The sequence below is a fragment of the Desmodus rotundus genome, chromosome 9 (genome assembly GCF_022682495.2).
Source record: "Desmodus rotundus isolate HL8 chromosome 9, HLdesRot8A.1, whole genome shotgun sequence".
Classification (NCBI taxonomy): Eukaryota; Metazoa; Chordata; class Mammalia; order Chiroptera; family Phyllostomidae; genus Desmodus; species Desmodus rotundus.
The window spans coordinates 106934633-107072680 of NC_071395.1; the positions used below are offsets into that span (position 1 = coordinate 106934633).

At 53.1% G+C, this 138048-nt stretch overlaps 7 protein-coding genes across 16 annotated transcripts in view; 3 read left to right on the forward strand and 4 right to left on the reverse strand.

Annotated features, from left to right (window-relative positions):
- Positions 1-10569: 10569 nt before the first annotated feature.
- Positions 10570-30128, reverse strand: PPY (pancreatic polypeptide). Of its 4 annotated transcripts, none has more exons than XM_053910689.2 (5): positions 29870-30124; positions 11797-11919; positions 11133-11314; positions 10885-10956; positions 10570-10719 (listed from the first exon to the last, which is right to left on the reverse strand). In XM_053910689.2, the coding sequence occupies exons 1-5, from the start codon at positions 29906-29908 to the stop codon at positions 10695-10697; spliced, it is 441 nt and encodes a 146-aa protein (XP_053766664.1). In that variant the 5' UTR covers positions 29909-30124; the 3' UTR covers positions 10570-10694. The 4 variants fall into 4 exon arrangements, with proteins under 4 accessions (XP_053766664.1, XP_045045928.1, XP_045045927.1 ...); XM_045189993.2 differs by lacking the exon at positions 29870-30124 and adding an exon at positions 12059-12170; XM_045189992.3 differs by lacking the exon at positions 11797-11919 and having other exon boundaries at positions 29870-30128.
- NAGS (N-acetylglutamate synthase) lies at positions 29080-33539 on the forward strand. The gene is made up of 7 exons (XM_045189991.3): positions 29080-29651; positions 30169-30443; positions 30546-30759; positions 31013-31193; positions 31760-31931; positions 32027-32209; positions 32921-33539. Exons 1-7 carry the CDS (start codon positions 29229-29231, stop codon positions 33072-33074), a joined length of 1602 nt encoding a protein of 533 aa, XP_045045926.2. The 5' UTR covers positions 29080-29228; the 3' UTR covers positions 33075-33539.
- A 958-nt stretch (positions 33540-34497) lies between these two features.
- On the reverse strand, positions 34498-47685 carry TMEM101 (transmembrane protein 101). Of its 2 annotated transcripts, none has more exons than XM_024553873.3 (5): positions 47203-47685; positions 37834-37999; positions 37239-37419; positions 36292-36438; positions 34498-35528 (listed from the first exon to the last, which is right to left on the reverse strand). In XM_024553873.3, the coding sequence occupies exons 3-5, from the start codon at positions 37380-37382 to the stop codon at positions 35220-35222; spliced, it is 600 nt and encodes a 199-aa protein (XP_024409641.1). In that variant the 5' UTR covers positions 37383-37419; positions 37834-37999; positions 47203-47685; the 3' UTR covers positions 34498-35219. The 2 variants fall into 2 exon arrangements, with proteins under 2 accessions (XP_024409641.1, XP_024409640.1); XM_024553872.3 differs by having other exon boundaries at positions 37709-37999.
- Positions 47686-47831: 146 nt separating this feature from the next.
- Positions 47832-69887, reverse strand: LSM12 (LSM12 homolog). Its single transcript, XM_024553569.4, has 5 exons — positions 69682-69887; positions 67716-67849; positions 51840-51949; positions 50237-50363; positions 47832-49499 (listed from the first exon to the last, which is right to left on the reverse strand). Exons 1-5 carry the CDS (start codon positions 69803-69805, stop codon positions 49407-49409), a joined length of 588 nt encoding a protein of 195 aa, XP_024409337.1. The 5' UTR covers positions 69806-69887; the 3' UTR covers positions 47832-49406.
- A 2650-nt stretch (positions 69888-72537) lies between these two features.
- On the forward strand, positions 72538-76793 carry G6PC3 (glucose-6-phosphatase catalytic subunit 3). The gene is made up of 6 exons (XM_024553874.3): positions 72538-72897; positions 74681-74787; positions 75203-75293; positions 75477-75595; positions 75785-75926; positions 76171-76793. Exons 1-6 carry the CDS (start codon positions 72680-72682, stop codon positions 76532-76534), a joined length of 1041 nt encoding a protein of 346 aa, XP_024409642.2. The 5' UTR covers positions 72538-72679; the 3' UTR covers positions 76535-76793.
- Positions 76794-78758: 1965 nt separating this feature from the next.
- HDAC5 (histone deacetylase 5) lies at positions 78759-113137 on the reverse strand. 6 transcript variants are annotated; one of them, XM_053910882.1, is made up of 28 exons: positions 112983-113137; positions 107125-107335; positions 100110-100181; positions 97319-97403; positions 89587-89846; positions 89347-89488; positions 89132-89246; positions 88722-88852; positions 88446-88592; positions 88245-88357; positions 87798-87929; positions 87352-87574; positions 86181-86392; positions 85628-85915; positions 84790-84955; positions 83859-83992; positions 83383-83503; positions 82841-82890; positions 82609-82716; positions 82134-82189; positions 81906-81993; positions 80820-80939; positions 80469-80566; positions 80183-80301; positions 79542-79675; positions 79254-79338; positions 78960-79125; positions 78759-78880 (listed from the first exon to the last, which is right to left on the reverse strand). In XM_053910882.1, the coding sequence occupies exons 3-28, from the start codon at positions 100179-100181 to the stop codon at positions 78841-78843; spliced, it is 3405 nt and encodes a 1134-aa protein (XP_053766857.1). In that variant the 5' UTR covers positions 107125-107335; positions 112983-113137; the 3' UTR covers positions 78759-78840. The 6 variants fall into 6 exon arrangements, with proteins under 6 accessions (XP_053766857.1, XP_053766856.1, XP_053766859.1 ...); XM_053910881.1 differs by having other exon boundaries at positions 100110-100184; XM_053910884.1 differs by lacking the exon at positions 97319-97403.
- Positions 113138-125969: 12832 nt separating this feature from the next.
- HROB (homologous recombination factor with OB-fold) overlaps positions 125970-138048 on the forward strand; it is a 13797-nt gene continuing 1718 nt past the window's right edge. The window contains exons 1-9 of the mRNA XM_045189996.2: positions 125970-126149; positions 127095-127145; positions 129577-130755; positions 131875-131958; positions 132921-133061; positions 133677-133785; positions 133969-134054; positions 134415-134540; positions 136281-136395. Coding sequence (XP_045045931.2) covers positions 126147-126149; positions 127095-127145; positions 129577-130755; positions 131875-131958; positions 132921-133061; positions 133677-133785; positions 133969-134054; positions 134415-134540; positions 136281-136395 — 1894 coding nt within the window. The 5' untranslated portion in view covers positions 125970-126146. The remainder of the gene's footprint in view (positions 126150-127094; positions 127146-129576; positions 130756-131874; positions 131959-132920; positions 133062-133676; positions 133786-133968; positions 134055-134414; positions 134541-136280; positions 136396-138048) is intronic.

The window sequence follows — 138048 nt, forward strand, 5'->3', positions numbered from 1 at the left end:
TCACACAGCCAGCAAGTGGCAGAGCCAGGCGTGGTAGGTTAGGGGAGTAAAGAGATTTGCTTAGTTTTCCACAAGTTATTCTTTAATTTACAAAAATATACCTCACAAGAATGGCTGAACTGAAATAACATTTAAACGTGACTTCATTAAGAGCATGCATGTAATCATCAGCATTAAAAACTAGACTCCTAGAAACAATGTGTAATCTCACTAATCCTTAGCTGCTAACCCATCACAGCTTAATTAATCTTGAATTTATCTAGACTTGATTAAAATGGTTTTACTAATGCGCCCTAAATCTTTTACTAACTTGGCATCAGACGCTAGACTGGAGGACAGCTTAGCAGCTCCCACAAGCCGCTGGCAGGGATGCCTTCACGCAAGAGCCTCCTGGCTTTCAGAGGCCGCCTGCCGGCTCCAGTGCCGCAAACGTGGCCATTCGGCCTTGGTTTTCTCGTCTGTAAAATGGGAGGTTGGGGCATAGGGACTCGTTTACTGAATTTCTTTCCATCAATCCATGTATCTAAGGAGACAGCCTCCCACTCGGTCCATAAAGGAGATAAAGAGCTCTTCTTTCCCACAGTCCCATCTGCAGTGCCCTGGTTGCTGTGGTTTGTGTGCCGGGGAGAAGCAGCAGCATCAGGAAATGAGCTTCCACTGCTCCTTTCCAGTATCTGGTCACCCTTCTTAGCTTCCCTCAGCTCCCTGTTAACAACCTCTGTTCCGGGATGCCTCGTGTCTGTACTCTTTTCCCCTCGTGAACCGGTTAAGGAGCGGGCAGCTGGGGAATTAGCATTCTCATTGGTGGGCGTGGTTATGAGACAAGGGGAGGACGCTGCACGGCAGGCCCAGGCTGTCAGAGGAGATGGTGCAGGGTGCACAGGCTACGGTTAGGAGTCTCTGAAAACGTCCACCATGGATCAGCCCAAAGATGGTGTCGAGGCCACGCTCAATTCCAACGCCGATTGCCAGCTCAGGGATTCCTAAGGCTATGACTGACATCGACAATTTGCTAGAAGGACTCACACTACACGGTGCAAGCTGTTATGCTAATGGTTATTGTTGATTACAGGTAAAGGGTACAGCTTAAAGTGAGGGGAAGGAAGGAAGGAAGGAAGGAAGGGAGGGAGGAAGGAAGGGAGGAAGGAAGGGGAGAGAGAGAGAGAAAGAAAGAAGAAAGAAAGAAAGAAAGAAAGAAAGAAAGAAAGAAAGAAAGAAAGAAAGAAAGAAAGAAAAGAAGAAGGAGGAAAGAAGGAAGAAGGAGGAAGGAGGGAAGGAAAAAGAAAGGTAAAGGAAGAAGGGAGGGGAGGGAGGGAGGAAGATAAAAAGGCATAAATGGCAGAATGCAGGAAAGCTGTCGTCAAGAGCGTCCAGTTGTCCCGTCCCGAGAGTTATGGACGGCACTACTTTCCCAGCAATGATGGGGACAATATGCATTAATAGGGCCAAGCAGGGAGGCCCACCGGAGCCTGGTGCCCAGAGTTTTTAGGAGGCTCCATCGCTAGGCAGGCTGACGGGGTGGTCACATGTGGCTCTCTGTCTCCATCCAGCCCCTCCAGAGGTAGAGGTGATACCATGTGACCCCCCATCCCAAGTCTCATTGGTAGACTCCTGGGGTGACCCAAGGCCCCCAGGGAAACAAAATCACTATCAGGTGTGACATTCCACAAACTTAGAGATCCTCAGAAGACAAGGGACAAAGGCCAGACCTCTCTCTGGGCAAGGTTAAGTTCTTTACTGTGCACATTGCTTTACAGCTGAATAATATTCCAGAGTGTGGATAGACCACATTCTATGTATTCCTTTGACCATAGGAAGACATTTGGGTCCTTTCTGCTTTTTGGCTGTTGTGGCTGATGCTGCCGTGGGCACCTGTGTGCAAGGCGTTGTGTGGACATGCGTGTTCATTCCCTAGGAGCAGGATTGCTGGGTCTATGATAGCTCTCTGTTGGGGACCTGCCAGAAGGGATGGACAATGTCAAACACCACAGCTGGCCCCTGGGACCAGCTCCAGTAAGTTGTGAATCTCCGATTAGTCCCCTCCCTCATTGGCATTTTTCTCTAAGGCGGACTTTAAAACACAACAGGAAGCCGTGTGGGCTGTGAGCTGCTCTTCCAGCAGTGGAAGAGTGGAACAAAATGTAGACCTCGGTCCTCGTGGCACAATAGAACATTCGACGAACCTCGTAACTGCCAAAGATACCAAAATCATTCCGGTGATTCTGGATGCCATTTCAAATATCTTTCAGGCTGCTGAGCAACTCAGCATACTGATGGAAAACTGTGGGGGCTTGACAAAACTGAAGCTCTACAAAACCATGAAGACGAGTCTGTGCAGCTCCACTAAACTTGACTGAGAAGTATTTCTCCGTAGAGGAAGATCAAAATGTTGTGCCAGAGACTCCCTCAGAAGGCCATGCGCCCCAGGGGCAGGACGGCGCTCCTGGGACCTTTAGCTTCCAGATTGCGCGGCTGAGGCATAAAGCTGTTGTTGCGTACTCTGTTTTGTATAAGTTGGTCTTGCTGTTTCCCTACTAAGAACTCTTTTTAAATGTGGTTTCTGAGACAGCATGGGTGGACCTGGAGAGTATTATGCTAAGTGGAGTCAGGCAGTCACAGAAAGACAAATACCGTATGGTTTCACTTCTATGTGGAATCTAATGAACAAAATTAACTAACAAACAAAACAGAAACAGACTCACAGACACGGAGAACAGACTGACAGCTGTCAGAGGGGAGGAGGTTGGGGCGCTGGGTAAAAAAGGTGAAGGGATTAAGCAAAGGAAAAAATCTCGCAGACACAGACAACGGTGCGGTGGTTACAAGATGGAAAGGGAGGAGGAGCAGGTAGAAGGGGGCAAAGGGGGGATCCATGGCGATGGAAGGAGACTGACTCGGGGTGACGAACACACAATGCAGTGTACACATGATGTACTATCGAACTGTATGCCTAAAACTTGTATGATTTTATTAACCGATGCCACCCCAATACATTCGATTTTTTAAAAGAAGATTTTAAAAATTAAATAAATAAATGTGGTTTGTTATTGTAGCAATTTTTACAACAAAACTATGCTTGATCAGTTCCAAACTGTACATATTGTATGAAGTTTCTCCTCTCAATGGGTCTTTTATCTCTATGTGGAATTTCGTATCTGGCCCTGTCCTGTAAATAAAGATTAAACTCCACTCTTTTCATTACTTAAAAAAAAAAAGAAAGAAAAAGAAGAAGTGAGGGTGAACTTATGAACTGTCCCCCTAATTTCACAGAATAACACACGCTACAACATGTATGAACCCATGGTAAGCGAAAGAGGCCAGTCACAAAAGACCATGTGCCCTATGGTTGCATTTACACGGAATGTCTAGAACAGACAAGTCTATTCAGAAATGATGTTGCTAGTTGGCTGGGGCTGGGGGAAATGGGAGCTGACCACCAAAGACTATGTGACCTTTATATTTAAATGTTCTTTAAACAACATTCAAAATGCCCTAAAACTGATGGCGGTGATGGTCGCACAGTCCTGCGAACGTCCCAAAAACCACTGAATGGCGCACTAAGTGGGTGAATTGTACGGATGGGAGTCAGTCTCAAAAAACGCTTTTGAAGCGACCAGAGGAGAGACTTTGTTGCATCCACTGGTGTGTCCCCAGCGCCTGCAATGGCCCTGGAAGGACGGGCGCTCTGTAACTACTATGTGATAAAGATGTCAAGTGACCCCGGGAACTGAAGCAGGCCCCCCAGGACTGCCAGACTGGAATTTTCCAGGCTACTCCCCTTTGCAAAGACAAGAGCTCTTCCTAGAGTTCCTGCACCCTCACTCTGCTTCTAGAGGTGAGAAGACAAAGGGCAATGGGTGAGGCCACCAAGAAGGTTAACACACTGGGTCCCAGGCCTCAGAACAGCCCCTCTGGCTTCCCAAGGGTTAGCCCAAATCATCAAAGGGACCCCCTTGAACTTGCAGACTCCAGGGCAGTGGGGAGGGACCCAGGGCTGCCTCCTTCAGGAGAGTCTCAGTCCTGGAGCAAGGGTTACCGGACCCTCTAGCCAAGCTCGGGCAGGAAAAACCAAGCTCAAGCACTGACTTCCTCCTTTCTCTCTGAGGCCTCCTCATTCCACCCAGCTGGGGGGTGATTTGCCCTCCCTTATGCCCCTTCAGAATGAGCAATGAAGTGAATTCCACACTCTGATTTTACATATTCTGTTTCTCAGGCAAGATAGGTAACATGTGTTCACTCAACTAACCCCAGGCACCTCTCCCACTCCAGGCACTCCAGGCAGTGTCTGTGGGACACAGAGTGAGTAAGAAGACACAGTTCCCACTCCTCGCCTGGAGTTCAGTCTGGCACAGGAGCCAGACGTGGGCATCGCCCGGCAGAAGACACCATAAATGCCATCACAGCCACCCGAGCAGAACAAGAGCCCTACCAGCCCAGGGCAAGGCAGGGAGGAGACCAGGGAGGCCTCACAGAAGGGGGATTGCCAGAGATGGGTCCCCAGTGGGATTTCGCCAGGCAGAGGAGCAAAAGCAGCTCATCTGACACAGAAGAAACAGCATGAGCCAAGGCTGGCGGTATGCAAGTGTGGAGCCGCGCAGACGCCTGGGTCTCACGGCAGCGGGTCAGACAGGCACAGTGAGGATGGAGCAGCAGCAGGAGATGTAGCTAAAGGGAGTGGGTGGAAACACAAACATCCCAAACCGGGATGATAAACAGGCTGTGGTCTGTCCTTGCTAGGGAGCGAGAACAAACGGCCGACACGCCTAAGAGCACAGAGAAATGTCAGAAACATTGTGCCGAGTGAAAGAAGTCAGGCGGAGAAAGAACATACTGTTTGATGCCATTTATATGAAGTTCTAAAACTGGCAAAACTAATCCAGAGAGATCAGATCAGAGTAGCCTGGGGCCAATGAACTTGGAAAGGGGCAGGAGGAGGGAATGTGCCAGGGCGATGGAAATGTTCTGTGCCGACTGTGGGGTGGGTTCTTATTTGTCAGAACCTATCCAACTGTATATTTAAAATGGGCAAATTTTATTGTGTGTAAATTATGAAGTTGATTTAAAAGGTTTTCTTTTAAGGCTGAGGTCAAATTGTTAAGGACTTTAAAAGTCAAGCTAAGAACTTTGGGTTCTCACACCCAAAGCTGCAAGAGGGTTACATTATTGGAACCCTTTCAGGAATGGGGGTATCAGCATAGAACTCGTGCCTAAGTGGAACAAATGATAGCCTGTTTGTTGGGATTTGGGGTACACTGGTCCCTAAATCTCTCCTCCCACCTTGCACTATGGATTCTTTTTTTACTTTTTTATGAAAACATCAATATGTGGTTGCCTCTCACGCACCCCTACTGGGGACCTGGCCGGCAACCCAGGCATGTGCCCTGTCTGGGAATCGAACCAGCACCCCTTTGGTTCGCAGGCCAGTGCTCAATCCACTGAGCCACACCAGCCAGGGCTGTACTATGGGATTTTATCATAGAAATCTCATTTCTTTTTGTGGAGGTTCCTGGCTCCATGGAAATGCAGTCCTGGTCTCCCTTGGCTACTGAGCCACCCCCTGCACTTCAGTGGCACCAACACGGAGTTCCTCACTCCTTTCCCTGAGATAGAAGTGGGAACGAGGGGAAAGTGCGTGCCCAGGAGTGGAAGGGCTCACACGCGTTAATCACCTGCCATGTGCCGGGAGCTGGCCAAGGACTTCCGCTACATCATCACGCTCAGTCCTCCCGGCAGTCCATGCCGTAGGTGCAATCAGCTCCATTTCACAGACGAGGACACAGAGGCACAGGGGACATAATGTCTTTTCATCAAAGTCACACAGCCAGGAAGTGGTCAAGTCAGAATTCCTACCCAGAAGCCCCTGCTCTTCCTAATGTGCCCCTTCTGGGGGTGGGATGGGCATGAAAAAGCATCGGCCCACATTTCATAGACTTGCCCCAGGAAAGCAGCGATGTTGAGCAGGTAGAGGGGCCCAACAGGCCACATAGCCAAAGCTCTGGGACCTGAAGCAGCCCAAAGCCTGAGTTCGTCGTTCAGGCAGCCAAGACCCACCACCCTTCAGAAGGCTCTACAGGTCACCCACCCACGAGGGGCTCTACAGTGGCTAGGCAGGCCAAGAAAATCTCCAGGCTGCACAGTATCGCCTGCACCTGAAGGCGGAAACCTCAACCTCAATCCCTCCCCATGCTAGCAAGCCTTAGGCCAGGACTAAGGGTGCTGAGGCCTCACAGCTGCTCAGCAGGGAAGGGAGTCACCGTGGACCCAGCCGGAAGGGAAAGCCTGGGCTCTCAGCGTAGCCCCCTCCCACCTCTGAGAGCAGCCCCTGGGAAAGCACAGCCCCCTCCCAACACAAGTGTGGTTCCTTGTTAGGATCTGTAGACTTGAAGGAAAACTTACCCTTCTCCCCAGTGCCTCCCCACTCTTCCACCCACACCTCTGGGCCCTTGGCAGGACAGCTGGAAGTCCATGTGCCTCCACCCCCACCCTCTCTCTGTTCCCAACTCCCAGGTTATCACACAGGGGCAGGGTGAGGAGGCCCAGCTGGGGACAGGCCTGCGAGGGGAAAGGGGCACAGATCCGAAGGAATATAAAGGGCCGTGGAGATCCCAGAGGACCTGTCGCTGTGCTGCTCTGCACCTGCTCAGCGCCATGGTAATGTCTGGTGGCCCCTGTCAGCTGTCCTCTCCAGGATCTCGGGGGTGGAGGCTGGCACCAAATGCCCCTCCCCAGGGTGTTAAGAGCATGAAGGATTGAGGTCAGGGCACCCCCCTCTGCCAGTCTAGTGCCCAGGACAGCTGCTGAGTTTTCCTCTCCCTGCCTTGGGTGGTGGAGATGAGGGGATTTTCTGGTCAAGAGAGAGTTGAGTGTCTCAGGGGCTCAGGGCAGGGGTGGGGGGGTTATAGGCATCCTGATATTTGAATTGCTCTGTGTGCCTGGGTGTGCTGGCACACAGTTCTCCGTGCATGGCTGGCGTTGTGAATGTCGGTGCATGTCACTGTGTTAGCGGTCATTCATCTCACATGTGTTATTTAGCACCTACTAAGTGCCAGCCACTGTTCTAGGTTCTTGGGATACATCAGTGAACAAAATAGGCAGAGAGCCCAGCTATAACGGTGCTTACATGGGAGGGGTGAAGGCAATTTAAAGAAGCATAGGATGTAGGAAGTTAGAAGGTGCAACGGGGCAAGGGGGAGGAGCAGAGCAAGATGAAAGGATGGGATGCAATTTTATTTTATTTATTTTTAAGATTTTATTTACTTATTTTTAGAGAGAGGGGAAAGGAGGAAGAAAGAGAGGAGGAGAAACATGATGCGTGAGAGGCGGATGGGTTGCAATTTTAAATAGGGGTGTCAGAGTAGGACCCTCTGGAAGGTGAGCTGAGGCCTGGAGGAGGCAAGTAAGTTAGTTGGCAGTGAAGATAGCTGGAGGAAGCGTCTTCAATCAGGAAACAGCATTTTTTGAAGAGCAGACAGTGGGCAGGAGAGGCTGGAGAGGGGTGAGCAGGGTTATGGAAGAGGTCAATGAGGTTAGGGGGCTGATCAATGGCTCTATGCCGTCCCCACGTGCCTCGAGGTCCCTCCCAGGTCCCGGTTTGCCTGGTGCTGTGTGCGCGTCCCTGTGCAAGCCCAGGGGTGCACCACTGGGCCCGGGCACCTGGATGTCCCTAGCGGCGCTCGTGCACCTATGTACACCCCAGAGGCAGACACCTCCCTGGGTCTGAGCGCCCCAGGCCCCCAGCTCGCCCACCCTCCAAGCATCGGAGTGGCGGGCCTCACTTGACTGCCCGCGGCTCGCTCTGCTTGGTCCCCTCCAGACGCCGGCTCTGCGCTGCGCGTGCGCACTGGCCCTGATGTGCCTGGTGGTGCTACTGCGGGGGCCCGAGGGAGCCCTGGGGGAGGAGACGCACTTGCAGCAGCCCGGTGGGCTAAGGGCGGCCTATTGGCCGAGCACCTTCGGCCAGTTCAACAAGTACTTTGAGAAGCTCTTCCACGGCAGGTAAGCGGGCGGAGAGCCGGAGGGGGGGAGAAGTGGGGGGAGGGCAGGGAGGGACGAACGCCACCTGCCTCCTACACCCCGCCACTGCGCACTTCGGCGCCCCACGACCTTTGCTAAGACGTGTTCCCCAGCTCGAAGTCTAAGGACACCAAGAAATCTAAAGACGTTAAAAACCCCAAGAAAACCGCGAACAGCACAAAAATCCCACCAGCGAACGCCACGAACCCCCCTCCATCGAGCCCCGCGAGATTCCCCCCGCGGAATCCCACGGCCCCCCCACCGCGGAACACCGCGAAACCCGGACCGCCGATTTCCTCCTAGGGCCCCAGGTGGCACCAGTCAGGGGCCTTGGAACTGGGGATAGAGCGGGCGGGAGCGAGAGGAAGTCCGGTGTGGGGAGGGGGGCGAGGAGATACCAGGGCCACAGGGTCTTCCTTCTCCAGGCTGGGCTTTCACCTCCAGATGTCCCGCTCAAGTCTCCCCGCCCACCGACCCCCTTTATATCATGAGAGGGGCCCTAACTCCTCCTCCCTCCCCCCCCCCCCCCCCCCCCGCCCTGTGAGAATAAAGAGAAATAGAATCTCTATTGCTTCCGTGACTAATGTGGGCCCTGGACTGGAAGGGCCCTACTCACCTGTCCTTCAAGGGAGAGAGGACCCTGGAGCTCCTGCTGAGAAAAAGACCTCAGCTGCAGAGCCTTGTGCCTCCTCCCTGCAACCCCTGCACCTCCCACACACACATTCGCGGCTCCCATGGGGTCCTAACGGAGAGCAGAGTGAGAGAATCAGGTTCCAGCAGCCTCAAAGGAGGGGCTTCAGCCAGACGGCCACCCCAAGCTTCCACACAGAGCAGGCCGGCTTCCGTGACAGCCCTGGGAAGTCAGTGCTGGTATAGGAACCAGCGGCAGCAGGGCCTTTGCCCGCCCCTGCTGTGCAGACCCTAAGGGGCTGCCTTTGCCTCCTGGACCCTCTCAGCCCTGCTGGAAGTGAGCAGGGGGTGGGAGCCCAGCCAGGCCTGTCTCTGTGAAGCTGGATGAGAGGGTGGCATTCTTAACTGGCAGCTAGCACGTGGCCCGCAGAGAGACCTGGGCGGAAGCAGATCCAATTTACACGGAGGTGTGTCCTGAGCAGGGCCCTAATTCCTGACCTGGGACATGCCTACACCTCTCCCTACCCAACACGCATCCCCTTAGTTGCCAGAGAAGAATCTGGGCCAGGACTTCAGCCTCCATCATCCAGATCCTGATCTTCTGCTGAAGCCAGCCCTGCTCCCAGACAGCCCTTGGACTTAAGAATCAGCCTGAGCTTGCATTTGCCCGGTATCTGCATCCTCTCCAGTGCTTTGCCTGGTAGGGCCCGGTTCCACTTTCAGGTCATTGGCACGCACCAGACACAGCCAGGACTGCAGGGGAAACATGACGTGGTATCATTGCCAGGGGGTCAGTGTGAGATGCTGATCCCAGGAAAGTGGACCCCCTCGTCCACCAAACCCACGAACCCCATCTCTGTAAGCGGAGCACGTGGGGCAGGCAGGAGGGGCCATTCCAGGAACCAGAGAAATTCTAATTCTCTCACTTCTTCCTCCCACCCCTTCCCCATGACTATTCCTTATCCACAGGTGCTCCTAGGCCAGGAAAAGGGGAGAGAGACAAGCTCCTCCTTCCCAGTCACACACATACACACACACACACATACACACACCACCCCCACCTATGCAGGTGCCTGAGAAGGGCACGGCTGGCGAAGGCCCCTGGGATCCACGGGGACTCCTCATCGCAGGCTCCCAGTGCGGGACCTCTTCAGAGCCTGCCCAGCGCTGGAGTGTGGAATCTGCAGATCAGCCTCCCCCCTGGAACCTGAATCCCTCCAAAGCACCCCCCTAGCCCCACCGATGTTTGAATAGTTTCAAGTTACTTACAAATTTCTGGCTCTTCAAAGGTATTTCCTGTAGTCACCTAAAGCTGCCTTCCAGAACCCCTCCCCTGGGCCTGTCCCCCCTCCCTCCATGCTTGAAGACAGTATCTGCTCGTCTTTCCAGCATATTCGTGGAAACCACTTGCTGGCTGGTGTCTGCATTGCGAGTCTGCCCCTCGCAAGCTCCCATTCACGGCGCATTTACCTGGGTCAAGGGCCATGCTAAAATTTCACACACATTATATCAAGCCATGCTTGCTACAGCCCATTTCACAGACGCGGAATCCGAGGCTCAGAGAGGTTGGATGGCTGCCCGCGAGCGCACAGGCAGAGAGTGGCAGATCCCTGTTTGGACCTGGGCTCAGCTGACGCTGACCCCGATGCTGGGTCCCTCGGTTGGACTGCCCTCTGCGCCAGGACCTTGGACAGACTGCTGGACCTCTGTGAGCCTTGGCTTCCTCCTCTCAAGCGAGGATAACAGTTATCACCCCCACGGGGTTGCGGACAGGGTTAAAACCCCGTGGCACACAGTAGGCTCCTTTTCCCAACAGTCTGCCCATGATACCATCTCGAGACCCCTCCCCTTCACTGCCTCCCATCCCGCATTCCCTCCTGAACCTTTGGCTACTCCTGCCCCCACCAGAGGTCCACAGACTGAGGCTACATCTTTGATTTGTTTTATTTAGCCTGTGTGGGCGCGAGGCGCAAGCTCTGGCCAGAGCCAAGGGTGTGGGGGCAGAGTTGGGCCAGCATGGCCCTGGGAGTGAGAGGAGGCAGGAGGCCGCGTCACACGTCCATCTGGCTGAGCTCCCTGTGGGGAGAGGGCAGAACGTGGCAGCCTGAGCTAGCTGTCCTCACACCCCCCAGAGACCTCAGGCCAGCCCTGGGTCCTTGTTCTCCTCCCCCAACCGTCACTCACCCCCATGCCCATTGCAGCCCCAGGGAGCTGGCACACAGGGCAGAGGATCAGACCTACCTGGGGGCAGCTCTGTGGGGGGACCCCCACTCCAAGAAGTTCGGTGTGTCTTCTTTGTCTCTTTTCCCATATCTAGGAGGGGAGAGGCAACCAAGCACTGTGCCGGGTGCCAGACCACCTGCCCCATCCCTGCCCTTGGGCTCCATGCTGCCAGGGGCCCAGGGCCCGGGCCTGGTCAGTAGAGAGGTTCTGCTCTCCCAAGAATGTGGAACAGGAGGGGCTGGGACCTCCCACCCTCTCATACACACCTGGACCCGGTCAGCATGTTGATGTATCTGCGGAGCTCAGCCACATACTGGGCCATCTGCTCCGGTGTGGCGTTGTCCCCTGGGTACACTGGCTCCAGCAGGGCCCCACAGGCATCCAGTGGCAACAAAGCCACACACGTGGACAGGAACAGCAGGGAGAGGCAGTGGTGGGCAGAGGCCATCTGAGGAGCAAGGAGTGCAAGGGGAGGTGGAGGCGGACGGAGCCCACCCGCCCAACCCCTTAGCCATCAGGCATTTTTCCAAGCCTGGGGACAAGAGGGCGGAGCAAAGAGCCACTGGACCCAACCACCCACCCCCAAGACACGGCCCCAGAAAGCACAGACTGCCGCTCCCACAAGCAGCGCAGCAACAGCTGGCACTCAGTCAGGGCCCCAGCAAAGCAGAAACGTGCAGCAGAGAAAGTGAGGACGTGGGGCAGGAGACACAGGACGCACAACGTCCAAGGCCTGATGGCTCTGAGGGGGCACAGGTGGGGGGTGGGCTGGGGGGAAGGGATTGGTGAGAGCAAGGGCACTCCTCACCCTCAGGGCAGGGCCCACAGACTGAACCTGTGACCCAAAGGACAGAAATCAGTGGCCTGTAGGTCTGCCCCTCACCCCTAATCAGGGATGGCATGCAGATACAGACAGTCACGGTCACACACCTGGATCCCAATCACTCTCGAGGTCAAAGTCACCCACACATTTGTGCTCACAGCCACCACCAACTGCTCGCCGCACACATTCGCAGTCTTGTAGTTGACTGCTCTTCCAGGTAACAGATTCGTCTAGGTATAGAGCCAGACCCATGCGGGAGCTCAGGCCTCCGGGAGCCCCGGCCCAGCAAAGTACCGACCCTTTCCCCCCATCCCAGGCCTCAGTCCCCCCAAAGTCCTCCAGACCTTGGGGCAGGCTGAGCCCACTTACCCTGAATCCCGAGCAAGTGGGACCTGGACCAAGCAGGTGCCTGCCTCAGGCTGGGTGGGTCCCCCGCTCTCAGCCTTGCCCCTTTATAGTCCTCAGCCCCCCAGAGTCCCCGCCTTCTGTCAGCCTCTCTCACTCCCAGCCCTCACACCCTCCTCCCATGGTCTCCTTGGTGCCTGCAACACCAGCCAGCTCCCTGGGGCCAGGGACGGGAGAGGGACAGGGCAGCGTTGTGAGTGCCAGACGCAGCAGTGTGACGGGTAAAAGCGAACTGCAGTAAGTCTCCTGTGGGCCCCCCTCTGCCTTTGGACACCATCGCAGGCTTGGTGCAAGGAGGGTGGGGCTCTGGGGTCTCAGAACGAATAAGAGGTTCTGGTTGCAAGCCCTAGAGCAGCCCCCCACCCCCCAGGACTAACCCAAAGCATCATAGGAATTTCCTCAGGGCAGAAAATTGATGTGGGCTGGGGCTCCGAGACCAGGGATGAGGGATGGGGACTCAGGCTTCCTTTCCAGTCTGTGATTCGAACAAGGTGGAAATGTGGGAGCTGCTTCAGGTACCTGGGCGATGTAGAAAGGGGTAGGGGCCCAGGCAAGGAGAGACCCACTTTCTGGCTGGTGGGTAGGAGGCAAAATTAGAATTGAGGTGACTGGGTTCAGGGAAAATAGGGGTTCCAATTTCTGGTAGCAACTTCAGAGCCCCCATTCCAGGGGAGTGATAAAAGCCAGCATCATTTGTAAAGCCTTGAATTTTCCAGAGTGCTCCCAGCTGTCACCTCACTGAGTCCCTAAACAACCCATTTTACAGATTCAGAAACCAAGGCGCAGAGCCATTAAGTCTGACATAACTAGTCAGTGGCAGATTCAGGGTTTGAAATAAAGTCTAACTTCAAAATCTGGACTCTATTTTTTCTAAGTGGGGCTGTCAAAGTTTTGTTGTAATTCCACACTTTTTGTCTGAGAAGCGTGAGGCTCGCAGAGGGGAAGACACTCTCCCGAGATCACACAGCTGTCTCGGACTCAAATTCTGGCCTAGAATCCAAACCCCACTGAGCCCAGCAGCTCCCCACCCCCACCCAGGAGCCTCCACATGTCCCCTGCTCTGTGTCCCTTCCTTCCCCCCCCACCCCCAGCCGAGGGCCAGTAAGCGGCTGTGCCTGGTTAACACACAGAAGCCTGAGAAGGGAGCAAAGGACCACTGACCCCCGAGGTCCTGCTGTCCCAGGTCAAGATACCACAGGCGTGTTGTTAGGAGAGGAGTTTGGGGAGGGGGGTGAGGACTGGAGGCAATGCCGAGTGAGGAAACATCGGTGTTCTGCCATTGCTCTCAGTTCTGATTTCCGGCAACAAGAACAATAAGTTGCTTCAACAGGCGACTTATTTTCCACCAAGCAAATATGCAGGTGGTCTGTCGCCATAAGCCCCTGCATTTGGTCCTGGGTTCTGACTTGGCAAGTCAAAGGAGGTGAATTAGTGATGGATCCCCGGTGGGGCCTCTAGTGAAGCAGGCAGAGGCTGCAGCATGCCACCAGGGGGCGCCAGGCTCCAACCCTAGTGGGAGGGGTCTGCGTCCGGCAGGACTATGGCCTGGTGGGGACCTGTTCTGCCCATTATCCTCATCAGTCCCCGGCCCCCACAGACAGATGGTGGATCTGGGGACTGACTCGAGTGCTGAGGCCGTTTATAGTTTTGTAAACAGCTTTGTCACCGCCTAAGAAATGACAGGTACTTCACAGTGTCAACTGCACCTGTAGCTTTCATTTTTCCTCTTTGCAAACAACAGATTCCTCTTCTGGGTCCTCACCAGATATGACAATCAAGGGGGAGATGTGGATGTGCTTTCTGAACAGTATGACCACGTCCAGAACAGCTATGGTTGCGTCTCACGCACTCATCTTTGTAAGTCCCCAGGACTGGCCGTGGAGCCCCGCGTGGAGAAGGCACCAAGTACTTACCTGTAGGTGGACTAATGAAAATGACAGTGGTCCCCTCCCCTGCCCACCTCCAGGCCCTCCGGGACAGGGCGATGGCCATTTGGCAGTGTTGGGGTGGGGTGAGGGCTGAGAGGACACTAGGAAAGGAACACCCGATTAGCCCCTGGGGTCGCAGGGTAAAGGTGAGTGTACAGCCGAGGGGAATGGGGCTCCCCCAGAGAAGACTGCAAGGAGTTTGGCCAGCAGCACGTCCTCCACATCCCTTGTCACAAGAGTGTCTTCAAAGCTACCATGTGGGTCCCAGGAACATCACACTGCAGAGGCCACAAGCAGGTGGCTGCCTCGACGACCCTGGCTGTGCTCCCAGCCAGGAGCTAGCAGCACCCACCAGGACTGTGAGTGAGCCTTCTGCCCCGGGATGTCAGCCCAGGGGAGCCTTCAGACGGCTGCCGCCCCAGCCAACCTCTGCCTGTCACTACGTGAGAGGTGCCAAGTGGCACCTGCCTATCAATCCCTTCCGATCCTGACCTACACAATCATGAGTAAGATTTAATGGTTGTTTTAGGGTGACTTGTTATGCAGCATAGTACCTGGCACACCTACCCTCTCCCCGTTCCTCCCTCGGCACTGGCTGGGACACCGGAAGTGGTGCTGGTGGGCCACCTGCAGTCATGCAGTTTTCCAAGAGCTGCGGCACCCACCCGCAGAAGAAATGGGAGGGACACCCACTGGCGGCTGCTTACAGACCGGGAGACAGTTTCTATTGTGCTTGTTCATTTGTTTTGTTCTTTAGAGTCCTCACACGAGTGAAATATTATAGAATCTGTGTTACTCTGACTTACTTCCCTTAACACAATGCTCCCTAGGTCCATCCACGCTGTCACGAATGGCAAGATTTCACTCCTTTACAGTGAGTCAGTCCGTTGTACAGAGGCTCCACATCCTCTCCACCCACTGGTCTACCAGTAGGCCCCTCCTGGGGTTATTTCCATATCTTGGCCATTGTATGCAATGCTGCAGGGAACAAGGGGTACACGCGTCTTTTCAAGTTAGTGTTTTGGGTTTCTTCAGCTGTCTACCCAGAAGTGGAACTGCTGGGTCATAAGGTCATCTGTGTTTAATTTTTTGAGGAGCCGCCATGCTGTTTTCCACAGAGGCGCCACCAATTTCCAGCCCCACCCACAGTGCACCAGGGCTCCCTTTTCTCCACGTCCTCGCCAACACTTGTCTGATAGGTGTGAGGCGATACCTCACTGTGGTTTTAACTTGCACTTCTTTGAAGATTAGTGACGTTGAGCATCTTCTCGTATGTCTATTGGCCATCTGTACCAGATGGGAGGGGTTTGGGGGATGGGTGAAAAGGGGGAAGGGATTAAGAAGTACAAACTGGTAGTTACAGAACATCATGGGGATGTAAAGTCCAGCATAGGGAGCATCGCACACACGAATGTGCCAACACCCACGGGCTCATTCACCCTCACGCCCCCCACGCGCCCACTCCACACTCTCCCACTCCTCACCCCACACTGTCACCTGCCCACCATCGTGGGGGTCCTCTGCCACCGGGGAGGTGGGTGGGTAGGCCAGAACTGAGTCCCGAAGCGAGCGGCGGGTGTTTGCGCAGCTAAGTATTGTGTACCGAGCGGCCCAGGGGCCAGGCGGTGCCTTATCTCCGTAAACAGGGCGCCCACAAGCCCGCCCGCAGTGTCCGTTAGCGGCAGCCGCCAGAACCGTGTCCCACCGCACTTATCTGGCCATCGCTGATAAGGACCGGAGGGAGCTGAGGGGCCCGCCACTCCCCGGCCTCCTACCCTGCCTGATCGCCCCGCAGATCCGGAGAAATGATGGGGTCGCTGTTAGGGGGCCCCCATGCAGGGGAGGCCGGGAGCCTTTCCAGTGCCTTCCCTCTGCTGCCCTTGCTGCTCAGTGGGCCCTCTCCCTGCCTCCCTCTGCCGCCCCCTGCCGCCCACAGGGCGGTACTGCGGCCGCCAGCCCAGGCGGCTGCACACCTGTCTGTCCAGGCCTCCCCCTGTGGACCCACGCCTAGACCAGGATTCCCAGCGGGTGGGAGCAGGAGGCTCCTCAGGAGTCTCCGAATACTGCTACCACCACCCCTTCTACTAATTATAATAACATCTACCTTGACCAAGGCTTACCTGGAGCGCAGGGCTGCCCGAGAAGCATTACTATCATCTGATTTCATGTGCCCACCAAGTCTCCAACAAGTCGGTTGAGGCGGGCCCTTGTCGTTCCCGTGGTACAGAGCTGAAAACCTTAGCGCATGGATTTGAACCTGGTGGTGTCTGAACCCGGAGCCGCGCTGGCTTCCTCCTAGGACACCAGCTGGTTGGCCCAGCCTGCTTGGTCTCCTGAGGAGGAAACTGAGACAGAGCTGGTAAGCAGCAGGGAGCCAGGCCTCTGTGTCCTGCCCACCGCATCCGGGTGTCAGGCACGAGCGCACTCCGAAGTTACTGCAAGTGGTGGTCTGTAGTGTAGACCAGCGCCCTGTGGGATCCTGAAATCTCGATTTTGCCCCTAATTAAACCCAGCCTGGCTGTGCGAGGCGGTGATCCCGAGCATGACATTGCGCAGATAATGGGGAACGAACCCAGAGTAGCTGTCCATTAAACGGTACCCAGGCTGCTGTGCCTGTCCCAGGACTGAGCACCACAGGCCATTCTCAGGGGAGCCCACCTGTTCCTGCCTCTCCGCCCAGTCGCCCGCTCTCACGGGAAAACCACTTTCTGAATCCCAGCACTGTCTGTGCATGCCACAGGCCAGGCACACTGCTAAGCATTTCACATTTAACCTCCACAGCAACCCTTCGAGGTCCACGTTATTAGCCCTGTTCTACTGATAAGCAAATTGAGGCTCAGAGAACAGCCTGCCTCCTGGTCCCCTGGTTCCACAGCAGGTAAATGGCAATACCAGGGCTCAGGCTCAGGCACGTCTGGCTCTGGCCTGCGCCCCTCTACCCCAGGTGGCCTCGTGGCGCCAGATGCCAGCACACTCCTCCACCCCTATGTCCACTCCTCCTCGGAGGTCAGCACAGGTGTGGGTGGCTGTGGCCCTGAAGCCGAGTCTCTATTCCCGACATTCCCAGCCTGGGGAGAGCTCTCCCCTCCCTTGCCCTTATTAATTGCACCAGAAGCCTCCTGAGAAAATCAGCCTTCCCTCCCCTCCCACCCCTCCTGCTCTCTGGCTTAATTACTTCTCCTCCTGGCTGTAATGAATGCCTCTGAGCCCCTGAGGCAGGAAACTTCAGCAGGAGCAGCACCTCCGTGACTCAGCCCCTTTTCCCCAGGCCCCGTCCTTTGAACCTAGACAGGAGCAGCCTCAGCTTCAGCTGCAGAGGGCATGTGTGGGTGAGAGACCCCCAGCCCCTCAACCTCCTTGCCCCAATGGAAGGCAGACCCTAAGACCAGACTATGAAGGGTCTGCTCTAGGCTGGGGGTCCAGATCCTCAGCCCCTCATCCAGCAATCTGCTCACAGGCATCAGAACGCCTCCTAGCTTTCTAGGTACCCACACCCCTGCAGGGCCCACATGAGGCTGCTACTCTTTTTTTTTTAAAGATTTTATTTATTTATTTTTAGACAGAAGGGAAGGGAGGAAGAAAGAGAGGGAGAGAAACATCCTTGTGTTGTTGCCTCTCACATGCCCCCTACTGGGGATCTGGCCTGCAACTCAAGCATGTGCCCTGACTGAGAATCGAACTGTCAACCCTTCCGTTCACAGGCCGGCGCCCAATCTACTGAGCCAGGGCAGAGGCCACTCTTTCTCTTCATTCATTCGATCCAATTCTCCCTGAGCACATACCCTGTGCCAGTCCCTGCTCCAGGCACTGGGAATATGACAGGGAACAAGACAGACAAGGCGTGCGCTCTGGGAGCTTATGATCTAGTGAGAACACGGCCAGGAACGAGTGACGGAAAAGATAGATAAAATTATGTGCAAGGAGGGGAAAGTGAGAGCACAGGCAGAGAGTGATAGCTTGGGCAGGGGGTGATGGGTGAGCAGGGACAGGTGGCACGTGTCGCCCCATCTCATCCTGTTTACTCCCTATGGTGGAAGTCCTCCCAGCACTCTGCTCTGCGTTCCTCACACGTCAAGCCCAACATGGTCGCACTGGACCATCACCTCCAGTCCCCCAGGCTTCGGCCACACACCCACCTCACCCCATCACCTCAAACAACCACAGCGGGGAGAGACGGTGACCATGGGAGCCCCAGAGCCACTGTGTCAAGAAGGAGGGCAGCAGGATGAAAACCGGGTTCCCTGCAGCCGCCCAGCCCTCCCTTTCTGCTTCTCCACCCTTCCACACCCCCTCCCCGGGGGCCCCTTAGCCCCTTCCCCATCACCAAAACAACTTCCAGGTAAAGAGTCAAATGCAAAAATCGACTGACCCCGAGGAAATCAGGAAGAAATAAAATGATCAGACCCCCTGAGCTAAGAGAACTTAAATAGCGTGAAAACACTGGAGGAAATCACAAAGGTCCAGAGTTTCCTGCGTAAGGCTCGATGTGCGTGCATGTCATAAGCACATGACCGAGACCGCTAACTGACCCACCTCCCTTTGCCCTGTTAACTCCTAGTCTGTGCTAGATTCAGACCCACCAGGAAGTCTCCTTGACCACCCCACCCCTTGCCTCCCGACTGCGGGGTGTCTGTGGCCGCCCAGGTCTCCCAGCACTGCAGCTCATGTCCCCGTCAGAGCGCAGGAAGTGTGCCACAAATGCTGGTTTCTATTCCCACCTGAGGGTCCGTGGGCACCTTGACATCGTGCTGGCTTTGTATGCTCCACGCCCAGCGCAGAGACTCTTTACACAGAGTGGAACACAATAACTTTTTTTTTTGATGGTTATCTGTTATATTTTCCAGTTATCTAGCTTTTGGTTAAATTGCAGTTAAAATGCACATACTATAAAAATTCACCCTCTTAGTTTTCTGAGGAACTGCCATGTTCTTTTCACAGCTTTACCATGTTACCTCCCCACTAACAATACTCAAGGGTCCCCGCGCCTCCTCATCCTTACCAAAACCTACATCCCGGGGTTTCCCATAGCTGCCACCCTAACGGGTGGGAGGCGGCATCTCACTGGCGTTTTGACTTGTATTTCCCAATAACTACTTTTTTTAACAAAAGACTAAACAGGCTAAAAACATCCACACGGCAGCGATGACGAAGTGTTCTTATCTTTTATAGATGAAATGAAGATACAAATGTCTAAGTGAACCATTAGGGTCCCGAAAAGATAAGTGGACTTGAACAGACAACTCCAAAAGAGGAAAAACAGCATGCGAACATGCGGTCAGCACCACCGGCAACCAAAAAAGACAAAACAGGAGGACCCCGCGTTTTACGGGGTAAGACTGCAAAATTAAAAAAAAAAAAGATAAAAACTCACTGCTGGCAGGAGTGTGGCATGAAGCCACACTCACCCATTCGTGGCTGATGAGAGTGTGTGTTAGTACGATCCTTTGGAAAAGCAACTTTCAAAGACTCAAGAGTGTTAAAATTCTTCATGCGCTTTAACCCGGAAACTCAGTCTCCGGGCACTTACTGAAATAAACTCAATTCACAGATACAAGCACAGAAATGTGTACCACAGTTAAGTTATAGGAGTAAAATCTTGGAAGCGTCATAAATATCTAAACCATGTATTCAATAGTACATTTTGCAATATTCCTACACTATGACCTTGTGCAGCCGCTCAAAAGATGATCCTAAAGCTTATGAGACGAGAAACTGTTTAGGGCCCCGTGGGAAGTGGGAAGCAAGACGCAAACTGCCACCTGCAACAAGATCTCAGCCAGGAAAACGACGTGGGCAGTAAGTACATCTGAAAACACACGGCCGCCGAGCAGGAGCAGCTCGGGCCTGTGGGTAATTCTTCTTTCCTTCATTTTGCTTGTCTGCGCTTCCTTTCTCCTCACCAGGCCTCTTCCCACACCAACGATATAATTAAAACGTTTCATAACTTTGATTAGGTATTCTTTCTTCTAAATATCTATCCTTTTAAAAAACAATTCAACAATATGAGGGAAATTTTTATGCATAAAGTGCTCATCACAACATTATTTGTAATCGTATATAAATTGGATGCAAATTAAGTGTTTAATAATAAAAATGGGATTAAATAAGTAGAATTTTACTCTTGTTGAAATCTTAGGCCGTCACTAAGACGCGGTTAGAAAGTGGTATGGATTAAATTGTATCCACCCCAGAAGATAGGAAGTCCTAACCCCCCAGCACCTCAGAATATGACCTTATTTGGAAACGGGGTCATTGCAGATGTAATTAGTTAGGGTCACAGTGGAGTAGGGTGGCACTTAATCCGATATGGCTGGTGACCTTGTAAGAAAGGAGACGTACACAGGGAGAGGAGAGCTATGTGACGCTGGGGCCAGAGATTGGAGTAGTACATCTACAGGCCAAGCAATGCCGAGGACCGCCAGCAAACACCAAAAGCTTAGAAGAGACGAGGAAGGATTCTCTCCTACAGATTTCAGAGGCAGGTGGCCCTGATGATGCCTTCATCTTGGACTTCTAGCCTCCAGAACTGTCAGACAATACATTTCTGTTGTTTTAAGCCACCCAGTTTGTGGTAGGGCAGGAGTAATATAAAATGTTTATCTTGCCCTGGCCTGGTGGCTCAGTTGGTTGGAGCACCGTCCTGTGCACCAAAAGGCTGTGGGTTCGATTCCCAGTCAGAGCACATAGCTAGGTTGCAGGTTTGATCCCCCCAGTCAGGGCACGTACAGGAGGCAAATGATCTACATTTCTCTCTCACACTGATGCTTCTCTTTCACCATCTCTCTCTCTCTCTCTCTCTCTCTCTCTCTCCTCCCCTCTTCTTCCTCTCTCTCTAAAATCAGTAAACATAGCCTTGGGTGAGGATTCTTTCCCTCCGTGTTTATCTTCCTCTTTCCATCCTGGAGCCCGTGGAGGCTGTGGGAACAGGACTTCTAAAATGACAAATACATCTGGAAGGCTGTGGTCCGAGGCCATTTTTGCAAGGTCCCTAGAACCAGAGGGAGCACACAGCCTCTGAAAATGGAAGGTGTTTATGCTTGACTTGAAACTGAATTCTGTCTAGGCAAAAGATGTGCTTATGTGCACAAGGCAAAGAACAGCACAGTGACTCTGGGTGGCAAACACACCAAAACCAGAGGCATCTCAGGAAGGCGGCTCGTGCTCACAGAAACAGCGGCACGGCTGGGGCTACATTCTGAAGTCGCCATCCTGGTGAGGCCGTTGGACCCAGAGCCCGTGTGATGCTGTAACCCTCAGAAATTTAAGCTTATTGAAAAGTAAATAAATAAAAATGGGTTTATTCTCTTGAAAAAATGTTTGACATTCTGATAAGTGAAAAATCAGGAAAATTAATTGTATGTACATAATAACACAGCTGTGGTCTTTTTAATGTATAAAAAAGAGCTTGGAAATAGACCAAGTGCAAATAGCAGCTGTATTATTAGTTTAGGTAGGTTTCGTTTATCTAGTTTCAGTAATTTTCCCAAATTACTTTTATAGTGAAAAAGATTTTATTTATTTTTGTTGGACTTTTAAATTATTATTAAATTCAATAAATTGGTTAATAAGATTGTATAAGTTTCGCCTTGGCTGGTGTGGCTCAGTGGATTGAGCACCAACCTGTGAACCAAAGAGTAGCCAGTTCAATTCCCAGTCAGAGCACATGCCTGGATTGCAGGCCAAGTTTGCCAGTGGGGGCGCGCAAGAGGCAACCACACATTGATGTTTCTCTCCCTCACTTCTCCCTCCCTTCCCCTCTCTAAAAATAAATAAATAAAATATTTAAATATATATTATGTAAGTTTCAAGTGTACAATATTATAATGCATCATCTGTATATTGCTTTGTGTGCTCATCACCCAACATTTAGTCTCCATCACCATGTATTTGACCCCCTTTGCCCTCTTCCACCCCCTCCCCCAGTTTTATGTATTTATTTATTTAAACGCTATCCTAACTGTAACCACCTGCTCTACTTTCCATTCCCACTGTCAGGCCCCTGGTCTCTCAGCAGAAAGAATATTTTGCAAAAAATGTTTCTGACTCCCCACCTAATGTATTAATATCATCAATTGAGGCTAAATCTGGTCTTTCAGAAGTTCAATGTGAACCACACCAAAGATTTGCCTGGATGAATAACAGAATTACATATGTAAATCAAATCCACCTCCCCACCCCACCCACAATCCATTCCTTATCTTCCAAGAGTCCAGCTGGGATCCTGCCACTCTCCTCAAAATCCTGCAGTGACTCCCCAGGTCTCCTTAACTGGCCCCCAGACCACTGCCCTCCACCACCCCTCCGCTTTGCCATTCCCCTGCCCTTCCCCCGCCCCACCACACTAAGGTAGCTAGGGATGCAACCTTTCTCCCCACTAAGAAGCCGGACAAGGAGGACCCTACAGTGGGAGTGCAAGTCCTCCTCAAAGGCAGCCCAAAGCCAGATGAGGCTTGGACTTGAACCTGCATATTCTCACCCCAGATTAAGGTAAGGGCCACGCCCTGTCCACGGGTTCACTCACCCAACACCCTGCCTGTACAGTGTACGCTCCACTAAGTGTCCCGACTGAGAATGCCTGAGTCCCCTCTTCCCGCCTTTGCCCCAAATAAAACCTCCCACTCCTAACACCTTTGCCCCTGATTCCCCCCTTAGGCGGCATCCTCACTGTGCCCCCCACCCCCGGGCTGGATTTTCAAGGCCGAGGGCTGGGGTATCCGTATCCAAGAGAGGTGCGTGACAGCTGGGTGGCTCTGGGAGGACGTTGGTTGGGGTGGCCAGAACCCAGGAGAAGGGGCGGTGAGCCGGAGCATGAGGGGACCAGGAGTTGACCCCCACACCAGTCACCCAGGGCGCGATCCCACCAGTCCCTCGGATGAATCTTAGCATTGCCCACCGACCCCATTGGGCCAGTAGGAATTCACCCGACCTAGTATCGCGTGGGTGGGCCGACGTCTCCCTCTTGTGGCAACAGTGTGCAACTACAACTTGCAGGCACCCAGTGGAATCTGTTCTCTACCCACTCAGGACGAATGGTGGGTAGTTTGGGATCTGGACCTGCTCCCTGAGTTCCCTAATTCCAAGAAGCTGACTATTCATCAGACTATGACAGTTTCCTGAACCCTGATACCCCACCATCCCCTACCTACACATTACCTCACCTTGGAACATGCACATAATAGGATTAACCATATTAATTTCCATTAGTTGACTGTTAACATGTAAACACACACAAACATACAAAACACACACATGAACTCTGCCCCACACCTCATACACACAGAGAAGCAACATCTCCACACGCTCCTCTCCCCTTTGCGGAGCACAGAGATGGGTAGCCCTCAGGGAGCTTCCCGCCATGGGGAAGGATTCTACCACCAGCACTCACTACACCACCTTTCCCGCAAGCCCCACAGAGCACCCCAACCCTGCACACCCTGACATTCACACACACCACCTCTCAGCCCAGCTCCATGGCAGTGTCTTCACGCCGCCTTTCCACCTCCTTCTTGGCCTCACATTCACCGGGACATCCTCATATTGAACGCCACCTCTGGGGACCAGCCCACATCTCTGCTCCCCCTTTTTTGGACTTTATTAAATATAGAATCCCCAAGGATCTAATGAAAATGCAGGTTCTCATTTGGTAGGCCCAGATGGGGCCCCAGACTCCATGTTTCTAATCAGGTCCCAGGTGGCGCCATGGCCCACACTTGAGTAACCAGCCTCTGCCTCTTTCTCTGGCCACAGTCTCTCAGGAGTTCCATGCTACGGTCTCATCCAAGGCCCGGCCTCAGCCCTCTGCCACCTGGCTTCCCCAGCCTAGCTCCCCACCACCCCACTGAGGCAGAAGAGTCAGTAATGAGTGAAGTCAATCGTCTTTACTCAGGCTTTGAAGTGACTACGTTGTGGGCTGCCCCCTCCTTCCTGAAACACTTCCACCTGTGGATTCCGGGTGATTCCTGGTGGGCCTCCTTCTCTGGATGCCTCCGACATTCACTGTGGGCTCCGTGGAAGCTCATGTGCACACTCAGTGCTGCTGGGAAGCGCCACCTGTGCCCTGAAAGCACCTTATCTCCACTCGTGGGAACCAGCCTCCTAGGATTTCTGTGATCGCGGCAACACCTACTTCCTGGCACTCCCATGAGAATTAATAAGTTAATACATGTTGCATGCCTGGAACAGTACCTGAGGAAGAGTTTGCTATTACTCTCTTCAAGATAGTAGCCTTTGCTAAATACCCCCAGAGATTGCACCCTGGAAGGAAGACCCTTCCTATCATAGGGTTGTGGACAAATTCTTTTACCTACTTACCTACCTGTCTTTTTTCTCTTAATCATCTCCGAGACAAGGTCTCTATTCAGATGTTAACCTGTCAGCAATCTCTCTCTTACACTTCTAATGATCTCTTCCTTTCAACAACCCCCCCGTCCTCCCCACCACCAGGGCAGTAGCCAGAGAGAAGCAGAGTAGGGAGCCCTCTGCTGGACAAGAAGCTCATAGCACACTTGGAACTGATAGTCTGAAATCGCAGGGTTCCCTCCTCGACGTTGTGCAGTGCTAGGTATTTGTGCGGTATCCAGGGACATTTCACAGAGTCATGCCTGGTAGGAAAACTATGCCTGGAAGAAGCAAACTAACTTTTATTGAGCATTTACATTATGTCAGACTGGGAACTTGCACATACAGCCATTCTTTGGATTGTTTTTATTTTTATGTTTTTAATTTAATTTAACTTTTTAAAATTGTATTTATTTATTTTTAGAGAGAAGGGAAGAGAGGGAGAAAGAGAGGGAGAGAAACACCAATGTGTGTCTCTTAAACACCCCCACTAGGGACTTGGCCCGCAACCCAGGCATGTGCCCTGACTGGGAATCGAACCAGTGACCTTTCCGTTTACAGGCCAGTGCTCAATCCACGGAGCCACACCAGCCAGGGCTGGACCGTTTTCATTTTGAAGATGTCCAAACATATGTAAAAGTGAAGAGGCAGTATAATGAATCCCCAGAACCCATCACAAGTCGTGGCCGGTCTGGCTGCCTCTGTTGCCCAGGCCGCCTTCTACCCTCCAGGGTTATTCTGAAGTAAATTCAGGTCATCGTACCATTTCGTCTGCAAACGTTCAGTCTGTAGACTGCAAGATATGGGACATTTAAAAACATAACATGCAATCATTGTCACACCTAAAATAATATGTCAAATATCCCTTGTGCTCAGGTGTCCCTGTCTCATTTTTTATGGTTTGGTTGAACGGGAATCAAAATGGGATCAAAAGAGACTTTAAAAATACATCGTTCAATCTACACATTCATCCTTTCTACTCCTTCTCTTTTTCTTGCAGTTGATTTGTTGAAGCAACCAGGCCATTTGTCCTATACGGGTCCCCACAGCCCAGATTTGACGGCTGCATGCCCACGGAGAACTTTTCATTTTTTGCCACAATGCAATGAGATTAAATTCTATTCTCTTTCTCCTATTTTACAGGAAAGAAAACTGAAAAGTTACATGCTCAGAGAAGTTAAACACCTTGCCCAAACCTTTGCAGCCTGGGAAGTGGCAGAGCCCGGGCTTCCTGATTCCCAGCCAGGAAAAATGGGACTGCATCCTCGGAACACCCAGTTCAGCACCGGGTACACAGCATGTGTTCAAAAAAATAAAAAATGTGGTTGGCCCGGCCAGTGTGGCTCAGTGGTTGGAGCGCCATCCCAATAACTGAAGGGTTGGGGGTTCAAATCCCGGTCAGGGCACATACCTAGGTTGCAGGTTCATCCCCAGTCCAGGCACGGGTGGGTGTGTACGACCCCTGGTCCGGAGGCTTGTGATCCCTGGTCTGGGTGTGTACAAAGGCAACCAATCAATGCTTCTCTCCCATCGATGTTTCTCTCCCTTCCTCTCTCTCTCTCTCAAAAAAAAAAAAGGCAAATGAAAATGTCCTCAGGTGAGGATTAAAAAAAAAGTGGTTGACTGAAAAGGCCTTTGTACACCCCCCTGTGACAGCCTGCAGGTGCAACTCTGAGACAGTGCCCACTGGCCTCTACCTCCTCACAGACAGAAAGGGTGGCCTGGCTGAGCTAGGGCCAACCCCGCAAACACGCCTTCCACAGAGCCAAGCCTCGCTTTTCACAGGCTCCACTTCTTTCTCTCTGTCCTCCCCTCATTCGTTCATTCATTCATTCATCCATTCGATAAATAGTTTCTGAGCATGCTCACATACCAGGTGGGCTCTGGCACATGGATGAGCGTGGCCGAGTGCCTCTGTACGTGGATAGACGGGTAAGGTCTCAGGGGGGTTGTCTGCTCCTAACCCTGTGTGGTGTGTGAGTGTGTGTATTTACACAAGTGGACGTTCAAGTCTCCAGAGCTAAGTGTCCCCATAGTTGTCACTGACTACCGCTGGGCGTACAGGTGCATAAGTGTGCGTTCTCTGCATCTTTCCACGTGTGTGTGTGTGTCCCTCTGGATGACACCGCAGCTGGGAGAGCCTCCGTGAAGGTGCACATCTCTGTGTGCAAACGTGTCCGGGAGAAACTGGGTTTCTGTACAACTCTGTGTCTCACGCATATCTCCCTATGTGCCCATGCTGTCTCCATGAATACAGAGGGTCACGTCTAGTCTAGGCGTATTCTGTGTACCTCCGCACACCTGTGTGTACCCACACGCGTCTCCGTAGATCGTGTGTGTCTCTGCATGTGTGTGCCCTGTGTGCCTGTGGGTGTGTCTCCCCTCAGGTACTGTGATTGGGACTCTCCGTTTCCAGCCCTGGCCCCTCACCTGCCCAGGTTCCTGTCACCTCTGCGCCTACCCATCCTGAGTGGCAGCCAAGGAGGGCTCTAGTAAAAGAGGAAGCCTGTGCCCTTCCACCAGCCCCTGCAGCAGGGCTGAGGACCCTGCCGCGGGCAGGTGTCTGGGGGCTCAGGAGGCTGTGTCTGCTCCGGGATCTCCACACCCAAGGCCTGGGGGCCTGGTGAGAAGCCAGGAACTTGATTTGGGGCACACTGACAACAGGCTTTGTCCTGAAAAACAAGACTAAACAGCCAGCTTCAGAGAGGACAAAAGAAAGTTGGAGTAGAACCGCAGACCAGCAGTGACCCTGCAGGCCTTTGGTTCAGAGTCTCCTCCAGGAAGGCTGGCCAGCCCCCAACCAGGGGAGAGGCAGTGGTGACACAGTGACCCAGGTCGCTTGCTGGGCCTGGAGTTAATCATCTACTCGGTATATCCTGGTGCCCCATTGGCTGCCTAGGACCACAGCCCTCTGGGCTAAAGCCAAAAAGTGGGAAGCAGCTCCCCAGCCAGGGTCTGCCCCCCACCCCCCCATCTGGGGAAATGGGGCTGATACAGAAACGAGTGGGCCCTCGGGAAGCCCCCAGTCTGAGGAGAAAGACATCAACCCTGCCCTCAAGCATGAAGCGAGAGACCACGCTTGCCTCACAGGGGTCCCCGAGTTGGGGGGAGGCCGGAGGCAGCTGCAGCTGGATGGGAGGACTTGGAAGGGGCGCGCATTTGGGTGGGAAGGAGTAGAGAAAGGCCAGCGCAGGGGCGGAGACCCAGAGAACAGGGGAACCCTGAGAGCAGAGGCACAGGGGGTACAGGCCCCTGGGCCATTGCCTCACTCTCTGTTGGGACCCAGGCTCTCTAAGTAGGAAAATACAAAAGTTAATGGAGGAGGTCACAAAGGTCAGCTCCCCCCAACCCTGTCAAGTCTCCTGTGTACGCACTCGTGCATGTGTGTGTGCTACTGAGGGGTCCCCAGAAGGGGTCCGTGCCGTCACCCAGCATCCTCTGCGACACTCGGGAGAGAAGCAGCCCAGGCCATTGATCCTCACGCAGGCAGAGCCCCAGGAAGCCTGTCTCCAAGCACGGGGGTGGAGGGCACAGACCTGCACATAAGGAAGATGTGAACAGGGGTGGGCGGAACGTAGGATGCTGAGGGTCTGGCCGTGACACTAAAGCTGTGTGACCTTGGCCACGACACTGCCCTCTACAGTTGTTGCACCTCCTCTACAACAATGGAGGGTGGGACTCCATCGATCAGAGTGTGCCCAGTGTGGGCTGTGGAAAACCGACAGCACACTGGGCAGTTTGAGGCAACACAGGGACGCAATAGTCAGTAACGATGAATCACATCCTGTGAAAGTTTGCAAACCCTTCCAAATTCTTGCTTCAGAGCACAGATCTGGAGCAGAACTGCTTTGCCTCCAAGCCAACTCCACAGCTTCTGAGCAGACTGACCTGGGCCCTCACATACTTCTGTGCCTCAGGTTCCTCATCCGTAAAATGGGGATAATAATGATACCCATCCTGTGTTACCAAGAGAGCAGGTAACCCTGTCTGACTGGAATTTAATACCATTGTTTTGTGCTTTCTTCTGTTTGTGGTCCATGACCCTGCCCTTCTACCCCTCTAGTTGCAGTCATGATATGGATAAAGTCTAAAGAAAATGTGTAATGTACCCCTGGCTGGTGTGGCTCAGTGGATTGAGCGCTGGCCTGTGAACCAAAGGGTCATGGGTTCGATTCCCAGTCAGGGCACATGCCTAGGCTGTGGGCCAGGTCCCCAGTGGGGGCATACAAGAGGCAACCACACGTTGATGTTTCTTTCTCTTTCTCCTTCCCTTCACCTCTCTCCAAAAAAACAAAACGTTTAATCCTAATAAGGGTAATCATTTAAGGATATGACAACCTTCTTCAAGGTGGTACTCAGGGCTGGTGCGTGGCAACCCTTGCAATTTCGCGACCCCAACTTTGAGCTCGGACCACAGGGCAGAGGCGCCCCGCCCTCCTGCAGGGCTGCCACTCCACCCCCCCCTTCCAGTCCCCTCCCTGGGTCCGCGGTGGGGATGGGGGGTAAATGCCACCTGCTCTCTCCTCTTACTTAAGTCAGACTCCCCTTTAATTATCCAGTCACCCTGGGTCCGTGCAGCCCTTCCTGCAACCCGCCCTGGCAGCAGATCAAAGAAGCTGTCATCCTTTATCTCCGCCCTGTGACTATCGCTAAAGGAAGGGTTCGTACTCCCCCATGGGGGCGGGGGACCTGTGGGCCCCGCCTACTGAACCATGGTCTGAACCTCTTCAAACACACCCAGAGCCAACGGCGGAGCCCCCCGCCGCAAGCCAGCCCGGTCCTGAGGCAGGTTAAAGAGTCCCCCAGAGCCCAGAGCTCTGGGCAGACGGTCACTCGTGGTGGGGAGAGCTGGTTTGGTTGTCACGGCGATGATGCAGTTGGCCAGGGCCCTCTGGGCCACTACGGCGGTCGGGAGGCTGCGTAGTCCTGGAGGCATTGGGGGCACTCGGAGAAGGCTGAGTGGCAGCGTGCGGCAGTGGGCGGCGAGGGGTGCCAGCCCGGGGCGCCGGCTCAGTACCGCCTGGGCGCCCGCCCAGCCAGCACTGGAAGAGGCCGTGGGTGTTGAGGAGGATGCCCACTCACCTGCAGATAACAGGCCATTGTGGACGACACCCCCCGCGCCCTCGGTGCTCCCCGAACCGCCCGGACCCCCAGGCGGCCGCTCGCTGGTGCAGAGGGACATCCAAGCCTTCCTGAACCAGTGCGGGGCCAGCCCTGGGGAGGCGCGCCACTGGCTCCTGCAGTTCCAGACCCCCCACCACTCTGCGGACAAGCCCTTTGCCGTCATCGAGGTGAGAGGATCCCAGCGTCTGCTGGGTCACAGCGAGGGTACGGGGGTTGTGTGGCGACTTATCGCCAGGCAGGCAGGACCGACAGCAGACGCTGCACAGCACAACCAGCAAGGGGCTCAAAGGACCCAGGAGAACGACGGGCGCCCGGGACCGGGCGAGGCTTTGAGCTCTTCCAAAAGTCGAGCACCTAGCCTGAGCGCGGAGCCTGGAACACTAACCCGCCAAGTGTGGAGCACTGGAGAACCGGACATGGGCATAGTTAGGATGACGAGTGAGGAACCTGGACCGGAGCCACTTGTGTCACCCCTGCCCCCAAAGTGTCCTACAGTCCAAGGTCGCAGGGAGGAGCGGAGGGTGGAACACTAGTGTGAGATAAGGGGATGGCAAGACCCAACGGGGCAAAGGGCAGAGCAGGTGGGCGCCAATAGCCAGAAATGGGGCCTGACAGCTCCTAGGCGGCGTGGGGGCACCTAGAGGGCCCAGGACTCACCTTCTGAACACGCCCACTCCCCCGCAGGTGGAAGAGGAGGTGCTCAAGTGCCGACAGGGTGTGTCCAGCCTGGCCTTCGCACTCGCCTTCCTGCAGCGCATGGACATGAAGCCCTTGGTGGTCCTGGGGCTGCCCTCTCCCACGGCGCCCTCAGGCTGCCTTTCCTTCTGGGAGGCCAAGGCACAGCTTGCCCAGAACTGCAAGGTGCTGGTGGACGAGCTGCGGCACAATGCCGCCACAGCTGTGCCTTTTTTTGGTGGTGGGTCTGTGCTAGGCGCCGCTGAGCCAGCCCCCCACGCCAGGTTAGTGCCCACCCTGCCTGCTGCAGAGTACTCAGGTGAGAGGACCCCATCTGTCCGGCGGGCCTGGAGGCGGCCCTCTTGAACACTGCGTCTGGCCCACAGCTATGGGGGCATCGTCTCCGTGGAGACTGACCTGCTGCAGTGGTGCCTGGAGTCGGGCAGCATCCCCATCCTTTGCCCCATTGGGGAAACAACTGCGCGCCGCTCGGTGCTCCTCGACTCGCTGGAGGTGACTGCGGCGCTGGCCAAGGAGCTACAGCCTACCAAGATCATCTTCCTCAACAACACAGGCGGCCTGCGTGACAGCAGCCACAAGGTGTGCCCCGCCCCCCCCCTTGCAGGCCCCACTCCCCACAACTCCTGGCCTAGCCGAGCCCCTCTCCAGCCCTGCGGGTCCAGAATGGGGTGTCAAAGAGGGGCTTGGCCGCCAGCGCCCAGATCGGAGACCTCTCTGGCCGAGGACTCTGGGAGGAGGTAAGAGTAAAGGGTTCAGCAAGGAAAGGTCCCTAGGGTAGGGTGGTCCATGGCCAGCTGTGGGCCGGAGTCTCATTCCCAAGCCCCGGGCGCAGGTCCTAAGTAACGTGAACCTGCCCGCTGATCTGGACCTGGTGACCAGCGCCAAGTGGGTGAGCACCAAGGAACGGCAGCAGATTCAGCTCATCGTGGACGTGCTCAGCCGACTGCCCCACCACTCCTCGGCCGCCATCACCGCTGCCAGCACGCTGCTCACCGAACTCTTCAGCAACAAAGGTTAAGGACGGCGGGTGGGCGGGGCCTGGTTCCCGGGAGTGAGCACCAGCCAACTGGGGTGGGGTAAACTGGAGAAGCAGCCTCCCCGACAATAAGACCATAGAGGGACTCCACATCAAAGGCCTCCAGCTCTTGCTGAACCTGGCGGAAGTGAGCAAGGTGCACAAGACTGGTCCGCCACTTGGATGGAAGTAGACAGATAGGCGTGACTTGGGGGGCATAGAGGGCGGAGCTTGGGGGGCTGGAATTGAGCGGAATGGACCAGACTAGGAGACGTAGTCTGGCTCGTGGAGGCGGGGCGGGACTAGGGGAAGTAGGTGGGACTACAGGCAGTGGGCTGAACTTCAGGGACAAACCGCCTGGGAAATGCATCTCCCTGAGTGAAAATCACATTCAAAATCTATGCAGACCACAGAACGCATTTCACTAGGGAGATCTCCCAACGAGGGTAATCGTTCCACCAGCCCCCATCCTGTCTTGAACCCCACCAGACCACCCAAACGAAGGAGAGGATGGGACTGAGCTCTTGATCTAAACTCACCCCTTCCCTTCTGTCGCACCCCCAGGGGCCGGGACCCTGTTCAAGAACGTAGAGCGGATGCTGCGAGTGAGCAGCCTGGACAGCCTGGACCAGGACCGCCTGGTGGACCTGGTCAACACCAGCTTTGGCAAGAAGCTCCGAGACGACTACCTGGCCTCGCTGCGCCCGCGGCTGCACTCTGTCTACCTCTCCGAAAGGTGAGCCTGGGGGCCCCAGAGGGCAGGGAGCAAAGGACTGAGCGGGGCACTAAGACCAAGGAGAAGTCCCAGCCTGACCCCTCCTGCTGCACCAGGTACAACGCCGCCGCCATTCTGACCACAGAGCCTGTACTGGGGGGCACCCCATACCTGGACAAGTTTGTGGTGAGCTCCAGCCGCCAGGGTCAAGGTTCCGGCCAGATGCTGTGGGAGTGTCTTCGGCGGGACCTGCAGACGCTTTTCTGGCGCTCCCGAGTAACTAACCCCATCAACCCCTGGTAGGTCCTACCCCTCCCTGCTCTGGGCTGGGGACTGCCCCCACCCCAGCCTTTGCCAGCCACACCCGGGGTGACCACCAGCCAGGAAGGCTAGGCGTCCCCTTCTTTCACTAGCTGTCCTTCCCCACGGAAAGGCCCTGCCCGCTGCGGCCCCACGTTTCCCAGGACCACACACACAGCCTGAGATTTCCTCAGAGGCAGACCACTCCGCCACCCTCACCCTGCAGCGGTGGGTTCCTTGAAGCGACACCTCCCCACCGCCACCTCTTTCGGGGTCCCGAGAAACCCTGATCGTTCAGGCTCTGTGCCAGGCCCAACAGCCCACTCTGACCTCAGGCTCACTGCATCTCCGGCAGAACCCCTGTCCCCTCTTTCCGTCAGCAACTATCCCCTCACTCCCCATTACCCTGCTGCGAGGGCGCCAAGAGTTGAACAAGAACCCCTTCCCTGGCGGCAAAGCCACGGCAGTGCATAGAGCCCAAGGGGTGTCCTCATTCTAACCACAGCCGTGTGACTCTGGCAGCTACCTAACTTCTCTGAGCCGTCCTAGCTGCCTCTTTGTGAGAGCACCCACCAGGCTCTCAGCTGCTGCTGCGAGGGTAAAATCCAACAGCAGCTCCCGCAGAGTGTGTAGCATGTAGGAGGCCCTCAGTGAACGGCCCGGTGGGAAGTGAGCACCGGCCTTGCACTGAAGGCTGCCACCACCACCAGGTACTTCAAGCACAGTGACGGCAGCTTCTCCAACAAGCAGTGGATCTTCTTCTGGTTCGGCCTGGCTGATATTCGGGACTCCTATGAGCTGGTCAACCACGCCAAAGGGCTGCCAGACTCCTTTTGCAAGCCGGCTTCTGACCCGGGCAGCTGACCCTCACCACCAGCCCTGCAGGCCCTGGGACAGCCGGGGTGGGCCAAAAGCCATGTCTGCTGGAAGGGACCCCAGGCAGCCACAGGCTGGACCTGGTTTGTTGGCTGAGTATTCCCCAGAGGAGGAAGCAGCCCCTACTTTACTCTGCCCAGAGGCGGAGGGCAAAGTGGGACAAGCATGGGAACAAGGGTCCACCCCCACTTGCTCCAAAGCCACAACCAGATGGCCTTTAACTTTCAGGCTAGGGATCGGGGGGAGGGGGCAGGGGAGGGCTTGCCGTCAAGGGTTCTGCTCAGGGCTAACCTTAAGAACAAGTCAGTTTCTGTGGCCTCTGTGCTGTGCTTTGAGGCTCCCTCGACCCAAATATCACCCTTGTCTGCCTGATATTCCACCACTCATTTTAATTCCTTTGGGTCTCCCAACTTTTCAGGAAGCTTTGATTAAAGTGCAAATTGTTGTCTGAGAGTTAGCTCACACTTGAAAGGAAATGAGCAGTGGCCCTCTGGGAGCAAGATCTCTGGGGCTGGAGAAGCAGGGGACTCCTAAAGAGAACAGAGGAGCCAAGTGATGGACGCTGCAACCACACTCCTCAGTGCGGCCCCCAGAGGGCTCCCCTGCTCCTAAGTTGGGAAGTATCCTTCATTCCACAGACCACACCAACAGCAGCCACGCCAGCTCCCTTCCAGGCAGGGCTCAGAACCAAGCCCAGACTTGGCTCTTTTCCCCTCGGGCCCCTGGAGGTTGTGTCTCCATCTCTGTGGGAGCAGAGAGGCAGTGGCCCAAAGCTGGAGGTTTCATTGAACATTTTTGACCCCCATGACATGCCAGGCACCATACCGGTTGTTGGGGCTACTGTCTGCCAGGAGGTGCATGGACCAGCAGGAAGAGGTTCAATTAAGAGGCCACCACAGGGGCTGGGAGAGAACCAAACCTCAGAAGCAGCCTCTGTCTTCCCTCAGGAGAGGGGTGGTGTTCAGTATACATCGGGCAGGGGCATCAGACAGACCTGACCTGGAATCCGGCTCTCTGGCTGGGTCTGCCCTGTGGCTTGAGGCAAGCTGCTACCTTCTCTGAGTCTCTGTTTTCTCATTTGTAAAATGTAAAATCCTTGGACGCTCAACGTTAGTTCTCTCGCTCTAGTTGCCCTCACTCACCAAGGATTTCATCAAAAACAACTGACACCAAATGGGGAGGAAAAATAAGCTATAAGAGGGACTGAGGTGAGAGATCAAAAGAATGTACTACAGGGAGGATTAGGAGATCCTTGAAGAGAGAGCCAAAGCACTGTGGGAACTCTCAGAATAGGGGAAAGGTCGAGGGAGGCCCTGGGTGGGGGAACCGGATGTGGTCTTCCTAGAAACACAAGATCAACCCCAGCCAATGGCAAAGTGCCCTGTGAGGAGAACAGAGAAGCAAAGCCAAATGTCTATATAAAATGTTTATTTTTGGAAGACTGTGTGGTCTGGTATTTGGGAGGGCACTCACTCCCACCAGGCCAACCATGGAACTGGGAACAGAACTGGGAAGTCGGCCGCTGCCTGCCGCACCCCTCACACCTGAGTAGTCTGGGGCCTGCTCTGCTCTCAAGATGGGTGGCAGCTAGTGCCATTTCTGCCCCTGGCATATCCTGAGAACACATGTGACTTCTGTGGAGCCCAGTCTCTGCTCCTCCTGGGCCTGATCCGTGTCCACACGCATGCTCACTCTCGGTCTCCAAAAAGCGCTGCAAAGCCTAGCTGCATCTGCCAGGTTCAAAAGGAATTTTTCACTTTTGCTCACTTCTGATTCTTAAGTCTTCCTTCCTCTGTCTCCCACTCTCAGTACCCCCACCCTAGCCCTGCCTTACTCTGTTCTCTGAGGCATGAGACCCAGGGGAGCAGCTGGCCTCAGCTCTCCTCCTAACAAACAGGAAAAAAAACAAACCCAACCCTGTAAGGCATCATCGTCAGGGCTCCCCTCATCAAGGGCTGAGCCCAGGAGCTGGGGAACAGACCTGCCTATTACCAACACATATACATATACACAGAGCAAAGGATCAAACAAACCAACCAAAGAACATAAATAAACGTAACTGGGCCAGCACGAAGGAAGGTAGGGTGGCCCTCAGTGGCTCCCCGCACCCATTTCAGCCTCTCCCCATACAACTCAGCCATCAGTGGCCAGGATGAGAGCAGCCCCAAAGATGCCCACACTCTCCCCAAGGAGCTTCATCTGGTTCCAGAACTCAACGCGCCGCGTGTTGTGCCAGTAGGCAACGTTGCCGTCGATGAGCAGCGTGACCGGGGGCAGCAGTACAGCCAGGATCTGGGCAGCCAAGGTCACGTAGTAGCCAGACAGGAAGGCCAGGGCCAGGACGCCATACAGCACGAAGAACAGCTGGATCATGAGCTCCCCTCCTGGGAGATGGTTCAGATAGGCCAGCCGGTCCTCCTTGCTGTACTGCAGCGAGTAGGCCTAGAGACACACCATCTTGTAAGACTGTGCAACAGGCTGAGGAGCCTGTCGGAAGCCCACCCGAAATGGCACCCGAAAGTCAGCCTCTGCAAGGTGGGCTTCTGACTCCCCTCTCAGACTTGGGGCTCTCTGAAAGTAAGGCCTGCATCTCCCCCTCAGACTAGGGAGCTCCATGAAATTAGGGCCTATGCCTCTCTTCTCCCCAGGAGCTCAGAACATAGGAGGTGTGTCTCCACAGTCAGACTGAGGCTCCCGCCTCTGAATCCAGAGCTCTGCATGCCATATGGTGCCCAGTAACTAAGAGCAGGCCAAGTAGACTGGAGCCCGATCACGTGTCCATCCACGCTGGCCTTCCCTAGGGGCACCAGGGAGGACCATAATTGGCTACTCTAGGCATCGGCTCTAATTGGTGGAGTCACAGCTGGAGCCAGAACCCCACCAAACCTCTCCTTTGTCTCCTCAGTCCTCTGGGAGCCGGAGCCATGAGCGGAACAATCCATCCTGTTCTGGCTCTCACGCTTGGGACTGGGTGGCCAGTCCAAACTTTTCTCCAACTAGTGGCAATAATATTGGAAGAATACTGGCCAGGTCTCAAGCACTTCCAGGGCCTCTGAGGCCCAGGGCTGGCAGGGGCAATTCCCAGAGTCAGGCATCAGAACCCACATGCAAGGCCTTCTTCTGCTCACCTCCCTGGGTTCTGCCAAGCATGGACTCACATTTTACTCCCAGTCAAGCACCTTTAGTCAACAGCCCTCCGACCTACCACGCAGATGAGGTAGATGCCCAGGAAGACCTGGCCAGTGGACTGGAGGGAACGGCTGCGGGGTTTCCGACGATAGAGCTCCCCAGCACCGCTGGCCAGCACGAGAAAGCCACCGATGATGGCAACTGTGCGCGAATACATACGGACCTAGGCCAAGAGAAGGGGGACCCCCGTTAGGAAATGCTACTGCCATTTATGTCCTGCCTGCCCAGAAAACAGAAGTGTCCTCTCTATACATCCCCTTCCATCTGATGAACCCTCTTACCTTTTCCAGGTGTGGTGGGCAGGTACAGCAGAAACAGAGAATTCTTTTTATCAGAAGTGGCCCAGAGGGGTTAATAAAATTGTCCAAGATCCTACAGAAAGTGGCAGAACCCAGATGCCAAGCACTGCCTCCTTCCCACCCCCAGACCTGCAGACTAGAATTCCACTGTTCTTTCTGCTCCACAACCTAAGTCTGTTCCACAAAAAACCCTCTGATCTCACTGTCCTTTAGCTTCTCACACATCTGCCGCCCCTACTGGACAGATGGCCCATTCCTTGAGGGAAGTGCCTTTGTCCAGGCCTACCTCCAAGCCCACAATGCCTGACCCAGGTTCTATCATATACAGGCTTAAATACTGCACTGGGATTACTTAAATCTCGTAAAATCAGATTGTTGGACCAGGCACTTTCCAAGGTTCATTTTGCCCTGAGCCTGAGATTACTAAACTAATGGTTGAAAGGGTTCTGGAAACCAGGTGACCTGGGTGCTGGTCCCACCTGTAATGCTGTGGCGTGACTTTGGGTAAGTCTGTTTCCCATCTCTGGACCTCAGTTTCCACAGTCTGAAAGGAAGACTTGTGTGGTCTCTAAGGTCCTTTCATTCGTGCAGTCTGTAAGAATCTCCACACGCCTTTGGCTCCCCAACACCTTAGACAAGTCCTGCCCAGGGCCGAGGCGCTCACCTTCAGCCAGTCCCCGTAGTGTACGTAGCCCCCGATGTAGGCGGCGTAGGTGCTAATGGCTAGCTGGAGTGCGGCCCCCAGCGCAAACCAGCGCCGCTTCACTCCGAAGGACATGAAGCTAGCGCACAGCACGGCCGCCCCCATGTCGAAGTACAGGTAAGGCACTGGGATGTCGGGCTTCCTGCAAACCAGGAGAGGATAAGCAACGAGGACAGAATGAAGTGGAAAGAAGAGCCCTGAGACCCCCCTGAGTTCCCGTCACTGCTCCCCCAAGCCAGAGCCCCCTCTTATAGCCAGTTCCCCCTGCTCTAAGCCCACCTTGCTCTCGACCAGACACCCTATCAAATCCGAGATCCCAATTCCTCCCAGACCAAGGGATCCAACTTCTGAGCCCCCTCACCTTCCCTACCTCACCGCATCCCCGTTCCTGGGTCACGCTATACCGCTTCCCACCACAAGGGCCCGCTTACCGGCGCGCCTCGGCCCTCTCAGCGTACAGCATGAGCTGGCTGAAGCAGCCCCAAAAGGGGCAGCGAGTGAGCAACACCGAGCCTAATTGCGTAAGCAGCTGCAGTATCCACCGTCGCGAACCCACCTTCGACGCCATTTTGGGGAAGGGCAGTCCGCTGTGGCCTCAACCCGGGAAGGGAAGCGGGCAAGGGGTTGCGATACGCAACTTCCGGTCTCGGGGAGTTCGTCTCGTTTGCCCCCTCCGTCGGGAAACAACGCTCTCGTCCTCCAGTTCCGGACCTTGAGGTGAACTTGATGTAATGAAACAAACTAGTCTTTGAATGCAGCTAGACCGGGGCCCCAACCCTTACTCCAACCGTTACTTTGAGTATATTGCCTGCACTTTCCAAGATTCATCTGTGAAACGCAAATGACATTTACCCGAGGGTTGTTGTAAGGTTTAAATGTGACAACATTCTATTACATAGTGGCTACATACACACTCAAGCCAGAGGAAATCCTCTGCTTCTGTTTAAGTTCAAAGTAAGGGGGTTCTCCTAAGAGTCATCTGTAGAGAAGCCTGGTCTTGGCCTGCCTTTCCTAAGTCCCCTAAGAGAGAGATCTGGCGTGGACATGTGGGGCATCTCAACTCAGCCCATTATCTTCAGCTCCCATACTCCCACTCTAGCACCAACTACCATCTTTTGTAGGTTTAACTGCAGCAGGTTTCCAACTGGTCTCCCTCGCTTCTCCTTTGGCCTCATTTTTTATAGTTACATTTCAGTTATCTGAATTTCCCCCGTTGCTCTTCCCTACCCGCCCCCCCTCCCCCATCAATCCCCACCCTGTTGTCCATATCCATGGGTTATTCATACTTGTTCTTTAACTAGGCCATTTCCTTAGTTTGCTCTCATTCCCCTCCCCCTTCCCACTGGTTCCTGTCAGTCTGTTGTATGTTTCCATGCTTCTAGTTCTATTGCTCATTTGTTTTGTTCACTAGGTTCCACTTATAGGTGAGATCATATGATATTTGTCTTTCGCCACCTGGCTTATTCACTCAGCATAGTGCTCTCCAGTTCCATCCATGATGCAGCAAAGGGTAGGAGTCCCTTCTTTCTTTTTGCTGCATAGTATCCCATTGTGTAAACGAACCTCAGCTCCCCTATTTTGTTTTCACTAGTACCTTTCCTTTGAATCCCTAAACACATTGATAAATTTATATATTTGATTCTTCTGTTAATGACTAGATTAACACTAGGTTGTGAGCTCCAGGCCAAGGAGTGTCTGGTTTCTGTTTACTACTGTGTCCCCAGGGCCTGGTATATATGACGTGGTCAGGAAACGTGCTGGATAACATGAACAAAAGGTGTTGCCACTATGTCTTATTCATTGTAGTACTGCGTAACTGTTGAATTAAAAAATGGGTAAAAGTTCTGGGCATTCTGGGATTGCCACTGCAAAGCTGCTCCCACCCATCTTCCTGCACCCTACCCACCATCCTACAACACAAATTAATCTTCCAATACTGAAATTAAGACTCTACGAGTACCTGAGCGGTGAACACAACCATTTGTCCCTCTCACCACCATTCCTCCCACACCTGCACGGGCAGACAACTGAGACCTTAAGACTTGTGAGGTGGGGTGGGGTGGAGGGATGGGGAGAAAATGCAGACAATTGCAATTGAATAAAAAAATTTAAAAAATATATAAATAAATAAAATAGGATTAAAATAATTAATTCCATTAAAAAAAAAAAACTTGTGAGGAACATCCATTTTCCTCTCCCACCGTTCCATCTGCTCTCCCTAATCCAGCTGCATCAACTTCCCTCTGCAACAACCTCTACATCTCCAGAGGGTTCCCCTGGTCCCCAGCTCCTCTGGGGACACAGCTTGCACTTTTATGGCCATGACCACAGCTAGTCACGGTGACCAGCATGATGCCCATGATACCTAGCACAGTAGCTGTCTTGGCCACAGCCTGGCCTCCATACTGCTCAGCACCACCCCCACCAGCCTTCCAGGTTCAACGCAAGTCAAGTTGCCCAGGTTGGCTACATGCAAATGCCAACCAGCTTCCAAAAGATGCTCCAGCTTCCCAAGCCTGCTGCAGGTCACAGTCACATACCCAGAGGTTACTGGCCAGCAGCAGCAGCATGTCCACTGCCCAGATGCCTACCATCATTTGAACTCAAGGGTGCTGCACCCTGTTGCCTATAAGAGAGTAGGCCCAGCACCTGCAGCACTGCAAAGGTTTTGGCTTCCAGCTTGCCAGACTTGGCACAGTGGCCAGGCCCACATACCCAACTTGCTACAGCTGGTTCCCAGCCAGCAAGAGCCAGTGTAGGCAGAAGAGGCCCCTGAGCCCAGCTGTGCCCAGTTGAGCCAGCTGGTTGTGGCTCAGGCCAAGCTGTTCTAGGCTTCCCAGGCCCCACAGACTACAGGGGTTCAGGGGGGCAAGCAGGTCGAGAGGTCTAGGCGGAGCAAGAGCCCAGGGTGGCTGAGAAGTCCAGCCACTATAGGAAATCCAGAGGCACCAGAGCTCCACCAGTCAGATCCCTCAGGACATGGTGAGAAAGAGGCAGCACCGCAGTCCCCACAGGCCCTGGAAGGAGCTACCCAAGAGCTGGCTCAGCTCCAAGAGCCAGACACTCTTGTCTGGAAGCCTGGGGGGTGGGCTGAGCAGGTGGAAGCCCCCATAGTCCACCACACTGCCCACAGCTAGGCAGGTACATGGCACTGGGCATGCTGCCCCCGAGGTTCCCGAGCAACACTGATGCCACCACTGTGACCGTGGCCATTGTGAGGAAGGAGTGGCCACACCTGCCCCACCCTTGCCCCATGGGAGGCTGGGGTGAGGGTGGCATCAGGCACTCATGGATGCTGAAACCTCGTGCCTCCCTCCTCCACCCAGAACCCTGGGCAGGCATGGGAGCTAGGAGAGAACAGAGACATCATTCAGGGACCTTATCACTTTCCAGGCCCCCCAGTGTGGTCTCAAGGAATCTCCCCTCCATCCTCTGTGATTTTATCTGCTACCTAGGTTTCTGGCAAGAGCCAGCTCAGCTGGAGACCCCCACGTCCCTCAGCCCCAGCCACCTTACATACCCTTCTTCCTACTAGAATGAAAAGCAATCAGGGAAGATGGCCTTTTTAATCCTCCAATCCCTTTTTTACTCCAACTTTCCACCCCACCTCACGTATTTTCCACATGACCCTGGCATAAATGCTGCCTCTTTGCCTGCAGAATAGAGACCCAACTACATCCTGGCATAATCTAGCCACAGAGGTCAGGGTCTCAGGCCTCAGAAGCCCAGTACGCTCACCTGTATTTCTGGCACCACCTGCTGAATGCAGCCCCAGCCCAGGAATGGCAGTGGAAAGAATGTCAGCTCTAGTTACCTGCCCTCCTGTCCTCTGTCCAGAGCCCCGCCCCCAAAAGCAGTGGCGAGATCAGCTCTCGGGGAAGCCACAGTCCTGACGGCGGGCATAAGACACAGGATGAGGAAATCTCCAAGGCCTTGTGGTCTTATACCTGGAAAGCAGGACCCTGCCCTGTTTTTCTAAGACCAGGCCCCCTTCAGGGTTCTCCCTTCTGGAACCCCACACTCTGCTCTATTTCTTATCAGGATAGCACGAGGCCCCTTGGATCCCACCCTCAAGTCAGGAAGGAGCCAAGCATCTGCCCTTCCATTCTACACTGCCTAATAAATCTGCCATCATCTGTAATTCATCTAGGTCTTGTCTAGGCACAAAGGAAGGGAATGCTCTCTCTGGCTCCCACTAGTCCAAAGGTCAAAATACTCCACTCTAGCTTTCAGAGAATGCCCAGCATCTCCTTCTGAAACAGAGAAGGGTCTGGGGCCAGGTGTCTGTACCCAGTGCTGCTTCCTGGCCCTAGGAGGCCAAACAAGTTACTTTCTCTCTATGTTCCCTAGTGTGCTCAGTAGCTCCACCCAGCAAATTCCTAAAAAAATAATAGCATTTGGAAGAGATTACTAAGGACAAAGCATCTCATCAAAGGCTTCATTTAATCCTCAACTGACACACTCATTTTACAGATGAGGAAACTGATGCTTGGCAAAGGTAGGGAAGTCACCGAGTCATACTGCTAATCAGTGGCAGAGGCGAAATAGACACAACCCAGGCCTGTCTGAATCCAACCATGCTCCTAACCACTAGGCAAGCTACAGTGCCCCCAGAGCCTGGGCCACCGTTCCCAATGCCAGCCAGACACCTGTCTAAAAAGTCAGTCTACAGACTGTCCCCAGAATGGAAAGAGAAGCTGAACCACCACCAACCTAGGACACGAATCTGAGCCCCTCTAAATTAATTCCAGCGATCTGGTTCCAGCAAATTACACTGGCAAAACACAAGGAATCACTGCCAACGACCTTGAGAAAACATTGCAAGCAGAAGGCTGCCAGAGACTTGAGCTCAGCAGAAGTTCCAATTTTCAAGTCAGACAAATAAGTGTAACAATTTAAAAAACTCAAAAAGGGCTCATCAAGCATGTGGTCTGACTAGTTATCTAAAACGATGACCACTAACTAGGTGCCCACATGACTTCACTAGAAATAAGTGATAACCAAACTACTTGATTTCCTTAAAAAAAATTTTTTTTTAAATCCTCACCTGAGCATATGGCCATTGATTTGAGAGAGGAAGGAGGAGAAAAACATCGATGTGAGACAGAAACATCAATCAGTTGCCTCCCATAAGCACCCCAACCGGGGATCAAAACCACGACCTTCTGGTGTACGGCACGATGTTCCAACCAACTGAGCCACCCAGCCAAGGCTTGATTTTCTTTTTTAACAGGGTTACTAGATGGCTGCCGTAGACAACATCTGGATCTTATTAAAGTCTCCCACGACATCCCTTTGGAAGAGTTTATAAAAACTGGAACTAACACAACATTGGGAAGGATAACTAGCATATTACAGAACCAAGATTTTTAAAAAGCCCTGAATAGGCTTGTATTGTTGGCTAAAAAGTTATTTAACTGAGGACAAGACAGCTCCCAGTCACACCTGCCAGTTTAGCAACTCCTGTGCCCCTCACCCAAGGGCTGACAAGAGAGGGAAACGTCCTGAAGGGCAAGGACTAGCGTGCAGGAGACCCAAGCCAGTCGAGCCTCGGTTCTAGAAATGAGCAGCTGCTTGGAGGCTGAAAGGGCACCATACAGCTATCACATGCTGTTTCTCAAAGTGTAAGCTCCTCATCAACCGAAGGGCTCAAGCAGGGGCAGTCTGCGCTGATGCTACAGAGGTATTTAAACTGGGAGGCTGGACTATTCCACATGAGCTCTAAGACCGCTGGCATTTCTAGGTGCTGGGAGACTCGTGCTGAGCTTCCAGTGCCACACCTGGGCCAGCCCTGGCACCAGAGGCACACTGGTTCACATACTGACCCCAGATCTGCATGGCAGCGTATCCTTCCTACAGCCAGCGCCTGGGGGGTGACAGCGAGACTTTCAGAAAGGCTAATCTGAACAAGAACTGAAGTGTATTGATGCCAGCATCCACCTGCAGGGGTGAAGGGTCCATCACTGTAATTATTCCCTTGCAAATATCCTCAGCTGAAATCCGCTCTCCCTCTGTACAGACCCTGGGTGCACCCAGCTATCCACTTTCTGTGTCTGCACCCAAGTCACTCAACACAGGTAACACACAAGCGGCACCTGGCCGGCTGCGCCCTAAATGCATGACCACACACCTCTAGAGGGAACTCAGCCATCTCAGCATTTTCTCCTACGTGTTTACTGAGCCACAGGACATATCCTCACCCACCCACACCTCCCTGCCAAGCCTACAGACTTGGTTGAAGACCTGTTCTCCTTCCTTCCTCTTTATTTATTTTTTAAGACTTCATTGTTTTTAAAGACAGGGGAAGGGAGGGAGAAAGAGAAGGAAACATCAATGTGTGGTTCCCCTTGGGCACCCCCCAACGGGGACCTGGCCTCCAACCCAGGCGTGTGTCCTGACTAAGTCCCCACAGGCCCAGGTGCAGCCAACCGCACCCCTTTGGGTCGCAGGCTGGCACTCAATCCACTGAGCCACACCAGCCAGGGCATCCTTCCTTCCTCTTTACAGTGAAGGAAGGGTCCCCTCCTATCAGAGGCCAAAATATTTACTGAGGCCATGGATCTTGTCCCCCATCTTCACGGAGTTCATGACAAGGTAACAACTAAATGTCTAGTCCTGGCCCAGTCCTCCACGAACCCCAGGCTCACTCTCCAGGGCCCAGCTGCCATCTCCTCTCCAGTGTTTCCTGAGCAAGAAATGTGGCAAAACAGAACTCGTGGATTTCCCACAAACCTCCTCCTCTCCCGTTGTTCGCCACCCACCAGCAAGCCATTCTCAGTTCCTCTTTGCCTACCACCTCGCCCTCACGTCCAGCCCACCAGCAAGCCTATCGGTCCTGACCCCACTCCTGTGACCACCGTCTCTTGCCTAGACTACCGCAACAGCCTCTTAACCAAGTCTCTCCGCTTCCACTGCGGCCACCTAACATCAGCTGAAATCCCTGCACAGCCTAAATCCCCTAACAGTCCCCCACTGTGCAAGAACAGATTCCAGTCCCTACAACGTCCACAAGGACCCGCATCCTGTGGCTCCTGCCTCCTTCTCCACCCTGCTAACTAGACCCCTGCCACCTACCTTCTAGCAGTTCCTAAACATCCCAAGCTCTTGCCAACCTCAACTTTAGCACTTGCTGTTCCTTTTGAGAACTCTTTGCTGGCACCTTGTTCTTCAAATTTCACCTTAAATCACATCTCAGAGGCCATCCCAGAATGGGGAATCCCTTAAAGTGGTACACACACCTTCCTATAGTAAAGCATAAGAGCCACTTCAAGCCGAAGCCCAGAGTAAAGGGGCCAGATGAGGAAAAGAAACCACTTGTGTGTCCCTCCACTGAAGACTACCTGCCGGAGTCAGCACCAGAATGATCAGTGGGGGGAAAGGGGGGAGGGGAGGTTGTTGGGGAGTCACCAGAAATATGCCTTCCCCTCAACTCGTCGGCTCAGGAAGAAACCCTGTTCCACTTTAGACTTTTCAACCAAACTGAAAATTAAAAGAAAATGGGAAAGGGAGGCTGCAGTCCAACCAGCCTTGGTTCCAGTTGCCAGTGGCTCTCCTGGAGGAACCAGGGGCGTGCTGCTTCCCAAGCAGGGACGAGGTCCACCTTCCTCCCACCCAATCCCATGTCCTTTACTGATCCCTTGCCCTCTTCCCAAACTTGACGTCAAGCTTTCTTCAAAACCCAGTCAATATCGGGTCACTTTTCATCTTTGCTCAGGCGACTCAGTCATCGAACTGACACCTTCCAAAGCTCTACCTTCAGTCTCATCTCAACGGCTGGGTGCTTGGGAATAACACAGAAACGTGTAAGTCATAACCCTCGCCTTGCAGCCTTAAAATTCCCCACTAGGCCGCTAGAGATAAACCTAAACAAGAAACTATCATGCAAGCCCTGCACGCCACGTGACATGCGATATAAACAAATTACAGGAATCACTTTCCGTTTCTGTCAAGGATGACTTCAGACATGGCTCTGAAGCAACATATGGTAGAAGACAGGATTATGGAGGTCGGAAGTAAACTAAGAAACCACCCAGCCTCGGACCCTTCATGTGTAAGAAGCCCACCGTGCCAGCCGACTACAGAGTGCACTTTGCGGGCCTGGGATGAGGGGCTGAGTGGACGAGTTTCTTTTGACATCGTGAAGCGCGCTGCATTTTCACAAATGCAGCGGGCGGGGAGAAGCGTCTTAGAATCCAGAGAACATGAAAGAGGGTAGTCATGCCTTAGGCGGCCGACGGAAAACATCTGCCTAACTCTTTAGCTTCCCCGTAGCAAGCCGTGTAAGAACGTTAAAAAACCCTGTTGAAACTTGATAACTCCACAGCAGTCAGTCCATCACCAGGGTCCGGCAGCCAACCGCACCCCTTTTTCGCCTGTAAGGTACTTCATGGTGTTACGTTAAACCCCTTAAGTTTGGGCCGTGCAGGCGGATGATTTCAAATTTCTTAAAAGGGGATTCTTCGGGAAAACAGATCTACCATGTAAACAATGATCACCTTCCCTCTGAGATGACCAGTCCCCGTACCGGAGTGCTTGCCCCAACCACTGTCCCCACCACTCGTCTCGTATATTGTAGCTTCCAGCATCATACATTCCCACCACAGTATCCTCCCTGTCCACTGGACAGATTCTATTTCTGTACATGGCTGAAAACCCTCTACTCCCTCCTTAATCAGCATGTCTTATGGGAGAACAGATTCAGGCACACACATTCTTAAGCTTCAAAACTGCCAAGGAACCTTTACCCTGCATCCATGGTTCCCAGGCTGGAATCCCTGAGCTAATATTGAAGTGCTTGCGCAAGTTTCCAAACACTAAACAGAAATCAGTAATGAGCTACTCAGACTTAACAGCAGATTCAGTATCAACTCAGTGCGGTGAAGCTGTTTATACCAAATGGACTGGATGCTCGAAACGGCAGGCATGAAGAGGTAATCTGGCGCTGGGGTCGAGAGGTGTGTGTGTATTTAGAGCAACACAAGCGTCTCCAAGCCAAGGAGACAGTGCATAACTACCTGTCCGCTGCATCATCAATGGAAGACCACTGCACCACACTCTCTTAATAAGTAACGTTCTTTCAGTCCTGGGGGCAGTTTCCACCACTCACCTGTCTCCCTGGTGTTCCATCTAAACCTGGCAGACACGTGAGCAGTGCACACGCCAACAGCGTGGAAAGTCACAAAGCAGGAGTAGAGCGCAGGAGTGGACAAAGCCTGGGGTTTTGTTCCAGCTCTGCCACCACAGACAGCAGTGGTGCCCTCAACAGGTCACTCACCGTGGTGGTGCTCACTCCCCTTCTTTCTGTGCAGTCAGCGGTTTTCAGAGTATAATCAAAGACATTCCTCAGGGACTCCGGGAAAGGGGCAGGGGCGAGAGCTGTCCAAGAGCAGAGAGCAGGAGCCCTGCCCAAAAGTTTTACCAACTAAACAAAGACTTCTAAAACACAGTTGGAGCCTCAGGAAACCATCTAATCCAATTTCATGTCCACATTTATATTAACACTGGCAGAGCACCTTCTAAGTAGCAGGCATTTAAAATTACTTACTTAACCCTTCACACCAATTCAAGCAGATGGTATTAGTTCAGTATTTACAGTTGGGGAAACTAAGGTTCAGACAGGTGAGATGACTTACCTAGTCACAAAGTGAGGAAATAGAGATGTAAGGGTATGAACCCAAGCATTTATCCCCAAAGCCTTTGGTCTCCTACCTTTCTGCCTGTCTTCCCCATCACACTATCTCTGGAACTGCCTGAAGCTCCCCCGCCCCCCATCACATACACTGAAACCAAAGGGTCAAGTGTTTCCTACCAGGAACAGTTAGCCCCCACTGTCTCCCATTCGCAGACCTGGAGACTACTAGGGAGGAAGTGACAGCACAGGACATGTGCGAGCTTCCCCCAATCACCTTCACTGTTTTAATCATACCTCTTAGGTCTCCTAGATCTTGCAAGGTCTCTTCTCTTTTCCCTTCTCCAGAAGACTGCGCTTCCACACAGACTAAATCAAAGGCATGGTACTTTAAACTATGTTCTGGCCAATGGCAGGTGAGTAAGAAAGTTTACTTGTCAGTCTTCTCTCATTTTTCCTCTAAACAGTCTTGTTACAAATGGTCTTCTGCCCTGACTGGTGTGTTTCAGGGGACTGAGTGCCAGCCTGCGAACGAAAGGGTCACCGGTTTGATGCCCAGTCAGGGCACACGCCTGGGTTGTGGGCCAGGTCCCCAGTAGGGGGTGTGTGAGACGCAACCACACACTGATGTTTCTGTCCCTTTCTCCCTCCCTTCCCCTCTCTAAAAATAAATAAATCCTTTTAAAAAAAAATGGTGCTCTGCATGTACCCAGCCCCTTTATTCTCCTATTCCACTTACAACTCCCAACCCTGCCCTTCTTGAATTACACTTTGACCATACTTCTGGATGAGTTCTCAGGGAGTAGAGGAGAGAGAGTAAAGATTAGGAAGCAAAGAATCCAAAGGGAAAAGTCAGACCAAACACACACATCCTCAGATCCCCTCCCTCTGGGGCCTCTAAAGCAGGCACAAACCCGAGACATAAGTGATGGTTAAAAAAATTTGGGTTTTTATTGTTTTTGCTAAACAATACTAAAAAAAAAATTTCATTTTGAAGGCAGGGCTTGAATTATTTAATTTTGATCCATTTATTTAATTAAAAAAAAGGGGGGAAAGAGATCATGGCCAAAAAAATAGTAGTTAAGCCCCACCCCACCCCCAAGCTCTAGCCAGTCACATGAGCATCACCCATACACCCCGCTCAGTGCCTGACACCGAGGGTGGCACATTCTGCCCCAGTGGACTGCCCTGGAGGCATGGGGCAGTGGGTGCCAGTTTTAGCTCTCAGCAGGTTACTCAAACCAGACAAACTGGTGAGCTAAAGTCCAGAATTCTTTCCAGGCTTTCTGCCCATTGGCTGAGCACATACAAACTGTCATAAGCTTGTAAAATTTAAAGGGAGTGGGGACAGGCATCAGAGTAGAAGGTTGGCAGAAGAGAAACTACAGGTAACCCAGCCTTTTTCTGGGCTAGTGACTCTGGGTACACACTTAAAGGTAGGTCAGGATAGGTGGACTCCAGGTTTCTGATGAAAGAGTATCATCCCTCAAGGGGGAGCAGAGGTGTGCCACGCAAAGTAACTTTGCAGAGGACACTGGAGAAAGGTCAGCTGACTCTCCCATCTAGGAGACTGGGGAGTGCTGAGGAGGTTCTTCTAGTACCATGAAGTAAGACAAAAGACAGAGGGAGAATCCCGAGCTTTCAGCCAAATGTGAGACTGGCACACACATAAAAACTGAAAACTGAGAGCCATCGGGAACCCTCAGAGCCAACTCGCATCTGAATACACTGGCTCTCACAAAGTGCTGCCAGAGATTCTTGCTGTGAACTAAGTCAGGTGAGTCGTCTGACTGCGGGTGGTGGGGAGAGCAACACATTTTTGTTTTCAGAGGGATGAGGTGGGAAGAGTGGCCATGATCTTGTAAAAAGAGACCTGCAAGAAGCAGAAAATATTTAGAGAACATTTTAATATATATTTTCATATATATATTTAAAGTTAAGAAAAATAAAACTAATTCAAGCCATGCCCTGTGCAAAAAAAGAAAAAGAAAAAAAAGAAAAATTTAAAGTGAGACCTGTCTGCTGTTCTAGTCTCAACTGAAGTATCACAGTCAGCTTGTTACTTTTATTTTGGAAAAGATGTAGAAGTTTCTTTCAGAAGTTTCTCGTAGAGGTTTCATTCAGAAGGCAAATGTAGCCACTTATAAAAACAGAATGGCAGGGACAGACTAGGAAAGGAAAGTCAGAAGTGAAAGGGCAGAGCCAGAAAGAAATTTTCAAAAATGAAACTAACAAGGTGACCGTTCCAGAGGGGGCTGTGAAAAGGACATGGTGGACCGAAGTCTGTTAGTCAAGTAATGGTTCAACTTTTAAATTATTCTCTTGTTCTTTTTTTGTTGGGTGTTTTGTTTGTTCAAGTCTAAGATTTGGAAATGCCGACCCTTTGTTAACAAGAGCCAATAGGAAATCCAGGACCCCTTCCCTCCCCCGGCCTGCTTCCGCTGGAGCCGCCACCATCGCCTCCTCGGCTGGGTGCTGGAGAGCCCTCCATGTATGAGGACTCAGGATGACAGGGCAGCCTCCTTCTGTGGTTGCTGGGCTTGTGAACGCTGCAGTATCTTTTGGCTTTCCACATCTCTAAAATGTTTTTCAACCTGAAAGAGACCAGTCAGCCGAGGTCAGAACAGGAGCCAGGCACAGAGGACCTCTCAACAGTCCGTTCCAGGTCTCAACAGCCCCCGGGTTACTCGGTGCCTCTGCCCTTGCTGTCTGTTGGCCCTTCCAACAAGGCAGGTGGGGGTCTCCTGTTTCAGTCACATTTTTTTGCAGCTTCAGCTAAGATTGGATAAAACAAGGTGAATCTATAAACTAAAACAGAAATTGAAGAGAGATTATTATGATTTGAAAATCCCTCTCCCCTCTTCATACAAGTACAGAACAGAAAGCTGGTGGGGGATTACAGTCTTAAACTTTTTACATCCACAATATGTTGGTCTTTCAACATTTTTTAAAAAATGCTACAACTCAATCTAAAAAGTCAGGTGCCATAGGCAGGGTCAGACACGCCAGTGGCAATTGATTTATTCCAACCAGCCCTTCCTAAGAAGAATCCAGCCTGAGATGAGAGGAATTCCAAAAAGCCACACACAGAGGACCGCACTGCAAATGACCACTCACTTTACTCCAACTACCCAGTGGTCCTGCCCCCACAGGAGTGTCCAGGCCACAGCTGCAGAGCAGCACCCGGCAGGGAGGCAGGGTGGCTACGCAGGGCTACTTGAAAGCTGGCTGTGCCAGAGGCAGGGACTACAGCACACTGTCCTGCCCTGAGGTTGGAGGGTGAAGGCCAAGGAATCACCCTCTACCTAAGGCTCATGGCTCCTTTACTTACTATTTTGCGTACATGGCTCAGTGCACTCCCCTCTTTGCCTTTACAGTTTTCCACTTGATATGGGGGTGTAATAACAACTTCTTCCATGACTATGATGTTTTTTTCTTGCCATTTACAGTCTTTAATGCTGGAAGGAAAAAAAGAGCAGACGAAAGTTACCTCTTGTGGGCATTCCACACCTCCTGCCGACCCCAAGTTCCCAGCTCGCCACTCAGCCAACACTAGTGGCCAGCAGCCCATAGGGAGAGTGGCCGAGAAACATTTCCTGGGCGCCGCTGGCCAGGACCAGCAGTGAAACTGATGCACATTTACCCTGAGGAAGGCCCAGAAGTGTTGCTCTGAAGCATTAGGGGCCTTGGGGGAGTATAAGGGGACTAAGTGATAATGGAAAAAAATATAACAAGGATCACATATATTTAAAAAAAAAAAAAAAGCATCAGGCACCTAGAAAACCACGGCAAACTTGCTAGCAGCCCTAGAAGTCCAAACCAAATTGAATTACAAATCAAGATCTACACTCAGGCCGCTAGAGTCAACTTAAGTAGCAGCCCAGGGTGAGGGTTAGTAAAATTTGTATGTAAAAGGTCAGAGAGCAAATATTTTGAGCTTTGAAGGCCATACAATCTCTGTCACAACTACTGAACTACGCCACTGTACCAACAAAGCAGCCACAGACAATATGTAAACAAATAAGCAGACTCGGCCTGCTGGCTATTCTTTGCCAACCTTCGCCCCAGGGGGAATGGCACTTTTAGGAAAAAAAATAGAATGAATTCCCCACCGTATCGCCATTTGTGCTCGGCCCCAAACGGAAGCCACTCCCCAAACTGGTCCCTCTCAATTATCAGACAGCTGGGCACTCGCCAGACCGGGAAAACGCACTCCAGTTCGCACTTGGGGAGCCCAGGACAGCTGATACTACGGAGAGAGTTCCTTCACATACCTGTAAATGTTCAGATACTCACACCATGGCCACAAACGACTCTAATGCCAGCTGCCATCTGTGCACCAGACCCAGGTGGTTAAATAGGGTAACAGAAGGCAGCAGGGGGGAGGGGAGTGTCAAATGTTTCAGTTTTTCAGCAACTAGGGAAGCTAGTGGAGAGTCAAATGACTTCTGCTGTGACAAAATGTCTTTTAGGAGGCGGTAATTAGGTGGCCTTCTGCTCTCCCTAACTCCTTTGTTTACCCCACTGTACAACTGAGAAGAGTAAAACAGATATAACTTTTCCTTAATAAAATTGCATGAGCTTTTAGAGAAAGATACAAGATGAAAATAATAAAAGACAGAGAAATCACTAATTCTAAACTAAGGAATACTAGGTCTGGAAGGGACCCTTGGGGTAATCTAATCCAAAACTAAGTCTTGCAGAAGAAACCGCAAAACTGACATCCACAGAAGACACCTTGTCCATGATTATACCATTCTTCTGTATGGAACGGCAACAAGCACCCACGTCCCTGGGTGCCAAGGCATTACCGACACCCTGTCCAGCTTCCCTGGTGACTTTCAGGAACACAACTACCTGAAAGTCCACCCCCAGAGAGCACAGCCAGGCAGCATCACCCCAGGATGAGGGACCCCTGTGATCCCCCAACTCACGTCTTGTGAATGGTTTGGAAGAGCTGCTGGCCCTCTAGGGACACACCAGCACTGATTGCATAGGCCTGGCTCAGTTTCTCCTCCTTCTCTGTCCGTGCTTTGCTGGCAAGCTAGAGTGGGGGAGAGAGAAAAAGAGACTTAGAAAATCATTCATCTTCCTTCTTCCCAACAGACAGGACCAAAGTTGAAGAAAGGAGGCCGGTAAAGACAGGTTTGGGGTAGATTCAGTTTTCTCAGCGATCAAAAATTGAAACAAATACACAAAATATTCCTGAATAGTTACTGCTTTTCCTGGCAAAGATTCCTTCCTTCCGATATTACGAATGCCTACCACATGCCAGACATTCACTGCGCTAAGCTAGAGATACAGCTCAGAAGGGGGCAGGGGAAGTAGACGCTAAACAAAAACGCAAACACGGTAACTTTACACAGTGGTGAGTGCTAGAAAGGAAACAGGGCAGGGCAATGTGATAAGAGTGTAACTGGGGAGCTACCTGATGGGAAGGTGATGGTTGGAGGTAAAAGGTCACACAAACATTTCTGTGACAGAGAACTAAGACCACTTGTCAGCCACTGTGCTGGAGCCTCGTGTTTAGAAGCTGATGTCTACCACACCTTCACACACCAGACCAGAATCTGAGGCTCTAAAGACTCTGCGTTTCTAGCACCATTAACTCTGCTCACCCAGGAGCCGGGATGCAAGCGGTACCCATCCACCTTCGATCAGAGCAGGAGAGCACTCCAGCTCTCCAGAAAAAGGAAGGGTCTGAGCTCCACCTCAGGTCTGCTCTTGGACTGCCCTCTAGTGGAACAATCACAAACTGATCGAAAGAAACTCTAAAACACAGGCAGTCCTTCCCCATCAATCCTGTTGCTCCTCTAATATATTCATTTTTTTTTTTTATTTATTTTTAGAGAAAGGAGAAGGGAGGGAGAAAAACATCAATGTGTGTTGCCAATGTGTGGTGCGCCCCAACTGGGGACCAGGCCCATAACCCAGGCTTGTGAACAGAACTGGGAATGGAACCAGCAACCCTTTGGTTTGCCGGCCAGCACTCAATCCACTGAGCTACACCAGCCAGGGATCCTCTGATACCTTTTTGATCCCACCCCACACTACTGGTTACTAGAGGTCTAAAGTACAAATTTGTTTTGCATGTAAGACAAAACGTATAGGCTGGAAAGATAGTTAAAACAGAAAATAGACAATGCATCTGAAAGTCAAATGATGTGGAGACTTCCAGACACCGAACAGCCTAGCCCGCTGATGCTGCAGCACACCAGAGACATGCGCGCGCACACACACTTGTCGCGAAACACCAGCGCCTTAAATACACAGAGGTAATCATACCTCCAGCACGTTCCCAAAGTACCTAGATACTTGGAATTCTTGAACATGTGTATTCTGCTTTAACAGTGACCTTTCAAACCAGGAACCAAACATTGTTCTACATGGGAAAAGTCAGCAAAGTGTCTAACTGCCTGCCGGTAAAACGAAGCACTGCACTGAGGTGTGGGTTTGGCTATGAAGAAGAGAAAAGGAGGCCTTCCATTAGGTTCTTAGGAACTGGGGAGTCTCATCCCTGCCTCTGAACTTCAGAAGACTGCCTGAGGGAGGAGGGGTCTGAGCACAGAAGAGCCAGCTCAGACACACTGTCATCTCGGTCTCCCCAGGCCAGAGAGGGAAGAAAGGCCAAGACTCTGCAGGCGATCTGAAGCCAGAGCTCCGTTTTCACATGGTCCCCCGGACGTGAAAATAGATAGCAGCAGTAAATAATCTTTCAAGCCCGGTCCTGCCATTTGGCCCCACCAAGCTACAGCTTCACAAAGAAATAAAAACACAGGGCTGACAGCATTCCTCTGAGCACTGGCAATCCCAACTGCAGCGAGAAAGCCTTGCAGCTTGAAAGCACTCACTTTCTATGGAAAAAGAACTGCTGGTGGTCTATTTTGAGTGGCAACAAGCAAAGCTTACTCAGTCATCAAGAAAACCCCGGTAACAGGAGTTTCCTTGAGTCTCACTTTCCCACCAACCCTGTAGAAAATCTGAAGTCTCCAAGGAAAGAAGGAAAAACTGGAGGGTGGCAGAGCTTGCCTGCATTAACCAAGCTCCTGCAGAGCTCCTGGGAGGCGCCTGGCGGTCAGGCAGATGTTTGCTCTATGAGTATGCAGGAGGGTCTCACTTTGAGGTCTTTTTAAAAATGTTTATCCCTGAAAACCAAAAACATCTCCCAATGTTGGGTCAGACAAAGTTGCTCCTGTAAAGCTTGTGTTAACTACATAGTCTGGTTACTCAGAGTTAAACATCCTCATCACCTACATAGTAGGTTAAAAACATAACATCACCCATTCAGTAAGAGAGAAGAGTTGGCTCAGGGAAACCAGGCATTTATGCAGAATGTTTAAGAATGGAACTTACAAATTAAGCCAAAAGAGGGCGGAGAGGGGAGGAGGCTGACAGAGGAGTTACTTTTGAATTTTTGCTAGAGGCAGAACAAAATGGATATAAATCTCAGCCAGAAGTGATTATTTTGGACAGCCTGAATAATAGCAACACAATAGTTATAGAACAATTATTTCAAAATACAGCCCCACCCCCCACCCGATAGCAGTTGCACAATCTCTCCTAAAGGCACTGAAAGCAAAGCAGAACAGGTCATTCTCCACGTGAATGCATAGTGCACACAGATCCCAAAAGCTGAACAACATAAAGGAGAGCCTCAGAAAACCCCACGAGATCAGTGTGAGCTGACAGCATTTCAATCTGCTCCAACACCCTCAGCCACCCTCCCTGTACCTGCAACCGTGCGCTCTGGGAGGGTCAGGGCTCACGCAAACCCTGAACCCTCCAGCTGTCAGTTCGCACGCTGTATTTTCACGGCTACACGAAAAATGCTAGTATCTTATATTCAACAGATCTGCTCGCACCGGGAAGTCGTACTGGGCACATGTCTTCCACAGAGAACCCACCAACTAGGTGTGAGGAAAATGACCCTCACAAAAAGAATCGAAAAGTGTTTCTTCTCAAAATTGGGGGTGAGAGGAGAGGGGGAGTATCTTGGTTTTTTTTAGACATGTTCCCCAAAAACTGACGAAAACGTGGATAAGCTCATGGCCGGTGTGGCTCAAGGTTAGAGCGTCCTCCCGTAAACCAAAGGGTCGCAGGTTCGATTTCTGGTCAGGGCACACGCCTAGGGTACAGGTCCGTCCCCAGCTGGTGTGCGTGCCCGAGGCAACTGATCGATGTTTCTTCTCCCCACTTCTCTCCCTCCTTTCCCCTCTCTCTAAAATCAATAAGCATGTCCTTGAGTGAGGATTTTTAAAAAAAGTGGATAACCCTCCTTTTGTAAAGTTCCAAGTTAGCTATCATACAGATCTAAATTTCCCCACATTGTATTTTAGTAAACTAATGTGTATCTATAAATGGTCCAGTTATTCCAAATTAGTAAGTCTGTAGTACTGTCAAACTACCAGAAGGAACCAACGAGCTGCCCTTAGTGAAGAAGGTGGGAAGGTCATCAGGACTGCGATTGTTGAATTCAGCGACTGTCACCACACTACATCCATTTTTCAATGCAAACACGTAGGCTGCTGGCCTCTCCTAATCAAAACTGAAGCACTAACTGCTTAGAACCTCAAGGAATATCAAAGGCACCAACTTCAAGAGCACGATTGGCTCACGCAAACCAAAAAGCACAAACCTACAAATACTTGTTACTAACGTGCATGTGAACCAAGTGAAATGACTGCACAAGACCGCCTCTGCTTTCACTCCGTGTGTGTCCCAGTAAAAACGGTTATTCCCAGTCTCCTAACCTGCGCTTCCTCCTGGGGCCATGATATGTAGTACTTGATGTGGGCAACAGAGAAGTGTGCGTGAACTTGACACCAAAGCACATCAATATTAAAAAGCTTCTAGTCATGTCTGCTGCTGGCTTGGCTACCCCTTGAGTCAATGAATTAATAAACACCAATGGCATCATCTCTTCCTGTACTAAGTGACATGGAGTAGAGGAAGCAGCCATAACAAAATCCAAACAATACACACTTCATCTTGTTAATCAGTCACCAGCTGGGCCATCTTATTTCCACACACCCAGTCCAGGAAAGTCCAGGTGCTGTGGGAAACCCAGAGGGATTCTTCCTGCAAGTATTTAGCAGGCTGCGACAGCTGATACAACAAGGGAAGCAGAGCCCGGGGAGGAGCCCGCTGGATGTGACCTACTGACTCTGGTGAGCCACTCGCAGTTTGTCTTCTCTCTGGGCTGGGGCCTTCCAACCAGCTGCCCTTACCGAGGGGTTAGCAAGCACGCCAGCTGCTGCCCAGAGCTGCCAGCACTGCCTGCAAGGCCTGGTGGGGCTCAGGGGTGGCAGACCGGAGCAGCCCAGAACAGCTGTCATGCTAAGGGCCCACGCTTGCTCCAGCTATTTCAATTCTGGGGTGCACTCTTGGAAATCCCCCATTCTTCGCAACAAAGCAGTCTCTTAAAAAGTGTTTCTTCCAACTACCAATACCCCCAAGTCTCCTGGTTTCCCTAGCTGAAAGCTCTTCTATGAAAGTTTCTAATAAAATACTGTTCTTTACAACCTCGGACAGTGGGGAGCTCAAAAATATAGTATCCCACTTGAAGTTGTGTCCTAGAATACATAAAAATAAATGAAAATATTGAATCAAACACGGGAATGATAGAGCCAAAAGGGCCTGGTAGTGAACACTAAAATTCTACAAGCTAAACTTGTTGAGCAAGAGTTTACTCCACACTAGGCACAAAGCTACACACTTCACATGTGTTAAACATTTTATCCAGCTCTGGCTGGTGTGGCTCAGTGGATTGAGCGTCGGCCAGCCAACTCAAAGGTCGCCAACTCAACTCCCAGTCAGGGCACACGCCTGGGTTGAGGGCCAGGTCCTCAGCTGGGGGCACAAGAGACAACCGATCTGTGTCTCTCTCACACCTCAATGTTTCTCTCCTTTTCTCCTTCCCTTTTCCCGATTTGAAATATATAAATAAAATCCTTTAAAAAATATTCTCTGCACAACAATCCTCTGAAATAGGGACTAAAATTACTCCTACTTAATAGACATAGAAACCAGGCGTGGCTGTTAAGAACTTGCCCAAGTTTACCAAGCTATGCAAGTGCGAGAGTGGATTTGAACCCAGTCTGATTCCAGAGGCTGTGTCCTTAACCCTGCACTCTACCAACCAGTCCCATCAAAGGGGAATAAGCCTAAATTATTGTTAAAAATAGTTATCAATTTGAATGCAAAAGAAAAAAATTATTTTAATCCTCCCCCGAGGATATGTTTATTGATTTTAGAGAGAGAGAGAGGGAGGGAGGAAGGGAAAAAGGGAGGGAAACATTGACTGGTCGCCTGCCGTAGGCACCCTGACAAGGGATCAAACCTGCAACCTGAGTATATGCCCTGACCAGGAATCAAACCTGCAACTTTTGGTGCATGGGATGACGCTCCAACCAACTGTCCAGGGAGAAAATATTTTTTAAAAAGGAAGATATCTTAAGACTCAGCTTCCACCTTCTCTTTTTGTCAGTAAATCCTAGCATTTCCATCAATGTCCCCACAGAACACAACTGTCTACGTTTCAGTGACGGGTCTCTTCTGAAAAGAGCCCCAGCCTCATGTCAAGGACATTCTTTATTTCTTTTGTTAAAGGTAATACACATCGCCCTGGCTGGTGTGTGGCTCAGTGGATTGAGAGCCAGCCTATGAACAGAGAGGTCGCTGGTTCGATTCCGGGTCAGGGCGCATGCCTGGGCTGCGGGCCAGGACTCCAGATGGGGGCGCTCAAGAGGCAACCTCACCCTGATGTTTCTCTCCCTCTCTTTCTCCCTCCCTTCCCCTCTCTAAAAATAAAATAAAATCTTTATTTTAAAAATAAAAAAGGTAATTCACAGGAATGCTTTCAAGAGAACGCATCCTGTGAAAGAAAGCATTTCAGGTCCATACTGCTGGGCAGTCCCTGGACCCACCGTTTTTTGACGTACAAGACTAGAGAAGGTAAGTCAAGCAACTCTCCCGCATGTGAGTGTTAAGATGTTGAGCCCTGGCTGGGAGGCTCAGTAGGCTGGAGCATCATCTCATACACCAAAGGCTGCAGGTTAGATCCCCAGCGGGGGCACAAAGGGGAGGCAACCAACGGATGCTCTCTCTCACATAATCTCTCTCCCCCTCCCCCACTTCCTTTCTCACTACGATCAATAAATATCTATCCTCCAGTTAGGATTTTTTTAAGTTAAAAGAAGGTATGCTGAGTGCTTTGAGCTGGGATGGACAGCTGGAGCCCAGCGGCCAGAGCACCACTCAGTCTCCAGACCCCAACAGGAGCCTTGTCGGTCTATCCCAACACCGCCGCTAGGGACAGACCAGCACCCAGCCGGTCAGTGCCGCAAGCAAAGTTCTCTCTTCCATGTGGTTTGAAACAAAAACTAGTTGTCAGCAAAGTCAATAGTTTTTGTTAACTTATTTGCAATGACATCACCAAATGTATTCACAGCTCTAACCGACCTCCTGGGCACCAACAGAGTGATCTAGCCCTGAGACCCTGAACCCAGTACCGGCTGTGTCACTGAAAAAACTGGCTGGGAACTAGGTTGAAATTTGACTGTAAAAACCTACCTCTGGAGCTTTCGCTCACATCAGCCATCACACAGGGCTGTGAGGACTACGGGAGGTAACGTGGGTGAAAGTGCTCGGAAAGCTGCAAAGCACTATGCAAAATACTAGCTGTTAACATTGTTACTATAACATCATTATTATTAGCAAAGAAAGTAGCCTGTGGGTCATTTCAGAAAAACACATGTAATCCACCCTCCCTTTAGCCAATGAAGGTAGAGTTCTCCCTTCCAGTTTCTCTAAGAGCTGCTAAAGAGGCTGTAAGTCCTACACAGAGTACCTTGTAATACCCATCTGAAATAAGTACATTGAAAAATGCCTTTCACTTTGTGTGACAAAATAGGGGCTCCACTTACGGAGTGAAGTGTTGATTTTATTCAATGATAGTGAAGAAGCCACAGCTATTGCTCCCTGGGCTCTGAAGAAAGCAGAGAAAGGGAAGTGAAATAGAACAGCAACCCCCCCACCAAAAAAAAAAAGATTACAGCTCAAATCCCTGCCTACCACTCACTAGCTGTATGAGTGAACCTGAGCAAGATGCGTCACCTCTGCTGAGCCCTAGTCCATCTGGGGCCCATCCTGAAAGGTTGTTTTTTAATTTTTATTTATTTTTAGAGAGAGAGAGAGAGAAGGGGGGAGGGAGGGAGGAAGTGGGAGATAGGGAGAGAAACATCGATTTGTTGTTTCACTTATTTATGCATCACTGGTTGATTCTTCTATGTGCCCTGACTGGGGATTGAACCCGCAACCTTGGCATGTCAGGACAACGCTCTAACCAACTGAGCTACCTGGCCAGGGCCTGAAAGATTATTGTTGGGAGTTCAGTGAGACATACAGTTGATCCCTGAACAACACGACTTTCATTTACATGCAGATTTTGTTCAACTGACCCATGCAGTTCCGTATATGTGGACGGCCGCTGTGGCTACACCCGCATTTTCAACTGCAGGGGAGGCTGCCGCCCCGAGCCCCATGTTGTTTCAGGGTCAACTGTAAAGCACCTGACACCAATACTGGCACCCCACTAGTCCTCTCCTCCCTTTTACAGCAACCTCCAGTATGGCTCAATGACAGAAACTCAGTTTCTAAGTTGCAGAGATGAACAAATTGAGCACCTTCCAAATCAGCCCAATTATATTAACTTCCCTCCCTTCACCTAATAAATTACCATTTATGTTTCAAGATCCTACCCTATTGCTACCTCTGGGAAGCCTTCCCTAAAATGTCCACTACTCGATGCCCAGAGTGGGCAAACAACAGCCTGTGAGTCAGATTCAGCAACCACCAGTTTCAGTGAAGTTTTACTGGGATGACCATGCCCATCTGTTCGCGTATCATCCCAGGTACTTCTGCTACAAAGGCAGAGCTGGGCGGCCATGACAGACAATGCGGAGCCCATGAAGCCTCAGATACCTACTAAAGGGGCCTCACAGAAAGTCTGCTGTGCTCCATCCGGTCACAGCACCGCATCCGGTCACAGCACCGCATCCGGTCACAGCACCGTGCTCACACCCCCACCAACACTGATCTTGCCCCAGGGTCACCACTGAGATACAGGCTGCTGTCCCTCCCTAGTCCCAACAAGCCTGAGGTTCTTCAGGACAAAAGCAGTGTCTTATCACGCTGTCACTCCCAGCACCTGGAAGGGAGGGGCAGTGACAGGGAAGGCGGGGGAGAGGAAGAAAACCCTGACTATCAGTGCTTCACAGAACTAACAGGTCCCAGAGGTTAAATGACTAACACAAGGTCACACAATTCATTAGCAGCCCAGCCATACGAAGACCCCAGTTCTTCAAACTCCCCACAGTCTACCACACCACACCGTTAGCTCTTGGTGTAGTATATAGATCCTTTAAATTTCCTAGTTGAGGTAAAGTCTGCTTCACTCTCTAGAACAGTTTCTGGTATTAACCCAAGCTAGTCTCAAAATTCCAATGCTAGGACAACTGCACCAGTTTTTCCCCCATGCCTGTTCTCTGCCAGGAAAATTAAACCAGTTAAATGTCCCTTTAACACCGAGGAGATGCCACCACTGAGCCGACAGTACAGCCCTCGTTTCGGAACCGTCCCCGTGTCAGAGACGTAGAGTGCAGCCACACCATGGCACCGCTCCACCCGCACCCGGGATCAGTGCTCAGTCTTTTCAGGAGGACAGCAGCCCTCCCCAGACCCCGTGATACCAGGAAGCCCTCTTCAGCCCTGACTGGCGTGGCTCAGTTGGTTGGGAGTCATCCTGCAATGCAGAACGTCACCAGTTCAATTCCCAGTCAGGACACATGCCTGGGTTGAGAGTTTGGTCTCTGTCAGGGTGGGTACAAGAAGCAACAGATTGATATTTCTCTCCTTCTCTTTCTCCCTTACCTTCTCTTTAAAAAGACAAATAAATAATTTAAAAATTAAAAAGAAAGAAAGAAAGCCCTTGCCCTGGCTAGTGGGGCTCAGTGGATTGAGCAACAGCCTGCAAACCTGAAGGTTGTAGGTTCGATTCCCAGTCAGGGCACAAGCCTGGGTTGTGGGCCAGGCCCCCCAGGTGGGGGCGTGAGAGGCAACTGATCAATAAGTCTCTCACACATTGATGTTTCTCTCCTTCTCTTTCTCCTTTCCTTCCCTTTTCTCTAAAAATAAATAAAATCTTTTAAAAAAAGAAAACAAGCCCTCTTCAGAACTGAATTCTCCACCTAATGAAGGAGAGCCTCGTGAGGACCTGCAGTACTGGGTTAGCTGGCTGCCATGCACTACGGCCTGAACTGAGCCATGAGCCCTAGCCTATAGCACTGTACCCCAACATGGTTCTGTCAGGTTAACCCCAAAGTCTGAATGACAACGAACGTGACCTGCTTCCGAAGGCTAGTGGTTTCTAAAATGGCAATCACTCTACCTCTCCGACTTCACCTGACACTGCCACCACTGAGCAGTGCTGGGCTCTCCCTCTTCACCCCCCACTCACCTTCCTAGCACTTCTGCAGGGAACAGCCGCCTGCTCAGAGCCCGGTGCAAAACTTACTGGTGGACTCTAACCTGGCAGTGCAGCCTTTATCAAGTGAGATAACAGGTTAATAACGGTTATGTAACTACGTAACTGTGATACACTACACTTCTAGAAGCCAGAAAAATTTTAACAAAAAAGTCTTGCTTTCACCCTGGCTGGTGTGGCTCAGTGGTTGAGTGCACACCCGCAAATCAAAGGGTCATTGGTTCTATTCCCAGTCAGGGCTCATGCCTGGGTTGCAGGCCAGGTCCCCGATGGGGGCACGCAGGAGGCAACCACGCACTGGTGTTTCTCTCCCTCTCCCTCTTCCCCTCTCTAAAAAATGAATAGATAAAATCCTTAAAAACAAATCTTGCTTTCACCAGACAAGTAGTTATTTCCCTTCCTACATTTACACATAATATGAATACCTTCTACTTCCTACCAATACACACACCTAAACACAGGGTGGCCAGGTCATCTGATTACGCTTGGTGGCAGCTCCATACCTTAACACAGTAGGGTCAAAACGTACGGTCAAGGGCTTAGCTAACAGGGTAAGTCCATGAACATAGGCCATAATGCAGTGTCTGTCAACTCCCCCAGGAATTTACTCACACTTGAATTTACTCAAATAACCAGGAAGTCATAAGGCTATGCTAAATCTTAGCTTTGAAAGTGGTGGAACTTCCTTCAGTGTGACATCATACCTAAAGGTAAGGTACTGATGTCCAATCTCTTAAAAGTGAACTCTGTGACTCTTCGGCTTTCTCAGCCTCACCAGGCCTCCACTCACTGACCAATATCCAAATAGCATTTTTATCCAAAGGCAGCCAACTCACTCTTCGTTACCAGGAACTGAAGATAAGATCTTTGAATCTCTTCCTGGTTCCATGTGATCATTCACTGTATGCTTGTAAGGTTTAAACAAGTAATAAAGCAATACAAGAGGCTGACAGCTTATCCGTGGATTTCAATTTTCTATGCTTTGTCCCTTTTCCTGCCTCCCCAACACACAAATATTTCCTCCAGAAAGTGCTCTCCAACTCAGCAAAGTAGTAAGAAGACCTACATCTCATTCAATGCACCAGATGAACTCATCTAAACAAATGAATTCGAACACTTGTCCTGGCTGTGTCGATGAGTTCTTTCCTTGGAGTCTCAGAGGGGAAAGCACAGCCTCCCAGGTTCCCTGACTGCTCGCTCTAACCTCCAGCACTCAGACAAGTGTTCACCTAACGATGCCGCGTCGCAACGTTGCCCTGGAAATTCAAGTTAATTCTGGACACCAACAAGAAGTCTCTTATTAAAAACATCTTTTAACTATAAGATATTACATATTAATGGCATCCAATACAACTCTGATTTTCCCCAGTCTTGGGCTGGCAAGTCCCAGTATCTGAATGTGGACCCAATGCCAGGAAAGACTGACGCAGTAGTAGCATCGATGCTCTTGGCTGCCCTCCCTTTGCCATACTGCCTGCCACCCTTTCCCCGCTCCTGCCCCTTATTCCACAATTCAAGGAACATCAGTTGGCTACACACAGCTGATGTGGGAGAACAGAACTAACATCTGCTAAGTCCAGACAACTTGACGTAACCCTCATAACAACTCTCTGAGATAGGTACTAACATTACCTCATTTTTCCAGTAAGGAAACTGATGCTCAGTAAGGTTAAATGGCAGAGAAGTGACTTTCAAGACTTGCCTGCGCTGGCTGGTGTGGCTCAGTGGACTGAATGCAGGCCTGCAAACCCAAAATTGCTGGTTCGATTCCTAGTCAGGGCACATGCCTGGGTTGCGGGCCAGGTCCCTATTTGGGGGCGTGCGAGAGGCAACCAATCGATGTATTTCTCACACATCAATGTTTCTCTCCCTCTTTCTCACTTCCTCACCTCTCTCTAAATAAATCAAATCTTTTTTTTTTTTAATTGGGGGGAAGAAAAAACTTATCTGCTTGGTTCCAATGTTCTTTCTACTAGACCACACTGGCCCTGAGCACACAACACAGATGTGTCTCTTTACTGAGAAACATTAATCAGGATCACAGGTATTTAGGTGCTTGTTTCTTGTCACCCAACTGCTCTGTAAGCTCCCTGGGCTACAAACACAGAGACAGGAAAAACACGGGACCATGCCATCAAAATATCAGACCTGAGTTCAAATCCCAGCTCTATTACTGCTAGTTGTATGATGACCTCGAGCTAGTGACTCATCCTGTCTGAGCCTCAGTTTACTCTTCTCCAAGACGGTGAGGTACCCACCCTGTAAGAACCATGGCTAGGGTTGAATGAGGTGCCTAACGATGGCTAGTTTGGGGGTGGCACGTGCAAGCATCAGCTCCCACACCACTGGCCATATAACCTCGAACAAGTCACGTAAACAGGTGAGACTATTTTGTCATCTGTTAAACTAAAAGGAAAAGAACACACTCTAAAGACCACTCAGTGCTCTTGTGAGGATGGAATGAGATGTGTCAAAGGTCTTCGTAAACTATAAAGCACTAGAAAAATGTAAGGTATGGTCCCCAGCTTACCACAATGCCTTGCACAAAAACAGATTTCAGTAAATGTTCGATAAATGCTACATTAAAGAGGACTTTGTTAATGTTGACATGTCCCAAGTCTTTTTTTTTTTTTTTTTTTTTTTGAGAGAGGGGAAGGAGTAAGGGAGAAAGAGAAGAGAAGCATCGATGTCAGAGAAACATGGATCAGCTGCCTCTCTCACACGCACCCCAACCAGGGACCAAGCCCGCAACCTAGGCACGTGCCCTGACCAAGAACCAAACCAGTGACCTTTCACTTTGGGAGACAATGCCCAACCAACCAAGCCACACCGGTCAAGGCCCAAATCATCTTTTGAGAGCACTACTAACCCATGCACATTCTTTATCCCCAGAAAACAAGAAGCGAAGTCAGTTCACAGGACCTTGTTAAGAATCCCCTTAATTCGCCCTACCATGAGGACCCTCGGGCTCTCATCCTCATGACAGAGAAAACTAATAAGCCACATGGCAAATAAACTGAACCTCACTTATGTCTGGCGTTGCTGTGCTTTGTCCTTTCATTCAAATGCTTTTGTCTAACAGTCAGGAAATTGGGAACATTTTAAGAGGTACAATGTTACTGTGGAGAAAATGATATTCAAAACTTCCACCTTATGCAACTCCACTGTCCTCTTCCAAGCTTCCTCTTACATCCCACTGCTGTGGACAGACATAGGACTTCTCAGCCCGCAGTGAACTGCCAACAGAAAGCAAAACAGGCTCATCTCCAACTGCTAGTTCATACCTTCTCTAGTTGGGCTGGAATTTAGTATTTCCTTTAAAAGGCCTTCTCTTCCATTTCCTGCTGGGTCGGAGTAAACAAATATACAGTTTATATCAACAGGTTCAATTAAACAGAGCAATTTACTATGTCAGCAAGATGAGCCAGTATGTGATGGTATCTTCCACTGGAAGTGGAGGTCCCAGACAGTACTCCCCTAGACTGTGCGCATCACCAGTTTTCTTTCAGGGATCTCGGGGTACTTCAGTCCTTTCCAACATGCTTAAACAACCCTCCATCTTAAAAAACCCAAAGTCCATGCTCTTAAATAAGATGATTTTCCACGTCATTTAAGCAACATGTTAACAGCTGCCCAGATTAGCTGTTTTCAGTGACAGCCCAGCAGGCTCTTCTAACCCTAAATGAGTTCAAGGAGGAATCACAAAGCAGCCTCAAAGGTTGGTTTCATGGGAAAACCAATATAGCTTACTCATAAACAACTCTACAAATGGAAGAATTAGAAAGAAACCCAAAGATAGCCCTCCAACCTAATTTTAGTTTTTAGTTTCTGACGACTCTTCCCAGTAAACCTTTTTCAAGACTTGGCAAGCAGGCCACAATGTTAAGAAAAGTAAAGATTTCCAGTATTCCTCAACCTATTACTTCCATCGCTTTCTTGAACAAGGGGATACACTATTAGCTTACAATAGTGCTAGTGAACAAATAAAACTAACGAGCAGAAAGCACAATCATAAAGGCGAAGATCAACTACAAACTAGGTAACCACAAACTACAAGGTGTGGCAAAAGTAGGTATACAGTTGTGAGTACATGAAACGGAGATTATTCTTGTAGTATTTATTCATTATTGTATCATTTCCCATACAAACAACTGTAACCCTACTTTGCCCCACCCTGTATTTACATTTGAGGTCCAACACAAGGGAAAGTCTGAACAACCCCACCCACCCACTCCGAGCCCTCGGATGAACAGCGGCACCTGTGGGTCACAGAGCAGACATGGGCATCTTTCAAGTTTGCAGAAATCACTTCTCAGGTCATCTTTCCTCTACTGATCACTAAAGGTCACCGATTTAGTGACAGACTTCATATACCATATAAACACCTAAGAATAACTTAAAATATATTTCTCTCAACATACTAGGAATAAACTATTCCACTTGAATCTTTTTAAATCTCTTCAGATAATGAAAGACAACCCAAAGAGCCCCTATACTCTAGAAGGAGGTACCTGACTAAGCCAGGGTTTCAAAAATATTTATGTTTCTAAGAATGGATGTTTTGTCCGCAACAGCCTTTAATGTGAAACCCAAGATGCTTCCAAATCTGTCCACAGCCATCACTAAAAAACGTGGTATTTCCCTGGAATCTGGGAAGAAGGGAGTTCTGTGTCTGAGGTAACCATAGGCTGCTAGCCTCAGTTACCATCCATTGTTTCAGCTGCCCAAGTATTTCCTTGCTTTGCTCAATTCTTAGCAAACACACCACTTTCCCAAGACAGGCAAGAGAATATATGTTATGCCCTGGCTGGTGTGGCTCAGTGGATTGAGCGCCCGCCTAAGAACTGAAAGGTCGCTGGTTCGATGCCTGGTCAGGGTACATGCCTGGGCTGCAGACCAGGTCCCCAGTTGGGGACCTGCAAGAGGTAGCTGATCGATATTTCTCTCCCCCTTTCTCCCTCCCTTCCCCTCTCTCTAAAAAATAAATACACAAATAAAATCTTTAAAAAGAGAGAGAGAGAGAGAGAGAGAGAGAGAACACACATTATTAAAAGACTCCTCTGGAGGGAAAAACTTCCACCACACCAATTCAAGAGACTTAAGGAAGGGCAGATGCTACTAAAATTGAAGGCCTACCTTAGTCACTCAACAAATATTTATTGAACACCTACTCTGTGCTCTGTATACTCAGCGATGAACAAAACAGGTACAGTTCCCATCCTGACAAAAAGAAATTTGATGATAGAAAAGTAAACAAATGATATACAATTGTAACTACCAAAAGGCTAGGACTAGGGCAACCTTAGGGCTCAACGTGCCCTGGACACACTGATCTCTACTCGTCTCCTTGTAAAACACAGAGAACGTCCCTGGTTGGATTTAAACGATATGTTACTTTAGCTCGAAGGATAAGCTATTATAAGAGAAAATAATGGAGGCTAATTACTTAGCCTGGGTAAGCAAAGACTCCTTAGAAGAGGTGCCATTTACCTAAGTCCTGATGGATAAGGCTCCAGTCATTTTGGAAGGAGTGTTACAAGTACAGGAGACAGCAAAGGCTACAAGGCGGCTTGGGGTATTATTATGATTATTACTCAACATGAACTTTGGCTGATAGAACTGAAGAGTCAAAAAAGTGATTTGGGGGTTCCCAGAGATCAATTTGTACAGCAGAGATTAAAATATCCTAAATCTCTAATTCTGTTAGACCTCAAAATTCAAACGTAAAGACCATAATGAAGCTCCAAGGCAGTGGTTTTGGGATTTCTGTAGGTCATGAATCCCTGAGAATCTGACAAATACTCTTTACCTCCCTCCCTTCCTATATGTATAGGGCAAATATATTTTCAAGTGTGCACGCACACACAGTCTCAGGAGTCCCACACGCAACTGCCCTACCCAACCCCACAAACTCCAGAAGTTCGCTAATGGACTCCAGCTTAAAAAAAAGCCCTCTTTCACAAAGGACAAAAGCAAGCCTTCAACTCTACTTCTCTGGGCATTAATAGGGGTATGGGAATCAACCAATGAATGCATGAATGGATAAACAACAAAAATCGATGTTTCTCTCCCCACCACCATAACCAATAAAAAAGTAAGAAAAAATTCCTTTAAAAAAAGGAGATCTTTTTTAAAGATTCCTCTAAAAAAGAAGAAACAATTTTAAGTCAATGAAAAAATGACAATGAATAATGTATGTATTACCAAGAGTCAACGAGACTCAATTTTCCCTCCACTTCAGAGAGCCAGACTACCCTCATGTCCTTACCTTACTAACATTGAGTGAAGCTAGGGGAGGAGGGGTTTCTGTCCGGTCATTAATAATTTCCACTTCTGAAACATACTGTAAGTTTATGAGCAAGATGTCTGCGTGGTTGGGCTTTCCACTGGAAGAGGGACATTCTGGTGAAGAAACAAAGTTAAGGAAAACACGAGCGCTGACACAACCCAAAAGGGGCACGGAAAACACAATTCACACAAGGCTTGTGTAAAGCTGTGCCACGAGCAAGAGAGGGGAGCCTTACAAGAATCACACTCTCCCCATGAAATCTCTGCTTGTCACCTTCCTTCTGTTTAACCTCATAATCAAAAGATCTCAAGCTTTTCAAAGCCACAAACAATTAAAATTAGAAGCCTCAAAAGGACTTCTGTCACCTTCTCTACCCGTTTTATGGAGAGGCATAACGTGGCTTTAAAATGCCTTATGTATACTATTTGTCTCGAACCTTGTCTCGAACCTTGAAGGAAGCACACAGAAGCAGCAGCGCTTTTTGCTCCTGGTGTAAACTCCCTTTATCTGCACAGTGCTCATCACTTTTTCAGATTTGAGAATTCCCATTTTGCAAAGGAGAAAACTACAGAACTATAGCTCTACAAAAGAAGCTGACTGGAGGTGACCCAGCTAGTTAACCCATTCATTCATTCATTCATTCACTCAATCTCCAACCATTTATTAAGAGCACACTGTATGCCAATTAACAGCAGACTAATTCCTCATTCCCAAACCCTTCCATCTAAACCACTAATTAAAAAGGTCCTATCTGGTCCAGGCATAGATTCTTGTGTTTAAAAAAAAAAAAAAAGCAATTGTTCTTGCTGTAGTAGTTTCAGAGGCCATCTTCCTAAGCTAAAAGTCTACAACTAGTGGTTAAATGAATTAAAATACTTGCCACTCAAATGCAGCAGACTCGGTAGGAAACTTCCTTTTGAAAGACGCTATAAAGGATTACTCCTCAAAAAAAGAAAAAAAAATCTAAATAAACCCACTTGTGGCTCAAATAAAAGGGGAAGGGGTGGCACATTTATTACAACCAGGAAATATTTTGCTCCCAAGACTGAGTTTCCTGGAGTAACTCAGAAATCACCCCAAAGAAGCTGGCCACCTTTTCCATTCTGTGTATCACTGCTACTTTCAAAAGGGGAGGCTACTTCTATGGAAAAGTCACGACTCCGTGTGCTCGGCTGAGCATGAGAACAGAACTTACTCCTTCACCTGTAACCCACGCATCAAGAGAAGCCCCTGAAAAACGTGGTCCTCTGTCTGGACCAGTTTTCCAATGTAAACATCCCCCAAACAGCAATTTCCAAATAACTGAGAAACCTAAAATTCAGCACTCCTCGGCCCCAATGGCACCACGCATACACACACGAACCAGCAAAACAAGCCCTTATCCCCAGTTCAGATACGAACTCTGCCCTTCAGTTACTCTCCCCTCCAAACAGGCAAGGCCCATTTGGTCACCACCCCATCGCCTTTCTTGGACCAAATCCCATCAGCAGACACCCCGATCCTAAACTGCATATTCTTCCCTTGCCCTACTAGCAGTTCCATACTTTACACACCCCATCCCCACTTGATTTTATCCGCCCCCCTTCCATCCAGGTTCCAATCCCCCAAACCCCCTCCCACGACCAGCCCCTCTCCAGATCACTGTGTCCCCTCTCATATCGTTCCCCCTAGAAAAGCCATCGCGTGTCAAGCCCCCCTCCACCCACCGACCCTCATACGGGGCCCAGCTCCTACAAGGGGGGGAGGAGACAGGGTCCCCAAAGCGGATCGAGGGACCCACGAGAGGGGGAGGGGAGCTCAGGGCCGTGCGCATGCGCTCCGGGCGCCGCGGTGGCCGGTCGCCCCTAGGCCCGGAGAGGGCCCCAGCCGCTGCCGTCGTCCCCCACCCTTCCACCACCGCACATACACGCCGGCCCGGCCTCGGGCTCCGCGCACGGAAGGATACTTAAAGCCAGCATTTTGGACTGGTAGTCGAAGGCTACCACCTCGCCCTGCAGCCGCTGCTCCTGGCACGTCCGGCACGACACCTGGCTCCCAACGCTGAAGTACTCGCCCGGAGGAGCCGCCATCTTGGGAGAGCAGCCGCGGCCGGCGGCGGCGGCGGCGGCGGCAGCAGCGGGCGAAAGCCGGGCGCCCAGTGAGCGCCGCGCCGCGCCGCACGGACGTGATGACGTCACATGCCGGGGCGTGGCCTGGCGCTGGGTGGGGCGGGAGCCTAGGTGGAAGAGGAAGGAAGGGAAAATAAAGGGGGCGCTGAATAATTAGTGTCCACTGTACGCTACTGTACCCGCTTGGTAAAGTACTTGTAGGGTCCGTTTTAGAAGTTAAAGATAAATAACCTACGTGGGATGAAAAGGGAAAGAAGGAGGGAACTGCAGTCTCCATTATATCCACGCCTTGACACAAGAGTTTGCTGAATGAACTCTTTATTTTACATGTGAGCAATCTAAGGTCCAGAACACTTAATACGAAACTCGCCCAAAAAGATCATACTTAGTAACAAAATGGCAGTGGAAACTTTTCATTCGGGTTTTTTTCTTTTTCTGATCCCATCTCTTTATTCCTTCTGTATTAACACTTATTGAGCATCCTCATTTTACAGGTGAAGAAACTAAGTCTTACAGAAGCTAAACTTGTCCAGGGTCTCACAACTAGCAAGGATTTGGTCTCCCTGTTTCCAAAAACGGTGCTATTTACTATACTACATCAGATAATACTTCACAGAGTAATTAGGAGGTTAAATGAGGTAAAGTGTATCAACGCATGGCATGTCGTAGATAGATAAGTGGCAATTATTCTATGATCACTTGTCACCCTTGGAACTCAGAGTGCTTCTCCATCTCAGTCCTGTCTTGCCATCTTCTACAGAAAGCCAGGCAAAGAGCAGGAGCAAGGAGCAGTGGTAGTGACAAAGTGTGCCTTGGGGCAAGAGTTTGGGGCCCACCCATAGCATATGTAAGTACTATGTAGATTAATTTTTAAGCCCTATCATCACCAATTGCCATCCCTAACCTACCTACCCTCCCTCCACCCCCCATATAGAAATTCTGAAGCCTCATGTATGAGTAACAAAAGGTTGACCTTTCTCTAGACCAGAGGGAGGCAAAGAGCCAGCCCTGGTACCACTTAACCTGAACAAAATTCAGAAGTGCCTCCTTGCCCTGCAAGAGACATCAACTTCCTAATATTGGGTGTATGTTGTTAGCACAATCATTTAGTAGGAATAAACATGATGACCTTTCATACTTGAGTTTATTCAGAGATCTTTCATGGCAGGCCCCCATAACAAGTCATATGTAAGTGCCTCTCCACTTTTTAAATGGCATTGTGATTATAGGTTTTCATATATAACTGCCAGGCACGGTTAGGAAAGGCTTCCTGGAGGAAGTGAAAAATTTGAGACCTGAAGGAAAGGTAGAGAAAGAGAGCGTTCCCATGCAGAAGAAACAGCGTGTGCCAGGACACCTAAGATGAGAGTTTGGTGATTTCAAGGAATATAAAGTAGCTCCAAAATACTATGAAATGGAGTTTAGGGGTAGTCTGTCAAAGGTTGTCTGGCTAGAACCCAGAGCAAGTTTTCAAGGACAGAAAATTTAGTCTTTAACCCTGACTGGCATGGCTCAGTTGGTTGAGTGTTGTCTCACAAAGCGAAGGGTCGCTAGTTTGATTCCTGGTCAGGGCACATGCCTGGGTTGTGGACTGGGTCCTTGGCTTGGGCGATTGATGTTTCTGTCCCTCTTTCCCCTTTCCTTCCTCTCTCTCTAAAAATAAATAAAATCTTGGGGGGAAAAAAGAAAGAAAATTTAGGCTTTCTCCATTGGGCAATTGAAAAACATTTATCAAGTGCGTGAAATGATTTACATCCAGCTTGCCTTTCTCACAACTTTTGAATTCATGAAGTTCATCTCTTTCCAAGAAGAATCCAGATTTACATCCTCATTTTCATCCATCCATCAGAAAACTCTCCAAGAACAAAGTTGCTCGAGGTAAGGAACTGAACAGTCACTTCAGCAGTCTCCTGCCTCACCCTGCTCTGCCTCTATGCAGGGCCTCGCCCAGAATAGCGGAGGTTTCTATTTTCTGGGTGTGTTCCTCCATAAGATTATTCCAAATTTGGTAGGGGCGTGTGCCCCTTTTCTTCCAACACACCTATTATCTCCTGGTTTATCTGCTCCGCGGGGTTTTGGAAGACAAAGGGATGCAAGGAAGAGAGGGCTAGGCAAGCCTAGAGCTGGTGGTGTGACTTAGGCCGTCCTGCGAGTGAGAATTTGCAAGGCTTTAGGAAAGACTCCTCACAATCAAAAGGCTTGTCTGTGAGCCTCCAAATCAATAGTGGATGAGTTCGGGCAGGAGAGTTTAGGGTTTGGGAAGGAAGGCACGGTCTGTCTAGTGGTGTGTACTGGCTTCTCCGTGGAGGACGTGTCCGTAGCCCCCTCTCCAAGAGATGTCAGGATATATTTGGAGGGTAGCAGTACTGAAGGGGGAAGGTCCGATCTGGAAGGAATCCCGGCCCTGGAAATTACACATCCATCTTCGCAGCAGCAAAGCAGGGACGCTGAGCGTGCTGCAGACCCTGAGGTTAGTCCACCCCTTCACCCAGAACAGCAGCAGTAGCCACTTCTACGCCCGAAGCCCACGTGCCAGCAACAGCGGCCACGTGGAGATTTGCGGAAACGCCTTCGTAAAGATTTGTCCCCTGCGCTGCCCAGTAGAGAGGAAGGCCGAAGAAGAGAACTGGAGGAAACGGTACCGGTAAGAACTAGGCTCGCGGGAACCTGGGACTGCTGGGGGCGGGGCGGGGTGGGGCGGGGCTTGAGCTGGCTGCTGGCGGGAAAGGTGGGGCCTGGGTTTCGCCAGGGTGGGCTTTGGAGGGCAGTGAGTAGTCACATCCTTGTCGCCCGGACTCCTCGGCTTCTACCCTAGAGAAAAACCCCTGGGTCGCCATGGAGTCCACGCTGGGCGTGGGCATCGCGATGGCCGAGGCGCTACAGAATCAGCTGCCCTGGCTGGAGAAAGTGTGGCTCTGGGTCACCTTTCTGGGCGATCCCAAGAGCCTCTTTCTGTTCTACTTCCCTGCGGCCTACTATGCCTCTCGCCGCGTGGGCATCGCGGTGCTCTGGATCAGCCTCATCTCCGAGTGGCTCAACCTCGTCTTCAAGTGGTGAGATAGCGAAGCCCTCCTGCATCCTGCTCCCCCACCCTCAAGGGCCCTGAGTCCTGTGTGAACCCTGATCTTCCAGCAGGTGCCTCAAAGGCCTGGATGTCCCCCACCCCCCACCAGTGAACCCCATGGCCTTAGGACTTCCCATCTTGGATTCAGACCTCAGACTCCCTATCTACTCCTTAGACCTGTGTTTCCCAAAAGGCCCTTATCAGAAATCACCTAAGGGGCATGTTTAAAATGCAAATACCACATCCCACCTAAAACAGTGATTTAGAAACTCCAGGGGAGGGACTGGGAATCTAAATTTTCACAAGTACATATGGTGACTCAAATAGCCTGTAGTCCTGCTTCTCAACTTACTTTCATTCATCTATTCATTCATTTGACACTTTTTAAGAAGCATGCTTTGTGCCAGGCTTCATGCTATCTGCTAAAGTCAGAGAAGGCTTGCATGTTACAGTGTGGTCCCCAGAACATGACCAGCAGTATAGGAAGCACGTAAAAACTTGAAGAAATGTAGAACCTCAGGCCCAGGGCCAGAACTACAGTATCAGAATCTGCATTTTAACAAGAACCCCGGGTGATCCGTGTGTAAAGTCTGCAAAGCCTTGGGCTCAAGCATTGCCTTCCGGGGAGAATACTTCCTCTTCTGTTCCCCTTCATTCGCTAATAGTAGGGTCTTCACACAGACTTAGAATAGCAATACCAGGCAAGCGGGTGGGGCCCTTGGGACTTATCTCTGTGCCACCTTGGGTGCACCTCAACCCCTGTTGCCAGATCCCCAGCCTGGCGGAGGGAAGGGAGGCTCAAAGGAGACACATGGGCTGGAATGACTTGCTGAAAAATGGAATCAGAGTTACCTTCCCTTCTACTCTCCTCTGCAAGACTTTCACCCCTACTGTAAACGGGAAAAGAGTTGTCTAATAATTGTCTTCTAATTGTCCTTTCCTTTTTGTTCTCCCTCTGAGTCTGTATAAGCCTCCTTCTCTAGCCCTGTTCCTCTAAGAGTCAGATCACCCCCTTAGGTACACACTCTTAATGCCCCCCATTTGCCAAAACCCCCATTTATTTGCTACGTCTGTATTGAGCACCTGGTTGGGGTGAGAACAGGCTCAGTTTTTGGTAGAGAGAAGCAGTTCCTTCTGTACTTCCTCCCCAGCACTTGATTTTCTGCCAGCCTCTCTTCTGCTCTCCCACCTCTTCTCTCTCTGGCCAGAGCAGCCTCTTCGTTGTGATTTCCCAGGGTCCAGCCACGCACCTCCTAGGCCAGGAAATTTGAACTTTTTGTCCTCCTCAGTCTTTCTCAGCCTCCTCGGTCCATTCCCCACTCCCGTTTTCAGACGTAAGCAGCTTACCTAAGTAGTAATTCAGGTGTAGATAATTCAGGCTGGAATTTGGGAAATGGAGAGAGGAGAAGCAGGAGGCTCTGGGAGGAGCCTAGTGAGAGGTCCTGGGCTCTCTTTGGATTAGAAGAGCAGAGCTGGTCCTACAGTGGGAGGAGTAAGAGGAGGACTTTTGAGCATCTCAGAGCGTGCATGCACACACTCACACACACCCCAACGCCAACCATGATCTCTTACCTCTCTATCACTTTCTAAAAGACAAGTGTGCTTTCTCCTATTCCAGGGTAAAAATCTATGGCAAAGTAACGCCACAGAGTGGGACTGCCTTTCTGACTCCGCCTTGCAGGCCCTCCAGAGTACTCCCAGGTGCTCTTCTGCCCCTCTCCTGTATCCCTGGACCTGTGTGCGCATATCGTCTTGCTTCTGTTCTCTTTTAGGTTTCTTTTTGGGGACAGGCCTTTTTGGTGGGTCCATGAGTCTGGGTACTACAGCCAGGCCCCAGCCCAGGTTCACCAGTTCCCCTCTTCTTGTGAAACTGGTCCAGGTGAGAAGCCTCAAACCTCCCTTTCCCGGTATGGTTAGGATTTGGGTGAGTGTTTCAGAGTACTTTTCAGCCAGGGTTGCCCAACCAGAGGCCCAGCCTCACAGTTACTAAAACGGAGGACAAAGAAACCCCAGGAAGAACGAGTTGAATTCTGGGAGGAGAGCGCCCATACTCTACCAGTGTGCCAGCTGCCCACCTGGTTTAGAGTACAGCCAAGAGACACAGGTCAAGGTAGAAGCCTGAGAGCAGTGGCCTCAGGAAGAGGCAAAGAAAGCTTCAAGGCAGAGGGAGCTACGGACCAGTGCTGAGGGAAGGCTGTCTTCTAGCCAGGGGCAGGTGGCTATGTTGAGCTGCCACCTGGGGCATCTGGGTCCTGCCCCCATCCTCTCACCACAAGCTTCTCTGTCCCCCACAGGCAGCCCTTCTGGACACTGCATGATCACAGGAGCGGCCCTCTGGCCTATAATGACAGCCATCTCTTCCCAGGTGGCTACTCGTGCCCACAGGTACACCTGGGCCCAAGTGGTCCCCTGGTCTGGGGAGGGCAGGGGCAGTGGTACCCTGGACCTGAAAGACCCAGCAACAGAACAGCTTGGGAGTTGGAATTCTGGGGACCCTGGGCACTTGTGCTGTGGGAAGCCGAGCTGTGTCTGGACATCCCCTGGACCATTTGCCTCTGTTCTTTGTAGCCGTTGGGTGAGGATGATGCCAAGCCTGGCTTACTGCACCTTCTTACTGGCTGTCGGGCTGTCCCGGATCTTCCTCTTAGCACATTTCCCTCACCAAGTGTTGGCCGGCCTGATAACTGGTGAGCGACTGGGACGACAGGACAGGCCCAGAGGGCGCTGTCGGCAGTGGGAGGACCAGTCTAGGGTCTTCCCATAGTACACCCAACCCCAAGGCTCCCCTTATGTCTGTGTTCTGCCAAGCTGCATTGTCGCTCTGAGGGGGTCATGTCCCCAAACTCCTTGAAGCTGCTGTCATCCCACTCCCCCAGGTGCTGTCCTGGGCTGGCTGATGGCCCCCTGGGTGCCCATGGAACGGGAGCTAAGCTTCTATGGGCTAACCTCACTGGCCCTCTTGCTGGGTGCCAGCCTCATCTACTGGACCCTCTTTACACTGGGCCTGGATCTTTCATGGTGAGTCCTGCTTTGAAGCTTGGGTAGGCTGGGCCTGCCCTGCCTCACTTTACTTAGCCTGGGGGGGGGGGGGGGGTCTCTGGTTCATTGTAGCTAAAAAAAAGGACACACTATGTGTTCACAAACACAGACTGTCCTGGGGTCTCAGCAGAATACGGGGGTAGACCCCAAAGGAGGTGAGAGCCATCGGCTCTCTAGGGCCTAGGGGCACGTCTCTCCTGGCAAAGACTCTTCTTGCCCACAGGTCCATCCGCCTGGCTTCCAAGTGGTGTGAGCGACCAGAGTGGGTGCACATGGACAGCCGACCCTTTGCCTCCCTGAGCCGTGATTCAGGGGCCGCCCTGGGCCTGGGCATCGCCCTGCACTCTCCCTGCTATGCCCAGGTACGGCGAGCATACATGGGAAAGGGCCAGAAGATAGCCTGCCTTGTGCTGGCCATGGGGCTGCTGGGCCCCCTGGATTGGCTGGGCCACCCCCCTCAGATCAGCCTTTTCTACATCTTCAATTTCCTCAAATATACCTTCTGGCCATGCCTGGTCCTGGCCCTCGTGCCCTGGGTGGTGCTCACGTTCAGTGCCCAGGAAGCACCACCCATCCGCTCTTCCTGACTTCAGATGCCTCCTACAGAGCCACTGCTCCAGGAGGCAGCCCCAACCCCTTCCATCCCCCCAAAAGGCCCTGCTTATCTTCAGTTTCCCACTTTTTCCACCACCTGTCTTAGCCCCAAAGAAGGGCCTTCTCTCCCCCAGAAAGGTTGATCCTCCTCCCTTCCCTTCAAAGTCCCCAAAAAGCAGACAGCAGCAAGCCCAGTGGGTTCCTACAACACTGTGAGGGGCTGAGTGGCCCCAATAAAGCCCTTGAACACTTGCGGACTTTCTTGCCTGTTGTGTCTCCAGTGAACTTGCCCGAGTGTGTGCAGGTAGAATCGTGGCCGGGCTGCCTGTTCTCCACCCCCTGCAGCCCTGTTTCCGCAGAGGCAGTGTCAAAGGAGAGGGGAGGGCTATAAACTCAGTCGAGACCTTCGTCCCTGAGTACCATGACACATAGGCCACGTGACTGGTCCCATATGGTGCTGTGGCTACTACATTCAGTGAAAGCTTGTCTTTAACCTACTGGACAGATATTCACCCCCTCCCACCCTAGACTCCTGTTTCCTTAGTTGGGTAGTTCAGGGGCTGGAGAGTAGTTTTTAGTTTTGTCTTTTTGTTTGTTTGTTTGTTTTGGGGGGGGTCAAGAGGGTAAATAAGAATCTCTACTCCATTTGGGAGCCCAGAGAACAGAGACACTGGCCCCAGAAGGCACTGCCAGAAACAAATTTATTTATGCAAGGACACACAATGGAATGGGTTACAAAATGCTTAACTGAACACTGTATCCAGGGAGACAAAGCAAGGAGTGGGTTTACATGGGAACCAGACCAGCCACGGGAAGATGGAGGGTAAGGGGTCTAGAGCTGGAGCCCAGCACAGGAGGCCTGACATGCTGAGCCAAGCCCAGCCCCAGCCCCAGCCCGCAGGAGGGTCTAGTACACACTAACAACACGCAAGACACAGGCGCACAATGAACTGATGATGGCGGGACTCTTGCCCCTCCCCTGGCTCCCTCAGCCCTGCTCAGGCCCCCATTAGGGTAATAAATATGTAAACAGATTGGTGGGGCCCTGGGGATGGGGTGATAAAGTGTATGTGGTGTTGGAAGGAGGAGGAAGGAAGACTCGGCCCCCTAGGAACCACGTCCCATCTTTGGTTTCCCACAGGCTGAACAGCATTCCCTAGAAGTCTGTGGGCCCCCAGCCTCAGAAATAGGGCTAGGCTAGGTTCCTGGGAAAGAGCAAGGGTGGAACCCCCTCCTGGTCTTAGCTCCCTCAGGCTGGTGGCCAGCTAAGGAAGCCCAGGAATGGAAGCTCCAGCTAAAGGCAGACTCCTGGGTTTCTGGGTTCTGGCCCTGCCCCTCCCACAGCCCCCCATCCCTAGGCTTCAAAGCAAAAGGTCCCAGGAGGGATGGGGGTGGGCCACTGACCCTTCTTGCAGTGTGCTGGGTGACTGGGGAAATCTGGTCCTGAACAGCAGGGGCATTCTCACCAGCCTGAAGCACCCCCTTGCAGGGACCACTTCCCTGCTCCCACACCCCCAGTGTGTGCCAGCAGAGGGGCAGGGAGGCCAACAGGGTAAGGTAGAAAGCAGGCCTTGATCTGTGGCTCCCCCAGGCCTCTGAGAATCCAGAAGTCCAGCCCCACCCTCCCCACCCTCTCCAGCCCCTGGAAGGAGAAATAGGCCCTGAGGAATATAAAGCAGACAGGCCTGCCCACATCCTAGGGCACAGGCCTTCCCTTTGGTGCTGAGGCCAGGAGGGAGGGGGAGAAAGAAGTCTGTGCAGAGATGGGGAAGACAACAGAGGGGAAAAAAAGATGGGGAGTCATCAGGCAGGAGCCCACCTCCCCTCCACTCTACATCCTAGACTGTAGAGGGACCCTCCAGAACCTCCCAAGGCTAGAGGGGAGGAGGGTGAAATTAAGGCAATTCCCCCCAAGTCAGCTGAATCCAAGGCACCGAACTTCCTGTTCCCTCCTCACTCAGGCCAACTCCAGAACCAGAAGGTACTACTGGGCCCCCATGCCCACCTTGAGCTGGCCCAGGCTCCAAGGGGTAAAAGGACAGAATTCGGGAAACTGAGTATGAGATACAACGTAGGGGAGAGGCTGCCAAGGGGACCCCCACACTATACAGAGGGAGCAAACTTCTAGAGCTGAGGTGTGGGCCGCAAGGGAGGGGGCCTGAGACAGCTTAGAGGAGCAGAAGGGGTGAGGCTGAGAGACCCACACGGCACACGTCGTTGAATGTGTGACTTTTTGTTTTTAATAGAAAAAATAAACAAAATCACAATGATGAAGCCCAGAGGGATGGGGGCCAGGGTATCACAGGGCAGGCTCCTGCTCCATAGGCTCCTCTGCTGGCCTGTGGGGACAAGCACAGGGAGGGGCGTTGAGTGGGTTCCCCAGCTTGGGAGAGGGCAGAGAGGCGGGAGGAACCTCACCTGGGGCTGTGCTCCCTGGCTGCAGCAGCCTGGGCCTGTTCAGCCCCTACCGACAGCAAGGCCATGGCGCTCACAGTCTCGGCCTCCTCCACCTCACCTGCCTGGGCCTCCCGCAGGGAACGACCCAGGCCAGCGGCAAACCTCTGCACGCAACTCCAGTGTTTGCCTGTGGGTGCGAAAGGAGCAGGGGATCAGAGCGGACAGAAGCCCCTATGTGTACATGCCCAGCCCTGGTGCACCTTTAAGGCCCACCCCCTCGGCAAGGTCTGAGCCCCTCCACCTGCCCCCACACACTCTGGATCTCGATGACTTTCTCTAGCGTGGCCACTGCGTTGATGTTGGGCTTCTGCTGTAAGACTGTCTCGTCCAAGGGCTGCAGCTGGCGAGGGAAAGAAGAGAAGGCTTAGGGTGGGGAACGAGTGGCGCCTGCCGCTTTGCCCACCTCATTCAGCCTCAGACACCTCATGACGACCTTCCCAGGGACCCTCAGTGCTGCTTGACCAAGGAGGGAGCCCTCCCCCACAGCCCCTCAGCCCCTGGCCTACTGGCCCACATCCTCCTGCCTCTCCCTGCACCCCTCACCTCCACGCTGAGCAGAGCTGAGACACAGGCCTCAGAGGCATCACAGATGGCGGTCAAGTCATGGCCTCCCTCCAGGGCCAGCACCACCCGGCCCCCTGCCAATGTCATCAGCTGCCTGGTGAGGTGGCCAAAACCTTTAGGGATGAGTGAGGGGAGGTTAAATGGTTAAAAAATCAATTAGAGAAGGTAAGAAAAGAAAGAAATAGAAACAAGAGGTGGGACAGACAGCACAAAATAAGATGATAGATTTACACTCAAATATGGATACATGTATATTCATAATAAATTTAAGGTCAATGAACTAAATGCTCCATTAAAGACAAAACATAACAGACTGGCTAAAAAAATGCAATTACATGTTTTATAAGGACCAGCACTAAAACAGGAGGATCGACAAGCTCCATCCGTAAGACTCCGGGAGAAGATACAGCCTCTGCTACCCCCGACACCCTTTCCTCGCTAGCCCCTCAAGGCCAAGGTTGGCAGAGGGAGGTGGGGGGCACTGCCAGGGTGATTCCAAGTCTTGGGCCTGCCCCAGCTGTCCTTCCAACTGTGCAGCATCAGTCTATAACTGCTCCACACCCCCACTCAACCCCATCCTTACTGTTCCACAGCCTCCCTTAATCCCTCAGCAGGCTCACATCTGGCGGTGACAGAGTAGCCACCCAGCGGAGACAGGTGTCCCTCAACAGCATCAAACCCGGCGGAGACTAGGACCATGTCAGGTGAGAACTCGTGGGCAATGGGCATCACCACTGTCCTGCAAAGGGAGGGCCCAAGCTGACCCTGGCAGGAGGCTGAGCCAGGCCGAGCCCCACTGTGTCCCCCCGAGTCAACCCCATCCACCTACACCAAACTGAGTGGCTCTACCCTTCCCGAGGCAGGGCCCAGGGGCTCCCCCCCACCCCAGTCCCTCTCAGTCCCCACCTGAAGGCTGTTAGGTATTCCACGTCTCCGATGGGGGGGTCCACACCTCCCGTCCATGCCACGTTCACATTGTACCCCACGCCCGGCCCTCCGCCAACCTGGCAGTGTGGTGGGGGAGGGGTTATTCTCACTGCCTGGGGATCCCAGACGTTGCCCCGCCCTCAGCCCTGCCTCCAGCCCTCATTGGACTGACCTCTGCTGTGTGTGGAGGGGCAGCTGGCCCGCACGGTCCTCCCACTAGGAGCCTAGACTCCCCAGGTCCCAGCACCATGAAGGGCCTCCAGAACCTCCTGCCAGGTCTCATTCTGCTACCTCCCCGCGGGGCCCCATATTGAAGCCTAGCAGCTGTACCTCTTCAGGAGCTCCAGAGCCTGGAAAGAAGTTCCCATTGTCGTAGCGATGCAGGGAGATGTAGAGCACGGAGGGGTCGTTGTAGAACGCCTGCTGGGTGCCATTGCCGTGGTGAATGTCCTAGCGGGGTAGAACCACGGCGTCGGGAAAATGGTGCAGGCCCCGGACCAAAGGTCAAAACTCCACTTGTCCCCCACCCCAACCCCACGGTGAGCTCCGGGGGTGCAGCGCACCACTAGCTACGGGGCATCTGTGTTCTGCTCACAACAGCTGCGCCCCAAGCTTCTCTAACCAGGGTCTGTGCAAGGAAGACAAAGCCATGGCACGAAGGTGGCAACCCGCCCCCAGAGCCCGTTCTACGCAACAGGACGGAGGGCAGCGTTCCGGCTGGTGAGGAACTGAAAACAGATACGTTCTGAAGGAAAATCCAACATTAATCCGAGTTTTTAAGCCAAAGTTGGGCTTCGAAGAGATCTCATCCTTGAGGAGGAGGAGGAGGACTGCTCCTGGGGCTGCCCGGGCTCACAGGGAGGGGCGGAGGGGTGGCTAGAGCCCCCCTGCCAGGAGAGGCAGGTCTGAGAAGTGCAGCACAGGAGCAAGAGCGGACGTGTCAGGGCCAAAAGGCCTGATCTGAAGCCCAGCGCGGACACCCCGAGCTAAGCAACCTCAGTTTGGAAAGTCACCTGACACCTCAGTGTCCCCATTGACAGAAATGGGCATCCTGACTCTTCCTGCGCAAGGTGGCCATGAGCAGCACCGCAGGTCCTGTCCGCAGTCAGCCCCCAGCGGGAAGGGACTCTAGCAATGGTGGTATCTGCCTCTGCTGATCAAGGCAGGAAGTCCCCTCAGCGGCTTGGGGCCACAGGGTGGGGGCCAAGGTGGACTGGGGGCTAAAACTGCTTTTGGGCCTCCTAGTGAGGAGGGAGCCACATGGAAACGGAGGGCTGGGCTAATGCTCCAGGAGAAGGGTGTAAGGTAAAGCGATCAGGCCTGGCCTCCGTGAGGGCACCTGAGGAAGAGGGTGCAAGGCTGGGTGGGGGCTTCCTGAAGGTTGACCGTGGCTGGCCCCAGCAGCCCACCGCTTACCCAGTCCACGATGAGAACCTTGCCCACGTTCAGCTTCTGCTGCAAGAGTTTGGTTGTGATGGCTACAGAGTTGAAGAAGCAGAATCCCCTGCGGGGAGGGAAGAAAAAGGGCAGGGAGTTCAGCCTTGGCAGCAGTTTGCTCTGTGAGCAAGATCACCTGGCTGAGAGGGAGGAGGGGTGAGGAGGGGTGAGGACGGTGGGTCTGGTGCGGGGCTGGGTGGCACTCACATGGCTGTGGATTCCTCAGCGTGGTGTCCTGGGGGCCGGATGATGGCAAACCCATTCTGAAGAGGTACAGACAGAGGTACAGAGACAGGAGACAGGCAGGCAAGGTGGTCACAGAAGGGTGGATGCAAAAGGACAGAGGCGGAAGCCAGGCAGGAAAGAAAACACAGGTCAGAAGCACATATCACACACACACCTACAGAAATGCCAGCCATGGGCCACATGGGCAGACAGGCCGACGCATCCGTGGCCTTGAGATACCCACGAGAGCCCCAAGCATTATGAAACTTTGTCAGTCCCTCTTTACCCCTCATCCCCCAGCTGCCCCAGAACTGTTCACCTCCTCCCGACTCTGGCACCTGAGTTGAAGTGGCAAAGGCCTGTGCCTTACTGAAGGGAAAGCTAAGGCTGCCCACCCTCCCCTCCTCAGGGTGCAGGACCAGCCCAAGCGGTGCCGAGGCCCCTTGCACACACTCACCTTGAGCTCTCCAGCCGCCACCTTGAAAGCGAGCTCCACCAGGCAGCCCACTGCCATGCGCACAGCACTGGAGGAGTGCATCTCATTCCATACAGTGTCGCTGTCCACCTACAGGGGGAGGGCAAGAATGGGGGTAGGCACCTGGACAGCCAGCACCTGTGTTGGGCAGGAAAGGAGGAGCCAGAACTGGGAGAGCCGTCCACCCACCCCCACTGGCAGTCGCCCTGCTCACCCCGATGCCCCCACAGGGCAGCATGGCGTACATCTTCTGGCTGATGGGGCCTGCGGGGAAGAGAAAGAGAGCTGTTCTGGAAGTTGCCTCCACTGCCGGGGCTGTAGGTTGCATCTGCAGAGGGCAGTAAGCTCAGTCACAGAATAAGAAGACTAGACCCAAGCGCAGGACAGGCTTCTGCAGCCCACAGCAGTTGGGAGGTGTCTGTCCCCTGTTCTGGGGAGACGGCAGGGAGAAAGGGTCAGGATAGGTTGGGGAGAAGAGCAAAACACACCCCATCACCAAGCCTGACTTGTCACCTCCCATCCTCCAATGCGCCCCTCCAATGCAGCAGTGTGCTCTGATCATGTCATCGTCTACGTGAATGGCGCCCCCTGGAAGTGTGTGATGTGGGCACTGTGCCAACTCTGCCATGGGATGACCTGCGCTCATCAGGACCCATCTGCCTACCCTGGCCGGGCAGCTGTCTTGACAGCCTCCTATCCCACCCAGGCAGCGGACAAGGACTGGTCCGCACCCTGCCCATCAGCCTGCCGACTCACCAAGCAACTTCTTGCTGTCCAGCTTCTGTCGGTTGAGGGGGCTGGTCCCATAGAGCAGGGTGTGGTATTCGGAGTGCACCGTCTGAATCTCGTCCAGTGTGGCTTTGCGACCCCGGATCCGCTGGCAGGGGAGATCAGAAGAGTGACACTGAAGGGCCAGCTCTCCCTGATACCTAGAGCCTCTCTCTGCACCACAGCCGTGGCACATGGAACCAGTTCTGGCCTCAGGAGATCCTAAGGTTTTTGAGAAAGCATGCCCTGGCCACCCAGGGACCCCAGTGCAGGACTCTTCCCCCATTCCACTGGGGGCCATGGTGGAAACAGGCTGCAAAGGATGGATGTCAGAGGTGGCTGGGGGGATGGGCCCTGAGGTCAGGGATTGACCAGAGACACAAGGAAAGGCTTCACCAACAGGGAGACACAAAGGCCTTCACGGGGTCTGAGTCGGGGGCTGGAGGAAGGAGGGGCTCCCTTACCTCGCACTTGCTAAGCAGGCCAGTCTCCTGCAGCCGGGACCAGATGCTCTGGATCCGGCCGGCATGCTCGGGATGCACGTGTGTGTTCCCACACATGCACTGGTGCTTCAACATGAACGTGTCGTAAACCACGCCTGAGCCAGAGACACACCCGTCAGCCAGCTCTGCTCTGGGCCACGCCACAGCATGGCCATCGCAACCCCCAGTAGAGCTCACTGAGCTCTTCTTTCCATCCCACCTGGCCCAAGCACCTCCTCACGGCCCCCTCAGCCACCCTCCCACACACCTGCCCCTCTTCTCTCCCAAAATTTCTTCCTCCGTTACTGCCTGTCCAAACCTCCCTGGCTCCTCAAGACTCAACCAGACTTCCGGGGACACCCCTACCAGTTTTGATCTCTGCCCACCGTGCTCCCAATACTGTACCCTCACAGCACATCCTCCTTTCCTCACTCCTGTCACAGCCATGGTGTGCTGGGCCCCCTACCCCTCCCAACCCCCCAGGGAGATGAAACCGTCCTCAGGCATCTGCGGCCCCCTCAGAGCCCAGCACAGGTCAGCTGTACATGGAAGAGCTTTCTGGAGTGGACAGAGACCTCACTCTTGACCTCCCAGAGAGACAAGGGGAAGCTCGAAGGGCAGGACCCAACTGAGACAGTGAGCTTCCCCACGCACTGGAGGTGCGTGTGGTGATGGTGGTCCCTCAGCAGTGCTGGAGGAGGGCCCTGAAAAGGATGCCGCCCTCACCATGGCAGGCGGCTGTGGCGCACAGGGAGAGGACGAAGGCCTGTTCTCCCTCCCTTCTGGGCACTCTGAGGGGCCCTGGCGAGCCCTTAAGGGCAGGGACTCTGTCTCTTCATGATTCCCGCCGGGCTAACACCATGCACAGGCCCCTGGCACAAGGTGGAGGGACAGCGGCAGCGGTGGGGCCTACCTGTGGTGAAGAGGTGCTTAGTGAGTTGGTCTGGGGGGCTTTTCATGCCCCCAGGAGCAGCAGGTGAGGACTGGGTTCGGCCCAGGGCCTGGTGGGACACAGTGGACAGGCTGAGGGGTGCCTGGTATACTTGCAGTGGCTGCAGCTGCTGGGCATCTGAGAACACCTGGGAAGGAGGAGAGTGTGAGGGAGCCTGGGTGAGGCTTAGCCTGAGATGGAGTGAGGACAGGTGCCCTGGGGCCTCGGGAGGGAGGCCAATCCAGCCCTCTAGGTCTCCTCTTCCCCCCTCCCCCTTCCAGGAACAGAAGCCACTCCAGCCTTTGATGTCTCCACCCCTGAGGAGATGGGGAGGGATGGGGGGACAGTACTGAGTCATGCCAGAGTAGCATTGAGGTAAGAGGGACGGGGGTGTGGGAGGGGGTGGGATGAGTCAGGCCTGGAGGGCTCAGCTGTGTCCGCAATGAATGAAGTGTGTGCTAGGCACAGGGCAGACTGTAGTAACCGTGTGGGGGGAGGGTGTACACACGCACACACGTACGCACCGGGACCAACGCACAACCCACCCTAGGCAAGCAGAAACGCAGGCACAGCCACGGGCGTGAGCAAACAGGCGGGGGCAGTCACAGACGCAGGGAGGGGCTGACAGACAGCTCTGGGACCAACAGAAGCAGCGCCCTCCCTTTCACAGCCCCTGGTCTCTTTTCTACTCCCCTTTTGCTCTCTTCAGAAAGCTGCCCCTGCACACCTGGGCAGTGCAGACCGGGCAGAGGGAAAGGCAAAGGTGGGAAGGAGGGGAGAGGACAGAGGGGTGGGGGTCGAGGGCTGGGGGAGGGGGCACCTTTTTATAACCAGCACTGGACTCCTCCAAGTCAGGTCCCTCCTCAGCACCACTCTCGCCCTCCTCATTCTTGACCTGGATGCAGTCCTCCTCCTCCTCCTCCTCTTCCTCCTCCCCTTCCTCCTCCTCCAGGTCTTCCTGCGTGCTCTCACTCTCCGTGGAGCCTTCTCGGGGTATGGTGAGGGCTCCCTCCCCCAGCAAGGCCTCCTGCTGCTCTGTCAGCTCCTCTTCTGTCTCCTCGGGGTGGGTGGTGGGCTGTCGTGGCAGCTCCCCAGTCTTCGTGAGGATCTGAGAGCAGAGCAGAGGGAGCGCGTCAGCTGGGAGGGGGCGCGGCCATGCAGCCTGTGGCCCAGGAAGGTCAATCCTTCCCTCTCCTCTCCCTGCAGCCACCCAGCCCATACAGAGCTATGCAAATTAGAAAAAGGTAAGGTGGCTCCTCTGAGCAGATGCGGCAGGCACCGGGGAAGGGCCTGGGGTGTCAGCCCCCTCTCCCCTCCTGCCAACCTGGTCCTGACCCCAGCACAGCCCTGCACATTTGCTTTTCCCAGCTTACCTTGCCCAGCTGCAGCTGTTGCTGCTTCTGCTTCTCCAGGAACTGCTGGTGCTGCTGCTGCATGACCAGCTGCTGCAGGGCCTGGGGGCTCTGGGGTAGTGGTGAGGACTGAGTGCGGCTCAGGGGCCGATGCCTCGGGAGTTTGCCCACCGTCCGCATGCTGGTAGCCACTCGTTCACCCGTCACCAGTGGGGACTGCCCATGGAGCGGTACTGTGGGGTGCAGGAAGGGGAGGAGCAACCATCATTATCAAGCCCCCCCATCCCATCCCAAGACTCCCCCCCTCCTAAAACACCACCACCTACCTACCCATGAAAAACTGTGGAGGGGCCTGGATCACCCTGTCCCCAAACTTCAGCTCCATTCTTCCTCCACCCCATAAGTGAACAGTCTCACGACTCAGAGCCACCGCCTTCAGCAAGCCCTCCTGGATTCTCCATTCTCTCCCTTCGATTCACGTATATTTGCACATACAGTCTCAGGCCCTCCATGTGAGTGAAGAGTGACTAGTTCTCTCCAATTACAACAAGACCTCCTTGATCATGGACATGGACCCCACCAGGCTGGGGAACCTGGGGGCCAGGATCCCGTGTCTTTCAAGCAGAACCTCTCCTGATGCCACTGGCTACTTAAGGACTGGCTGTCCACAGCTGTGCTGTCCATCCCCACAACCGCCAGCCACACGTGACTACTGAGCTCAGGCAATGCGGCCTGTCTAAACTGAGATGTCCTCAGCAGGAAATACACACAAATTTTAAGACAGTGTGAAACACCAAGTTAAACATCTCACTGATTGTTCTTTATATATTGATTATATGTTGAAATTATAACATTCTAGATATAGGGAGTTAAATGTTATTAAATTTAATTTCACCTGTACCTTCTTACACACTTTCATGTGGCTACTAGAAAATTTTGAACTATGCGTGTGGCTTGGACAGCGCTGCTGTGGAACGTGAGCCCCGTCCTGGCAGCAGATGTCGTGCAGAACAGCGCCTGGCACGCTGCAGGCACTCACTAAATCTGCAGACTGCGGAAGCAATCAATGATGCCATTGCCGGAAGCTATGACAAGGCTGGAAGTTATCCCTGGCTGCTTCTCCCCGATGGGCCTGCCTTGAGCCCCAGCAGGGGGACGCACCCGCTCCCTTGCTCGGCTCCTGCCCACTCACCAGCGATGAGGGTGCTCTGCTGCCGGGCCTGCTCCAGCAGCAGCACGTGCTGCAGCAGAGAGGCGTGCCCGTGGGGGCTCGCGTCGCCCTCCAGCGCCACGCCCAGCAGGCAGCCAGGAATAGAGGATGTGCTCATGAACTTGCCAGTCAGTGCGCCGCCCTGCCGCAGGGACTGGAGGGCCTGCCTCTCGGCCTCCTGCTGTGTCGACAGTTTGGGGGAGGCCTGGGATGGAGAGGGGAGACAGATGAGGGAGGGGCCTTACATTGCCCCCAGTCCTCCCAATCTTGGACCGGCATCCCTCAATTACCCTCTGGCCCCCTCCCAGCCCTGGGGTGAGCCACCTGATCTCTCTCAGGGCCTCAGGAGGACAAAAGCTCCAGCTGGGGACATCAAGGACCAAAGGACTCAACATCAGAGAGAAGACAGGGTATGTGCCCATACTTACAGTGAGGTGCGAGTTGGTGACAGTGACCGTGGCCTGCAGCCCTAGGGAGATGTTGGGCAGAGAGGGAGACGTGTAGAGGCTGAACTGGTTGGGGGAGCTCTCCAGAGGGAGGGCCCGGTGCTGGGGGAGCATCTGGGGAGCAGTCAGGAGAGACAGGCATGAGCACAGGCAAAAGGGGCCACCTGGGGCGGAGACTGAGGGCTCGGAAAGGCGCCCTGCTCCCCCCACCGAGCCCCACCTGGGGGAGGTGGGCTAAGAGTCACAGCCCTTCAGGGGCACTGTGGGGCATATCCCACTCCAGGGCAACGGGCCCCTCCAGGCTGTCTGTGTGGGAAGAGACCGCCCTGCTGGGCACTCTCAGCAAGACAGACAGGAAGGAGCCACTGTCCTTCTTCCAAGGGAAAAGGAACAGCCCTGGCCCTCCCCCCTGCCCTGGCAGCCCTGTACCTCGGTGGGGATGTTGGGGACTGAGCCAGTAAAGCCGTTCTCGGCGATGGTGCTGTGGGAGCTGTTGGGGGAGCTGGGGCCAGAGCCGGGCGCGCTGTTGCACAGTGACGACACTATGGGACAGGCAGCCATCAGCCGGGCCTGCCTAGAGCAGCCACTTCCCCCAGGCCCTCAGAACAGGGACAGGAAAGGAGTCCTTACCCCCAGGCCCGGCACCTGTGATCTCAACAGCTCTCTTTTTAAAGGTGCTGATGACAGTCCCATCCTTGCGGCGCAGGAGGGGACTGCTTCTCCGCTCAGCCACCTTCTGCTTTAGCCTCGAACGCACTTTCAAGTTGGGTTCAGAGGCTAGGGGGAAAGCAGCCGGGGCTCAGACAGGTCCGCACAGGTGGGCACACCGCAGCCTGGCCGCTCCACACACCCACCTCCACCTCCCAGGAGCCGTGTTCTGGGAGGCCAGGCTGGGCACGCACTCACCTGTTTTGCGGAGGGGGAAGTCATCACGGCTGTCATAGGGCCCAAGCAAAGGCAGTTTGTAGGAGGGAGGCGTCCCAGGGGGGCCACTCTGGGGAGGGGAACTCTGGTCCAAAGAAGCATGGTGGGCTCCCCTGGGGGGTTGGGGGGGCGGGGATAGAGACAGGTCTAAGTTATCACCTAGCCAGCTAGACCTGTCACCCAGCAGTCTACATTTATGAAATATCCACCAAATGAAGGGATTTAAAAAATGGATCTGGAGGAGAGAAGGGAGGTGAGAAACGAGGAGTAGGATTTCCTAGGAGACTGCAGGGCCCATATATGGTTTCAGGCCAGGAGCCCCTTTCCAGCCTACGGGCAGGCAGCCCCTGAGCAGGGCACCTCTGTGACCCACGCCCGCCAAGGACCATTACCAGCATTTGGGATGCTGCGGGAGGGAATGGTTGAGGCCGCCTGGCGTGGGCTCCTTTGACTTTGACAGGAGGAACTCCTGGAGCCTCAGCTTCACCTCAGTGCTGGCGATGGCACCTGCGAAACAGGGTACAGTTGGCCTGGGTGCTTGGGGCCACAGCCCGACCTAGGGGTTGGGCTGGGGTCCCAGCTGGCCCCAAGAGGCCCCAGGCCTTACTCTCTTTGCTCTTCTCCTTGTTCCGCAGAATGAGCAGCTGCTGCTCTAGCCGCTGCTTCTCCAGCTCTTCCTGCCGCTGCTGCTCCCGCTGCCGCTGCTGCTCCAGCTCCTGCTGCCTTTTGGCTGCCAACATCTGCTGCTGCTGCAGAGGCAAGCCGGGGGAAGGACGGGGAGACAGGGTGAGCAGGTCCAGGTGGGGGTCAAAGGTCTGGGTGGCCCCCCCACGCCCCCCTTGCTCACCTTGAGGTGCTTCTGCAGCTGGACCTCATGCTGCCGTGTCAGGTGGTCATGCTGTTTCTGAAACTCAGCGAATAGGAGCTGCTTCTGCAGCTGCTGCTGCTGCTTGAGTGCCAGGAGCTCCTGCTGCAGTTGCTGCTCCCGCAGCGCAGGGTCCACAGGACCTGCCAGAGCACCCCGCAGCTCCACTGGGCTGGGGCTGCCTCCACCCCCGCCTGCCATTGAGCTGGGCATGGCTCCTGGCAACACCGGCTTCACCTCCACTGTGAGGAGAGGAGACAGAAATGGGTCAGGAGGCCCTGGCCAGCTAGCTCAGTTGGTTAGGGCATCATCCCGATACGCCAAGGTTGTGGGCACGATCCCCGGTCAGGGCGCATACAGGGAACAACCAATAAACGCACAAATAAGTGGAACAACAAAGTGGTTTCTCTCTCATTCACCCCTTTCCTCTCTCTCTCTAAAGTCAATAAATAACTTTTTAATGCTTTTATTTATTTATTTTTTAGAGGGAAGGGAAGGAGAAAGAGAGGGAGAGAAACATCAATGAGTGGTTGCACCTCACATGCCCCCAACTGGGGACCTGGCCCGCAACTCAGGCATGTGCCCTGACCGGGAATTGAACTGGTAACCCTTTGGTTTGCAGGCCGGTGCTCAATCCACTGAGCTACACCAGCCAGGGCAATACATTTTTCTAACGTTTTTTTTAAAGGGATCAGGAGGCCTGATCCCAGACCCCACTAGGCTTTGGCAGCCATGCGGCACTCAGGGAGCTACCAGGCAGAACTACCAGACCACAGGAGCGTGGAGAGGTGGGAAGTCAAATCCCTTGCTGGGTGTACAACCCTCTGCCTTAATTAAGTGAGGTCAAAGCCATGAACTTCAATAGGAAACGATGCATAAGTGTGAAGCACACAGTACCTAAAAGATTGTGAGAGCTCAGTACACGCTATCGTCACTGCCAGTTAATGCCACCGGGTATTTTGTACGAATTACTTTACTGATGGGGGAAACTGAGGTTTTGAGAGGTTGAAGTAACATGACCAAAGACGAACAGCGAGTGACCAATGGGCCAGGATGCGAATCCCAATCCCATGCTTTCAACCACTGTCCCTGCTGTGCCTCCCCCGCACCTCTCACCACCACACACTCCTTGCCAAGAAGCCTGCACCAGAGGAGAAAATGAAGGACAGAAGTTGGTTCTAGAACTGATGGGGCTGGCAGCCATGGCTCTCAGTAAACCCCAGAGAGGCCTTTGGGGACCCTTTAGACATCCCTACCCCCTCCCATTTTCTCTTCCCCACACCAACTAAGGCAGAGCCAAATAGAGAGGCTATGGAAATGGGGGGTGGGGTGGGAGCAGGAGGCCTCAGGGAAAAGGGGTGCAGGGCTGCACCAAACCAGGGACAGGAGGGGGCTGGGAGTCAGACTCGCTTCCTTTGCTGGATTATCTCCTTTCAACAGTTTTATTGTAATTACCCTGCAAATGCCGCTATATATAGAGTGAGCCAAACAGCAGCTGTGCCTAAGGGGAGGAGGGAATGAGAGAATGGGAGGATAGGAGGGCACGCACAGAGAGGAGGTGGGAGGAGGAGACAGGAAAGGGAATCAGACAGGAAGAAGGGTAACAGCAAGGGGGGGCTGGAGCTGAGGCAGATCGCTCAGAACTCCGGTCTCAGGGACAACCCACTGGGAAGGGGAAAGGGGTCAAGGGGCCTGCTGGGTCCCAAGACCTTAGGTCCAGGCTCCCATGTGGACAACGGGCTGACAGGCCCCAGTGAGTGGCAAAAGGTTCCAATGGGAAGGATAGGTCTCGACCTCCTGATCCCTGTCCTCTGTCCTCTGGTCACTGAACGTCACTTCCCATCTCGGCTCTGTGGTTGCCAGGGCAAACACCACACCAGCGAGGAGTCCCAAACCCAGCCCACACCACACAAAGCCTCTGACGCCAGCAGGAAGGGGAAGGCAGGCTACCCACTGCCTGGGAAGGAGGAAGTGAGAAAGGCAAGGCCAGCCCGTTTTGTTTCTTTTCCATTTCTTTTTCCAAAGAAAGCCCTCATTCTCCTCAAACCAGCCCAGGGAGGCCACAGGGAGCTAGGAACACTCCTGTAGCAAGGGCCCACTCCAGCCCAGGCCTAGAGAAGAAAGGACCCCAACATCCTGAGGGTCTCCTGCCCCTGTGAACAGGCCTCAGCCCAGGCCCTCCCACCCCCAACCCCGCCACCCTCATCAGGAGTCCACAGAGAGCAGGGAGGGGGCGAAGGGCTGAGCTAAGGGAGGCCCCCACACCCTGTGCAATCTATGGGCCTAGATCTCTCCAGGGAGCCTACACTGAAAAAGTGTCACCAAGGCAGGGGTTAGGTGTGCTGAAGGCCAAGGCCATGCTACCCTCCTGCCTGAATATGGCCTCTAGGACCTGCTGGGGGTGGGATGGTGAAGACTGAGCAGAATGTCTCTCTCAGTCGCCACCAGCTCCCTCTCCACACAGCACTGCTGGGCACATTCCTCTGTGGTTTGCCCGCCAGCCACACTGACGACTCTGCGGCCAGGAGGCCAGAGCCACATCTGCAGGAGTGGCCAGATGTGGCCAAGAGGGTGGAGCCACACACACATACACACACTCTCTCTCTCTCCCCCCTCCCCTTGCCTTCCCCCCACTCTCTCTCACCCACTTTTGCTCCTAACTCATGTTCTATCCCAGCACCAGGAAATTGCAAAGGGTCTTTCTGGAGGTGGTCAGCACCATCCAGGGTGCAAAGCAGGGTGGCAGCCAAGAGCCAGCAGCCAGCCTTGGGGCTCCCCAGCCCTGGAAACGCTCGAGGCCCCAAGCTGGCTGGACAGTTATCTGTTCCTAGGAAAGCCTGGCTTGTCCCGAGGCACTGCCATCGCTCAGCCAAGAGGTGGACAGACTTAACCTGCTGCTCCCAGCAATGCCAGGGCTATGGGAGCCAATGCTGGCCTGCCCACCCAGGGAAGGGCAGGGGCCTGAGCACTCCGGGTTCCCAGCAGGTAATCCTGCTCTGGATGGAGCTGCCACCAGCAGAGCTGGCTTCCTTTGCAGGAGCCCCGCAGAGAGGGCATTGGTTTCAGAGAGGGGAATCTCCCACCAGGGCTCCCTCACAGCTGCCACCACCACCGAGACGCTAGGCTCTGTGCAGCAGTGAGGACCGCAGTCCTACTGGTGTGCAGGTGGTGGGGCAGCCGGTGGGCTCCACCACACAGTGTTGTTCCCGCATAAGCAGGAAGCTCAGGCGAATGGAGAATATTAATCTGCAGGCCCTATGGGGCCTGGACAGGATGCAGCCAGGGGTCTCCCAGGTCGTAACCTGGCTCCATCCAAGACAGAAGGGGCGGCAGCTGAGCAGCTTGAGTCAGAGAAAGGGTGGGGGAAAAGCACCGAGACCCTGAATGCAGCCTGCTGGGCACAAAACCTAGAGCCTGGCTGGCCTTGCACCCCCCATAGATCTGCGCCCTCTGCCAGCGTGGCACGAGCAGAGCGAGTGGCGTGGCAGTGCTGCCATCAGAACCAACACCTGGAAGGGGAAATGGGTGTGTCATGAGGGGAGGTCCTTGACCGATCACCTCCTGGAGGACCGAGAAAGGCGGGAGAACCTCTGGAAAGGGAAGAGAGTGGGCAGGAGGACACTGTTCCTTAAGAGGACAGGCTGGGAATCCGCTAGCAAGCAGACCACCGAAAGGCCAGGGGAGTGGTCACGCGGAAGGGCAAGGCCCTGAGTCCTCCCTTTACCCCCATGCCTCCTACTGACGGAGAGTTGTAGGGAACAGAAAGTACGCCAGACAGCCAACACAACATCTCCCTCGGGGGGAGATGGAAGCATCGCCTACCCTGCTCCAGACTCTGCTCCTTCCTGGGGACTCTGACCCTTTCTCCTGGGAGTGGTGACCTTAGGGACAAGCAGCAACATTATCTTGTCCTCTGGTCTTCTGCAGGTGTGACCAACCCCACCCCCATGGAGAAGCCCAGCCCACGTGGCTGGGTGGGCAGGGCTGAGTACTTCCAGTCATCAGTGACCCCACGCACACCAGGCGCCGGCTCAGAAGGAGCCTCCCCGTCCAGCTCACAGGCACAGCTGGGCAGTGACGACACCTTTCTTCTCATCCAGCAGGGCCTCCTACCTCTGCACAAACCCCCTCAGTCAGTGAGGGGCCCCACAGCAGATTCTTCGGGCGGCACAACCAGGGATGGCCCAGATCCTTGGGGGATGGGAGGGGCAGAGCGATAATGCAGATGCTTTTGGGGCGATCGCTGGGAGGACTGCCACACAGCCTTAGACTGCAAAGCGTCCAGGCAGAGGGACAGGATCCCCAAGCATACACGCAGCTCTAGGACACGAGAAGCGGGTTTTAGCAGCACCTGTGGGAATAATGGTTCAGGGCCAAGCCTTCCGCCTGCTCTGAACACGTCACAAGCCACGTTCTGGCTCCAAACCCTCTCCTGGAGAAGTCGCCACCTCCAGGGTCCCTGTGACCCAAACACTGGCAGCAAGGAAACGGTACCTTTAGTCCCCCTTGAAGAAGCCCTGGAGGGAACGGGCAGCACAGCGTGTGGGCCTGCCCAGCAGACCTAAACAGCTTAACAGGCAGCTCTAAAAGGCCCTGCTCCCGGGAGCCACCGGCCATGGAAGCCGAGGGAGAAAGGGGTAAGGAGGGTATGCAGATGTGAGGGAGGCGGGCATCGGGACACCTGAAACATCCGCGAAGAACAAGAACGAGGCCATTCTTGATAAGCCCCGGATCCGAGGAGCCACCCTAATAAAACTGGGGAGAGGTTTGTAAAAGGAGCTTTTGAGATCGCCTGTTTCAACCCCCTCATTACACAGACAAGGAAACCAAGCCTCTTAGGCTTCTGTTCAGAAGGTCCCCCCAGCTAAGTAGCAGGGACTCAAACTCAGGCATCCTGACTCCCAGCTGAGGCAGGCTACCTGTAAATACTAGCCCGTGCAGTGTGGCTCCAGCGCGGGCACCCCAGGCACTGGGCACACACCAGGCCCAGGGAACTGGCCCCTCTGGAGAGCAACAGGCAGGCAGCCCACCATGGCACGCAGCCTCTTCTCCCAGCACCAATACCCTCAGGGGCAGGCTGGGGAGTCAGCAGCTTCCTTAAATGTCTAATGACCTCATTCTGTCCCTCTGGAGAATGGGAAAGGGCTCTTGTCCCTTTGCCGGTCTTGAGGGATTTTGGAAGGAGGCAGTGAATAGCGTTTGGCACTCCTCCCCATGACACCGATCGCCCCTCCCCTCTAAGGACAGGTTCCCAGGGTCTATTTCTGTGCTCCTGCACGATGAGTGAGGCCAGTTCAGCCTCAACAGGTAGCCCCTCGATTCAGACAGCGCTTCCACACGTGCGAGCTGGGGATGGCTCTCACCTACGTCCCGTGTGTAACACACATCCCATCACATAATGGATAGGAGCGACAGCTCTGGAGTAAGAGAAAACCAGGGTTCAAGTCAGGCTCTGCCACTGCCTAGGACAAGGGACCGAGCACATCCCTGTGCTCCGTGCAGGCACCTGTGAAATGGGAGTAAGAATAGCACCTACCTCCCAGAGCAGTCCCAGCTCGGGAGAAAGAACACACGCACAGCAGCCTGGCACAGGGCCTGGGGAAATCTCAAGAGGTGCTAGTCAGGGCCATTATTAATGGCTCCTGACATTTCCTGGACCCCTTTGGCAGTCTAGGGAGGCCTGTGGACCACTTCTCAGAATGTTTCTAAAGTGAATGAAATAAAACACTTAGAATCACGTGGGGCCAAGTTCACAGACCACCTGAATTCTAAGGAAGTCAGGCTTAGACCTCTGCCAGAGTGAGGCTTTAGCTCTCTGATTTCAGACTGTCCCAAGGTCAGGCTATGGCCCCGTCCCAATCAGCGCCTTTCCTGTGGGCCCCACAAGGCAGAAAGCTGGAGTGACCAGCAGCTGGACCCCCGTGCTGCAGAAGGAATCTCTGGGAACAGACTCCTCCCTAAGGTGGCTCTTCCAGGCTTTCTCTCCTGCCTCACTACCTCCAAGGCAGGCCATTCAGTCGGTCCTCTGCGGCGCGGCCCGCAGGGATGGAATCCCTCCTGGCCCTCAAAGGCGTTACTTAGCACAGAGGAGCACGAGTGTTGAACGCTGCTCTCAGGGCCCCAGTTCCAAGCAGCCAAAAAGTGTCCCCTGGTATCTAGCCTTCCTGTGCCCACTGCCGGCGACACCTCCCTCCCCAGTTCTATTCCACATCTTCCTGGGCCCCTCTCCTTGCAAGGCAAAAGCAATGCGCAACTGACTTCAGAAACTCTTAGAATGTTAGTGCAGGAGCGTCTGCAAATCAGCAACTTAACTTCCCCAGTTGACAGAGGAGGACAGCGAGGCCAGAGAGAGAAAAGATGTGTCGGAAGTCACCTGGAAAGAAGGCGCAGGACTCAGGCTCGCTCTCTCTCTACCTCCCACTAACAAACAGGAGAAGCCTTGTAGGCCGCTCCTGAATTTAAAGAGAGATAGAGCGAGGAGCCGAACTCAGTATTAAAGATCCAGGGATCTCAGGGCCCCCAAAACACCGGAGCCCAGGAGCACAGGGGAGAAGGGAGCCATGCAGGTGGACTCCCAGAAACCGTGAGGCAGGCTGTGTCCCTGAAGGACCTTAAGCCTGAGGGGTACAGAGCCCAAGTGGAAGGCACAAAGTCCCTCACTGGTGAGGACGGAGTTCGTCACAGATCCTGGGCTGCTATGTGGAGGAGCAACAGACTCCCAGCCATTTCCAGGAAACACTTGGGCACCAAGCTAGAGGCAATTAAAAGGCACACTAACCATTGAAAGTCTGCAGCTGTTGCTGGGACTGTTCACTCCACACCTGGGGTGGACAGCAGGGGCCTCAGGGCATAACCCAGCCATGAACGTCCAGCAGGGCAGCCTGCCCACCTGGCTGCTTGCCACAATCCCCCACCCTGGCAGGGGTTTAGCCACCTGCTCCCCGGCGTCTCAGGACATCCTTCCTCTCCAGACTGCCAGGCTAGAAGCTGCATTCAACTCTGCCTGGGGTAACCACCTCCCTCCTTTTCCACTAGGCCCTTCTCCCAAGAGTCCTAAAGCCCACCGAGGCCTCCCAGGGGTGCTGGTGACATCCACTGGCAGGCTAGTAGGCCCCATGGCCGCTGTCCACATGGCCCTCCCTCAAGCATGGTGTGAACCTACTGCCATCAGAATCACCTGAGATGGGCCACAACGCTGGGTTCTGGGCTGCCGGACAGGACCCAGACCCGGAGGTGGGGGGCAAGGCTTGGGAACCTGCATGTTACTATGCTGCTTTGGTAATTCTGATGCAACTGAAAGTTTGAGAACTACTTTCTCATACAGTCCTGGGACTGGCTACACTCATTTTGGCTGCCAACCTGCCAGCTGTTACAGCTGTGTGTGTGGACACGGTTAATCTGATTTCCTGTCTGGCAGCTGCGCAGCAGGAAAGGGACAGCTGAGGGTCTCAAAAACACGAAGAGGGGATGAGGTAGGAGGGGAGGGGGAGGGGAGGCTGTCTGAACGGGACAGGGTGTGCAGCGCTGTTCCTGAGCCCCCTTTCTCCTGGTGGGCTGAAAGCCCTGCAGGAAGGGAAACGGCTGACCAATGGTCTCCTCTCAGAACCCTCTCCAAGGCCAGACCGGTCTCTGCTCTCCAGGAGCGCGAACTTTGGCGGTGCAAAGACAGGCCTGCCACACAAAGTCGTGCGGGCTGTGTATCAAGCAAAGGCACCTGACTGCAAGGGCGGGTCTGGGACTGAGATCCAGCCGATGATCCAATGGCTAAGCCATGCATTCTGGCACGAGAATGGATCCACCTGAAAGAAGGGCCACGTTTTAAAATTTGCACAAAGGAGCTCTTGTGTGCGTTGGCAGTGGCCCTACACAGAGACCTGAGTCCGAATCCCAGCTGTCACTTACTCTGTGGCCGTGGACCAGTTCCTTAACCTCTCTGATCCCCATCAATTATAAAACATGGCTATTAATATCTTCCTAGAAGAGATAAGGAAAGCACCTGACACCCTGTCACTTAATACACTGTAATATTAGTTCCCTTCCCACCAGAGTCTCACCCTTGCTACCCACCCCACACCCTACACCTACACACCTACACACCTACACACCCACACACTCGGCCAAGCCTGGAATGGTCTGAAGAACGTGAACAAGAATATCCAGGGGAAACCCCAAGACCAAACCCACACCCCATGGCACTTCTGAATGTCCCAATATCCACAGGACCCTTTCCTGGCACCAGCGGGGTGCACACTCTCCCTCACTGGGGAAGGGGAATTCTCCTCACGCCGGCTCACACATCCTGCACGTTGCCCAAAGATCAGTTCTGCCCGGTCCAGGCCGGACGGGCCTCCAGGGCCCACAGAAGGTCGGCAGGGGATCTCCCAGCACCCTCAGCATCATTCACTCATCCCTGTGCCAGGCACTGTGCTAACGCCGGGAAACGGCCAAGAACGAGACAGCCCAGAGCGCAAAAGACTCCCCTCAAGTGGAATTCCAGACTTGTTGCCGGAGAAGGCAGAGTCCAACCCAGAAAGCCCTGTTCCCCAACCTCTCATGCTGCAGAGGACGGCCGACACACTCTGCCCAAAAAGCGTCCCTGGACACCTGCTTTTTTAGCCACAGGCTCTTGCATCCTGTCTGGAAACTGATCAAGATTGGGGAGCGGGGGTGCGGGGGGGGGGGGGGGGGCGGGACACGACCAGGCTGCCTGGGCCCTCATGGCCATGTTTATCCTGGATAGATTTTTTTTAACCCAAAGGTTAAAGTGTTTCTATTTGAAACATCTATTTACATTCCAGAGTCAAAAAAAAAAAAAACAAGGCAGCCCAGCTCCCAGCCTATATCTGTCCCCAGCCGCGTCACAGACACAGCATCAGAGTTGCGCAGGGGGGACATTCTTAGCCCTCTCCCCGAGCCGCTGAGGTGACTCATGTCTCCCTCCTGCCAGCATGGACCACGCCGCCGCTCAGAAGGCTAGGCAGTGTGAGTGTTGGGCGCGCGTGGGGAGACAGGGATCTGCAGAGAGAGATTGGCTGGGCAGGCACACGTAGCCCTAAGGAGAGGATGGGGATAGCGGGGTTCCCTCCTGTAAGGATTCTGGGGTTTAACTTGAAAGGTGAGAGAACTCGCTGAGGAGGCAAGGGACAGCTGGAACAGAGCAGGATGGGTGGACCAATACGGCATCTGCCAGACGGGGTAGAGCTGCCCCCAAGCAGATGCCCTGCAGACTCAGTCCTTTGCTTCCCAAGAGACCACCTTGACTCCTAGAGGCTTGGGGGTAAGGGTCAGTGGACGGGGTCTTTAGCTAGAGAGTTGCAGACTCCAATAGACCAGGGCTGGACCAATCCCCAACATTCACACTTCCTTCCCGGGGATGTGGAGGGCTTTGCAGGGCTGATCCTCAGGGCTATGCCCCTACCCTAGAAAACTACATGGGCATCCCTGCCCAGGCAGATGGCAGGCTTTGTTCCAAGGGTTTTCCAAATCTACCCAAAACATTTATTTACCCTCTGACACATCCCAGTTCAGCTGCAACCTTATCCCTGGATGGTTTAAAGCCAAATCACAGCTCCCACCTTCCAATTCAAAGCTTGGGACCCACACCCACGTACCCAGAGGCAAAGACTCCCAATACATACACACTCTGACACCCACACCCAAGCGCCAAGCCACTGCCAGGAGGGGCCAAGCGGGCATGGATCCAGCAGGCCCCTCCCTGGAGGAAGCATCTTGTGGTGCCGGCCTGGTGGGAAGGCTGTGCCAGAAAGGCCTGATGCTGCCAACAGGTTCCTGGGAGGGAGTGGCCCAGCTCTGAGCGACCCCACCTCCAGCCAAGAGCCAAAAAAGTCCCTGCTTAGAAGGTGGCAGGGCTAGGGGGTCCTCAAGCCTGTATGAAGACCTCTCTTCGCCCTCATGAGATGGGAACAAACCAAGGCCTAGGGGAAGGAGAGACATGGGGGAGCAAAGACCCAAGGCTGCAAAGGCCCCCGACATCCCAGCTGCCAGCCTCTGCCTAACTCTGCCACAGATGCACAGGCCCCCTCCCCAGGTGTCTCATTCCCAGGGGACTCCTGACTGAGGACTCTGCTCCTCAGAACCCAGCCCGAGGAGCTCAGGCAGCTTTTATTCCCATGAACACTCAGCCACGGCTTCTTGCCCTGCCCAGACCTGGGGGGCAGGCAGCCCGGGAACAGGTCCCTGACCCACTTCCCCCTCTCTGACCATGGTGCCAAATGGGCCAGGATCCCCTAGCGATCCCCAGCCCCCAGCAGCCAACGCCAACCCCGAAGGAGGGGCTCAAAGGGACGCAGCACAGTGCAGCTGAAGGGAGGGCAGGAAAACCCACCTTGGTGAGCGTGGCTCCTTGACTACCCATATTCTCAACACAAAGCCCCCCCGAAAGATCTAAGCGAGACCCCACCTGGATGAGTCTCAGAGCCAGGTGCTCAGCGCCTGGGAAAGGACGCCCAATGGCAGAGGGCAGGTGGGGACACGGAGGCACTTACCTGCCACAGGGATGCCGTGTAGAGCGGTCCGAGGCAGGATTTCCAAGGTTGGTTCCCGGCCTGACATCCCATCTGCTGAGAAACAGGATTCCGTCTCATAGATGGTCTGCAGCATCTCCACGAGCCCCTGAGCCTTGGGCACCAGCAGCATGCCAGGGAGGGGGCCGCCCGAGGCGGGAGTCAGCCAAAGGGAAGGTGGTCGGGCTGGCCCTCACTGCTCTGGGGCTCCTGCAGGACGCTGCTGCCAGGACCCACACTTGGGGAGGTGCTTCATCCGGCCTGGGCACTCCTGGCGGCAGGAAGAGCCAGGAGGCCCCGGAGCTACGGGCCCAGCTCAGCCCTACAGGGGCATTGGACAAGCAGCCTGTCCCCAGCTCTCAGGAGCTGGAGTATGGCTGAGCACTCAGGGGACAGGAAAGGAAGCTCAGCAGGCAGGCGGGCTCTCTGTGTTCCCTCCCAGCCTTGGGTGACAGCTATGGAACCGGCTCCCTGCTCCTCCTTCCCGAATGAGCCGCCGGCAGCTGGCAGGAGACTGAAATAGCAGTTGGGGGAGGGCCCTGTCTATAAATAGGTGGAGCATGCTCAGGGAGCCGCCGGCTGGCTGCCAGGAGCCCAGGCCTGGCGGAGGCCCCATGGGGGGGAGGCGCGTTCCACCCCAGGAGGAAGCGCCAGGCAGGGGGATGGGAACAGGGGAGAGCTTGCACTCAAGGCCAAGGCCACAGAGCCCTGTGGCCAGAGGCTGGGCTGGGGAAGGGTCCCACCGGAGCACCCACACATCTCTGAGAGCAGCTCTGGCCCTGCTCTTGGCAGGTGAGGGGCTAGAGGCCAAAAAGCAATTCCACCCTCTACCTTCCCTTTCACATCCAAGCAGGCAGAGAACAGGAAGGGCCTTCTAGGAGGATGGCAGACAGGGCCACCTGGTCTAACCCTGCACCTTCCTCGGAGTCCTCCTAAGGGCCCAAAGGGAGCTGGCTTAACTTGGGCTCTCCCTCAGAGCTGGGAGGTGCCTCTTCACCACCTCAACCAGAAGACACAGCTGGGCAGCAGCTAAATGGCAACCTACTGGGGTATCACCTCCAGAGGCTGCTCAGCTTCCTTCCAGGGGACAGTAGACTCTTCCTGGACAGGACTCACCCCAGCCGAGGGAAGGGGACCTGGCAGCACCTGCCGACTCTCAGAGCACAGGTAGTTCTTTCCCAGCAGTGTGCCAGGTGTCATGCTAACAGCAGCACACGCAGCAACTTATTTATTCTGCATGGTGACCTCAGAAGATAGATGCAGGTCGGGAAACTGAGAGATGAAGTCACTCACCCTTGGTCACAGAACTGCTTACATGGGAGGGCCAAAAGGTCTCAGCTCTAAGTACCACAGACCACTGCCTCCTGCACATGGAGTACAGGAAGCTGCCCCGGGGTTCCCGGGTATGATGACCCCCGGCACCCACGCTGGAACAGACTTGAGGTTGGAGCCCCTCTAAGAAGAATCAAGAGGCTGCCAGCATCCCGCTCTTCCCCACCAGCCACAGATATGAGAGGGCAGCTCCTGTCCTGGGGTGCTCCTGGGACCCAGGACTGATGCCCCACGACAGATGGTGATACCCACCTACCCTGACCACCGATGACCAGTCCCTTTCCTAAGGTTGTGCCTGCCACTGGTACCGAGATCCCACTTGGCCCCCTGACCTTACTGGAGCCTTTTAATAGCTTGGTTATTCCTGGGTCTGTGTCCCCCTCCCCCTTCCTGATGTCACAGTTGCTATTTTGGAGCCCCCTCCTGGCCCCTTCTTGCCCCCAACTCCAGGCATGGAGCCAGGGACACCTGTCCTCTCCCTGGACTGGATGACCTCACCCTCTTGTCGGGAGTCGGCAGGAGCTGGCCAACCAAGGACACAGTGGCTGTGGCTCCTAAACCTCATCTTCCCAGTCAGCGTCTGTCAGCCCGGGACTGCAAAGGTGCCTCCTGCCCTCAGGTACAGGGGCACGTGGACAGCGGAGGTGGCAGAGGTGGGCATTCCCAGGCCACAGACTGGCTGGCAAGATGTCCATTTGGGGGCGAGGGGTGAATAGGACCTAAACAAGTAAGTATCTGGGGCCTCAGCTTCTTAGCCAAGGCTGACTCTAGAAAAATGGTGATGGAGCAGTGCCCTCCCAGGGGTCTGAGGTTAGTAGGCACCTCAGGGTGGGTCTGGGGACCTCGTTCACCACCCCTAACCCCTACCTCATCCTGGCCAAGCAGGCTCTCTCCAAAGGGGGGGAAAGTAAAGGGCAAGGTCCCCTCAGTGGAGTGATGGGCAGCAGACTCAAGGGAGCCCAGACAGCCAGGGGTAGCAGCCCCTCCCAGCCCAGGACTCCACCCACCCACGCTGGGAGCAACCGGAAGGGCTGGCTGGCCCTGTCCGGGCTCTCTCTCTCTCTGCCTGCCCCAGGCACAGGAGAGTGCGGCAGAGGAGCCCTGCTCTGGAAGAGAGGAAGTCACCAGTTACAATGACTCAAAGCAGGGCCCCCAGAAACTTGAGTGGTCAGAAACCTAAGCAAAGAGCTCTCTGCTCAGGGAAGATAAAAAGCACCCAGGAGACTGGGCACCCAGAAGTGGCCAGAGCCCGGGGTGTGGGGCAATTCCCAGCACTGTTATGATTTCTAGTAACAGTAAGAAGTGGGAAACAAAGCATCAGACACAGCCAGACAATCCTCAGCACAGTTCCTGAAATCCTCTGGGGCAGTAAGAAAGGCAGCCTGGGATGGGGACAAGTGTCTTTCTTTACTTCTGAGATTCAACTGATGCAACAAGATCTTCCTGCTGCCTCACCTCATCCTCCCTGCTCTACAGCCCGCATCCTCATGGCTCCCATCTCCTCCTCATCCCCACTTGTCCCGCAGCCCCACGTGCCACCCTACAAACCTCACGGAGCACCTACCAAGCATGGGATGCACGAGCCTCATTCAGACCCAGCCCCATTCCCATCAGAACCACAATGACCTTATTCTGTCCCTTGGAGGCTGGGGTCAGGCCTCCTGACCCCTTACACCTGGAGGAGGGGAACCCAAAACTGGCTCCTTGGGCTCCTCCAGGCTCCCCTTTCCTGGGCCCCAATGGCTAGGGTAGGGCTAACCAAAAGGAAGGAAGCAATGTCTGCTTTGTGCACAATACCAAATCCAAGGGCTGGCCCAGGTGCACCCCAGATGGAGTGTGGGGCGCCAGCTTCCCTGGGATCCCAGAGACATTGCGCCTGCCCGCCCTCCATCAGCTCTCACCTACCCTTTGACCCAGTCATGCTGGAGCCCGCTGGCATCGCCTTGGTGCTGCCATATGCCTGGTCCCATGCTAGGTGCTGGCTGAACCCTCTCATTTGGAACCAAGTCCAGCAAAAACATGAACACCTACTTTGGCATCTTCCCCATCCCCTCAGGGTTGACCCTGCCTCCTCCCGCCATCCCATTCTAAGCCTTCAATGCCTTGGGAATGATGAAGCAGGGAAGAGGAAGTGGAGTAGACCCAATGCATGGTGAGCACAGAGGTGTGCCAGAGGCACCTAAGGGGAGAAGGGATACTAGGGAGTCCCCTTCCCAAACCCCCCACCCCACACTGGCACTGACCCACTTTCTCCTCCTCAGGGCTGGCTGCCCGCCTTCCCCAGGGGCTCAGAGGCAGAGCCGGAGCTGGAGACTGGGAGGCAGGACGCCGAGGTTCCTGGCTCCACCCCATGCCCATGCCCCAGTTTCTCTGGTCACCCAGAAAGGAGGGGGCCGCTGCCCTCCTCCCCGCCCTCCTGGGAAAGGGAAGGAGAGAAAGTGTGGAGTGTGCTGGGAGGTGCTGGGCAGGCAGGTGTTGTCACGAAGCCTGTCTCCCTCCCACGCTGGGAACAAGGAAGCTGGCTGCCTGCCCCTGGAGCCCCGTCGCCATCCAGACTGGCCTGCACAGCGAACCTCGCTCCTGCCCTCTCCTCTGGGCAGCGGCGCAGAGCACAGGGCAGTGACCAGAGCCGGCCTAGGTCCCAGGGCTCAGGGCAGCTCCTCCGATCTAGTCGGGCCAAACCCAGGAAGGGGACAGATCCTGCCGGTCCTTCGACACCACGGAGGGAAGCGGAAGTGATCAGTTCCAGAGAAATAAAGAAAGCCTAACACCTCAAGCCCCCTGTTGCCTGAAGAGAAGCCAGACACTAGGCAGGGGCCCCCTCAGGGAAGCAGGCAGCCCCCTCAATGGGCTCTGCCTGTACCCAGGACTAGAAAAGAGGCAAATCAGGTCAAACGCTGGCATTCGGCCCAGCCTGGAAGTAAGTCGATCAGCTCCCACACCCCATACCCCACACCCCACATCCCGAGGAGGAGAGGTCAGCCCCAGAAGTAAACCGCCCCGAGGCCCCGCCTGCTGCCCCTCACCCAGAACTCTCTCTTACTGACTCAGCTGCTGCGGGGGCGGGGATGAACCCCCTTCTACTTTTCTTCACAGGCCAAGCTCTGGGTCTCACACGTTGGGGACAGGCGGCAAGGACTTATCGAACAGGAGAGCTCCTGGCCTGAGCGAAATTTAGGGAAACCCCAGAACAGTGCTAGCCTATGTCCGAAGGAAAGAGGAACATGTCTCTGGGGACTTGGGAGAGGGCGGGAGCACTCAGGGCCGGGCCACCTGGGCCCTGCAGACTAACTGTGCTCATCGTGCCCACCTCTCTGCCTGGCCTCGGGGTTCCTGGCTCTCCCTGGGCCTCTCTGCTGGGTGCCCACAGGGGAAGTAGACACCCACGTGCTCTAGCTACAATTCGTGGTTTTGTTTTACTTCCGTGGAGCCCAAAGGTATATGGTATGCAAGCTTCTGCCTGGCACGGGGCACCCACAGCCCCAGCCCCAATACTGCCCTGAGCTCTGGGAACAGTGGATGCTGGGCCCCTGGATGAGGATGCGCTCTGAAGGTGGCCATCCCCGGAGCAGCTCTCACTCCACAGGTGGGACAGCCAGTCCCGGAGCCCTGCCCCAGGAAAACTCCGTGGGAAGGGCCTCAGCGGAATGCCCTCAAGCAATGATCCCCGCTGAGGCCTCTTCACAGTCCTAAAATGAGGTCCTGGGTCTCTGGCCCCCTCCTCTCCCTCCTTCCCAAACACCAGAGGACAGCACCTCCCCCTACTGGGGGGAGTGGGAAAGCCGGCCAGCAGCCGCAGCCAATTCTATAGACCCCACTCAGGTGGCCCTTCCCTGCAAGGCTCAGCAGCCGCTCCCAGGCCGCCTGCCTGCTGCGCTGGTGGACGCCTTCAGCTATGGCCACACTCCTGCTAACCCTTGCAGACGTAGCTGCACAGGGAACGGGGACCACCAGCATCTGGAAAGGTGACCCGGTGACCTCATCAATCCGAGGTTGATTATTTTAGCCTTTTTTTTTTTTTTTAAGAGAATAAAATCCCCAAACTTGGAAATGTCCTTCCCAAGCTACCAACAGATGCCTCTGGGCAGCTTCTGTCCCATTGGCCCTGGCTCAGACCCCAGCCCTGGTGTGACTGGAGGTGGCTCCTGGACAGGTCAACACGGTAGCTCAGAGGAAAGATGCCGTTGGCACTACTGCAGGGGCACGGACACTGCTAGAGAAATGGGCCACTGCTAGAGAGATGGGCGAAGAAGTGTAAGAACCCCCCAGGCCCCTCCTCTCAGAGGAGGAAGCAGGAAGTCAGAGCTCAACAGCCCACCTTCCAGACCTCTCCATGTCTGACACCTGGCTCGGCCCCTACAGGTCGAATGAAGGCAAGGGCAGAAGTAGGGGGCATCTGAGAGGGAAGCACAACCCCTGCAGAAGGGAGCTCATCAGGCAGAGCAGAGTCGGTGGGTCTCGGGAGCCCAGCCTTCTCCAGCTGGCCCTCTACTCTGCCCGCAGCCCATGCCCTGGGCATGTGATGCTGGAAGGGAGGGGGGAGGGGGCCCAGCGTTGACCAACACCAATGGCACACAAAGCCAAACAATCCCACCAGCTTCCAGCTTCCCTGAGTCTGCTGGACCCCCAGGACCCTGGTGAGGGCCTCTCCCACCTGTCGCCAGCACCACGTCCAGCAAACTGACAAAGGGGAAGGAGGTGAGAAGGGGCCTGGGCTGCTCCCTGATGCCGCCCACCTCTGTCTCCCCTGCAAATAGGTTTTCACCTCCAGGACCTAACTCTACAAGAAGGAAAACCACCCCCACCCCTACAGAAAAAGATGTGGGAGACAGGACAGGCTATTGAGCAAGAAGGACTCTGACCCTTTAAGGCTGCACAGAAGGAGACAGCCAAGGCAGTTATTACTGTGACCACAGTGACCCATGACCCTGCTGTGAAACTCCTGAGGGTCCAGCTCAGGCCACTTGGACACATCCTCATGGGCATACACCCAGACCCACCCACACACAAAGAGGCCTGGAGTCCCACCCAGAGACTATTTCTGGCAGCCTGAGGCAGGCTCCGAAGAGCAGAGAAGAACAGCAAATCTCAGAGTCAAAGACCCCAAACTAGAAATCCACCATGTCCAGGCAAGAGAAGGGGTAGTGGACCTGACTCAAAGGAGAAAGCCAAGACCCCTGTACCTACATGTCACTGCACATCACCCCCCTTAATACCACATGCCCCAACACAGGCCAAGGCCAAAGACCCTGCAAACCTCTGCTAAAAGAAAAAGTACGGGGCACAGCGCAACCTGCCACCAGGGAAGGAGCCATCACCACAAAAAGGAAGCTGGGCGCTCAGCTACTGTGGAGAACTTCTTCTAATATCATCCCTCCGGACCGCCCAGAGACTCAGGGACCCACACCCCCTCTCAGGGCAGGCATGGGGACAGAACTGGACCCATGCCCCCAAGGGCCAGCCCAGACTGTTGACCCCCCAGTCCTCGGGTGCACCCTGTGGTCAGCAACTCCGGGTTCACGTCCGCCCTTTTCTCACAATGCTTCTCCTCTCCTGACCCCTTGTTCCCTTACAGCTCAGGCCAGCTGGGCTCCCGGCCCGCACACACGGGCCACTGCAGCCAAAGCCACCCCAGGGTGCCCTTCTCCAGCCTCCCGGCTCTTACCCGACTCGGTGGGAGAGTTCATGCCGGCTCTGGGCCTGCAGGAAGCTGGCGTTGGGGGCTGGGACAGGAGGGGATGGAGCTGCGATGATGTCAAGAGAGACAGACGATAACAGACAGACGGACGGGACAGGAGCCCGGGGCCGCTGTGCCTCTAATGCCCATCCGAGGCCATCCTTCTGGGCGAGGCAGTCAGGCACTCAAAACGGCATCCCTGGGGAGAGATGGAGCAGGGTTAGAGGCCCCCAACCCAGGAATCTGGGAGTTGAAGGAGGCCTCTGAGCTTGTTAGTTTACACCTGGTGAAGAGAAGGGACAACTGCCTAGGGGCACAGAGGGAATCCGAACTGGACCGAACCCTGGTCTCTTCTCTTTCTAACTGGTAAGGCCGCCAGCCCTCAAGGGAAGGGAAATGGCTACGGCAGTCACACCCCCACAAACTCCTTTTCAGGTGACAGTGCCCACTGCCAGGTGGAGAGACCCTATAGACTCCCAAGGGTGCCACATGTGGGGCTGAATGTGCACAAAGAACACAGTGCAGGGAGGCTTCTAAACTCTGTCCACGGTGGTGGGGAGATGCAGGGCTGACCTGAGGTCCCTGGCCCCAGTTAAGGGAGAAACTGGTATCCCAGCCCCAGCAGCCTGAGTTGGGACTCTCAGGTGAGTGTCATCTCCCTACTCTTGGATCCTCGTGCCACCCAACTCTCGAAATGTGACGTCTTCTATCTTGGTCTCCCCCTTTTCACAGTCGGCCCGGGAAAGCGGGCAACCCTCTCCTACCCATAGCCCATGCTGTTTCCAGGAATTTGGAAAGGCAGAGACATTCACCCCATATCCAGCAGCCCCCAGACTTGGGTCCAGGGCCCAAGCCCAGGGCTTTGTGGCCATTGCACAGGTTCTGCCCTATACAAGGTCCAAAATCTAGCCAGTGTTCTGCCTGCCAGACTATGGGTCCAACCAGAATAAGGCACCCAAAGGCCCAGAAGTAGGCCTGCCAAGGCCGATGTAGTAAGAGAGGATGTCCCAGTATTAAAAGACCAGGAGGCCCTATCTGGGTGGCTCAGTCGACTGGAGCATTGTTCCGTACACCAAAAGGTTGTGCTTTCTATTCCCGGTCAGGGCACACACCTAGGTTGCAGGTTTGATCCCCGGTTGGGGCACATACGGGAAACAACCTACTGATGTTTCTCTCTCTCTCTCTCTCCCCCTCCCCCTCTCCCTCTCCCTTTCTCTCACCAACCCCCATCTTTCTCTAAAATCAAAGTACATATCTTGGGTGAGGATTAAAAACAAGACCATGAGCTTGCTAACCTATCCCCACTCCTCCCAGAGCTAGTCCTCAAGACTCAGATACTACGCATGCGCCCACCTGCGCCCATCCCTAAACAGCCCACGAGCCACCCCAGACATGATCTCATTCATTTTCTTGCAAATGAAAGTAAGCCCAATACTCAGTGAAAGTGAGGCAGCAGAAAGCAATCAGATGAGGCTGAGAGACGCTGGATGTTTAAGCCCTAACTGTGCTCCCCCAGCGAGGAACAGGCAACGAGCTCTGGCCCTGGATAGCCCCACCTCCTGGCAAGATGAAGTCTCAGTAAGCCTTGAATTCTCATCACGGATTCCCAGGGGTGAGGTCCATATGGAGCAGAGTAGCCTGGGAGTCAGCCATGGCGGGGACACAAGAACACAGGCACGTACACACACACTAGGAAAGCCTCAAGTCTTCAAAGGCCTACTCTGCTCCTTGCCCTTGCCCACAGGGTTTGGACTCTGCAGCTGCAGAAAGGTGCACTCAGACTGGGGAGGTGCGAGGGAGCAGAGTGAAGGGGCTGAACGACTCCGACAGACACAGGTGCGGGGAAAGGACAAGAGAGGCCATGCAGGGCTGGGGCCAAGCTCAGGAATGCAGCAGGTGGGGCGGCTGGTGCCCTGGCAGGGCCAGCGTGGGCAGGCAGCTCAGCCCGTGCCCACCCGGGCTGGCGCCCAGTCCTGCTCACACCCTTTCCCGTGGGCTGGGGAACACAGCTTCACAAATTCCCACGATTCCCAGCAGCCCAAGTGGCCCAACCCATCTGCCTCGTAAAAGACACCTCCACAGCAGGATGCTCAGAAGGGGCAGAGCCTCAGAGGTACAAACACTGTGTCAATATCAAGTCCTGAGCCCCCATGGCCCTCATCCCTGGGAAGAAGAGGAAAGGAAGGGTTTCTAGAACTCCCAAGGGCTCAGGACTCCTCCCCACCCTGAAGGATGCCGCAGATCCCTGCGCCCTGTCCACCTGCGGAGGGCCTGCCAATACCCACATGGAGCTTCCCCCGTGCACAGGGGCCTCCACCGGGAGCAAAGCAGCACTCACTGCCCGATCACGACAGGCACAGATCCTTGTCTGGGGTGGAGCATGAAGTGGGGAAAGGGCAATGTGATGGTTAAAACCAGAGCTCTTTGGTCCCTCCTCTGCTAGAGAAAAATCACGGCTTGCCACTGTTACATGATGGTCTCATCGGGCAGTTTGGGGACCAAGAGCTGTGTGGCTCCTGGATCACAAACTAGTGAGCAGCCCAGCTTCCGTGACATCATAGGTAGGCAGATGCCATGGCTCTGTCCCCACCCTGCCAACTCTCTCAGTCCCCTGTCCCACCCCAGAATGAAACCCACCTACAACCTCCAGCCAGGACGGCAGGGCAAGGCATGAAGGAAGTATCTGCCCCTACAAGCTCATGGCTAAGCCACGGGGACTTCGGGCAAAAAGCCTAGAGGGGAACCCCTCCTACCCCATTCATGAGTAATGAAGACTCTGGCAGAGGCTGGGAGGAGAAGGGTGGGCAAGTGAGGGAGACATGGAGCAGTAAATCGCCCAAGAGACCACAAGTTTATGGTGCTGCCCTGCAGGGATCTTGTCCCTCAAACAGCCCCCTCGGAATTCCTGGGGAGTCAGGTGTCCCCCTGAGGGCTTCTCTGGTCCCTGGACTCCAGCATCACCTGCCAGCCTTCTCCTACCACATCAACTCTGGCCCTGTTAGAGGCACACCCGAGTTCTGAGCACTGTGGCCAGGGTCCCCACCCCAGGTCACAGGCGGCCAGGTAAACTGTCTGCACCAAATCCTGTGAACCCGAGATTGCCCCCAATCTGAGATCAGCCCCCAAAGACTACATCAGAAAGCTACAAGCGCAGACACCCCATCCCAAGGCACGAAAGACCTCTCCTCTTGACTCCTCCTGACTATAGCCATGGGAGACCATTTTCCCGAGCCTCCAAGAGCTTCCACTGCCTTGGACCTCCCCCAAGCTGGGCCACCAGAAGCCTGGGATTACCAGAGCCACGAGGGATAGCTGACTTGGATGTCCAGGCCCCAAACTAAGAGAAGGGGGAGGGCAACAGAGGAGGGAAAAAGGCATGAGGCTAACAAATTCATTTTTGCAATCGGCCCATTTCTGTTTGTCTGTTCAGACGCAGCTCCAGGCATCTGCACAAACCAGATGGAGGAGGCTGCTATTTCTAGAAAAAAAAAAGGGGGGGGGGTTGAGAGGGAAAGGAGGGAGGAGGCAGAGGCAGAGGGCAGAAGACCCAGTCTGTTTGCCCTAAAACCTCAGGCAGAATGATACCCCCTCCCCAGCACTACCAGACAGGGTCCCCATTCAAGAGAGGGCTGAGGCCAAGACTGGGGTGAGGTGGGGTGGGGGAGAAGAAAGGCAGAGAAAGTTTAATTAGCCAAAGTCAGCTACAGGCTACAATAGGCCCCCTCACAGGCTGCATCAGGTTTTCATTCATGAGCAAGCGACAGTGCTCCAAAAATGCCAAGAACCGCCCCCCCTTGCAGTGTCTCCCCAACCCCCCCACCAACAGGAGTGCGTCCTCTAGCAGGCTGGCTGAGCCTGATGCCTGTTCCAGACATCCCTCCTCAAAGGGATGTGAGTAGGAAGAATTAATTATTAAAGAGCAGCTGGTACTTCGGCACCGACTGTACTCCCCCCAGCTCCTATAGCTGGTCCCCCGCCCCCCTTACGCAGAAACACAAACTACCTCCCCATCCCCAGGCCCCATTTCTAAACACACAGCTAAGATGCCACCCCTAGAGAAGGGAAAGCAAACCTTTGTTTTCTGCAGCTACTTGGAGGGGGTGGGGCATGTGGTACTGCTGCACCCCCCCAACTCCCTCCAAATTATGGGACCCAGCCACAGAGGAGGAAATGTTGGGGTGGGGGAGGGAAAACCCGCAGAGCTAACATGTCCTCCATCCTTGCCCCCAAGTAACTTGCACCTGGTATCTGTCTCTCTGGTCCCTGGCAAGCGTGCATTTCCAGGATGGAGTGGAGACACTGGGCCCCTGCCCCCTCTAACTCAGAGACACCCCTGCTCAACTTGTCAAGACACAGCCCAGACCCAAGTCCAAGGGAGACAGAGCAAAGAGAGGATTCAAGAGAAGGGGCTGGAGAAAACCAAGATCTCCCCAAGCTGTGTTTAAGAGGGAGAGGAAGGAGGGAAGACTGGGATGGAGAAGCAGGCAGCCCCCAACATGGCTCACCCACCAACCCCAGCCCAGCATCTCAACAGCTAGCACAGGCCCGGGGTGCCCTGGTACCTGGAACACAGACTGAGGACCCTGCCTGACTATCTCCTGATAGAATATGAAGAGGCCCAGGGCAAGACCCAGCCCCTAGCTCAAGTCCTGCAAGGCAGGCTGGTAAGGAGTCCCTCTGGCCAAGACTCCTGGATTTCCCATCCCCTGCTTCCTTTTGTTCCTGTGATCTGGCTCCATCCTCCCCTCCCAGTTGGACCTTGAACCCAATCACCACCATCACCAACCCCAACCGAACCTAACGCCAAGCCCCAGAAGAAGAGTGGGCTCTGTCAGAGTCTCTCCAGCATGGCCCCCCAAAAGCAACTGCAACTGCTACCCATCACATCATCTCCAAAGGCCAACAGTGGGGGTAGATGGTCACCTCCTCCCGGAAATGGAGCACCCCCACCATCCCTTCTTCTCTCCCCCCAACCAACCAGACTCTCAGATTAATTACTTATCATCTAGCCAGTTCTCATTTCCCCAGGGGGCCAGAGAAGGGTGGGGTAGGGAAGCAGCCTACCCCCAGTTAAAAGACACGGGCAGCATTACCGCCTCCATGAGATACAGACCCAGGATGAAAAATGGGGGGCATCTACCCGAGACAAGAAGCCGGGAGCTTGCATCTCCTAGCTCGCTCGCTCGCTCGCTTTCTCGCTTTCTCTCTCTCTCTCTCTCTGGCTCTAGGGTGTCAGACGGGAGAAGAGGGTGGGAACAAACGCAATAACGCCTCACGGGGGAGGGGGTGAGAATGGGAGAGAGGAGAAGTAAGGTGGGCCCGCAGGCCCCCTCCTCACGTACGAAACTCTTAGGACACAAAATGAAAAATGCGTCCTTAGGTAAGGGTAGAAGCGCTGTGGAGTGGGCAGCGCCCCTCATCTCAAGAGTACCAAGAAAGGGCTGTCCAGAGAAGAGGAGTCTGCATAAAATCCGGGTGCAGGGTTCAAATCGCTCCGCAACGCAACATGCGCCACTCTGGAGGGGACAAATCAGACAGCTCCAGCTGTGTCCCAGCCATTTGGGAGTGCGGGTCCCAGGAAAGCGGGCCCCTCCCTTACCTGCAGGAAGGCTCCCCTGCAAGGCAGGAGCGGGAGGGGCGCGCGCAGTAACCCCAAGGCCCGGCTCCCGAGCTGGCGATGCTCCCGGGGGGGCGCCGGCCGGCACCGGGAGCCTGGAGGAAGGAAGGGGGGCGCGGGGCGCGGAGCGCGCGCTGGGAGCCCGCTGGCAGCGACGGCAGGAGGGTACGCTGCCTCGCGTTCCGGGGACCCGAGGGAGGTGGGATACGGGGTGCTGCGGTGCGCTCACCCCCTGTGGCTCGAGCTCCGGCTTCGCGGGGGGCGGCGACAGCAGCGGCGGCGGCAGCAGCGGCAGCGCCTCCCCGACGGCTCCTCCATCTTTGCGGCGGCTCCTCCGGCTCCGCTCGCCGCCGCCACCAACAACAACATTCGGAGACGTCACTCCTGTCACGTGACCCGACCCGGAGCTAAAAATAGACCCAGAACCCCCCCCCCCCCCCCGCTCCGCCCCAGCCACCACCAACCCCTCCTCTCCCTCGAGGCCCTCCCTGCGGGGCGGGGCCAGCAGCGCCACCATGACAGCTTCTTAAAGGGCTGGTACCTGCAAAGGCTGGGCTGGGGAGTGGGTGGAATGCAAGGGATGCGAGCCCCGCGAATGGTGCTGGAAGGAGCTCTACAGGCGGTTTGGTCTGGCTGCCCGGGCTCAGCCTTCGGGACGCTCGATTTTCCTCCCCGCGCTTCCTCGACTTCCTTTTCAAACCGTAGATGGTGCAATCCTTGCCTGCCTGAGCGTCTTCCTAACACGCCCTGCCGCGGTGGGGGAGGGGAACAGGGGGACGGATTCCTAAGGGCTGGGGGTGCTGCAGAGGCCCCAGCCTAGATGCCAGGCTGGGGGGTGGGTAGCTGGAACAGGTCTTGAGCTCGGGCCACACATACCACCTCCATGCCAGGGAACGAAAAGTTTGGGAAAAGCTAGGGTATGGTTGTCACAATCCAAGGCCTTCAAAAGGAGAACTTCCGGTCTTAGACTTTGGTGTCCTCTTCCTCTACACCTCCCCTTAGGACACAGTGTGAGTATGTGTGATTACACCTAGACAACTTGTCAATGACCCAGTAATCCCACGAACAAAAATGTATTCAAAGGAAGTAAACATTTATGTGTTCAAAAATGAGTATGGGCCCTAGCTGGTGTGGCTCAGTGGATTGAGCACCAGCCTGCCAACCAAAGGATCGCTGGTTCAATCCCCAGTCAGGGCACGAGCCTGGGTTGTGGGCGGGTCCCAGTGCGGGGTGTGTGAGAGGCAACCACACAGTGATGTTTCTCTCCCTCTCTTTCTCCCTCCATTCTCCTCTGTCTAAAAATAAATAAATAAAATTTTGGGAAAAAAATGAGTATGGAAGGAAAGAGATTGTTTATCATGATGTTTAAAGTTGGAAACAAATACCCATCAGTAGGATACTGGCAAATAAACGGGCACACTTACTCAGTGGAATGCCATCCAAATATTTAAAATGATACCGTCTATATTCACCCGAAAAGATGCTTATGATATATTGCTTTCTTTAAAATCAGGAATCAAACGAGTACTACAGAATTGCTCCATTGTAGTAAACAACAAACGATTCATATGTCTGAGTATGTGTGTATAGAAAAAGCCAGAAAAATAAATACCAAAATATTTACCTTTGTTTTTCTTCTTTATCTTTTCCTGTATGTCAGAAGTTTTACAACTATCGTGTATTATTTATCTAATCAGAAAAAGTTAATGACATACATAAATGTTTCTGGTATAAATGATAAAGGTTCTTTCTACAAAGTATCTCATGAATCAGTTCCCACTGACAAATCTCCAGCCCCACCCCTTGTACTAATCCAAATTATCCCTCACCTGAGACACTGTATCTGCCTCCCCAATTAGTCCCCTCCCTGCATCCATCCTAGCCGCCTCCCCAAACTAGAGTGACCTTTTTTAGAATACAAAGCTAATCAAGACAGAATTTAAAACCTTTCCAATTGTATCACTGAAATCTGTATCTGGCCCAGAAAAGTGGTTTTCAAACTTTAAGTTTCTTACAAATGACCTCGGGAATTTGTTCAAAACGTTAATTTATGAACCCTATCTCTAGAGATTACTTAATATATGCTTTTATTGATCCTGATAGCAACTTGTAAATATAGAAATTTACGTTTACTATGTATGGTTCAGTGTCCATCTCTGTAAGCTGCTTTTTAAAGAAAAAAATTATTTTGTTCTTATTTTTAGAGAGGGAAGAGGAGGGAGAAAGGGAGGAGAGAGGGAAACATCAATGTGTGGTTGCCTCTCAAGCGCCCCCTACTGGGAACCAGGCCCGCAACCTGACTGGGAATCAAACCAGCGACCTTTTGGTTTGCAGGCTGGTGTTCAATCCACTGAGCCACACCAGCCAGGGTTCTGTAAGCTTCTTGAGTGCAGAAACCACACATTTCCACCCAACACAGTACCCGGGGGAAAAAAGACAATGAATATTTATTAAATGAAATGAACAAATGTTAAAATATTAAGCCAAAGTAAGCACTTTTTGACTGGACAATGAATTCTGAGCAGAAAGCCTGCCCCCACAAAGTTATCCTATGTCACTCCAAGACAAGGGTCCCCCTGCCTCTGTTCTATAGTGAGGTACCACCCTTTGCTGCTATTTTTATGTTGTCTGTTGTTGTTGGTTGGTTTGGGCTGGGATTTTGCTTTCTCGGTGCTTATGTTTTGCCGCCTCAAGCAAATGAGCCACCTGAGAAAAGAGATAAGATCACATTTCTTGTTGCCTTCCCAGCACCTAGCACAGCACTTTACGCATAGCAGGTACTCAGTGAAGGCTCGGGGACACTGAAGACTGGAATTTCTTCTCTCGAGATCTCAGAACATGAGTAAAGAATCTCTCCATCTGGTATGACAATATGTCAAAAACTGTCTCATGGAACACCTCCGCTAGGCACTTCCCACCCCATAGATGAGGGAACTGAATAACTTGCCCAAAGTCACTGAGTTCATGTAAGCAAAAACAGGGATTCAAACCCAGGTCTCTCTGTCCCCCAAACACAAGGAACAGGCCCTGGTGGAGATGGGCTCCCAAGCCCAACACTCCAGCCCTCTTCTCTGAAGGTCCCTGAGATTATCACCTTGGTCCCCAATGGTCAAATGTCTTAGAAGTTAATAGAATTCGCCATATGAGGCCCTGATGAGCCCTCAGATTTCCCCTACTCAGGTACATGGGGGGTTAAATAATTCCACATTCATTCTACATCTTTCTTGAGTATCTGTAGTAGGTGCTGGGAATATAGAAATGAATCTGGCTTTCAGGAACTTAAAGAGTTCCTCGCAGAGAATAAAATGTCTTTTGTTATGAGTCTGTAGGGTAAGCCCTTGGTAGAACCATTCACCATGGAAACAGGGGTCATGGGGCTGTCTAGTTAACCACTGCCTCAGTTTCCCCATGTAGAACTTCTGCCCCTGGGACCCATGAATTTGGCTTCTTGGTAAAAGAAAATCAATGGTGGAGGAGAGCCAGGCATTGAAACTGGCAGGCTGGCAGCACTATTGGACATTGAGAAGGAGGCATCAAGGCTGGGGAGGACAATGAGGAGTGGTGAGCAACGCTGTTCGGGGCTCTGGGAGCTACAACGCCTGCCTGGAATTATGAGAAGTGTCCTGGCCAGTACTCGGAGCAGGAGAGAGAGCCATATTCCTCTCTGCTTCGTGGACACTGCTGTACTGACCATTAACATCCGTCTCCTCCACACCCCCTCTCACTGACCCCGGGTCTTTGCCCTCAAAAGTTAGCGTTACCTGGGGAACAGACAGGGTACCCAGTGCCAACGAGTCCTCCCTCACCTTCAAACTCTCACCCAGAATTTCTTCTAGGGTGGAAACCCTCAGATCCATGGGCAGGATTCCAGAGGCTCTGGGATGTTCTGGCCAGAGGGCACAGCCCACATTTCTGGTCTCCGGTGGGCCAATGCTCAAGTGGCCCTGCTGGCCTCCAAAGAGTGCCTGGGATGGAAACTGTCCAGTTCTGCCTAAATACAGCCTCGGGCAGAAAATAATGCAGAACGAGGAAGAACTGAGCTGATAAACCCAAGTAATAAGCGTTCACTAGATATCTATGAAAGGAAATAAACACCCTTGAAAGCTTTTACATTTACCAAGGGCAACTTGTACATCAGGCAGCTTGTTCCTGTTCCATTCGGCAAGAATTTATTGGGCAAACTGAAAAGTTATGGAGCCAGCTGGGGGCTCGGTGTAGGGACACCACTTGAGGACATACCCATGAGCTCCAAGCCCCGAGGAGGGGTCAGAGGACTGGGTCTGGAGGTATCCTGAAGTGTGCATCAGCTTGGGTGCAGGGTTGGTGGGCTGTGGGGATGGTGGCGCTTGGGGGAGAACTCCGGGTTCTGAGAGTCTCGGTTTAGGGTGGGTGAAGCGTGGTATTGTACGTGGGAGTCTGCTGGTGCCAATTCTTATCTGTGCAGTTTTGTTAAATTACGTACTCTCAGGCACCTCAGTTTGCATACCTGAAGAATAGGGATAACAGTACTTCCCTTACGAGTCTGTGGTGATAGCTGTATGACAAAGCACAAAAAAAACCCCACAACACTTAGCACAAAAACAGGCATAGCAATAAACAGTCATTAATATTGCTACAAAAAAGAAAGAAAGAAAAGTTATGAGGCCAGTACAACTGGGGACCGCAATGAATGAATGAATGAATGAATGAATGGAGAAAATGGGGCAGGAGGTGAGAAAACCTGGGTCTTAGGATCGGCTGCATCCCTGTGTCTTGTTGGATGAGTCATTTCCTCTCTGGAACTTGGTGTCTGGAACTTGGGAAATAGGACTCGGACTTCCAGTCTCTGAGGTTCCTCTCAGTTCTGACATTCATGAATTCCTGATCGATGTGAGGGCAGATATGACCACACCCAGCATAGTACTAGGATTCAAAGTCTACGCTGGGTCTGGATTTCTTCAAGATGCATTAAGGTCCAGTCAGGCCCTTAGGCTTCTTAACAATGTGCTCAAGAGCCAGAGGAGAGTTTACTTCAGGGAAAACAACTCATGTGCCCAAGCCCAAAGCAAAGGCATGTCTTTGAGAACTGAGTTGTGCAGAGTATAACCCATGATGCCTGAATTTGGCCCAATCGTCCCTGTGTGAACTTGGACAAGTGCCTTCCTTTCTCTGGGCCTTTTGTTCTCCTGTAGGATGAGAGGGTTGGATGGGATTTCCTTCCTTCCAGCTGGAGACAGTTCTGGATGGTCCCACAGGTGAAGATGAGAAAGAAGGGGGGCAAAACTGTTCATCCTCCCCTCCCTCTCCCCACGTCTTCCCTGCCCCCTTCTCCTCTGTGCTTAGGACAGAAGGAAACTGGTTCCAGGCCACCATCCAGCAGACTCACAGTTGACCGACTGAGATGTTTGGGAGAAGACAACAGACGGGCTCCTAGGCAGGCCTCCACCGCTCTGGGCTGCATTTTCCTCATCTGTGAAACGGTAGGACTGCATGGATGACTTCTGAAGATTTTTCTAGCTCTGCTAACTAACAATTCTGGAGTTGCTGCTCAATAAATAAGTAAATAAATAACAAAAAACGGAGGGCCTGACTGGAGAGAGGGCCTTAGTCAATCCTCACTTGACAGCCTTCCCTGGTTCTTGACCCTTCTGTCCCTTCCCAGGCCTCTGAGCTCGCTCCTGCATTCTGGCTCAGAGATTGGGAGCCAGCTACTGTCTCTACACTCGGCAATGGCCAACCTTTGGGGAAAACCGGCATCATAGCTTCTAGAACAATCTGTGAATTTCTTTAAATATGAAGGCTATTCTGTCCCTGGCCAGTGTGGCTCAGTTGGTTGGAACGTCATCCTGTGAACCGAAAGGGCCGAGGTTCAATCCCAGTCAGGGCACATGCCTGGGTTGCAGGTTCAGTCCCCGACTGAGGCACATGTGAGAGGAAACCAATTTCACATCAATGTTTTGCTCACCTTTCTTCGTAAACATTTATTAAGCACTTTCTTTCTGAAAGGCCCTATCACACATATTATTGTCCGCCCAGTTCTACTAGGTAGATATCATGTGCTCCAATTTACAAGGAGACGGAGGTCCAGGAAGGTTAAATAACGAGTAAGTGGCCGGGCCAGAGCAGAACCCAGACTCCCTGGGCACAGTGCCAGAGGAGGTCTCCCCAAATTTGAGGGGTCTCCCCCAAATAGACAGAGGCAACCATGTAACCATGTCCTCCTCTTTGTTCTGGGAACTCTTTGAGGACCCAGGTCACCCAGACAGGAAGTTCTCAATTCCCATGTCCAGAACGCACATTCCATCATCCTGAAGCAGTAGTGCGGTCTGTGGCACGTCCATGAGGACATTTCCAGAGTTCATGACTTTTTAAGCTTATATCATTTATTTTATACTCATATTAAAAATTACTCCCTGCCTGCAATTCAAATGTTAGTGTGTATCTGTATTTTGTCTGCCATCCCTACCCCCAGACCTTGAGGTCAGGCTGGAAGACTGACTTAACGGCAGGCAGCCCAGCAAATGGTTTTTGCTAAGAGTTTTTAGACAACTTTAGGTATAGTTTACATAACATAAAACTTACCCACTTTGAGTGTACAATTCAACATTCTTTATTAAATTTACCAAGTCATACAACATCACATAATCCAGTTTTAAAACATTTTTCACGCCAATATAATGCCCATTTACAGTTAATTCCCATTATCATCTCCACAAATGGCTTTTTAACACATTTGATAAACTATTTTTTCTGCTGTAAAAAGTCACAAATTCTTAATGTAGAAAATCTGGGGAGGGGGGTAGAATCTGAGAACTACAAAGGAGAAAATAAAATCACTTCTAAATGTATAATCCAATGAGAACAACTGTTAATAATTAGGTAAATACTTTTCTAATATTTTTCCATACTCATATTTTTTTCAAGAAAAACTGTATTAGCCCTGGCTGGCGTGGCTCAGGGGATTGAGCACCAGTCTGCAAACCAAAGGGTCGCTGGCTTGATTCCCAGTCAGGGCACGTGCTGCCTGGGTTGTAGGCTGGGTCCCCAGTGGGGGTCTTGCAAGAGGCAACCACACACTGATGTTTCTCTCCCTCTTTCTCCTTCTCTTCCCCCTCTCTAAAAATAAATAATAAAATTAAAAAAAATTAAAACTATTACACTGTACACAATATCTTACAATCTAATTTTTCGTGAAAATAGGCCCATGGCGTCAAATCTCCTTCCACATCATTTTCAGGGTTTGCCTGGTATTTCATTGTGCTGTTTTACGACAGTTTCTTTATTCAATTCCCTTTCTATGGGCATTTGGGTTGTTTCCAACTTTTCACCATGTTATTTTATTTATTTTTAAAGATTTTATTTATTTATTTTCAGAGAGAGGGGAAGGGAGGAAGAAAGAGAGGGAGAGAAACATCAATGTGTGGTTGCCCCTTGTACGCCCCCAACTGGGGACCTGGCCCACAACCCAGGCACGTGCCCTGACTGGGAATCAAACCAGCGACCCTTTGGTTCGCAGGCCGGGGCTCAATCCACTGAGCCACACCAGGCAGGGCCAATTTTTCACCATTTTAACTGATGCGGTGATGCACATGGCTGTAGTTAAATCTTCATCCACATCAATAATTATTTTCTGAGGATAAATCCTTCGGAGGGTCCACACGGTTTTAAGGCTTTTGTGATGTTTTCTGACCCAGTAAGGGACATCACCAGGGGACCCAATGGTCCAAGTCAGAATCCTGCCATGAAGTTCAGTCCAAGAGAAGAAGGCTGACTGGTGGGGAGCAGGGGTCCGGGGGAAGGGGTGCAGCGGGCAAGAGCTATCCGGTTCTGAAGAAGGCTGTCAGGTCCTGGGGAGACACTGTGTGGGGCTTCCCTGGAAAACACAGGAATATTTTTGCCCGTCCAAATCCCCTCCACGCCACCAGCCACGAGGCTCCAGGTAGCAATTTCGGCAACTCCATGTTTTTGTTCTTGTTTTAATATTTTCTTTTTAGAGAGGCGGGAGGGAGAGAGAGGGAGAGAAGCATCGTTTGTGGGAGAGAAACGTCGATTGGTTGCCTCTCACACGCCCCCAGCTGGGGACCTGCCCGCAGTCCCAGGCTTGTGCCCTGACTGGGAATGAACCAGCAACCGTTTGGTCCGCAGGCCGGCGTTCAATCCACTGCGCCCCACCGGCCAGGGCCCCCTGTTTGTCTTGATGCTCCTCCAAGCAAGCTGGATGCCAGCTCTGGAGATCCAGCCTCTTCCAAAGGCAGCCGGTGGCACCCCACCAGGGGTCCAGCCTCCCTGCCCCCACACCCCAGCGTGGAGGGGGGGGTGAGGAAGACCAACTCCGGGATGCTTACGGCGGTGGGGGTTGGATTGGGGGTGTAGACCTTAAGATGACTCACATGCCACCCCAGGGGAGAAAGGGGCTGGGGGATGAATGGATTGCAACCCAGAGGGAGGGGTTGAGGAGACGAGCTTTGATGCCTTGATTCGCTCGCGTCAGTTTCTTCAACATCTGCAGTGCGTGGGGTTGAGCGATCCCACTGGGGGGTTGGAGGGGAGGGATGGGTGGCTGGCTGACGTTTGCTTCCCGCCTGCTGGGTCGGCCCAAGCAATTCATGAATGACTCACCTCATTGTCAGGCTGATTCACTGTTCGCTCGGGGACTGGGGAGGAAGGAGGCGGATGGCCCCCTCTGTACGTCTCACACGTGCGCTCACACGCGCATAGACGAGTGGGCGGGGCTCCAGAGGGTCCATTTATCTGTTGAGGTCAGGACAGGTTAGCTAGGTTTCCCTATTAAGAGGGAGGGGGATGTACACCACTGGTCTGTAGAGAGCAAGTTTGAGGTTTCTGTCTATAGTTTACTGTGGCTATTTCCATTCAAGTAGATTAAAATGAAATACAGTTAAAACTTCGTTCTTCAGTCACTCTCACTGGACACATTTCCAGTGCTCAAGGGCGGCTTGTGACTAGTGGCTGCTCTGTTGGACAGCGCAGACAGAAAATATTTTCACCAACACAGAAAGTTCTGTTCCACTGTGCCGGTCTACCCAGCCTTCACACACACACACACAAAGCCACACAAACAGACAAGCCTTTCCCCACCCACATACACTCAGACCCCCACCCTGGTATGCAGCACACAACGCACATTTCAGTCCACACACGTTTCACACACTCACTCAACACGCAACATCCACCCACCAGCAAAACCACGTAAGATTCTCAGTGTGTACAACCACGCCAGTGTACTCCACTTTCTAAACCAAGGCAAATGTCAAGGGGAACACATAAACACATCCATCAGCACACTGACTCCTCGCATGCAGCTATTCATACGATAAAAATACAAATCGGGGCAAAATGCATTTGCAAATATGCTGAAATAGATACAAACTCAAGCCATGTGGTTCCCATAACAAATCTCAGCACATGCTTGCAAATCAAGTAGGGGGAAAAGGAAGCCCCATTGTGGAGCCCCTGCCAACATGCCCCGGAGTTGGCCATTTCCATGCATTAATTCATTTCATCTCATAGCAGTCCCGTGAGAAAGATGTATTATTCCATTTTCATAGATAAGACAACTAAGGTTCAGAGAGGTAAAGTAACTTACCCAAGGTCACACAACCAGTTAGCAGCGGGGGCAAACATGAACCCAGATTTGTCCAACTCCATAGCCAATGGAGAACGCTGTTTACACACACACACACACACACACACACACGCCAGGCATGCTCTCCTTTGTACTTAAGAAGTTGAGGCTCCTCATCCAGCCACTGCAGGTATTTGCAGAAGTGGGCATGGAGTTCCAAGACTCATTTGCACTCCCTCCTGACAAATGACATTAAGTCATTCAACAAATGCTTGCTGAGTGGAGTGTCTTCCATGTGCCAGGTCCGGTGCCAAGTGCTCATTCACGAAAGAGCCACAGTCGCTGCCCTGAAAGGGTTCAAAGCCCAGCAAGAAGGTGTGAAGGAAACCTGAGGACAATACCGGGCACTTAAGAAACCTAAGCTATCATGGAGCTATGCCTCAAGTGCAGGAAACCGAGGAGCAGGAAACCTGAGTCTGCCCAGGGCGGTTAAGGCTTCTTAGAAAAGGCAGCCTATGAACTAGGGCTTGAAGAATGAGTGAGGTGGAGAGAGGCTGTTGTTGACTGGGAGGCTGGCTGGGGTTGAGATAGGGCAGTGAAGCAGGTGCGTGTTAGAAAGAACAGACAGAAGGGAAGAGAGCCTTTGTACTAGGGAGACCCTGTAGGAAGCTACTGCAGTTAGTCCGGGCAGGAGAGAGTAAGGCGTCTACACAAAACGAGGGATGAAGGTGTCTTCTGGCCCTGAAACAAAGCAAGGCAATGGACTTCTGATCCGTGAACATGCAATGAGACCCATAAACTCTCTCAGAACGAGGCACATGTGCATAGGCACATGATGTTTTGCACTTAGTTACAGGGAGCTTACACTTCTTGAATTCCCAGGTTAAGAACCCAGTTCCTTGGAACTGTAAGAGGCAAAATAACGTAGAGGTTAAGCCTGTGGATGCTGGAGCCAGGCTGCCTGGTTAATCATCCTGGCTCTACCCCCTGTTAGTTATGGGCGCTGGGGCAAGACACCGACACTTTCCTCCTCTGTGAGGCAGATGTGACCCTAGCACCTCCTTTGAAACTTGTTACAATGATCAAGTAAGTTGGCACCTGTAAAGTGCTCAGAATCCTGCCTGGAACACGGGAAGTGCTCAGGAATAGTGGTTGCTATTATTCTAGGTTATGTCACAGTATCGTTGAGACCCTCTCATGACACTCACTCCCCTCTGTACCCCACTTCACAGCTGACGATCTAGTGTCTCCTGGTGTGCGTCCTGCTGCCCAAGCCCCAGTACCCACTTCTCTCTTTCCCTGAACTCACCCCTTCCTTTTTATTTTTTAGATATAAAACAAAATTATTTATTCTTAGAGAGAGGGGAAGGGAGGGAGAAAGAGCGGCAGAGAAACACTGATGTGTGCCCTGACCCGGGTCGAACTGGTGACCTTTTGCTTTGTGGGCCAATGCCCAACCAACTGAGCTACACCCATCAGGGCTCCTTTTTATTTTGTTTTTTATCCTCACCTGAGGACATTTTTTTTTTTTTCATTGCTTTCAGAGAGACAGGAAGGGAGAGAGAGAAACATCAAAGCAAGAGAGAAGCATCGACTGGTTACCTGCCTTCCATACACATCCAGACCAGGGTTGCACGTGCCTGCTCCCAGACCAGGATCAAACCCGCCACCTGGGCATGTGCCCTGACCAGGAACTGAACCTGCAACCTTTTGGTTACGGGACAATGCTCCAACCAATGAGCCACACGGGCCGGGGCCACCCCTTCCCTTTTATGACTCTCCATTACCCTAAATCCTGGTTATTGGAGTTCAGCCCCCTAACTCTTCTTCTAAGAGAAGGAAGGGGACCTGGGCCTCATCACCATGGAGACCTGGTCTTTACCTTTAGGATTACAGTGCTAAGAAAGAGAAGACATTTGATTTGGGGGAGAACCCTTCAGCGTGGGGGTCCTTTCCAGTTCTAAAACCACAGACAGCCTCCATGCTGTTTCTTGTCAGGCCCTCTTCAAAATGTCGCAGGTCCACATTTTCCATTTGATCTGGCCACTGGCCCCACCCCCATCCAGGTTCTAACAGGAGGTGGGGGCGACAGATGCCAAGTGTACTTAACTTAGAAAGGTGATGCAGAAAGCATAGGATTTCTAGCCAGAAGATCCACCATTGAGGGAATCCTGAGAGAATCCCTTCCCTCTCTGGGCCTCAGTTTCCTAATCGGTGAAGTAACACCTGCCCCTCAGTTTTTACAGGAATTTCGTTCTGACAAAATGAGCTATTGGTTATCATTGGAAGGGGTAGCATATGGTGTGGATAGGAGTTATCACTATTCTTCTCGGCCTTGGGGCTCTGTGATCTCCCGTCAGCCTGAGCTGACAGAGGTCGGATCCAGAGGGAGCCCTGTAGCTGGGCCTCCAGGACCATCCACAGTGGTGTGGGATGGGTTATGTCTGGGGCTTCCTGTGAGGAGAGGAGGTCTGTAAATGGGGGGCGGGGGGATTGGGATTCTGTCCCCCAGTTCAGAAGCACAGAGGCCTTGAGGGGATTCCTAACTTGGATGGAAGTTAGGAGTCCAGGTTCCCTTTCCCACTGCCATTCTGGCCTCTATTATGACGCATGACAAGTAAACTGGTCCACATGGAGCTATGATGGAAGCCATAAGCTGCCAGAAGTAAAACCAGGCCAGACCGCCCTGGGGAAGATTCAGGGTTGGCTCAGATCAGATGGTTAAGAACTGGAATCAATGACCTTCCTCCTGCCTCTTGAGCCCTCAAAACTATGCAGCCCTAGCTACCATCCTGACTAGCCCTCTAGTGACCAGCAGAAAGAGAAACTGAGGTTGGACTGAGGGTCATGAACCACAGTAGGCTTTAGGGACAAAAGCTGGCCTTCCCAGCTTGCTAGGCCCCTGCCCAGCTCTCTGCACAACTCTCCTGGACTCTATCTTTCGATCGGTGTCTCCCTGACTTGTGAACTTCAGGGCACAAGTAGTCATTCACTTCTCTATCCCCAGTGTCAAGCGCTGTGCCCAATACATACCAGCCATTGTGTCATTCAATAACTCTATTGTGCATTGTGCTAGGTGCTGGGGATACAAACTTGAAGGAGCCAGATAAGGTCCCTGCCTTCAGGGAGCTCATATTCTAGTGAGAAAGACACACAGTGTAGTGCTGAAAAGGAAATAGTGACGCGGGAGGGGTGTTAGCTGAGAGAATGGACGACGGGGAAGATCCGAGATCTAAGCTGAAACATGAAGGCTGAGAAGAGTAAGACTACGAACGCTTTTACTTAATAAATGTTGCAAAGATAGAGAGATGGACTGATGGCTGGAGGGATGAGAGATGAACAGACAAACCAACGGGGTGGATTCTGGTGTGAATGAGAGTCCCGCTCAAGTACACAATGACTAGTGTGCTTAACACAAGAGAGGAGGGTGGGCAGAATTGGGCGTAGTGGGCCCAAATCGTCAAACTTGCTCTCACTGGACCGCGGGTAGAACTAGCCGATCCGGCCCGAGCGGCCGCTAGGGGGCGACCGAGAGCCTATCAGTTTCCCTTTAAGGCCGGGGCGGAAGACTGGCGGAAGGAGGGCCTTTGTGTCGGCCGGATAAAAATAGACCCGCCCCTTTAAGAGGGCGGAGACGCCGGAGTGGCGGCGGCTTCGAAAGCGGCCTACGGCACCGGCCCTCAGCTTAACTACGGCTCTGCTCGTACGTGCCCCAGTAGCAAGGACCTCTCCGACCTCGCCGCAGAGCCCGGCCAAGTCTGAGGCCCCGGCGACCACTTGAGTTGGGGCCTGTCCGACTAAACCTCTGGCCGAACCCCACCCGCCGTCACCATGGTAATGCCGCGCCCGGGGCCTCCTGGCCTCTGGGTCTTGGGGCCCGGGGAGTGCCTTCTAGGTTCCAGCCCCTCACTCGGGCGAGCAGCAGGGCCGGTTTAGGGTTTGGGTGAGAGTTCAGCGAGGTCGGGAGACCTGGGCCCGAGTCACAACTTGGCAGGGACGCCCCGCAGACCCTAGGAAGGCTCTCCCCACCCACCTCCCTCTGGGCCTCCGTTTCTTTCCGGAACTCCTGCGCCTCCTTCCCGGTGCAATCACGAGTCACTCCGCCTGAGCCCGACCCTCTCCCCGCAACTCGTCCGTCTGAGCCTTGGACGTTTGGGGTTAGGTACACCTTACTGCACGTCTTGCTACTCGAGCATCTGGGGTTAGGCACAACCCTTGGCTCTGAGTTTGACGCACATCTCTCAGAGCTGGCCACTGCAGCCTTGCTGCCTCCGGAAGAAGGAACTGGGGACTGGGGCATCCCACCTTCCTGGGGCCCTAGCCTTTGGGCATGGGGTTAGATAGAAGGAAACCCCTGGCTTGGCTCTCAGAAACAAGGCCACTGTGGTAGGCATGCTTGCACTGTATTTGATAAAGGTCCCTCAGGCCGGACCTTTGTTGCAAAACCTTTATGCCCGTTGGCGCAGTGCTGAGTCTAAAAAACGACCCGTGCTTCCCTTGGCAGCCTTTCCTTTGCCGCTTCCCTCCTCTTCCAAGATCAGTGCAAATGGACCTGACTGGATTATTTTATGGAGAAAGAATTTGAAATCATCTAAGTCTCTAAGTAGATCCCATCTCTTCGAATCCCTTATTCCTCCCCCAACACTAGCAAAACAAACAAACCCAAAACAGCACACTTGTTGGCCTTGTTAGAATTGGGAAGAAGCAGAGTGAGGACAGAATGTACTTGCCAACAGTATTTCTCCTCCTCCAACCTCAATTGCTTTGTTTACCTTGCAGGCATGCAGTCTGCAGAAGCTCTTTGCTGTGGAAGAGGAGTTTGAGGATGAGGTAAGGAAGTGTTGGTGATCCCGGGAGGTCTTACGATGTAGACGCCCAGGCCCAGAACATTTTGAAGCCATTTCCCCGACCCCTTTTTACTTGATATGCACATTGTTTTTGGTCTGTGAGAGGCTGAGGAATGAGGAGAAATGTGAACCTATTTAACTGTCTTCCAAACAAGTAAAAAGCCAGAGAGACTTGTCATACGTTTAAATTACAAAGGCCGTTGCCTGGAAGCTGTGTCTGTGGATGATTTGATTCACCTTCTCGATGACATACTTGAGGCAGGGACAATGGAGAGCCAGGGACAACACATTTGCAGGAGGGCAGGAGGCCTGGGAACGCCAAGGGCAAATTACTTCACTCTCTGGTCTTCCGTGCTCTCTTCTGCAATATGCGAGGCATTCTTCTGCCTCAGATGTTCTTTCCTTCCCCGTCTCTCCTCGGAAGATGAGGGATTAACTAGATCTGAAGCTGGCACGTGAGAATCAGCCCTGTTGAGGCCCTGCCAAATGCCAATTAAATCATCATTGCTGGGGAAGGACCCAGGCAGGGGTATTTCTAACCTCTGGGTGCAGCCGGAGACTAGCGATCACTGAAGCAGTGATGGCCGCAGCTCTCTTCCCGCTTAGATCTAAAGGATATGGTTTCATCTGGGGCGCCGAAAATGGCCACCTCAAGTCCTTTTCACAAAGAAGTAGGATTTCAGTGAGTAAAGCCTAAAAAGGTAAATTAACCTACTTAAAACAAAGCAAGGGGAAGGGGACTAAAAAATATAAAGGACCAACAGCCAGGAGGGGGGCTTGGACCCCTGACTTGAGTCTGACACACATGGAAACTACTAAACTGTGCTTACAGAATAAAATCGCTCTATCATATATTGATGACAGGCCATTCAAACCTGCTTTTCGTCTCTTGGCTCTTTGCTTTCAAAAAATCACATTTAGAATTTGTCCAAATGCCTAATTTGTGCTGAGTATGCTGGTGATTGCTACATCAGGGGCCCTTCCACCAGCCCCAACACCATACCCCCCTTCCTTGGAGGCTTTTGGCACATGAGGTTTGAAGGGGAAAAATGACCTTTTGTCAGACCTCTTAAAAAAAAAATCAGTCCATTCATTGAGGTCCTACGACATAGTGACAAGGGCACATACAGGTTCTGGTGCTGGTTCTGTGAAGTTACTGAACCTGAGTCTTAGTTTCTGCATCCAAAAAACAGGAATAATAACAGTAGCTATTCATAGGGCCAGTGTGAGAATTCATTGAGAGGATTCTGGTAAAATGTTTACATGGTACCTGCCACCCAGTGAGATTTCAAATGTTAGATGTTTTTGTTATCACTTAGGGACTCGACTGTTATTTTTACAAATAACACAAAACTGCCAGCTTTGTCGAGGAGATGTGTCCTTGACTTTGTCCTTCAGCTTTTGAGATGCGTGATGATTACAGGCCGAAAAGTGGCTATTAAAGTGACCCTCTTGGGTCTCACGGGTGGTGGTAGGACAGCTGGGCTAGTCATGAAATGAGGGGAGGACTCCGACAGCTCAGGTTTCTGTCCCCTAACCAGTCCCTTCCCCCTTCCCAGGTTAGGTGGCATTGTGTCTAAAAGTGCGCTCTTCGTGAGAAAAGGGATTCATCAACTCCCCGGGTCATCAGGATTTGATTGTTGCAGTAGTTCTGATATTATTATTATTATTATTATTATTATTATTATTATTATTATAATTTTACTGCTAACTCCTAAGGTAGTGCTGGAGTTTGCAACTCTCCCGATAACACACGAAGCCGGAAGAAACCTTTCCCTAGGCCAGACAATCCAGCGCGGCAGCCGGGGGTGGGGGCCGTGGGGACCTTCCTGTCAGTTAAATCAGCAGTTCTGACTCAAAAACACCCTCGGAACAGGTCTGTTGCTCTTGCAGGTGTCAATCTCACCTTGCCTCCCAACTGGAATCCATACTTAATTTAACTTGCCTGAAAGCTATATTTAACTTCTGCCTATTAGGCCTCTCTGGCTTACCCAGGGGGCGTGCGCGCGCACTGGGGGTGAGGAGTGGGCTGAGGACAAGCAGCGTGACCAGCTGGACACCAAAAAGATAGTCTTCTTGTGACTGTGGGTGACTTGTTTGACTCCTTGGTGCCCTGGCACATTTGCTTCTCCTGCTGCTCCCCCAACTAGCCCCACTGCCCACCCCGCACCTCCCAGCCCCGACTCGAGATTGAATGAAGACATAGAGGCTACTTGAAGATTTAGCCTGGGAATGTTTCCAGTAGAATCCTGCTGGTGGGCTCATGGGCAAGGTCAAAGGAGGTGAGACTCCACCATTGCTTCCCATGTCTTGGTTTCTTGCTTGTGTATATGTGCACACGTGTACACACCACTTGCCTGAAACAGTGGAAGCAGAGTGTTTCTTGATTTCCCACTGTCTCTACTTCTTTGCAGGATTTCTTGTCTGCTGTGGAGGACGCAGAGAACCAGTTTGCTGGCTCAGGACCTGTGAATGCTGGGTGTCTCAGACCTGTCCCTTCCAGGGCACAAGAGACAGCACAGGCACAGTCTTCTGGGCCACTGCCACCATGTCCCACTGCTTCCCCAGAGGCTTTGGGCCTACCAAGCCTGGGACTCTGCCTTCCGACCCCCAGCATGCTCAGGGCCACCAGGGGTGCGCCTTCCTCGAGAACAGGCCCGCTGAGGCCTGTCCCAGCTGCCAGCAGCTGGACTGGCAGTCAGAGGAGAGCGACGCTGGCAGAAGCGCTCCAAGAGCCAGCAAGAGCCCAGTCCTCAGCCTCTCACTCCCTGCTTCCCTTTGAGAGCAAACAGCAGGTGATTGGTAGCAAGGGACCTGAACACGATGAATTTGATAAGGTCCTGGCAAGTATGGAGGTGGAAGGGCCTGGCATGGAGCTGGAACCTGGAGTGAACAGTGAGGCCACCAGAATTCTACCCACTGGACAGCGGGAAGACTTACTATTGGCTAAAAAGGCTCGGGTAGCCGATCTGAGCAAATCTTGCCTAAAGGGGCCCATGCTTGCCGCCCACATGACTGGTGTCATGCCAGCCCAGGACCAGCCTCCAGATCCTCTTGCCTATTGTAGGTCCCCGCAGCCCCACGTGAGACCTGCTGCCGTGGGTAACCTTCCCATCCGGACTGCCTCCACAGTTCCTGCTCAGCAACCCCACTGGGAAGCCTGTCCCAAAGGTTCCCCGCTTCGAGGACCCCCGCCTCTTCCAGCTGCTGGCAGGCCTGTTCAGAGTAGCCCTCAAAATCGTGTCCCCAGTCAGTCACTCCAATCTCCAAATGCCCACTTAAGTGGCCAACCCAGTTTTCCACGAACTCCCAACTCAAACTATTCTACTCCCTCCAGGGCTGTCTCTGGATTTTTCCCTCGGGGGCCCTTACAGCCCCGAGCTCCAATGTCTTCTGTTGAGTCTCCTGTCAGCACCCCCAAGGGCCCTCACTGCCCCCTGGTTCCCCAAGCAGTGCTGCAGACGCCCATAGTCACCAACCACCTGGTACAGCTGGTCACTGCCGCCAACCGCACACCCCAGCAGCCGATGCGCACCACCACCCATGCCAAAACACGCCGCTTCCCAGGCCCAGCAGGGATCCTGCCTCACCAAGTGAGTGGCAGCTTCTCCCTGGCAGAAGCCAGGGCCATCCAGGATGTTCGGGGGGCAAGGGAAAGAAGCAGGGTTCCAGCACTGTCCGGTCCCAGAATATCTTCACTCCTTGGGGAAGTGCAGAGCGGGGGGTCTTCAGATCTGTGGAAGAATCAAAAGAAGTGGGGAGGAAGACTCCCAAGGAGTGCCTGAAAAACCACCCAGGAGAGGGATGCTCACCTTCACAGTCTTCAGACGTCTGTTGCACACCTACTGTTTGCTAGCACCGAGGCAGGAATATTCACTCATATTCGCTAAGTTGGGCAATTTACTTGGAACTGAGAATACAGATTAAAATAGAGATAGTTCCTGTCTTAAGGAGCTTCTAGTAGAAGAAGCAGATGCAAACAAAAGATTATGTATAAAATGCACATTTCCTGGGTGGCGAGAGGCCCTGGGCTCCTTGGGCTTGCCGAGTGGGCTTTGGATGGATAAGTGGGAGGTTAACAGCTGTGGGTGATGGAAAGCTGGACTTGGTAGGAAGGCAGAGAAGGGTTTGTGCAAAGGCACAGAGACCTAAGAGCAGGACAGTCTCAGAGCCACAGAACCGTTCATTGTGACTCGTGTGTGGAGTCCTCAAGGGGAAGCTGAGGCTGTGCTGAGAGTTTGGATCTCAGCAGATCATGGCAGGTGCACCCCTTTCCTAGCATTTTCAAGGTGTTTGAAACAGTTTCTCCTTGTTACTTGCTCTACCCTAGCTCTTCAAGAGAAATCCGAGGAGGCCATCTACATTCGTCCTGGGCTGGATTTCTGTAGGGAAGGGTTAGGTCCCTCAGAAGGGGCTTGGCAAAAGCTGTCCTTTTGCATATCACAGGCCTGTCTATTCAGGTCATTGCCCACTTCAGAAAGCTCTGGGTTTTGCTCCTGGGCCAGCTCCAGCTTCCTCACATTCCCAAAACGATCTCCAAAGCATCTTTTTTAAGCCACCAACAAGCTCCTGAGACTTTGTTAGGAGAGATGTAATATGTGTTAATTGTCTCTGATAGTTTCCTGAACTCATTACGTAACCCAGACAAGAGGCTGCACTTGTAAATAACAGCCGCTGAGCTTGCTCTCACCTTCTTCTCTCTCCCCTGGCAGCACAGTGGGAAAAATCTGGAGGAGATCATGGTTTCCACGCCCCACACGCCGACTCACGGTGCTCTGGCTAAATTCCAGACAGAGGTAACTGATTCTGTGCAAATGTTAACGTCCTGGGCGTCATTTAAGAGCGAGGGACATACCTGCATGTTTTAGGAGTCAAGAATCAGAATTGATGCTACTAGGCCTGTTCCCTGGGGTCACATGCCAAAGGGCACATGGGGAAGGCAGTTTGGGGAGGTGGCAATTTTACTGGCATGAAGTGAAGCCCACCCTGATGCCAGCCAGGTGATAACCGATCCATGAGCCTGCCTTCTTTCCCATCTAAGGAAGGCCCAGCTAAGTCCCTCTTTTCTTGGGAGAAGAATGTAATAAGTGTTGGGAACTTGTATCTCAGGAGCCCTTCTCATGTTTCTGGGAATCAGGCTGAGAGGGATCTGCCTTCAGCTGGCCTCCCGTGGGTTGCTTTTAGTGGTGACACCCAGCCTCCCTCTGCCTGGAGTTCGGGTTGACCTCCGCCCTCAGGCCCACTGTTGCTTCTGACTCACTCTAGCAGTTTTTCTCTATGCTGCAGCTCCGCCAGCCCAGCAGTCCACGTCAGGTCCAAAGCAGTAAATACTCAACTGAATCAAAGCACTTTTTGATATTAGAAGGTTAATAATTAAAGCCAGGGGCATCCCAAATAAAATACGACTGGTTTCACAATGGCTAGGGCACTCTGCAAGCCTATAAGTGTCTGTGGGGGCTCCCTAGCCCTGAGACTTTTCAAGTCTAATACAAGAAATGAGCATGGATAGCCTTTTGCTGCAATGTAATTACAGTCAGGACCTGATTTAAAATAAAGTGAAGAGTACCTTTGATATCGCCACTAAGTGGATGCGAGGTGATAGCAACAAGACCTCACGCCATTTTCTGACCTTGGAGATAATGAGAGGGAACGCTGTGGCGGACCCGCCCTTCCCGTGCACACCTCCACCCCAGCCTAGTCGAGGTCTGTAGCAAGGTGGACGCGGTCATGCAGGCTCCCCTCTGCTCTGTGGTGCCAGATTGGCACTAGTTCCCAGGCATCGGTGGAGGACGATTTTGGGCGAGGGCCCTGGCTGACCATGAAATCTGCTCTGGGCCTGGATGAGAGAGACCCCGCCTGCTTCCTCTGCACCTACAGCATCGTCATGGTGCTGCGGAAGGTAAGGGTCCTGGGTGCTGAGACTTGTAAGGAAGCCCGTTTTTGTCCTTGTCACCAACCCTCTGCCCTCCTCCACCTTGGGAATGGGGCTTCTGTTTGCGCCCTCTCACCACGGGCTCTTTCCTGAATGACAGCGTGAAGTCCCTTTGTCGTGCCTTCCACTCGCCCACCTGTCCACTGCTGTCCTCAGTGCTGGGCACAGGCCAAAGGAGTGGCTGTGTTACGGGCATGTCTCTGCACACCCAGGCCCTGGGGAGGGTGGGGGCGAGCACACTGCTACCCTCAGAGCTCCTCAGAGGTCAGGGGTCATGGGCAGACACACGGCAGTGCACGTGCTGACCCGCCCTTGCCCTCGGCCTGCCGTGATAGAGTGCTCTGTACAAATACACAGACAGAAAAGAAAGGGGCAGGGGAGAGAAGTGAAGGCCTGCCCAAGGAAGATGAGGTGAGCCCTTGAACTGCCCCTTTGCCCTCCACAAAGGACAGGTGTCGTCACACCTGTACTCTGCCCCCTGCCCCCCTGCACTCCCCCCACCTCCCAGTTTGCCCTAGAACACGTGGGAAACCTACAGCTGGGGCATGGCTGGCTCAGCAGATGCCTCTCCTTTGCAACCAGGCAGCCCTGAAGCAGCTTCCTGGGAACAAGGCCCCCCACATGGCAGTGATGATCAAGTCCCTGACTCGGAGCACAAGGGATGCCAGTGCGGTCTTCAAGGACCCCACGGGTGAGGAGTTAGGTCCTGGGAGTGTCTGATGAGGGGCCTTCACTGGGGCCAGGAGATGAGGAGTCACCCTCTCTGTTGGTAGTTGGGAAAATTGAAATAGTGAGCAGCCCGCTTTCTAGCCAGGGCCCAAACCAGTCACTCTGCTGCCCTTGACCCTGATGATGGGCCGTGTGGTGTTTGCAGGAGAGATGCAGGGCACAGTGCACAGATTGCTGCTTGAGACCCGCCAGAATGAGTTGAAGCCTGGTTCAGTGCTGCTGCTAAAGCAGGTATGGGGAGCTGCTCTCCACCCCTCCTGCCCTGGAGGAGCCCCCCGAGCTGTGTGTGTGGCTTCTCCCCTCCCAGGACGCAGGCAGGGAGTAGCTGGGCTAGTGCTGGACCCTGGCTTCCTAGAACCGAGTGAAGACCTGAACCCATACTCTGGGGGTGGGTGGGTGGGGGTTTGCGCTGTGCAGGTAGGAGGGGGGGTGTGGTGAGTAGTCCTACTCTGACACCAGGGCTGAGGCAGGAGCGATTTGAGTGGCCCTGGTGCAGAGGCCACGAAGGGAGAAGCAGGCGGGGCCAGGTGGCCATTGAGCAGCACCCAGCGCTTTCTCAAGACACTGATTTTTCCCTTTCCTTGACTCCAGATTGGGGTGTTTTCTCCTTCGCTCCGAAACCACTACCTCAATGTGACGCCCAACAACCTGGTCCATATTTACAGCCCAGATTCTGGGGAGGGGAACTTCCTCCAGCCATCTCAGCCTTTCCCCAAGGTAAGAGGAGTAGGTGGAATGGGGATTGGCCTCTTTCTGCCTGGGTCTTCTGACTTCTTCCCCTCCTCCACCCTGATTAGAAGAGATACCTTTGGAGGCAGGACCACCTCCTCCTGTCCCTAGTCCAGCTGCCTGCCAGATGGCACAGTAATAGGACCTAGAGGAACAGCTGGCGTCTGGGTGATCCCTGAGAGTCTAATGGCAGGCTTGAACATCGGAAAGGATAGGAGTCACTTGAGAACTAACCAGGTGAGGGTCCATCGGGGGGTGGCCCTCCGTAAGTGACTGAGGGTCAGATCTACCACAGGTGGTAGTGCAGAGAACAGTGAGCTTCGAATGGCCTGTCAGGTGAGCCAGCACTTGCTCTTCGTCCTTGCTAAGTGAGAGGATCCCCACAGAGAACTCAGGTGGGGACACCCCTCTTCGAGAATTGAGGGAAACTGGGCGTCCAGGCAGCTGCACTCCAGGGTGAAAGCACAGAGCTTGGACTTGGCTTGACAGACGTCTCCCCTGTGGCCACCCCCACACTTCCTGGGATCCTGGGCTGGGTTCGTGGCCTGGCCTGGGGGTCAGAGACCTGGGTCATATTCTCACTCTGCTAGTGATTTGTAATGTGACCTTGGCAAGGCCTGTCCCCTCCCCAGCTGTTGCTTCATCTAGAAAACGAGTGGGTTAGAACCAATGACTTCCAGTCAAGTGACACCTTTAGCTCTAACTTGCTACTTCCATTTCCCACATCTTTCTGCTTAACCTTCCACATTCTCCTGCAAGCACGCCACTTCAAAAAAAATCATCTTTATTTTTCTTTTAAATTTCAAGTCATTCATACTCATTGAAAAAAAATTGAAATGGTACAAAATAAAGGAAAACATGAAACTTAACCTCTCCACTCCCATTCCCCAGAGCTAACCACGGTTAATGGTTTAGTTACTAATTTTAATTACCTGTCTATATATTAGCTAGTTTGGGGATTATTGACGCTAATTCTTTTTTTAACAATTTTTATTTATTGCCCTGCGTGGTGTGGCTCAGTGGATTGAGTGCTAGCCTGAGAACTAAAGGGTCGCCAGTTCCATTCCCAGTCAGGGCACTTGCCTGGGTTGCAGGCCAGGTCCCCAGTAGGGGTGCTCGAGAGGCAACCACACGTTGATGTTTCTCTCCCTCTCTCTCCCTCCCTTCCCCTCTATAAAAATAAATAAAATGCTTAAAAAATTATTTATTGATTTAGAGAGAGGAAGGGGGAGAGAGAGAGAAAGAAACATCAATTTGTCGTTCATTGATGCATTCATTCGTTGACTCTTGTATGTGCCCTGACTGGAGGTCGAACCCGCACACATGGTGTGTCAGGATGAAACTCTAACCACCTGAGCTGCCCGGCCTGGGCAACAGCTAGTTCTTAATCCCAGGCTAACTCCTCAACATATTTCTGAATGGCCCCTTCACTCTCTCCTCCAGTTACACAGATTTCCTAAAACATCAGATAAAAGTAGAATTAGGGAAAAAAAACGCCAAAAGGTTTTTTGTTTCTGTTTTGTGTTTTTATTTATCTGCTGTTTCAGATGTCTGGTATTTCAGCTCCCTCCCTGCAGCGTGGGCGGAGGTGGCTGGCCCCTGTCACACTCCTCCGTCCTGTCTTTCCTGAGCCCCTGCCTACTCCTCTGAGGTGGTCTGGGTGGGGACAGTACTGTCCACAGGGGCTGCAGGGACACAGGCATTGGTAACCAGATCCTCTGTCCCCAGGATCCAGGTGACTTCTGTGGCAGCCTCCAGCCTGAGACTGTGAGGCCCCGGGAAGACCTCAGAACAGCACAGAACCCCGAGGCAGGGACATCCCCCGAAGAACTCCCAGAAGCAGGTAAGGCAGTCAGACCACCCAGGAGCAAAAGAAATTCTTCTGTCCTGGCTGGTGTGGCTCAGTGGATTGAGTGCTGGCCTGTGAACTGAAAGGTCGCCAGTTCGATTCCAAGCCAGGGCACGTGCCTGGGTTATGGGCCAGGTCCCCATTTGGGGCATGTGAGAGGCAGCCGATCAATGTATCTCTCGCACACTGATGTTTCTCTCCCTCTCTCCTCTTCCCCTCTCTCTCAAAATGAATTAAATGTTTTAAAAATTAAAAAGGAAAAAAATTCTATTTCCTCTTGACTTGCTTGACTTTCCTCTTGACATCTTATTCCTCCCATGAATCCTTGGATCTTATGGAATCTTAGAGACATCAGACGTGGGCTCTTCTCTGGTGAACCTGCAGGCCACAAACTGATGAACAGTGTCACAGGGGCCACGCCAGAGTGTGGTCCACTGGTCCCCCCACCTCTAGGCCATGTACTGTGAGCCACAAGGAGGAGGCAGACGGACCCCATCCTTGTGCCACCCCTGGGGTCTTCTGTGGGCTGATGGCAAGAGCACAGAGGCAGATGTTCCCATCCCGACTAAGCTCAGAGGCCCTCCAGGCAGTGCTGAGGAGTCAGACATCCACGTGGCTAGTGTGGGACCGGGATACAGATCTGAGAGGCCCGAACACAGAGGTCCTAAGGGAAGACCAGCTTGTTCCTCAGGAGGCAGCACCGCCCAGGTGAAGCCAGCACAGTCCAGGTCTTGTCCTGAGCCTTTTGATTCCATAAATTCAACCCCGTCTGGCCCCAAAGTTCCTGGGATTATAGGTAGGCATCTCCACATTAAGCAAGTTCACAGTAGACCAGTTGAAAAACCACAAAGCCCTTTTATTTATATCCTGTGAAAAAGTGTCCCTTATGCTGGAATCTTCTTTGGAAACTTGCACTCTCTCCTTGTCAGTAAGCTTGATGACAAGTGAAGCCATCATCAGAAGGCTGCTGGGGGTCATGGAACAGGAGTGAGGAGAATGGCCTGCAGAATGTTGCAGCTGGTGTCACATCTGCACCGCAGGGACAGACCTGCCAAGCAGACGCTGCTAGTGGTGGCCGGACAAGGCTCAGAGACACAAATGCTCATTCTGACTGATCCCAGTTTCCGGACTGCTCATTTCCCTTCATTTAACATAGTGTTTCCCCAGTCACAATGTAGCTAGTGAGGAGCAACTGTTACCGTTGTAATCGAATGCCAGTCCTTGCCTGAGAACAGCTGCTGGTCGCCCTAATTAAGTTTTGAGGGCCCCCAAACACTCTGTCCTTCTAGCAGCTCAGTTTGTCGCGTGCGCTGTGCAGACTGGGAGCTCGGCCCTGCAGGTGTAGCTGCAGCCTGAGTGACTCCTATGGCTGCCTGATCCCACCCACTGGGCAGGAGTGTTCTGTTAGAAGCTGTGACTGTGGTATCAGATGGAGCCTAAGTGTGCTCATCCAAGCAAGTGGTTTGACCTCTTTAAACCCTGTTCTTTGCGGTAGAGTGGGGGCTATAACAGGAACTACCACAAGATGCCCTGTGAAGGGGTACTGTGAGACCAAGTGATGCGTGTAATGTGTGGCCCTGTGCCTGGCACAGAGCAAGCGCTCAGTAAGTGTTAGCTGCTGCTGTTAACGATAATAGGAGCGGTGGG

Bases quoted from the DNA above. Each gene is read 5' to 3' on its own strand.
- TMEM101 (XM_024553872.3), bottom strand. From the start codon at position 37,845: ATGGCGTCGAAGGTGGGTTCGCGACGGTGGATACTGCAGCTGCTTACG. The intron at 37,420-37,708 runs GTAAGCGGGCCC...CCTGGTTTGCAG, and splicing joins GAGAGGGCCGAGGCGCGCCG to GAAGCCCGACATCCCAGTGC. The intron at 35,529-36,291 runs GTAGGTCGGAGG...GTGTGTCTCTAG, and splicing joins GCATCTACCTCATCTGCGTG to GCCTACTCGCTGCAGTACAG.
- LSM12 (XM_024553569.4), bottom strand. From the start codon at position 69,805: ATGGCGGCTCCTCCGGGCGAGTACTTCAGCGTTGGGAGCCAGGTGTCG. The intron at 51,950-67,715 runs GTAAGGACATGA...CCCCCACTCTAG, and splicing joins CTTCACTCAATGTTAGTAAG to CTTGCCAGCAAAGCACGGAC. The intron at 49,500-50,236 runs GTAAGTAAAGGA...GGTCTCTTTCAG, and splicing joins TGAGCCATGTACGCAAAATA to GTTGAAAAACATTTTAGAGA.
- HDAC5 (XM_053910882.1), bottom strand. From the start codon at position 100,181: ATGGGATGTCAGGCCGGGAACCAACCTTGGAAATCCTGCCTCGGACCG. The intron at 82,891-83,382 runs GTGAGTCGGCAG...TCTTCCCCGCAG, and splicing joins GGACAGCAAGAAGTTGCTTG to GCCCCATCAGCCAGAAGATG. The intron at 82,190-82,608 runs GTGAGTGTGTGC...GTACCTCTTCAG, and splicing joins TGGCGGCTGGAGAGCTCAAG to AATGGGTTTGCCATCATCCG.
- G6PC3 (XM_024553874.3), top strand. From the start codon at position 72,680: ATGGAGTCCACGCTGGGCGTGGGCATCGCGATGGCCGAGGCGCTACAG. The intron at 74,788-75,202 runs GTGAGAAGCCTC...TGTCCCCCACAG, and splicing joins TTCTTGTGAAACTGGTCCAG to GCAGCCCTTCTGGACACTGC. The intron at 75,927-76,170 runs GTGAGTCCTGCT...TCTTGCCCACAG, and splicing joins CTGGGCCTGGATCTTTCATG to GTCCATCCGCCTGGCTTCCA.
- PPY (XM_053910689.2), bottom strand. From the start codon at position 29,908: ATGCCCATGTCCGGTTCTCCAGTGCTCCACACTTGGCGG. The intron at 11,920-29,869 runs GTTAGTGTTCCA...CTCTATACCTAG, and splicing joins CAGTGCTCCACACTTGGCGG to ACGAATCTGTTACCTGGAAG. The intron at 10,957-11,132 runs GTGTGTATGAGA...CTCCCCTCCTAG, and splicing joins AACATGCTGACCGGGTCCAG to ATATGGGAAAAGAGACAAAG.
- NAGS (XM_045189991.3), top strand. From the start codon at position 29,229: ATGATGCAGTTGGCCAGGGCCCTCTGGGCCACTACGGCGGTCGGGAGG. The intron at 30,444-30,545 runs GTTAGTGCCCAC...TCTGGCCCACAG, and splicing joins GAGCCAGCCCCCCACGCCAG to CTATGGGGGCATCGTCTCCG. The intron at 31,932-32,026 runs GTGAGCCTGGGG...CTGCTGCACCAG, and splicing joins TCTGTCTACCTCTCCGAAAG to GTACAACGCCGCCGCCATTC.